General features: G+C 36.5%; 5 protein-coding genes and 3 long non-coding RNA genes across 10 annotated transcripts; 4 read left to right on the top strand and 4 right to left on the bottom strand.

The window, feature by feature from the left end:
- Positions 1–30884: 30884 nt before the first annotated feature.
- LOC110936354 lies at positions 30885–33403 on the bottom strand. The gene is made up of 3 exons (XR_002589929.2): positions 33267–33403; positions 32516–32604; positions 30885–31114 (listed from the first exon to the last, which is right to left on the bottom strand). It is a non-coding gene; the product is annotated as an uncharacterized LOC110936354 (long non-coding RNA).
- Positions 33404–42864: 9461 nt separating this feature from the next.
- LOC110890381 (3-oxoacyl-[acyl-carrier-protein] reductase FabG) lies at positions 42865–50575 on the bottom strand. Of its 2 annotated transcripts, XM_022138005.2 has the most exons (3): positions 50209–50575; positions 44763–44995; positions 42865–43264 (listed from the first exon to the last, which is right to left on the bottom strand). In XM_022138005.2, exons 1-3 carry the CDS (start codon positions 50573–50575, stop codon positions 42986–42988), a joined length of 879 nt encoding a protein of 292 aa, XP_021993697.1. In that variant the 3' UTR covers positions 42865–42985. The 2 variants fall into 2 exon arrangements, 1 of the variants encoding a protein (XP_021993697.1); XR_004868728.1 differs by lacking the exons at positions 44763–44995; positions 50209–50575 and adding an exon at positions 44005–44327.
- A 25039-nt stretch (positions 50576–75614) lies between these two features.
- On the bottom strand, positions 75615–78808 carry LOC110866741 (3-oxoacyl-[acyl-carrier-protein] reductase FabG). The gene is made up of 3 exons (XM_022115886.2): positions 78339–78808; positions 76536–76765; positions 75615–75974 (listed from the first exon to the last, which is right to left on the bottom strand). The coding sequence occupies exons 1-3, from the start codon at positions 78712–78714 to the stop codon at positions 75696–75698; spliced, it is 885 nt and encodes a 294-aa protein (XP_021971578.1). The 5' UTR covers positions 78715–78808; the 3' UTR covers positions 75615–75695.
- A 2448-nt stretch (positions 78809–81256) lies between these two features.
- LOC110866733 (T-complex protein 1 subunit delta) lies at positions 81257–84182 on the top strand. The gene is made up of 2 exons (XM_022115879.2): positions 81257–82990; positions 83756–84182. Exon 1 carries the CDS (start codon positions 81347–81349, stop codon positions 82952–82954), a length of 1608 nt encoding a protein of 535 aa, XP_021971571.1. The 5' UTR covers positions 81257–81346; the 3' UTR covers positions 82955–82990; positions 83756–84182.
- A 15851-nt stretch (positions 84183–100033) lies between these two features.
- On the top strand, positions 100034–103895 carry LOC110866724 (probable auxin efflux carrier component 1b). Its single transcript, XM_022115871.2, has 7 exons — positions 100034–100782; positions 101237–101913; positions 102456–102732; positions 102818–102903; positions 103068–103225; positions 103305–103381; positions 103499–103895. Exons 1-7 carry the CDS (start codon positions 100352–100354, stop codon positions 103563–103565), a joined length of 1773 nt encoding a protein of 590 aa, XP_021971563.1. The 5' UTR covers positions 100034–100351; the 3' UTR covers positions 103566–103895.
- Positions 103896–104685: 790 nt separating this feature from the next.
- Positions 104686–106368, top strand: LOC110936347. Its single transcript, XR_002589927.2, has 2 exons — positions 104686–104791; positions 106148–106368. It is a non-coding gene; the product is annotated as an uncharacterized LOC110936347 (long non-coding RNA).
- Positions 106369–109513: 3145 nt separating this feature from the next.
- LOC110936341 lies at positions 109514–111878 on the top strand. 2 transcript variants are annotated; one of them, XR_002589924.2, is made up of 3 exons: positions 109514–109646; positions 110435–110518; positions 111694–111878. It is a non-coding gene; the product is annotated as an uncharacterized LOC110936341 (long non-coding RNA). The 2 variants fall into 2 exon arrangements; XR_004868689.1 differs by lacking the exon at positions 111694–111878 and having other exon boundaries at positions 110435–110851.
- A 4961-nt stretch (positions 111879–116839) lies between these two features.
- LOC110866719 (transcription factor bHLH106) lies at positions 116840–118057 on the bottom strand. The gene is made up of 2 exons (XM_022115863.2): positions 117732–118057; positions 116840–117488 (listed from the first exon to the last, which is right to left on the bottom strand). Exons 1-2 carry the CDS (start codon positions 118017–118019, stop codon positions 117060–117062), a joined length of 717 nt encoding a protein of 238 aa, XP_021971555.1. The 5' UTR covers positions 118020–118057; the 3' UTR covers positions 116840–117059.
- Between the last annotated feature and the right edge of the window lie 26122 nt (positions 118058–144179).

Genomic DNA, 144179 nt, shown 5'->3' with positions numbered 1-144179 from the left:
CTTCAAACACCTCAGATCAATCTGCTTCGAAGAAACTATTCTAGTGTAATATCGCAGTTGATTTGAAGAATGGGCAGAACTTCAGCGAAGAATCGGCAAAACAACAAATGATTTTCTTAGCATCTGTTCTTGAATCGTATGAATGCCTTGTTGCTGGGAAGATTCGAAATGCCAATTTGACAAAAGAGGAGTATGATCAAATAGACCCCGAGGAGATGGAACTGATGGATATCAGATGGTGCATGGCCAGTGCAGTTCGTCGAGCACAGCGGTTCATGGAGATTACGGGGAGGAAGTCAATTGGAGGGCCATCTACCAAACTGGGTTTTGATAAATCCAAAGTGACATGTTTCAAATGCAAACAAAAAGGTCACTTCAAGCGTGAGTGCAGAAATTCGTATGTTGCTGATGATTCTGAAAACCCGTTCAACGAAGATTATTACAAGAAAGCGATTTACCATCAAAATAAGTCTGAACCACCAAGGTTGAAACAGCAGGAAGAAAAATCAAGGGCTCTTGCAGTCATTTATGATGATGAAGGTTATGACTGGAGCAAAGAAGTTCTTCCAGAACAAGATGCTGTTGGTTATGCATTTGTTGCAAAAGATGATCATGATACCTGGTGGAGAAGAGACAGTGCAAGATGGGAGATTGGCAAGCTGTATGAACCATTTCAAGAAGCACAGAGAGCCAAGAGATGGAATGAAGAGTTGGAGTGTTACTTGGATCCACAGGGTAATCCAGTGGTAGATCCGTCAAAAGTGGATTTTGATGCTGTAACCAATGTATTTCCAAGTGAGCGTATTTTCAACACAAAAAGGCTTTCTGATAAAAGCTATCTGCCAGAGTTGATGAACAAGTTGAGGGAAGTTTTTGAAGCAAGTCTACCGAAGGTGGTAGAGATGAAGAAGAGAAAAGAAGAAGAGTTGAAGAAGATGATTGAAGAGGTAAAGACTGTTGCAAAGCTTGCTGGTGAAGAGAATCAAAAAGCTGAGGAAGAACAGAAGCCGAAAAAGATGGAAGAAAAAGTTGAGAAGATACAGGAGACAAAGGCAGCTGAGCACGCCGAGGTGTCAATCACTGAGGTAATAAAATCTTCTGAATTATCAAATGTTGAATTGGTTGTTGAAAAGGAAAACAAGTGCAGGAATTGCATTGAAAAGTGCAAAGCCTGTACTGAAAAAGAAGAAATAATAAAAACAAAAGATAATGAAATGAACAAACTTGAAAATGCTTTAAAACTGAAATGTAAAGAAAGGATTGACACAGAGCAAAGTTTAAAATTAAAAGTTGAGATATTAATACAGAAATGTCATGATTTTGAAAAAGAAAATAAGGTTTTGAAAGAAAAATGTGACACAAAATGTGTTGATTGCATTGATAAAGAATCTAAGTTTCTAGAATTACAAAAACAGTATGATTCTTTAAAATGGTCAAGTCAGAGAGTACAAGAAGCTTATGATACTTTGAAGAGCCAAGTCAAAAGTTTTGATCAAAGATTGTCTGAATGTCACGGCCCCCGACCTGGTTTGACCCGTTTCAGGAGCCGCAGGACAGGAATCCCGTGGTATTTAATTTAAGCGACAACGGAAGTCTTTTTAAAACAGGATCTTTTAATAATTTAAACTGCTCGTTTCATAACTTAGGGATAAATTCCCGGAATTTACAATAATGTGATTTCTCAGGGAAATCTTTATTTTCAAAACATGTTTATTTATTTATTTACATTGAGCCACTTTTCTAAGCTGGGAGTGCTCCACGGCACTTTTCTTTGCTCATACCAGATCACCTGAAACATGTTTGAAAAAGGTTTTGTCAGCGGGGAAATACTGAGTGAATCATTCATTTTACTGAAAACGACACATTTGTTATAATCTACAGTGTTAAGGGGAATTACAATGTTTCTGATATCAAACCAACTACCCACAGTATTTGTCACTCGACCATCCATTGGCTAGCCCATTTGTCCAATGGTGTCTGTGACTGTGGTCAGATCACCCCTTGGCCACCCGTTTGTCCAAGTGTGACGGGAAATAAGTAATGTATACAAAACCCCACATACCGGCTGTAACTTGGTGATTACATAGACTTAATCACTGTAACTATAACTTTGAAAATAACTTGGAGTTTTGTAAAACAGTTGACTCACAAACTGTGAGAAAAGAGTTTATAAAAGAGGAATGACTCACAAACTGTGAGAAAAGAGTTTACAAAAGAGGAATGACTCACATTGCAGATTTACGAGCAGAGTATAAGCTTTACTGATTAGCCTTTTAACCTAATTTAAATAACAATGCACACACACAAACGGGATTAGTAACTAATTCAGCAGTTACGTCAATTCACGAGATTAAACCCTCACAACTATTATCAAGTGCGATACTTAACAATTCAATGGATTCACAACGAATGACAGAGCATAGTCCGTATTCGAACAGCACTCAAACATTCAAGTTGAAATCACAATGAATAACAAAGTACAAGCTCAATTTGAGCAGCACTCGGACAATCGTTGGATAGTTATAATCAATCGGACATTGAATCGTAATAGCGATCGAGTTATTACCCTGATTGCGGCAGCACCTCGTGATCGTGTGTGTGTGTTTAGACTGATTTCGGAATAACTCAACGTTCACAGAAGGTTTGTGCAACGTTTTAACACCAGAAGCTAAGTGCCAATGTCGGCTATTTATAGCAAGTTTTGGGACTCCCTTACGGACCGTAAGCCTGACCCTTTACGGTCCGTAAGCTAAGCAGTCTAATTTATAGGCTGCCTAGCTCGGGACTAGCCTTGGTGAATCAAAATTTCAACCAATCAGCTGTTAGCAACGTTTTAATTTAGATAATTACCAACTAGGATTTGCCCCCCTCGAGTTTTAGGGGCCCTGATCCTGATTTCGATCATTCTGAAAATTTTAGGGCTAGTGCAGATTTACTTGGGTATCTCATTTAGGGTTTTCTTATTGACTAATTATTGTCCTAACTATTGATTTTAGTGGCAGTTGTTACACTGAAACTTTAACAACTAAAGAAATGTATGAAAGACAGTTTAAAGAAAAGCAAATTGAATTAAACAAGTGTGTTGATGAAAGTGCTAATCTTAAACAAGTCTTGGCTGAAAAAGAAAAGATTGTTACAAAACTTCAAAGTTATCATAATTCTTCGTACATTCTCGAACGTATTTTCAATATCACACCAGATGACAAAGATACTAATGAGTGTAAAAAGGTATTGGTTCAGAATATCATCAGGTACCACCACCATTGAGAGACAATTATACTTTTTATGATGAGGAAAAGGTGGCAAAGGGTTTGAACATAGCTGACCAATTACCTGAAAGTATCGATGTGATTTACACCAAAACTGATGATACTAATGATTCAGAGGTGGTGAGTAAGGTGGTTGATAGTGTTTTGAAAGATGAGTCTACAAAAGGTAAGTCTGAATCACAGGATGAAGATGAAGGAAATCTTTATGATGGATATCTGAAAGACACAAAATCCGAGAAGAATTTGAATGATGATTCAAAAGGATTGGTTTATACCATGATTGGATCGGACAAACTATTCTTAGATGTTGTTTTCCCGATTCGGAATGTGATTTCAGAGAAAATTGACAAAGTTTTCAAGATGGTTGAAATTGAGAAGTCTGAAATGTCGAAGTTTGCTGGTAAAGGTTTCAAAAGGTCTTATAACAAACCTGGTTCTAAGAAGAAAAATATGAAGTCTGGTTTGGGGTATAAGAAGAAACATAATCAAAACAGAACTGAAAGGTCCAATTTTCAGACAAAAATGAATTTTGTTCAAGGAAAAAGTTTCACCGAAGAAGAAAAACTCAAAATTGGAAAACAATCTAATGCAGAGTTTGAGGCCATGAAAAAGAAACAACAACAGCCAAAAGATGTGTCAAAGAAAGTGTGTTTTAAATGTGATCAAATTGGACACGTTGTACGGAAGTGTCAAAATCCAAAGTCTGTTGATGTTGAAAAACAGAAATCTGGGAATGAGAAACCAAGGTCAACCAGATTTGATTCGAGACAAACTTGGAGGTTTAACACAAACAAGTTTGCGTCAAATCAAAATTGGAAATCAAACCCGAACAGGTTCGATTCAAGACAGAGTTGGTATTCTCACACATCTAAAATGAGAACATCGGTTGGTGTGACAAAACCTCAAGAGATTTGGAAACCTAAAAATGTTGTTCAAACTCAAAAAGTTCAGAAAGAAACAAATTTTTACAAGAGAGGTACTCTGGAAGGTCAAGTGTGGTCGGTTAAGAAACGTGTTGATTTGATAAAAGATGAGAAACAGAAACAAATTTGGAAACCAAAAACTGAAACAATAAGTTCAACTTCTGAGGTGAAAACGTCTGAGGATTCAGTTTTGGTTGCCTATGATGCAAATTTTCCACCGCTCAAGGCTGAAAACTTTAAAATTCAGGTTGCTAGAATCAAGGTTACACCTAAGGCTGCTGAGGCCTGGGTGGACACCATGTTTGATTAAGCGGTTGGAATTGCCGGAGCTTCCTTTATCGCGAAGCATGAATCGGCATCTATCTTTATTGATTGAAATTTTTGTGTGTAAAATTGTTTGAGTATTTGATAAAGTTTGAATGTGCAGGTGATCGATGATGCTAAAGATTGTAAGAGTGTTGCACAGGAAGAGGTTGAAGATCCCTGGTTTTGGTCAGACAGGGAGTTTGTTTGTTGTTTTGTATGAATTTGTGTTGTGTTTAATGATTGCTGTTTGTTTGTTTGTTGTTTGTTTGTTTGGTTGATGCTTGTGATGTTTGATGTTAGTTTACTTTGAATAAGTGGTGATGGACTATGCTGAAACCCTCACGGCTGAACAAGCATGATTACTGTCACAGATTGAGAAACGGTTTTCTAGCTGTCAAAATCAATGGGTTGTAAATCATGGGGGTACTTGATGTTATATTTTCTGCACAACAGAGCATGAGATGTAGAAAATGGATGGCGAGACAAAGCTATCAGTATCGGTTTGTCAAATTTCTTTAATGGTTTTGCATTTTAGGGGGAGAAAATTTTGTCAAGAAAATACAAAAACATTAGAAAATTTGAAAAAGCCAAAAACATGATAAAATTCAAAAATTTGAGGTTTGCGTAAAAAAAGAGGAAATGATAGTACATTAGTAGACAGTTACAGTATGCTAAAGAATTGTAAAGAATTAATAGCGTTAAACAGTCTTACTGATGATATGCCGATAGGTTTTTGTACATTTGATAGACTTTTTCGGGATATAAACCTAAATTCAAACACTTGCTTATTTCGTGGGGAACACTACTTGAATATATAGGTAACCCCTGAAATCTCGTTTGAAAGGTCCCATATTCTGAGATACTAGGTCTTTATACTCAGTGATATCTGGGGTATTATTCCGGGACTTCTGCTGTATGGAAGTACTGACCTAGTCCCCGAATAATACTTTCTGCAAAATGCTTGAAACATAACATCGCCCTCAGCAAGCTGATGAAACAATAAAATTGATAGTCGCTGCTGTTGTAATTAAAAGATCCTCTAAAGGGAAGTTCTGCTGAACGGAAGTTCTGACCTGAGCTCTCACGGTTTCGCATCTAACCCCTTACAGATATCATCTGTGGTATATACTCACCTGTACGACTGAATATCTGGGATTTGGATACGGGAGTATATTCAAGAGGTGGGACACATGAATGAGTTTAAGTTCTTAAAACATCTAATTCGTATCCTGAATTAGTTGAAATTTGTATGAAGATTTAAGTGGATCAGTATATCGACAATCTAAGTGAATTGCTTAATTCTTAATGTGTATCTAAGTTCAACGGTACTCGTGACTTGTCAAAAACTGATATGATCCTCTGACGCATACTCAATCAAAAATATTGTATGTAAATATGTTTGTACATATTTCTTTACAGCTTTATATTTTCAGAAAATACAAAAAGATTTTGATTTCTGCTTTATTTTCAACAACCGATGTCTGAGTTGCTGAGTTTCAAAATCTAAGTAAGCTGATTGTGTTTCTGAAAATAAAACAAGTTCATTAATTTGAAACTTGAAATTTCTAGATAAGTTCAAAAACAGTTTGTGAATATCTCCAAGGTCATTAATTTGGACTTGGATGATAAACTGTGAGGGAGTTGGATTCTTTAATGCTGCCATATCTGTTAAGCTGATTGACAGGGGGAGTGTATTAGAGTTTCTGGTTAATGGTTTTTAAAAAATTGTTACTTATCATTCGTATGAGTGATTGCAGGAAAGATCCAGACTACGATCCCGAAAGTCGAGTCTAAGGGGGAGTCTGAAGACAAGCTGAAAGTGAGGAAAAGATTGTAGATGGAAAGCTAGGTGTTGATCTCTAAAAGCACGGAAGCTTGACGAGAGGGGGAGCCTACTGATGATGAAATTGTAAAGTTGATCAAAGAGAAAGATTGAAGGATACTTATATTGTTACAATCTGAACAAGTTGGCAAAGATGATCAAGACCGAAGAGGTGGCATAACAGAGAATGTTCACTGAAGACTTCGTCAATATCCGAGGGGGAGTCTGTTGGTGCACTACGTCTATTGATTTCGTCTTGTATCGTGTAATAGGATAGAATAGGTTAGAATAACCAGTGCACGAGGTTCGAGACATGAAATATGGTGGATAAGCATGGAGGTCCGCTTATATGGACATTGTCCATATAAGCGAACCAGATCAAATCACCAGGTCCGCTTTTATGTACATGACCACAAAAGCGAACCACACAAGCTTCATAGGTCCGCTTTTAAGGCGTCCTTATTAGCGAACCTAATACACTATAAATAGGGCACAGGTTATTTCATTTGCAACGGCTCGGAACTTGTAACGAAGTGCTGCCGATTTGCTTCCAGGTTGTAAACATTGTCAGAATTAATACAAGAAGCATTATATTTAGTTTGAGTGTCTAATTCACTGATTCCGCCTTTGAATTGGATAAACGACTCTTCTGATCGACTCATTCAGGGTCAACGACGATCTAACAAATGTGTTGGAATATACCCCAACATATCCAATAAAATATATCAAAGAAATCTCTTTTGGTGCCCATGTCCCCTAACCGGTTATGAAGGGGGGGGGTCTAGTTTGGTTTCAACTCTTAGTTACATAATCTAGTTACCTTTTAAGTGTTAAATTAGGTGTTAAGTGTGTTTATATGTTTAGATATGTAATATGATGTTTATGGGCGATAACTAGCTTCGTAATATTAAAACAATGCTTCTTGTTAAATTTTGGTGTTTCGGGTAGTGTCGGGTAGTGCTCGGTTGTTCGGTTGATTACCGGTTGGTTAAAGTGCTAAATAGCGCAGTTTAGTGTGCTTTATGTTATATTTTATGATAGTTTCAATTCCCGACACTTAGGAAAGTATTCTAGACCATTAAACCATTTTTCTGCATTATAATTAGATGTTTAAATGCTGAAAATAGCTGAATTTTGGTTATTTTCTGCAGAATTCTGCACTTTTAGTGTGTTTTAGGCACTTTCCGGCACTTTATCTATCACCTAGGAAAGCAGTTTTGTGGTCCTTACTTCCCTACACACTATACTAGTGTATCACTTGGTCTCTGGCTCATACTGGGCCTCAAAATATTGTCTATCTATGTACTGAACATCGTCAGTATTTTATATTTTATTTATTTTTTTTGTTTGACACTTTGACTAATAATGGTGCCAATTCTGTTCTGTGCATTATTAGCACTATATCGTGTTGCATGTAGCAATGAATATGAAATGCCATGGTATGTATATAACAGTAATCAAAAAAATTCATTTGTCTTGTAAACTAGATCATGCACAATTATTTAAGTATAGATTACTGTTCAATTAGTGTACGGAATGTACGGAAAAGTGACGGTTGTCACAGTCTCCCCCCGTTAAAAGAATTTCGTCCCGAAATTCAAGCGATGCCATCGGTCGCAGGGGAGTTGTGAATCAAATGTGGTCACTTATGTTTAAAATTTTTCTTTATGTTCCCATGTACTCTGGGTCATGATATGAATTCTATCGTACTCAAGTAATTCAATTACGTCTTCTCTGTATCTTGTGGACTCTTGGTCCGTAACCTTAACAGGTTTCTATAGTAATTTTTTCATTTTGTCATTGACGTGAATCTTATTTGTGGGAACAACGACTGTTCCTTGAATCAACTCCTCTAGACACATGGAATGTGTCGTGATCACTACTGATCTTTTTCTAGAAGTTTCATCTTGTGAACAATGGTTCCGATCCCTACATCGGGGTCCAACCTTTTCGTTTTCCAAATCACACCACGGCTTCTCTAGGCGGGGCTCTCATTTAAGTCATACTTCTTATCTCAAATTCTTACGATTTCTGCCGCTCATCGGCACAATCTTTCTGTATTCCACGGCTGTCTTGATATGATCACATATCTGGACGTTCTTGCCTCTAGTTTTTCCTAGACCAACTCGGTCCAGTAGATTGTTTATCTCCGGTCTCCGTTCAACACGACGGGGATCGACTTATTATATTCCATCTAAAGCTTCACACGAAGCGGCTTAACCGGCGGTGTGATGAATACTGTTCTAGGAAAACTCCACTAAGGGCAAGTGAGTGTTCCAACTTTTCATCAAAGTTTATCACACAAGCACGTATCATGTCCATACAGTCTGCATCGTTCAGTAGCTTAGTCCATCTGCGTTAATATTCAAGTTCTTACGATCGACGGTGTGCTGCATCCCTTTGGGATCAGTAAGGACCGTGTAGCGTTTTCTTTCAGGTAATGACGTCAAATTTGGGGCGCGCAATTACTGTATCTAGCTCAAGGTTTCTTCTTATGATTCCTTAATCAATGTGCCGCGTATGCAATGTTGTGGTCTCGTTGCATCGACGTGCAATCGAGACTTTGTCGAGAAGCGTTGCATAGTTGCAACTCTAACTCCTTAGCTCTTGATTGCAGGGTTGTCATGAATCTCGTTCTTATCTACCATGTATCTTAAAGTTCTCGCTTCGCGAATTAGAAGTCCGCTTTTCGTCATCATAGCACATAACTGTCCTTTCGCTAAGAGTTGCAAGGTAAATTGCAGCTGTTGCTCACGACCTTCCTTGGTCGTTGGCCATATCAGAATGTAGCCAATAATTATAATCATGATCTATCCAGGTATGGCTTACACGTTCGATTCATGAGGTCCATGAATATTGTTGATGCTTGTGTGAAGCCAAATGGTACGACAAGGAACTCGTAATGCTCAAAGCGAGTCCTAAAGGTCGTTTTAGGGATATTTCCTTCTTGTATTCACAGTTGTGGACATCCTGTCCGTAATTCGATCTTTGAGTTGTAACTAGGACCTTACGATTGGTTTGTTCATGTCATCAATCCTTGGCAAAGGATACCATTCCTTGATATCCAATTCTTTGGAATTTATGCAAAATGGAAACTGTCAACTTTCTCTTTGTGTCCTTAACTAAGGGTGTCATGTCCTCAATTTCCTCTGTCTAGCAGCTCTTGCAGTTATAACGGAGGCTCATGCCTTGCGGCCGAAGCTAGTCGGTAGGGCGTCATTCGGCACTGGTGCCGCTCCCGGCACGAGGTTCATCCTAAACTCCTCTTGTCGCTGCGGAGGGGCGTTCCTGGCAAGTCTTCAGAAGAGGCTTCTGGAACTTCTTCCATAACGGGGACGTTCTCAGGCTCTATACTTGGATATCCCATCCATGCTGACTATCATATTATGACTTCCCTAGCTAATGGTAACAGAAGGTTCCGGCCTTCTGAGTCCCCAAGATATAACCCTTAATTGCTTCGTCTGCTTAAACTAACCTTCTATGTGCCCATTTCTAAAGAATACGGGACGTCTATTCTACTTGAAACCAGGCCAAGCAGTTTCTTAGGTTTTAAGCATGCAAGGTTAAAGTTGATGCCAGTATTAATCAAAAATAGATGCATAAGGTTGGTTAATAGGGAACGTACCCGTAACCGCATCTGGATCCTGGCGTGCTTCACGAGCTTCGATCGTGAAAACCCTTCCTTGCTTGTTTCTTCCTAGGGCAATCTTTCCTAAAGTGCCCTGCTTCACCACATCTGTAGCAACCTGGTACTCTACCTTTATTCCTTTTATCTGCATCCTTCGCCCAACAGGCATCCTTGTTGTGTCCTTCTTTCCCACACTTTACGCACTTAGGCCTCAAACATCGACCTTCATGGTGAAAGTTGCATTCCCCGCACCTCGGCTTAGTCCCCGAGTAAGCTTTACCACCACCCTTATTAGTGGCTCCATCAGCTTTCCTGCCATGTGGCGGATTCACTTTCTTTCTTTTGTTTGCTATAGAGCTTCCATAGCTGACTTGGGTGCCCATCTTTAGGTTTGAAGACTTCCTTTTCTTGTTGCCTGATGACTCCACATGAGTCTCTTTCTTGTTATCCTCAGATTCCGAAAATTTCCCCATGCGTAGAGCTTCTTCAGTAAGAGTGACGCTCAAATCGATAGCCTCTGCAATGGTTGAGGAATTTGAGGTAGTAACCATGCTCCCAATTTGAGGTGCAAGTCCCCAAATGAATCGTTCAACCCTCATGAATTCCGGCTTGACTAGGTAGGGGACGACCCTAGACAAGTCGTGAAATCGCTGGACGTATTCAGGAATCTTCGGTCCGTCCATTTTCAAGTTCCAGAACTCCACCTCAAGCTTCTGGATTTTGGCCCTAGAACAGTATTTCTTTTCCATCATTTCCTTGAGCTCGTCCCAGCTCGGTGCGTAAGCAGCATCTGCACCAAGGGTCTGAACCTGAAGGTTCCACAAGGAGAGTGCGCCATCTAAAAATAACCTTGAGATAAAGGTAACTCTCTGTTGGGTTGAACAGTTACTCATCCTTAGAACGGAGTCAGTCTTTTCTGCCTAACGAACAAATGCAACGGCACCTCCTGTGCCATCAAAATTCAATGGCTTGCAGTCCAGGAATTGTTTATAGGTGCAGCCAGTTGGAGGATTATTTCTGGTAGTGCCATCGCTGTACTTAGAGCGGAGGGCTTCATGTCGTGCAATTGCCTGAGAGATGCGTTCTTGAAGCTCAGCTTCTGTTCTTTGTAACATACTGGTGTCTGTGTCACGTCTGGGCGGCATTCTTTTCTGATAAAAGTATGGGATGGATTAGACATCATTCCATAATTGTCTATGAGGTACATAATACCATAAGTAAACAGGTAATCACCCAATATCACATCAACAATGTACTAGCGAGGAAACAATTACTGAGCCTTCACATAGGCTTGGTAACTTGGTTTATTATTTGTGATAATGTACTCGAGGCTACATCGCCCTGGTCATACAAGTTTCATAAAGTGGTAGAGTGTAACGTCACTGAATCTTTCTGAATGTTGTTCCTCTTCTTTTGCTTAAATATCGTTTCTCAAACGTCTCGTACACGGGTAGACACGAAGTAGGCAAGACAGGTTTCCTACTTTATAAAGTGCTAAAGCACTGGTCTATGTATTGTTCTACCATATGAAGGTGTGAACACCTATAGATTATTTTGGAGGGATGGTGATCTTTAACTTGACGCGCAGAGTCCAACAGGATTTCCATGCACTACAAATTGTTATTACGTGGGCCCCTGTAATAATAAATTGTCTTGCACAGTTACCCCAATTTACTCTCGACCAAGCATATGATCAATCAAGGAGGGGACACTACTGTCCTTATATCTCTGTCATGGAAAGGACCATTGTTGTGGTCCACACGCTAACACTCGTTGTCGTTACGCGCGAATAGGCACGATGATTAGATGAAACAGGAACAAGGAGAATTCCTAGTAGTTGGAGGGGCACCTTCAAGATGAATACTTCATCTTCCTCGTCTGGTCTGCTGTCATTAATCTTGCTTCATAAAAGCCGCAGGGATCTCGTCCTGCTGATTAAGAATTCGTTCAAGGTTGCCGCCTCTGCCTCGTCATCATCACTGTAGTCAGGCACCTTCATGATCGAGAGGGAAGAGCAGCCATCTCCTACGGAACAAGCTCAGAATCTTGTTTGGTAATCACTCTAGCCATGAGCTTTGCAAAGTACGCGAGGTCGGTAGCTTCGTCGTGCGAGTTACGTACAGTAATAGGAGTCGGAGTCGAAAGTATCTTATTCACGTCAATAATCATTCCGTACACTTATTTGTATGTATTCACGTCAATATTTATTCCGTACACTTATTCGTATGTATGTATGTATCGATAAACAAATATGTTACTTAGCATAAACAGACATTTCGAGGCATCATATTACATATAACTCTCGTTTTTTTTTTGGGGGGGGGGTCATTTTTCTAGTCGTCGATTCACGACTGAGACACTAAAACACTACTTGGTACTAGTTATCACCAAGAGTGTATTTTATCTTTGGCAAGTCTAACTCGTGTAGACAATGCCTTAATTGGCACCTTATCTTGAGGGTATTCCCTACTAATGTCCTTGCCTTGTCTCTTTTTGAAAAGTGTTTGACTCGTGGATCTTGACGCTTACGTGAATGCAATGAAAAACCTTTTTCTAAAATGTTTTTGTGAGAGAATTCTAGTGATTGTAGTCTAGACTCGAGAAGGAATCCTAGTTCACTACAATCGAAGCTCTGATACCAAACTGTCACACCCTGTCTTTTGCGGAACGTATGACGTGTGACTGGTTTAATATCATTGCATTCAATCGTAATAAACAACTACATGATCAAAATGATGTTCATCCATTCATAAAATTTATGTATTACAAACATTGTTTATTCAAAATTTTAAAACACAACCTTCGACTAGATTACAAACCAACAAAAATGGATGACATCTAAACTTCTAGTTACGACACCTGCGTCCAAGATCCATTATGTTACCTGAAATACATGTAATTTTGGAAAACGTCAAAAAAAAGTTGAGCGAGTTCATGCGTCTAGTTTGTGTACTATAATTTTTGTAAATCTTTGAGAGACTCTTTTGTAAACAGGTATGAAAAACGTGTATGAACATGAATGTTTTACAAAAATTTTAAGGCATGTGAGGACATGGGGAGTACTTGTTATGACTCCTTGTCGGAATACACGTTCTGATTCCATGTCGGAGTACTCGTTCTGACTCCTTGACTGTGTCGATTACCCTCGACTGTGTCGATTAACCTCGACTGGGACTCCGAAGCACTACTAGGTTCTAGTTTTGACCATGAGTGGGGTTCGGCCGTACCCGTTAGATCTAACCCTCGTCCCTACTTAATGAATGTTTTAATGGCTTGGTACTAGTTTTCACCAAGACTTTATGGCATTTTAGTATTTAGTCTATGCTCACATGATCTAGTATTTCATAGGCATTTCATACCGTTCAAGTATTTGTACATGTATTTCACCCCCCGAGAGTTATAAAACCGAAAACAGTTAAAAGAAAAGGGGGAGCATGAACTCACTGTTTTGCGTCTTCAGTACTCGTAACTCAAATCTCGTCAACAAATACGACTACCTACAAGGTGCTAGGGTCTATTAGACGAGCGGGTCGTGCCTTGTCTTAGTATTCATGTTTTGAGTTACGTTTTCTTTGTGTCTTTACATTATCCAGAATTATAATACTTTTCAAGTATTTTTTTTTTCGTGTTCCTTTCCCAAGGATGGGAGTATTTCATGCATGTATTTTGGTATTCTTGTATTTGTAATTTCCAAAATAATATATTTTCCCTTAGAAAATATACGTAGACTTGTTTTGTCCAAAAATAATGTATCGTCAAGAAAATATATATTTTTCTTCAAAAATCATATATCTTCTACATATTCTAAGAAAATATACTTTTACTACCAAAAGTAATATGTTTCCTCTTTGTCGAAAATATGATATACTTTGTAATAATAACGAAAATCATATTTTCACTTCTTTCGTTTCCAAAATAATAATATTTACCAAAAAAATATATTGTAACGGTACTTCTTGGGATATTTCGTAAGTTACGTTATTGCGTTCGGTTTCACAATATCAAGTGTGTAACTTATATTTTATTCCATGTAATTTTGGTATTATTTTGGTGTTGTAAATTCTTGGTATTTGTAAGTAATATTATTTTCCCTAAAATAATATAACTATTTCACATAATCACACACAATGTCTTTAATGTAAATATATATTCTAATACGTATTTACCCATTTTTATTTGCAAAAATTAACCTCCAATGTTTGTATTTTGTTACAAAAATCTATGGCAAGGTTTATATGGAAAATCATAGTTAAAAATATACTTGTAAACACTTGTTTAGAAAATATTTTCTAAGTGTTGGTATTTTTAGAAAATTTTGCCATAGTTTCCCCTAAAAATGGAGGTTTCCATGCTTTCAACCATATCATTTTCTTTTGTAAAATCGTCACCAATCATCAACAAAACATTCAACACTTATCATATGCCAAAAGTATGAAATTTACACTATGTCATGAACTTGAAACCTTGTAAAAATTTGTAGTAACTTACTAGTGTACTTAGTAAGTTTAGTTACCCTTCAAAGTGTGATTGATTCTTTAAAAACATCATTTTTAAAGAAAATAGATCTTCACAACTTGTAGTCACATTTTCTAAAAATATTTCTTTATGAATTTTTCTTGTTACACACATGTTTCTACACCTTATTAATCACCAAAAATAAGGTTCATTCATTTAAATTCCAAGATTAAGTAAAACTTGTATTTTTAACTTGGTTTCTTGGTAAATCACTCTTGAAGTTTTAGATCTACAAGACTTTAAACTTACTTTGTTCATCACTTATCAAGAAAACAATTTATTCATTCAAGTTCATGACTTTTGTGAGGATGATTCATTAATCTTTAACACTTTCATCCTCTCATCTTGCTAGATTATGTTTTTAATCATGATCTAGCAAGATCGTATGATGATCAACATCAAATACATGAGTAAACAATATTCAACAAGTATAACATCACATAAACATTAAGATTTCTTATGTATTCAAGCTTATGTTCATGTTTCAAGTTCAAGTTTCTTAGTGTTCTTCAAGATTATCATTATGTATCTTCTTTTAACCACTTGAAATAGACGTAAAATAGAAAGATTAGTGTTCTTACCACTAGCTCAAGGCTAGGGATGATCAATAGAAGAAATGAGGTGGATAAAAGCAAATGGTGAAGGTCCTTCAATCTCCAAGGCCTCCAAGCTTCCTAACTTAGCTTCTTACACCTCTAGATCACCTTAGATTACTTGGAAATGGAGGATATAGGAGGGGTGTTTGGAGCCGTGAACATGGAGGAGAAAAGAAGGGGTTGAATTGTTGAAGATGATATATGTGGTTTATGTTACTAACTTATGGTTTATAAATAATTTCTTCCAACATTAGTAAAGCATAAGGTATAATGTGTTGGAATATACCCCAACATATCGAATAAAATATATCAAAGAAATCTCTTGTGGGGCCCATGTCCCCTAACCGGTTATAATGTGTTTCTGTTCCTACACGTTTTCTGCTTATTCTGATCAAGAGGATTCCGCACTCTTGATCGGATTGACAATTCTGTGAAGATCCATAAGACTCAAGGGGACCTACAATTGGTATCAGAGCATTAGGCTCTTGAAGGCTCGGTTCAGAATTGTTGGCTGCAGAAACAGGGAGTTTTTCGAACTTTTGAGAATTAGGGTTTTGAAATTTTCGAATTTTTTTGTGTGTTTGATACTGATTTTCGATTTTTGTTGGCTGTTTTGATCTTCTGTTTTGTTTGATTGCTGTTTTGCAGGTTTTCGGGTTTCCAGGAAAGTTTTTGGTTGATTGCTTTGAAGAAATTTTGGCTGAATTCTGATTCGAAGACTGTCTTCGTGTTATTCATTAAGTTCATCAAATTTTTGTCAAAAGTTTACTGATTTGATTGTTTGATTTTGCAGAATTGTGTTGGAGAATCTTCAGAATTTCGAACAGATCAAGTTTCCAAAGTTACTGGACCAGCGATTTTAACTATAGGCGATTTTAACAAATTCGCAGTTTAGTCTAGCATATTTAACTGATCAGCGAATTTGGGAATAAACATCTCGGTGATCGGCGAAGTTAAATCCAAAGGCGACTTTGGTAACCGTATAATTTTCCTCAGCGAAATTATTACGGTTTTCGGCGAATTTACTGGTCGTCGTAATAGCGAAATTGACCAGCGAATTTAGCGAATTTGACCTTTTCAGCGAACTTTGATCAGCGAAATTGAACCAGTAATAGACCAGCGAATTTAGGTGACTTGCCAGCGAAATTGTTAGAGGAATTAAAAAAGGTGGAAGATTTTTTGGCAAGCGTAACTAAAAATTCACGTTTTCGAAAATAGAAAGTGAACGTAACTCATCGGAAGAATCCGTCTGCACCATTGAACTCGGTTGATTTTTAGGACCAAAAAAAGACTCTGGAAAATCCCGAATTCGGTTTTTGACATTATATATCATTGGATTCGTCTTTTCGAGACGATTCTAACGGTGTAATTTGGTATCCACTGTTTTCGGAAAAATTTTGTACGGTTTTATCAGTCTGTTACGTTAAAAATGTCGAACATGTCTAGTTTGAATGAGCTGTTGAGAATGGAGCATGAGGTTGGTATTACCAACAAACCGCCTAAGATGATGAAGGTGGAAAATTATTTGACATGGAAGGATCGTTTCCAATCATTCATTGAATATCAAGACATGCGCATGTGGATATGTATTGAAGATGGGTACACAAACCCTACTCACGACTTTGAGGGTAGACCACGTAGAACAGCCTATGTGAACATGGAAGATAATGATAAAAAGATGTATAAGGCTGAAAACAGAGCATTGGCTGCGATTAAAATGTCGTTACCTGATAGCATCAAGCATTCATTCACAAAGTACACAAATTCAAAAGATATGTGGGATGCATTAGAAAAACGATATGCAGGAAATGCAGATGTTAAGAAAAACAAGATTGATCTACTGAAGAAGCAGTTTGCTATTTTCAAGCACATGAAGCATGAGTCACTTGAGGACATCATCACTCGTTACTATCATCTGATGTCAGAAATGGAAAACTATAAGATTGATTGCTATTCTGATGTAGAAAAGAATGACAAGCTGCTCGATGCCTTACCTACCAAGTGGGATATCTACACTCTCATGATCAAGGGTGAAGCAGATTATGAAACAAAAGAGCTTGAAGAAGTAGTTGGAAAGCTGAGAGCTTATGAGCTCAGTATGAAGAAGAAAGATACTGGATATGATCAAGTTCAAGATCCAGCGGTTTACAATGGGCTTACGTCTTCTTCATCTCACAACGCTTCTAGCGACTCCGCTACTGCGTTTCTTTCATGTGATAATGAGCAAGTTACAGTGAATGAGGATGGTGACGTGTGTTTTGTGGCTGCTTCAGGAGGATCAACAGGAGCAAAGAAAACATCAGCTTCAAAGCAAGGTAGTAGTGCAAAGTCAATGCCTATGAGTGTGAAGTCTGCTGAAGAACATCTCGCACTACTTGCTTCGTTTGTTGCTTCGTATGAGAATTACATTCAGGGGGAAGATATCTGATCCTGCTACTCTGGATGAAGATTATGATCAAATTGACCCTGATGATCTAGAAGAGATGGATTTGCAATGGCAGATGGCCATGATTTCAAGACGTGTGAAGAGGTTCATGAACAGAACATGAAGGAAGTTTGTGGGGAAGAATGTTGGTTTTGACAAAGCCAAAGTCAGGTGCTTTAACTGTCAGAGTTATGGTCACTTCGCTAGGGAATGTCAGAAACAAAAGCATGAGACTTCGAGTCAAAGTTCAAACAATAGAAATTCATCAAACAACTCTAACTCAAGGGCGTTGATCTCTACTGCAAGAGAGGGTTCATATGACTGGAGCATTCACTTAGAAAATGATGAGAATGTCACTCAAGCATTCATGGCAGAGATTACTCCAGTCGATGATGGTGAAGCTAAAGTAGATGATGCTGAAGTGAAAGTGGATGCTGAGGTGAAGGTAGAGAATAAAGCTGAAGAAAAGTAGGTTGATCAGACAACAGGTGCTGAAGATGAAAAGCAAAAGTCTGAACATGAAAGAGAAGCTGAAGAAAAGGATGCTAAGTATAAAAACTGGAAGCTCAGCTTGCGGCTCTAATGGCCAACCTTGACAAACAAACAGGAGAGGTAAAATCTAATTCTGTGTGTTTAAAATGTCGTGAACTACAGGGTGAGGTTGACAGGTTGTCCACACAAAACAAAAGTTTGGTAAGTGAGATGTCTAACATTAAAGAATCAAACTTTTTTGCTAAAAGAAATGAAACGTCATACTTGAAGAAAATAAAAGGTTATGAAAGTGAAATTGAAGCCGTAACCTGCAAATTAAATGAAAAACTTCAAGTCATAGACTTAGCTCATGACATGATGGTTGAGAAAACAAAAGAGATTTCTGATAAAAACAAAGAGTTGTCAGATGCTCAACTCAAAATTGTTGAACTTGAAAAGAAACTAGGTCAATTCAGGGACTCTACTTTTGTTATGAAACACATGATGGGTAGGTTAAAGAAAAGTAATGACAAGAGTAGCTAGCTGCTGTCCTAACAAAAAGAGTAGCTAGTTCAAAGGCTTCAGATAAGAAGTCTTCGAAAAAGAGATCGTGCTTCAAATGTCACACCAAAGGACATGTAGCTAGCTGCTGTCCTAACAAAAAGAGTGAAGCACAAGTGACTGAGAGGAAGAGAGAGAAGTCACCAGAGAAGAGTGGTGATAAAAAGGAGAGAGAGTCAAACTCTCCAAAGAAACCAGAGAATGTTGCTGCTGGTGAAGATAAGGCTGAAAAAGGAACTCCACAAGTTCCTCGTTTTCAAAGAAATCAACCAAGATTTCAGCCTAGATCTCCACCAGGCAGAAATGCGAGACCTAGAAGCAGTTCACCAAGAATGAACAATAATAATTCAAATAATTTCAGAAGTCAAGGTCAATATCAAAATCGATACCAAAATAATGGTGGTCGAACTTTCTATAACAATGGCTTTAGAAATTACAACAATAATGCTTCTTGGAATCAAAATTCAAGATATCAGCATCAAAATTTTCAAAGGTCAAATAGTCCAAACACGTTTAGGAACCCTCAGGACCAAAGACCTAGTGGAAATCAAAATCAAATTCCATCAACAGGTCTGAGATCCAAGACTCCAGTTAGGAGTAATGGATATTGGATGGATGTTCCAGTAGTTAGTGAATTTGGACGACCCAAGACCATTAAGGCTTGGGTCCCCCAATCTAACTAATTTTTTGGTTGGTGTGTGCAGGAGCTGCTAAGGAGGATCATCAACTTATGGTATGTTGATAGTGGCTGCTCCAGGCACATGACGGGGGATGCGAGATTGTTGACTGAGTTTGAAGATTATGATGGAGGACATGTAAATTTTGCGGGTGCTAAAGGTGGTAGAATTACAGGACGAGGGAAAGTGACCAATGGGAAGATCACACTGGATAAAGTGAATTATGTTGAGCAACTTAAACACAATCTGATGAGCGTGTCACAAGTCTGCGACAAGGGTCACTCGGTCCATTTTACCAAGAATGAAGCATTAGTGTTGAAACCAGGTTGGGAGATACCGGACGATTGGATAGTGATGCGAGCGCCAAGGAGAAATGACACTTATGTCATGGACATGGGTGCTAAGGATCCAACTGCAGTGGTGGCGTGTTTACTATCAAAAGCATCTGAAGCTGAATCGATGTTGTGGCACAGACGCATGGCCCATATTCACTATCGAAAAATGAATTACCTTGTTAAAAATGAGCTAGTGAAAGGGGTTCCAATGCAGAGGTTCAAGTGGAGGACAAATGTCTTCCATGTCAAAAGGGAAAACAACATAAGAAACCTCACAAATCAAAAACAGTAAATTCCATAGATGCCCCTTATGAATTACTTCACATGGATTTATTCGGTCTAGTGAATGTGAGGAGCATAGGTGGAAAGTACTATTGTTTAGTTGTCACTGATGATTACTCACGTTATTCATGGGTTTTCTTTTTAGGTACAAAAGATGAGACAACAGAGATGTTGATAGATCTTTCTAAAAAAATGGAAAACGTCCATGATGCAAAGATCAAGAGGATAAGGAGTGGTAATGGCACGGAGTTCAAGAATCGTATTATGGATCTCTATTGTCTTCGCAAGGGAATTGAACATCAATATTCTGCTCCTTATACGCCTCAACAGAATGGAGTCGCTGAGAGGAAAAACAGGACGTTGATTGAAGCCGCTAGGATGATGCTTTCAGATTCTAAGCTACCAGTTCTTTTCTGGGGAGAAGCTGTGAATACAACTTGCTACGTCCTAAACAAAGTTTTGACCGTTAAACGTTTTAACAAAACATGTCATGAATTAATGTTTAACAAGAAACCAAACTTAGAAGGCTTTGAACCATTTGGATTACCCTGCACCATTGTGCGAAATAAAGATAAACAAAAATTTGGTGAGGTGGCTGACGAAGGCTACTTTCTAGGTTATGTACCTGGCGCACCAAATAAAAGGGTTTTTAATCTAAAAACTGGTAAAATTGAGGTTGTGTTTGATGTGGAAATTACTTCTTACAAACCTCAACAATCAACGAGTGGACCTGCTATATTATATGATTATGAAAGTGTTTTTAACTCATTTAATATTCCTGAGTTTTCCAATGCAGATGATTCTCAGCTGATTCAGACAATGATGAATGAAGATGATGAAGGCGAGTTCATGCCTCGATCAAATGTTGATATGACAGATGTTGCGGACACTTCCCAAGGTGCTGCTGATACTAATTCAAGCGATAGTGAACCTGAACCCAATCAGGGAGAGGATTTCATTAATCCATTTGCAAATCAGAACATTCAGGGGGAGGTTGGATCAAACCTGGGTGATAATCTAGAAGTCGATGCGGTTGCTACTACACGAGCAAATAGAGATCATCCAGTTGACATGATACTTGGAGATCCTACTGCAGGTGTTCAGACGAGAAGAAGCATAGCAGCGAATACAGGTTTATTTGTGTCGATTGAGAAGACTGGGATTGTGAACGAGTGCTTGTATAGTTGCTTTATTTCCCAAGAGGAGCCGAAGAACATTCATATGGCTCTTAAAGACAATTCATGGGTTGAAGCAATGCAAGAGGAATTGGCCCAGTTTGCTAAGTTGAAGGTTTGGGAGTTAGTGGACCTTCCTAAAGGTGAAAGAGAGATAGGCACTAAATGGGTATTTAGGTGCAAGAAGGATGAAAGAGGAATCGTGACGCGAAACAAGGCTCGATTGGTGGTTAAAGGTTTCAATCAGCAAGAAGGGATTGATTATAATGAAGTGTTTGCACCAGTGGCAAGGTTGGAGGCAATTCGTTTGTTTCTAGCTTTCGCAACATTCAAGGGCTTTAAAGTTTACCAACTAGACGTAAAGAGTGCATTTCTTTACGGGAAAGTCCAAGAAGTGGTGTATGTCTCACAACCAGATGGGTTCGTTGATCCAGATTATCCAGATCGAGTGTACAAACTTGATAAGGCTTTGTATGGACTACATCAAGCTCCCAGGGCGTGGTACGAGACACTGTCTACACATCTGATAAAGAATGGGTTTGAAAGAGGTCAGATCGACAGTACGTTGTTCATTAAGAGGAAGAAGGAAGATTTTCTGCTGGTACAGGTGTATGTGGATGACATCATCCTTGGGTCATCTGATGAAGACATGTGTAAAGAGTTCGAGCAGGTGATGCAGAGCAAGTTTGAAATGAGTGCTATGGGTGAGCTGTCTTACTTTCTGGGATTACAAGTTGAACAGAAGAAGGATGGGATGTTTATTCATCAAACAAAGTATGTGTATGACATTTTGAGTCGGTTTAAAATGAATGATTGCTCTACTTTCAACACACCCATATGTGAAAATCACAATCTTGGCCCAGATCACGAAAGCACTGAAGATGTTGATCCAACTCAATACAGGGCAATGATTGGTTCTCTAATGTACTTGACTGCTTCAAGACCTGACATCATGTTTGCCGTATGCTTGTGTGCCAGATATCAGGCTAATCCAAAAGAGTCACACATGAAAGCAGTGAAGCGTATTCTTCGTTACTTGAAGGGGAAACCTAAACCTGGGTTGTGGTATCCAGCTGATAGTGATCTGAATTTCGTTGCCTACACTGACTCAGACTTTGGAGGATGCAAGTCAAACAGAAAGTCTACAATAGGTGGTTGTCAGTTCTTAGGAGGCAGGATTGTGTCTTGGCAATGCAAGAAGCAATCTTGTGTGTCTACCTCTACGTGTGAAGCTGAATATATTGCTGCGGGTAGCTGCTGCTCTCAGGTTCTCTGGATACAACAGCAGATTCGCGATTACGGTTTGGATTTCACTCGTACTCCTATTATGATAGACAATAATGCCACAATTTCTATAACTAATAATCCCGTGAAACACAGTCGCACAAAACATATTGACATACGTCATCATTTTATACGGGATTGTGCTGAAAAGAGATTAATTGAATTACATCGAGTCGACACAGAAGATAACCTGGCAGATCTTTATACTAAAGCATCTGACAGGGCTTGCTTTGAACATTTAGTCGAACTCAACGGGATGAGGAATCCTGAATAACTGTTTTTTCATAAGAATTTTGTAAATAGTTTACTGTTTTCTTAAAAATCAAAAATACAAAAAAAAAAATTGAAAAATAAAAAACATAAAAAAATAGAAAATCAAAAATGAGCTATCACTGTGTGAAAAAGGAGAAATGATAGTACATCAGCAAATTAGACTGTCACACTGAAATCGAACCTAAATTGCTTAAGTGTGAAAGCAGCTTCATCATATGATGTACCAGTAGGCAAAAGCATGAAATAATCAACTTACCAATGTGATATAAACCTAAATGAACTGAATATGAGTGGGGAACACATCAGTGGTGTATGGTTTAATGACCTTAAATCTTGCGTTGATAGATTGCCAAAAATCTGAGGTTTTGGGTCTTTATACTGTTATTTCATCTGGGGATATCAGGGGTGTCCTTCTGCTGCATCCAGATACATGCTGACCTAGACACACACAGGATATCTTAAAAGAGCAAAAATGCCAAATCCCATAAATGAAGAAGCTCTAATAGAGAGTCATTCAAAAAGTGCAAAATGCATAAATCGTACCAAAAAATGGTATTTGTCTTAGCCCTCGATAAGATATTTTGGTCTCTCTGCTGTACGGAAGTACTGACCTGTTCACCAATTATCTATCGTTGAAATACAAAACGGATGAATTCAGTATACTCACCTACTACGATGAATCTTTGTGCATACCTTGATCGCGGGGGTATATCCTGAAGTGGGACACACTAGTATATCAGTAATAAAATTACCTTAACGTATCATACGGTAATGGTACTTGAAATGTTCATGCATTTTGTTTAAGTGGACAAACATACTGGTAATCGTCTTGAACTGCTTTTCACTAAAAAAATTAAATAAAGAATTATCTAATTGTGTGAAACAGTTTGATTATGCTGATATGATCTTCTTACCAGTGATTCTCACAAAAATAGAGTGTTTATTGCTTTTGTATTTACTTGCTTTCAGAAAATATAAAAAATCCAAAAATAGTGTCTTTTTCTGTTTAAAATTCTTAATGTACGGAAAACTGTTATTCTTGGAGGAATTGTTACTGATAGGGGGAGACGGTGTTAGAAAGTGAGTTCAAAATTTTAAATCATGCAGGTTCTTGTGTGTTGAACAAAAAGTTTTGCGTGTTGGTGATAAATTGAACATGCTTAATCTATGATACAGTTTAACTATCTCTTGAAAAATAATAATTTATTTAACTTTGTTGAAAAATTCTTATGGTTTCTCGAGATGTTTGTTTTATAGTATACAGATTAAAGCGGTATGTTGCTGAGAAGTTGCTGAGAAGATGAGAGTTTGATTGGATGCATGGTAGAACCTCCTTTCTACATTGCAGACAAAGTTGAAGAGGTTGAAGATTGCTTTGCAAATGCTAACTGGAGTTTACTCAAGTGCTAACGTGTTGAAGATTTGGTGATTGGATGCATCAGCTTAGGGGGAGTCTGTTACTGACAGAAGCTGTTTAAAGCTGAAGCTATCCAAAGACCAAAGACAGTGAAAGACTACATGAAGATTGCAAGAAGACTGAAGACAAAGTTTTTTATGAAGCTATTGTCAAGGGGGAGTTTGTTGGTGCATATTCTGTGACAACAGCTTAGATTTGGTCTTTGGATATCTTGTAATTAGTTAAACGATAAACAATTAGCGGGTTTAGCTTTGTATTAGTGAGATAATAGAGTTTGGGCTAACCAAAACCCAGATTGGGTGATGGGGGCGAATTGGGCTTGTCCAATTCGCAGACCATGAGGTTTAACCTAGCCCAACTTGTAAACCTTGTGTTATATAAACAAGGTTAGGCTTTAGGGTTTAGGTTAATCAGCCAAAACAGTTGTGTGTGAGATTTTGTGAGAGGCTATAGGCTTGGACGAAATTAGGGTTTGTTAGGGTTTGGATTGATTGTAATTCCTTGTGATTGATAATCAATAGAAACCCAGTTTGAAAGTGAATTGCTGTTTCTGTTCTACACGTTTTCTGCTTATTCTGATCAAGAGGATTCCGCACTCTTGATCGAATTGACAATTCTGTGAAGATCCATAAGACTCAAGGGGACCTACATGGTTTCAACTCTTAGTTACATAATCTAGTTACCTTTTAAGTGTTAAATTAGGTGTTAAGTGTGTTTATATGTTTAGAGATGTAATATGATGTTTATGGGCGATAACTAGCTTCGTAATATTAAAACAATGCTTCTTGTTAAATTTTGGTGTTTCGGGTAGTGTCGGGTAGTGCCCGGTTGTTCGGTTGGTTACCGGTTCGTTAAAGTGCTAAATAGCGCAGTTTAGTGTGCTTTATGTTATATTTTATGATTGTTTCAATTCCCGACACTTAGGAAAGTATTCTAGACCATAAACCATTTTTCTGCATTATAATTAGATGTTTAAATGCTGAAAATAGCTGAATTTTGGTTATTTTCTGCAGAATTCTGCACTTTTAGTGTGTTTTAGGCACTTTCCGGCACTTTATCTATCACCTAGGAAAGCAGTTTTGTGGTCCTTACTTCCCTACACACTATACTAGTGTATCACTTGGTCTCTGGCTCATACTGGGCCTCAAAATATTGTCTATCTATGTACTGAACATCGTCAGTATTTTATATTTTATTTATTTTTTTTGTTTGAGTAATAATGGTGCCAATTCTGTTCTGTGCGTTATTAGCACTATATCGTGTTGCATGTAGCAATGAATATGAAATGCCATGGTATGTATATAATAGTAATCAAAAAAATTCATTTGTCTTGTAAACTAGATCATACACAATTATTTAAGTATAGATTACTGTTCAATTAGTGTACGGAATGTACGGAAAAGTGACGGTTGTCATATGTTAGGCAACAATAGATGTTGCCAACAGTACTCTTCATTTAAAGACCAACAATACTCTACATAGTAAACACATGCTTCTACAACTTCAGCAGACACGGATGTTGAGAATTTCTGTTAGGCAACAACAGATGTTGGCAACAGTAGCAAGTCAAACAGCCGTTAGATTAGTAGAGGATCACTACTAAGCAGATGTTCTCTTTGGGCAGACTTTACCTTTGACAGAGATTTAAAGTAACAGATGTTGAGTATTTGCAATTGAGAGGAGGTAATTCTTCAAAAAAACAGTTGACTTACTAAATCATAAAAAAAATAATAAAATTTCAAACCTCTGGCATAAAAAAACAATAAAAAAAACTCTTCATTTAAAGACCAACAGTACTCTACATCCTAAACACATACTTCTACCACTTCAGCGCACACGGATGTTGAGAAGCTCTGTTAGGCAACAACAGATGTTGGCAACAGTAGCAAGTCAAACAGCCGTTAGATCAACAGATGATGATTTCGAGCAGATGTTCTCTTTTGGCAAACTTTAACTTTGACAGATCTATACAGTAACAGAAATTGATTCTTTGTAATTCTTCAAAAAATTGTTCAAGCACAATTCCACATCAACATAATCTAAATCAAACTCAGAAACAATTTCACATCTACATCAATATCGATCTGTAATACTCAGATGATATTAAAAATTACATAATAATACTTATGCACCTTAAAATTAGTTAAAACAAAATGCTCCACAAACATTAATAGGATTAAAATTTAATTATGAGATTAAAAGATCAACAATTACATCGAGTACTGAATAACGAAACTTTAAAATCTAACAACAACACCAAGAAATTTAAGAATCTAACAACAAAAAATTAAGTGCTTTAAGCTTCAACTTCATCAAGTACTGAACCTCTCAATGTATATCTTTGACAATCGCCATGAACTCCACGGAAGTTGAAGGCATCACCATCAGGTTTCTGGAAACCTGGTCTCTCGTGAACAGACCAAGATGCAGTCCATCAAAACACCTCTTCAGCTCTTGAAGAGTAGCCCTATTGATGTGTATAAAATGCAACATATAAATTACATCAAATGAGGCATAAAACTAACCCTTTTTTAGTACTAATGTTGGAAAAAATGTGCTTTTGTCTTCCTTTTGTATTTTCAGGATTAAATGAGCTCAAATGAACAAAAGAAGCAAAAAGGCAGCTAAATCTAACATAAATACAAGAAAATGAATAAACGTGGCATGCCTGACCCCTCAACAACATCCTCCCAAACAAAAACAAGAGAACAGAAGGCTGAACACGCCCCGTGCTTAATGAGCACGGGGCTGTGCCCAAGTGTCTGCAGAAAAGACAAAGTTGTAGAAGCTTCTATCACCCACCACGGGGGCGTGCCCATCGGACACGGGGCCGTGGTCAACTCTAAGATTTGCAAAATCTAGGAAAATCTTGATAGTACAGATACGCTTCTGCACACGGGGTTGTGCCCAGCGGACACGGGGGCGTGGTCAACTAATGCAGACAAACTGCATTTAATGAAGAAAGAGAAGATGAGTGGACACGGGGCCGTGTCCGGGCTTCTGTGCACGCTATAAATAGGGGTGCTTGGCTCACTTGCAAATCATCCCTTGGCAAACCACCTCTCTCACACTTCACCCACCCATCACCACCATCACAACCCACATCCACCACCGTCATCCATCATAGAGTGTGTGTAGTAGTCTCGGGATCCAAGATTGATAGTAAGAGTTCTTGACAATCAAAGGCCATGTTTGCCTAAGTCTCTTACATCACTTGGTGAAGACAAGCATTTAGTGTAATACTTTTTATTTTTAATCTTTTCGCACTTTTTATTTGGTTATGTATTAATGAGTTTAATAACTAGTTTTTTATGTTGAAGGTGAATCTTCCTTATCATTTGTCCGTGGAGTCTTGGCGTTATTTTACTGTCTATATAAAATAAAAGATTTACACCATTCATATCTCCACGGTCTATATGGAGATATGTTGGCTACCTGGTTGGGGGTTAAGGGAATGGTTTGGTAAGAGCCTTGCCTTGTTCAATGTATAGATCCTGCAAGGATCTCGGTCAAGCTTAGTAGGACCTCCTTCAATACCCACTGGTATTGGATGGCGGGGGTTCGAATTTCTTGATCCCCTCATATGTAAGCTACTATTAAAACATTAACCCGGCTACTTAGGATTGTATCCCTGCTGACTCAAACTACTTAGCCGAGGGTAACATCACCTTCAAAAGAGGGGCCTACCACATTACGCATTAATAACTTAATTAATTATCTTTCAAAAATCCAACCCTTTAGGATTGTATCCTTGCTGACTCAAACTACTGGGTTGAGGGTAATGTCACCTTCAAAAGAGGGGCCTACTACTATAACTAAGATAATCTCTTAAAAAGTGCAAAAGTGCGGAAATAATCAAAGGTTACACTAAAGTCGAGTCGGATCCAAGTGATTCATCTTATCTATCTATATGTTTTTATTTTTATTTTTATTTTCGGCATTTTTAGTTTTTATTTTCTAGTTTAAAACCTTTTTCTAAACTTTTGATTTGATTAGACGTTGAGGATAAACCGGTATTAAAAGCTCTTGTGTCCTTGGACGACCTCGGTATCTTACCAACACTATACTACGCTCACGATGGGTGCACTTGCCCATATGTGTGTTTGATGTTAGTAAATATCTTGTTTTATAAATTTAAAACTTGACTAATGTGCTAAAAAGGGCTAAAAATATACTTAAAAATATATTACACCACACACGCATCACCTATCCTCATATACTTAATCCTCAACTTGCTTGATAAAGAGCTGCTTTAAATCATCGGAGCCTGCAGAAGTGTATGCATCTTATATGTATACATTCTATAGATCAAAATTCCAAACTTTATGCATCTTTTAATACAAAAAACGCAGGAAAGAACAAACTGAATCTACTTATGTATCTTATTAAATAAAATCTTATCTTACAGAAGAAGCAGATCCTTTCTTGCGTTTAGTAGGAACCACTGTAGATTCTACATCATCATCATCTGCCCAAGTCATTCATAATCATCATTTAGTCATAACCCAGATTAATTGAACTGTACATTTAATAATCTTTCTTTGTGTTGAATTTAACATCATCAATATCGATATTAACATATTCTAAAACCATTATGGCTCCACAAATACTTCTACCACTGGTCGCTCGAAGAAAATAAAGCTGGAATATATCAACAGTTTAAAATCCACAAACCTAAAATAACCCGCAGATGATTGTATGAATTTCAAACAACTGTGATTAGACTGAAATATAAAGCGAGAATTAGAGTAGATCAGTTCAAAATTCAAAATTCAAAATTTCAAAATTACAAAAAAAACATACTTTCAACGATGTTGGAACAATGATGCTGGAAACAACTGTAGAACAATCATCATCATCATCATCTGCTCAAATCATTCACAATCATCATTTAGTCATAACTCAGATAAAAAATAATTAAAAAAAATCAAAAACCAAAACAAACATAATTATATATATGACATTACCATCATCAAGGCAAACCACATGCCCCCAAAATTTGTTCTGAAAGTGGGTCAGAAAGAGCTTCCGTGTCACACCCCGATATTTTCCACGTATTACCGGTGGGCCCGGTGGGGAGTATCGTGACGTAGTTGATATCATCATAGTCAAATAATCCCAGTTCAATGCACAGCGGAAGTCTAAAGTAAAAATATTACAAACCGATTCAAAAGTAACATAAAGTATTACACAACGGGTTGTAAAAAGATCCACAGGCGGATCAAAATAAAAAGAAATATGGTTCAACAGGTTTAAGCATCAAAAGCTTGCAAGACTCTTTATTTGATACTAGGAGTAGCCAGCCTATTTCGCTTAGTACCTGCACTTAACCTTTTGGAAAATACGTCAGTTTACACTGGTAAATACAATTAACTAACTCTTTTTGAAAAGTGTTTATAAAAATTGATTTAAATGCACAAGGCACAAAATTCTTTTATAACTTGGGACAATTATTAAAATAATCTTGTATACAGTTTTACATGTTTGTCGTCCATTCGGGACCCGGTTAGAAGAGCCGGATTAGATTAATTAACACACCACAAGTATACGCCCACAAGAGATGTGAGATACCGTTTATACATACGCAACTGTCAGCTGTATGCCTACACCCCGTGCTTAAGTCGTGGCCATTTAATAAATGAGCTGAGGATATCCAGGACATGGTCATTAACCCCCCAAAGGCATTGCATCAAACAAAACAGATTAAAACAGGTTATGGATCTTTTTAATCACATTCCGATTGTACGATTTCATACCCGACCAAGCGGTATTATTATAATACCGTATCCCAAGCCCGTATAACAGAAACTAAGTTAAAAGTATTTACCTGAGCAAAATATAATTTAATCTCAGCCATATAACAATCAGCAAGTGGAAATAGCTTTTACTGGGCTCCTAAATCTGGAACGAAGGTTTTAATAACCTATTAGATTCCTAACGGGTCTTACTTAAGTTTAAACTTAGACCTGTTAGTTTTAAAGAAAGGTTTACGGTTCAAAACGCAAGATTAAGCGAAGACTGGATTAGAATGTGATTTAGACCCGACAAGTATGAAGACTTGTATAATATGGGTAAACTAAACACATTCTGGATTTTAAAGCAAAAATGATAAGGTTTGACCCGTTTCGGTTAATTTATGCAAACTAGTTACATAAACCGTACCAAACACAAAAAAGGCATAACGGGTAACCAAATGAGTCATGTACAGGTTTCACAAGTTAATATGCCTTAAATATATTGTGATATCAGTAGGATACCTTCCGTTATGCCCTAAAACGGATTTAAAATCAATTTAAGCCCCGTAGGGTATTTTTGGTCATTTTAAAGATTATAAAAGAGGTTAAATGACAATCTGAGGTTCTGGTCTAAAATGATCAGTAAAAATATTTATTTTTGGAAGTCATATTAGTAAGATATTGTATATATGTGAAATTTATCATTTATGACCAAACTATGCACCGTAGGGGCATTTTGGTCATTTCACATAAGCTTTAAGGGTCAAATTTGGAAATCTGAGTTCAAAATTTTTACTTACTATTAAAGTATAAACATTTACTTATAATATCAGTAGGTAATGAGTCTTAAGTGTCAAATATAGTTTTAACCCATACTAATTGCGTTTAAAAAGCGTAAAAGTCGGTATTTGGCGATTTTCGGGTTATATAAGAAAAGCTGAGATTTTGATCAGTCTATAAGGCTTAAAATATTTTATTTAACATGTGAAATCAGTAGGAAAAGGTTTGGTATCAAAATATCATGTAAAACTCATTTTATCGAAGAAAAGGGCAATTTCGTCAATACCGAATTTACATTAAAACTCTAAAGTTTAATCAGTTTAAAATTCAATGAAAATTTCCAAAAATCCCTAAATATTATATTATATCAGTAGGTATAAAGTTTGGTGACAAAAATTGTAACACCCATTCTTATAAATCGAGGTTTAACGTATGTTTTACGAAAACAATCATGTAATTAAGATTACATATACATCGGAAATATGGGCTTATTAAAACCTTTTACAATTTAAAAGTTTAGAACATAATGTAATTAAGTTCGTCATTTAAAAGTAACAACGAAACGTCATGCGGAAGCTTATTTCTTGATTGTGTTCGGTTCTTCATTGTGCTTGATCGTCCTCCGGTGCTAAAATTTTACCTGAAACTCATAAAACATGAGTTGGATTAGTCATACGTAACTTAGAACGTATTTAAACGGGTTCGCAATGCATTAACGGTTAAAATAAACGATTTTTGCGAAACTGACACCCGCTCGCATAGCGCCACGGCCTGGGGCCTTCCCCGTTGCGCTACGCCACGGCTTGTTTTCATCAGACTGTTGCAGCTGGTTGCTGCATATTCCCAGCACAACTGGATTTTACGGAAACGAGCATAACTTTCTCGTTTTTGATCCGTTTTACACGATTCTTTTTCCTACGTGACCGTAATTTAATTCTTCATCTCATGGAGTTAAAATCCAACATCCGGATTAACAAAATTTCAGACTTTAAGTCTCCGGCTTATTACTCAAAATCCATATTTTGACTCGTTTGTATTAAAGACCTCCAAACTTGTTTCTAGTTAATCATAAATCATAAACCAAGGTATTTAACTCAAAATATCTATCTTGGATTCATAAGTTTTGTGAATTACGCGGCAAACACCCAAGTTACGCGCATAATTCATTTTGACCCGTTTAGGGGATCTTTTATGCATTTTGGTCTAGAACTAGCTCTTTTCTTTTCATACTTCGCAATGCCACAACTAAATATCTGCTTATGTTCCACCACAACTATATTGTGGTGGATTTAGCATAACTAACCTATTATCCCTAATTTACCCATCGGTTGGTCATTTTACGCAAATGCCCATTTTTGTGCATTTGACCCACGACTGTGTATTCCTATAACTTGTATTCATATTTAATGATTCCATAATCTTAATGCAAGTTCCTAAACAACCCCTATGGATCGTTTGCCCAATATACCCTTCAAGGGTGTTTTGGTCAACTTTAGTCCCTCACTTTACGACAGAGGACTTTCGCTAAATATTTGACCAAAAATTGCATGATTAACTAAAAGCTTATTTATACGTACCTGGCTCGGGTCAAGGTATTGACCCGTTTACATAACTTTTGCTTTAAATCTTTCTAGTTAAAGCAACGCATGCTTATGTTATTTCCTGTGATTACAAAACTCAACAAGCGATTGTCAAATGTAATTGTCAAATAGTGTTAACAACACCATTTAACCCATTTAGTCTAATTGACCATTTATCCGAATGAGATGGTATTTAATTACCATTTCATCCCTTTAAACATGTCCTGGTTTTCCCTTAAACTCGTTTTACTTAAAACCCTTTTTATTTGTTCGTCATTGCATGACTAATTTACCTTTTTACCCCTTTTAACAAAATTCATGATTTCTTACCATTTTCCCTTGTTCCGACTCTCATTGAATCGTGTCGGAACATCATATACCAACCACTTAGTAGCCTCCATACACAATACTTGCAATTAAGTAATTTGTAAATAATGTAAAGGGGCATAAGCTTTACTTACCTCGCATCCATGCCACGCTTTTCTTTTCGTACTTGCTCCGTTTGACCCGTTTCATCCACAAGCTTCCATCTAGCTTGTTAGGCGTCAAACTATAATCATATTTCGTAAGATGGTTAGTTTAGTTATTATCAATCATGACTATTCCATCTTACGTATTTTCTATCTAAATTATCATTCGATATTATTAATGGTCGGTTTGACTTTTTAAAAGTCAAATCACCAATTAACACATATGATTGCCCTATAAAGTTCACAAGACTCAATTAGGCGCATTATCAACACTTAATGAGCATCATCTTTTGAGATACCAAATTAGCTAACATGTCATCCATTTCATACCTCAAGTAATAATAAATCAACATGTAATTTCAGTTATTATAAGCATATACCCACTTTGACCATCATAATCATGGCTTTAACTCTTATGTCAAGACCCACTTCTAATCACTTATGAACTCTCAACAAAATCCCTAATTTGTTCCAAGTAGTTCATTCATATTACTTAGTAGGATGTTTATAAACACCAATACAACATCAATTTCGTCAAATCATCAAAACCCACTTAGCTCATACTTGATTAGTTGACTAATCACTAGTTTATGGCACAATTCTACAAGCTCGCATCTAGGGTTTGTTCCTAGACTTATATTCACATCAATATCACTATAACACTCAACATTTATACAAGAATTTCGTTCATGCATGTTTATCACAAATTCAAAATATCACCAAACATCAAAATTCAACATACCTTGTGATCCCCTAAGCTTGGTGATCACGATTTTATTAAAAGCCCCAATTTTCCGGCTCGATTTCTCTTTAATTTTGTTGAATTTTTGAGTGTTTAGGGTTCTTGATGAGGAACCCCTTCTCTTCTCCTGTGAACATCGACCAACACACCTTGTGTGTGTGTGTTTTTGGTTTTCGTTTTGTTTTGTTTTAATTATAAACTCCGTTCACATATTGCCCATTTTAGTCCCTCTTAGTTTAAAGGTTTTATAAATGGGTCAATTACTACAAGTTCCTTCCTTGTTTTACTAAACATTATTAACTAGGTTAATTATTCCTAGTTAACTTAGTGGGTTTCCAGGAGTTGTAACTCGTTTTATTTTAAGTCTCGTTAACTCGGGCCTCTTATGAACTTTGTTTTTCTCAAAGCGTTTACTATTCTTTTTAATTAATATAAGGATTATTTATTTAAATCCTAATATTTACCGGGTAAATTTCACCACTAGCGGTATTTTACCCTCATTAATATTAACGTGGTTTGGTTACCAAATCCATTTTTGGGGTGTTACAAGTCTACCCCCCTTAAAGAGGTTTCGTCCTCGAAACCTTATTTACGTAGTTCATTGATTTAATCAGACAAACCAAATTTCATTTCAAGACACCCGTTCTTTCGGTAAAATGTTTTCATTTATATTGACGCGTACGTCTTTCATGTATAACGCCTCATGGGTCGTTATTTTCAGCTTGTATCCGTTATCTTTATTGATTATTTACTTTGGCGGCTATTTGACCGAGTTGTCATTTGATCACCCGGTCACTAAATCTTTCAATATGTTTACTTCATGCTAATCTTATGTTGATGAGCGCTTTACATATTTCTTAACCTTATTTTGACTCCGAATAGTTTTATCGGCTAGACTAATTAGTCGCCTTCACTTCATACCCCGTCACCCGGGTACACTATTTTTCCATGATCGGCTTTATGTGTGTTTACGATTTTCTAAATAGCCTCATACCACTTATGTTTTGTTAAAACGTTGCTTTTGACTAAAAACTAAATTTTTAGTTTATGTTTCCTCTTTTTCTTACATTTTTCTCTCACTTCTAGAAATGTTACTTCCGAGGATCCATTCATTTCCGTTATTATTTAATTCGGGGAGTTATAACTAATTCCCATGCTTAACCCATATGACCCGTAGGTTCTTTCACTTAGCCTCATAGGCTATTTATTTAGTTTTTCACCTTTTACCTTTTTAAGGTGAGAACCCGACAATTCGTTTCTTTTTATTTGCACCTAAGGGTCTCTCTCTTTTTTTATCTTTCAAATCTTTTATTTTCGCTTTTGCATTTCGTTTTACCTTAACCGTAGTCTAAGGCTACATTTGTTTTCTTTTAAATTATTCTCCGACTCTATGACTTCTTCCGTCATTTACACGTCGGTTCGTCTCATTCTTATCGCTATTCAGTTTACGCCTCTATTTCCCTTCAAACCGTTACCCGAGTTCTTTATCTTAATGTTTTAACACTCCAGTTTCACTGGTTTGCATTTTCCTTTCTATACTCTTTTACGACCTATCACATAGGTTCATTGATATTTCGCGCTTTCATTATTCAGCTTGCGCTTACTTTCATTTTCAAGCGTTATTCTTTATTAGTCTCGTTTGACTTGTTTGTGTGAAACTTCCTCACTTATAAATGTCAAACTTCACTCTTTATTTGACCCCTTTCATCTTAAAATAGTTGAACGTAATTATCAAAAATTTCTGTTTGCAAAATCTTATCATCTTTTAGTCATGACCCATAATCCGAGTCTTTTGACTTTCTAATCCGCGTTCCCGTCTATTGGGTTACGCATATTCTTAAAATCATACCCATCTATCGGGTATCCTTATCGAAGCCATTTTCAAAGTAATCATTCTGATATGATTTTAGACCTCATTTTTAACTTATTTGGTCGTCTTAGCGAAATCCATCGCTTTTATTTAATCGTGTCCTTTATTCTTTATTTAATTTGTTTGACTTGTCCGTGTGAAGTTCATCACTTGTGACAGTCAAACTTTTATCCCTATGCCTTAGCATTCCCATTAGTCGGTTTGTATTTTCATTTACCTTGATCCTTGTCCCTTCTCTCGGGCTCGTTGTCCTAACGTAATACGCTTCCGTCCTCTGACTTACGTTTACATTTACTATCAAACATCTTACTTGTTTGATTCATTTAGGTAACTTTTTAATTCGTCCCATTCACCCCGCCCTTACTACATCGGACGTAAATGTGTCCGCTACAAGAAGTTCATGGTATCATACGCCACTACTTACTTGGCCAGAGTAAGCGATTGACACATGACACACATGACCTTTTCATAGTTTTCACAATACGCCCTATGTAAGTAATGCCTCTATTTGTTTCATATCACTGATTTCATTAAGTAAAACTTTATTTAATTGCTAAACAACAATCACTAGTTTTACTAGTTTTACATTCGAACATAAAAATGTTTTCCTCTCTATCAAACTATTATATAATCACATTCGTTAATGTGATCGCTACTTTTCTTGATAGCATTATATTTAGAGTTTTCCACTTGGATAATTACCCCCCGTCCAAGTTTCCATATAAACTAATCCTATTATTTATTTGTTATTCATCATCGTGAAATTACTACTTGGAAATCAGGTTTTCCAAGTTCTATCATATATATGCAACCGTCATTACTTACGTGTTTGTTGCATATTACTACTTGTATGATTAAATTTTAAAACGTGCACCTGGTAATGCTTGCCCCGACGGGCTTTCCTTGCCTTTACTTTTATTCGCGATTGTTACGCGATTTGGTCCTTGGTGAGCATGCTCCACTTTTCATACTTCGGACCATTCTTCTATCATATCCGTTATTTGGTCAACCCTCATCATCTTCAAATGCGAGTTTCCTCCAATTAAAACATTCACAAAAGTTAGTACAAGGCTTTTCTACTATACCTGTTAACGCACATAATTTTGTTAACTATATCTATTATTTAATTGAGGTATCGTATATTACACGATAACCCTATGAGTTATTTACAACACTTTAACATGCTAAACCATTAAAATACACGTACTTACCGGATTTGCGATCAAGCCTCGAACCGAACACACTTTACTTTTTAACCATGAGCTCTGATACCAACTTGTAACACCCGTTCTTATAAATCGAGGTTTAACGTATGTTTTACGAAAACAATCATGTAATTAAGATTACATATACATTGGAAATATGGGCTTATTAAAACCTTTTACAATTTAAAAGTTTAGAACATAATGTAATTAAGTTCGTCATTTAAAAGTAACAACGAAACGTCGTGCGGGAGCTTATTTCTTGATCGTGTTCGGTTCTTTATTGTGCTTGATCGTCCTCCGGTGCTAAAATTTTACCTGAAACTCATAAAACATGAGTTGGATTAGCCACACGTAACTTAGAAAGTATTTAAACGGGTTCGTAATGCATTAACGGTTAAAATAAACGATTTTCGCGAAACTGACACCCGCTCGCGTAGCGCCACGGCCTGGGGCCTTCCCCGTCGCGCTACGCCACGGCTTGTTTTCATCAGACTGTTGCAGCTGGTTGCTGCATATTCCCAGCACAACCGGATTTTACGGAAACGAGCATAACTTTCTCGTTTTTGATCCGTTTTACACGATTCTTTTTCCTACGTGACCGTAATTTAATTCTCCATCTCATGGAGTTAAAATCCAACATCCGGATTAAAAAAAATTCAGACTTTAAGTCTCCGGCTTATTACTCAAAATCCACATTTTGACTCGTTTGTATTTAAGACCTCCAAACTTGTTTCTAGTTAATCATAAATCATAAACCAAGGTATTTAACTCAAAATATCTATCTTGGATTCATAAGTTTTGTGAATTACGCGGCAAACACCCAAGTTACACGCGTAATTCATTTTGACCCGTTTAGGGGATCTTTTATGCATTTTGGTCTAGAACTAGCACTTTTCTTTTCATACTTCGCAATGCCACAACTAAATATCTGCTTATGTTCCACCACAACTATTTTGGTGGTGGATTTAGCATAACTAACCTATTATCCCTAATTTACCCATCAGTTGGTCATTTTACGCAAATGACCATTTTTGTGCATTTGACCCACGAATGTGTATTTCTATAACTTTTTATTCATATTTAATGATTCCATAATCTTAACGCAAGTTCCTAAACAACCCCTATGGATCGTTTGCCCAATATACCCTTCAAGGGTGTTTTGGTCAACTTTAGTCCCTCACTTTACGACAGAGGACTTTCGCTAAATATTTGACCAAAAATTGTATGATTAACTAAAAGCTTATTTATACGTACCTGGCTCGGGTCAAGGTATTGACCCGTTTACATAACTTTTGCTTTAAATCTTTCTAGTTAAAGCAACGCACGCTTATGTTATTTCCTGTGATTACAAAACTCAAAAAGCAATTGTCAAATGTAATTGTCAAATGGTGTTAACAACACCATTTAACCCATTTAGTCTAATTGACCATTTATCTGTATGAGATGGTATTTAATTACCATTTCATCCCTTTAAACCTGTCCCGGTTTTCCCTTAAACTCGTTTTACTTAAAACCGTTTTTATTTGTTCGTCATTACATGACTAATTTACCTTTTTGCCCCTTTTACCAAAATTCATGATTTCTTACCATTTTCCCTTGTTCAGACTCTCATTGAATCGTGTCGGAACATCATATACCAATCACTTAGTAGCCTCCATATACAATACTTGCAATTAGGTAATTTGTAAATAATGTAAAGGGGCGTAAGCTTTACTTACCTCGCATCCATGCCACGCTTTTCTTTTCGTACTTGCTCCGTTTGACCCGTTTCATCCACAAGCTTCCATCTCGCTTGTTAGGCGTCAAACTATAATCATATTTCGTAAGATGGTTAGTTTAGTTATTATCAATCATGACTATTCCATCTTACGTATTTTCTATCTAAACTATCATTCGATATTATTAATGGTCGGTTTGACTTTTTAAAAGTCAAATCACCAATTAACACATATGATTGCCCTATCAAGTTCATAAGACTCAATTAGGCGCATTATCAACACTTAATGAGCATCATCTTTTGAGATGCCTAATTAGCTAACATGTCATCCATTTCATACCTCAAGTAATAATAAATCAACATGTAATTTCAGTTATTATAAGCATATACACACTTTGACCATCATAATCATGGCTTTAACTCTTATGTCAAGACCCACTTCTAATCACTTATGAACTCTCAGCAAAATCCCTAATTTGTTCCAAGTAGTTCATTCATATGACTTAGTAGCATGTTTATAAACACCAATGCAACATCAATTTCGTCAAATCATCAAAACCCACTTAGCTCATACTTGATTAGTTGACTAATCACTAGTTTATGGCACAATTCTACAAGATCGCATCTAGGGTTTGTTCCTAGACTTATATTCACATCAATATCACTATAACACTCAACATTTATACAAGAATTTCGTTCATGCATGTTTATCACAAATTCAAAATATCACCAAACATCAAAATTCAACATACCTTGTGATCCCCTAAGCTTGGTGATCACGATTTTATTAAAAGCCCCAATTTCCTGGCTCGATTTCTCTTTGATTTTGTTTAATTTTTGAGTGTTTAGGGTTCTTGATGAGAACCCCCTTCTCTTCTCCTGTGAACATCGACCAACACACCTTGTGTGTGTGTGTTTTTGGTTTTTGTTTTGTTTTAATTATAAACTCCATTCACATATTGCCCATTTTAGTCCCTCTTAGTTTAAAGGTTTTATAAATGGGTCAATTACTACAAGTTCCTTCCTTGTTTTACTAAACATTATTAACTAGGTTAATTATTCCTAGTTAACTTAGTGGGTTCCGGGAGTTGTAACCCGTTTTATTTTAAGTCACGTTAACTCGGGCCTCTTATGAACTTTGTTTTTCTCAAAACGTTTACTATTCTTTTTAATTAATATAAGGATTATTTATTTAAATCCTAATATTTACCGGGTAAATTTCACCACTAGCGGTATTTTACCCTCATTAATATTAACATGGTTTGGTTACCAAATCGGTTTTTGGGGTGTTATAAAAATTGGGTTTGAATGTGATCTATGCTAAAAATGCCATTTAATTAATAAAAAGACTTCAATTTACGATATCGAGCATAACTCCTAATTTAGACCATAAACTGATGTCAAATTTTTAGGACATGCTTTTAAATCAGTAATAAAGGCTTTGTCCTCTCACATTTACAAAAATCACGTTTTTATATCAAAAGGGCATAATGGTCAACAATTAAGCATTTAACGGAAACATGCAAATGATTCGGATTTAATAGGAACCATATAGTATAATCTCAGAGGGTTATACTAACATGTAATATGGTCCAAATGGAACCCTAAGGCATATCTAAACTAAGCTAAATCAGGTCAGAACTGAAAGTCAAAGCAAAAGTCTACTTTGTCGACTTTCGGTTGCGAACCGAGCCTAAACTCAGAATTGTCGGGTTGAACATGCCTAAACATGTTCTTATATTATTTACCAAGTTATTTTAGTGTTTAAACATGTTCCATAACCTCTGCATTACTAGTTATGAATTTATTTGCAAAAACAGATTCTGTTGACTTTTTATTAATAAGTTTGACCCGACAATTGACCAAGTTAGAGTGAAAATCAGTAGGTGCCCTTTTAAGGGTTTATTACCTACATAATTACCAACTCGTAGCCACTTTCAATTCGAATAATGGTTGGACCATTAGTGATTAATTACTAAGTCAAAGCTTAATTATGATAGCTTTGACTTTTGGTCATTAAACTAATAAAACTTGAACTTAAGAAGCTAAGAATACTTACTAGTGTCCTTAGCATGAGTTTAGAACTGAAGGAAGCTTTCTTGAACTCCAGGAAGCTCCAGAGAAAGAAATATGAAGTGATTTTCAAATGTGCAAGTGAACTAGTGCAAACAAAAGGGCCTTATATAGGATTTTATTTTTCACTTCTTAAGATCATTCCACATGCCCCTACATTGATCCCAGATGTTACCAGGTATCCCTAGTGCATGAAAAACCATTGGCACAGTCCCTGGTATCGAAATTTAGCATGCAAAGGCGGTGGAACTGGCTGAACATGCAGCTGTCCTTATCTGTTGTTGCTGGTACTGCTCACGCGGGCCGCGTAAGACTCAGAGAGAGTCTACACGGGCCACGACACTCCCTCTTCATCGGATTACATCTTTTAAACTTTGTAGTTTTGGTCCCTGGTCCAATATTAGTTTATTTAACTTTCGTTTATTGCATTTAGGACCCCCATAGTTAACTATTAAAGACCTTGGGTCATAAACTAACTCCGTTAAGCTCCCGGTTAGTTGTACGATCACCCGAAAAGTCTTGTTTTCTTCGAAACTCCACAAAATTAATATCCGATATTCTTGAGAGCAAAATATATAATTATTACAATGTTTTTGGGATCGTTAAAAGGTCACTCAGAGGTAACATTTAACATGTTGACACTTTTAACCCCTATGTTTCGTAAAATCCTTACTTTAAGCATAAACGACTTCCAATGTTCAACAAACTATTCATTAAAGAATACGAACATCGTATGAGGTCAATCAGAGGCACAAGAATGGCATGTTGACACTTTGGATCCTTTTACTAACATATTTACATTGTTTGACAATTTTAGTCCTTCCAGATCAATCCATTACACGTTTAAAGTCAATGACACGTGTCCTCATTATATTGGTCGTGATTTTACGATGTGTTACATTCCGTTTTCTCTTATCCTTTATGAACAAATGTCGAGTATTGAGAAGAAGGGATTTGAGGGAGAGATACATTTGAAGTGTGGTTTGAAAATACAAAAGCAGAGAACACGAGAGTGTAAATATGAAGAGTGAAATGAGAAAAAAAAAACATTTATCTAAGAAGATGATTGACAGAAGTGAGTGAGTGACATGCATTAATTGCAAATTACATATCCTCAGGCATTTTGAATTTGAAATTACCGGCAATTTCAAAACATCTGCTAAGTTATATGTTTGCCAAAGGAAGGACTTTCAACCTCTGTTGGCTTTAAAGGACAGATATGGGCAGAAGTTTTGGGATGAGGCAGACTTTTAGATAGATTTTAAAATGATTTTATATATATTAGGCTTTATGATGCAGTAATGACATAAGAAAAACATTGTTGAACAGCCTCTCTGGCTACCACATCAGCTTTTCTTATGTCATCGGGATTTCTCCTTTTATAGAAAGTATAGATTATATACCTAAAATTAAATTATATTACATAGAATATGAAAATACGAAATATAGTATGCTTACCGGCGTAGTTCAGTATTTGATATTTCGAATTAATATGTGTGGTGAGCTTAAAATCGGGTTCGGGTAATGAGAATCCCAGTGGGCAATTTATAACCACGTAATATCATTAAACGGGTATATTTGATACTCGCAAGGACCTGGTATGGAACACTTTATAATCGAATATGATACTGAGATTACCAAAATCCGACCCATTACCATCCTACTCTTTGATTTTATAACATCGACACACTTTTATACGAACAATGTTAATACAAATATTGATTTTCATCAATTATGTCTCCTTGTGTACCGAAATAAGACCTAAACCATTGAATTTTATATATCTTTAGTAACATCGAGAACAAAACCCAACATTTTACTCATTACCATTGTATACCATTTATCCTTGAAGAGGATATCCTTTGTTGGATAAACTGTTTTATATCATTTATCCTTGAAGAGGATAATCGGATATCCGTTGTTGGATAAATTGTTTGCAAATTGGCAAACCTCATCTATATTGGGTATGGCCATTAGAACAAAACCCAACATTTTACTCATTATTATTGTATATCATTTATCCTTGAAGAGGATATCCTTTGTTGGATAAACTGTTTTATATCATTTATCCTTGAAGAGGATAACCGGATAACCATTGTTGGATAAATTGTTTGCAAATTGGCAAACCTCGTATATTTTGGGTCTGACCGTTAGAGCAAAACCAACTAATGAAAGTTTCAGCTTAGTTTAGTTGGCATATTGGCTTTTATTGAAACACAATTATTAGGTTTGCTTGATCGATGACTAGACCATATTCTCTGAATCTCTGTGAAGTCTTTGACGTGACTCGTAATAAAAAGAAAAGTCTTAGCCAAGTGTCGGAAAATGTCAACAAGAACAAACTTATTCCAAAAAGGGGTTAACATTTTGTGTTAAAGAATTGTTAATGAAATACCTACTATAAGATTTAATCTAAAAAATGAATAAAAGAGGATTGGCATTCAAATGGATGTTGTATGAACGATTGGTCCATGTGGTTTGGATCAAATTCTGGTTTTCGTCCTTGTGGTTTTTTTTTTTTTTTTTTTTTTTTTTTTTTTTTTTTTTTTTTTTTGATTAAAGGCAGAAGAGAAATGGGCCAAGTGGGTTTACACCATTTTTCATATAACAATTGGAATAAAAATTAATTGTCAACAATGTGTCATATAACAATTACAATAAAAAATAAATGTTACAACAAGATTTCATACAACACGATTCCAAATCAACTTATTTTTCAAGAGTATAACAAGATTAAAGAAAACTAGCATAACTGTCATATTAATTGTAATTTGAGGAACAAGATCTAAAAAGATTTTATTCAATACATTATTGTTACCAACATAGCATAGCGTACTAAAAACATAAGGTAAATTTAAAGCGACGAATAGAGTGGTATACCTGATGAGGTATATCCAGAATCTACAATAAAAATGTTACCTGTCACGTAATCAGATGAGTTATGAATTAAGTACCTAATCAACGACGTCAAGACTGGGTCAATAGTGCCAAAGTCTCTAAGCGGCACTACTTTTGAAGCAACATTTTTAAGCCACTTCTTTTGCATAAGTTCAATGGTAATTTCGGATTTGAAAAGACCCGGGCATATAGAGTTTACCCTTATATTGTATTTCCCAAGTTCCATTGCCATCACCTACAAGTCACAAAATACATTAATAATCTAGCCTTAAGATCATATGCTCACATCATTATGATTAATGATGATGATGATGATAATAATAATAGTAAATTACAAAAATCATCCTTTTGCAAAGTGTGTCTTTTGTAAAGTACAAAAAACATACTCGATGTTTGCAAAGCCTTGCAAGTTATGTCCTTTAGCCCTAACTAAGTTTATTTTCATGGCTAAATCTGACCAAGTGGACCCCATCTGAGGGTAAATTAGTCTTTTTACCATTTAATTATAAAAATCATATTATAAAAATAATATAAAAGTTTATCCCTTTCTTTCAAGATCCAAAATCAAGATCTGGATCATACCCACAATCAAGATCCAAAATCAAATCTGACCAGATCTCTATCTCTCCTCCTCCTCCTCCTCCTCTCTCTCACACACCCATCACCATCACCATCGCACCTCCACAATCACCCCGCACCTCCACCACCGTCAACACTTCCACCACCGCAGCTCCACTTCCGTTGCACAACCCCACCACCGGCGATCGACCATCGCTGCACAAACCCCACCATGCACCTCCACCACTACCAAATCCCAACCACCTCATCAAATCTTGATGGAGATCTACTCCACTATTAAACCCTAGTCTAATCCTCCAGTGTCATACAACTTAAATCAAAAACCCCAAATCAAGCAACACATAAAAACTTACCCTAACCCTAGAAGATACCATCTCTAATACGAAAAAACCTTACCAAATCATGCAATATCAACGCCTTTTGTAGATCCTGAAGGCATTCAACAAAACTAAATCAACTGAGATCGAGAATGATAAGATAGAGATGAAATTAGGGTTCATCAGTGGCTGTAGATGTGTTCATGAGTTATGGTATAGATGGAGAAAGATTAGATCAAGAACTGAGGTTTTAATTTGGTGGCTGAAGATGGGTTTGTGAAGAAAGATAGAGAGAAGATTAGGTGGGGAGAGTTTGGCAGTTGTCGGTGGTTGCAGGGGAGGTAGTGGAGAGAGAGAGGGGGATAGAATGGTGGTGGTGGTGGTGGCTGAAGATGTGTTTGTTTATTGTAGAGTTGGGTGAGATTAAATGGGTTTTGTTAAAAATTAATAATTGAATATGTGGAATGACCAAAATACCCTTTGTAGGGGGTCCTCTTGATCAGATTTAACTATGAAAACTGACTGAGTTAAGGCTAAAAGACATAACTTGCAAGAGTAACATCGAGTACGTTTTTTGTACTGTTTTAAGACAAAGGGCACACTTTGCAATCTAATGTCAACATAAAGGATGATTTTTGTAATTTACTCTAATAATAATAATAATAATAATAATAATAATAATAATAATAATAATAATAATAATAATAATAATAATAGTTATTATTATTGTTGTTGTTGTTATTATTATTGTTGTTGTTATTATATAGTAAATTGTGTTTAGATCATTGTAAGTATTTGTCATGATAATTGTAAAGTTATGAGAACGATGGAACAAACTTTTGTCATAGTGTCAAGGGCTGATTTCGAAGAAGCATATGCAAGACATCCTGGTGAATATGTACTTCGATGAAGAGCAGCAGTCGAAGAGATATTGATTATAGATCCTGCTTGATTTGAAGTATGCATTTGAAGGCAAACATACTTTGATACCAACCATGATCCTTTTACATTTGTTCTAAAGGCTTCATCCCAATCTTCTTCTGACCAATCCAATGAATTTTGTACAGGACCTAATTACACAATGTAACATTTGATCACTAAATAGTTAAAAAGTATTTTATTTAATTTATGATTCAGGAAAATTCTCATGTAGAACAGATATCTCCTAAAAATAGGACGCCTTAGAAGGGTATCAAACGAACTCTGATTGAACTTATTCAAGCATTATTGGAACCGTCTCATCGAACTCTACAATATGAGATTTTAGGTTTTCGCTTTTGGATTTTTAGCTTGTAGATTTTAGAATTTTTGTTTAGATTATTGGGTCTTTTTATTTAGCACTGTGTCTTTTCTTTATTTGCGTCATTGTGTTTTTTTTCCTGGAGAATATGTTTTTATTATGCGATCAATTGTGTTATGTTTTACGATCCACTATATCTTAATACCCTTTCTAGATTTAGGATACTTTATAGGATGAACAATAACCTAACCCTATAGTTATAACAATTTAAGTCCACTAACATATATGAGTTAGTTCAATTAAATATTAAATAAAAGGGAAAATAGTACAAAAAAAAACAACATAATTTATGGTTTTTCTCACAAAAATCACTTCACTTTTTTTTATACTAAAGTCCATCTACTTGGTAATTTTGAACATAATTGTGAACTTTTTATTAATGAAAAGTTTTAGAGTTAACTTATTATTTGTTCCATGAGGTTTAATAGTTTTAACGCTTTTTCTCCAATAGTTTAAAATGGTCAAATCACTTCCTGTAGTTTCAATTTTGCTGCCAATTTGCTCCTCGACTCTAACTTAGTTAAAATTTCAGTTAAAATTGAACTGATTTCTTAGGGGCGAGTGATAAAAGTTATTTTCTATTTTTATATATTTTATTCTTTTATTAGTCTAAATAATAATAATTATAATAATACTATATTATTATTATTATTTTAATTTGTTATATCTATTTTATTTTTCTTAGTTTGTATTATTATAATATGTATAAGAGAAGGAAAGGTTATTTTGGAAACTCACTTGAGACGAGAAAAACTAGTGAAAACCCTATGTACAAGCCTTTTTTATAAGATTTTTAGGCCATTTAATGTAACATCCGCCAAAAAACCGATCTCCGAAACCCAACTCTGAATGTTAAACCGGACTCGTTGGAAATAAATAAAAGTGGGATTTTTTGTAAGTGTTATTATTTTATCATTTAATGTTGGTTACGTATCGCGTTGGATAAAAACAGAGCTAAAACGTTAACTTATAAGTGTTTTCAGTTAGTTCCGTTAGGTTCATATAAGGGAAGCTCTAACTGAATTAAATTTGTTAGTTATATAAAGTTATAAGTTAAGGGGTTGTTTTTGTAAATAATGAAAACAATATAATAAAGGAAACTTATTTAACAAAGTTAGTTTGTTAGTTAATTGTATAAAAGGAATATACTAACTAAGTTAGTGTAATAAGTTAACCACGTTAGCAACAGTTAACAAACTCGAGGGGCTGTGGTGCAAATTTTTGAAACTTAGAAATAAAAGAAAAGGATAAGAACCGGGTGGGCTAAGATTCAAACCCAAGTCTCAACCCAGGTAACATACCAAGTCTAGGGATGAGCGTGGTACCAGTACTGAAATTCGTCAAAACTCGGTGCCTGTACCGATACCAAAATATTTAGTATGGTACGGTACGGGTACCGGTTTTTGAAGGTAAAATTCGGTATTTTACCGATACCGTACCGAACCGGTACCGATACCGAAAAAGTCAAAACGTGGGTACCGGTACCTAACCAAGTCACACGCGCAGACCACTCCACCAAGTCCCTTTTTGTGTTTAATATCCGAGTCACCTACTATTTAACCCAACACAGAACCCGACCTGTCACCTTTCTACTTCACCAAAACGTGAAACTGAAGAAAAAACAAATAATCAAACCAACTAAAACATCGTTTTTTTATGAATAATTATGCCTAATATTGATTCTAATCAGTAGATAACTTCGAGATTGATGAATTGTGACACTTAATTATCTCATAACATATCGAAGTTAATCAAATCATTCATCACCATTATAGCTTTGTGTTCATCAAGTGGGTTTCCTTTATTTCGTAAAATTAAACCACCATTCTTACATCTTTGTAATCCTCTTCAAAAATCTAACAAAACCCCACTAAAAGTTTCGTGTTTCATCAATCCTACATCTTGAATTTTATCAAAGAAGATTCTAGGGCTTGTAACTTCAAATGGTGATTTCTACTTCAATATGCAACCTTTTTAGGTGATTCTTGAGCCCATTGTGTTTAGTATTCCGTGCTCTATAAAACCCCGCTATCCATTTTTGTGATAGAGGCAAATGAATTCGAATTTAATTAATCGTGAAGTTAGGGTTTTTAGATGTTTAATTTTGGGGTTTTGATCATAGAATAGTGTTTTAGTGAAATTGATCATGCGTTACTATTATATATCATGTTAGAATAGGGATGAGTGTGGTACTGGTACGGTACCGAATCGGTACTTGTACCAGTACCGAAATTCATCAAAATTGGGCACCAGTACCGAAATATTCGGTACGGTAAGGTACTGGTATTTTAAGGTAAAATTCGGTATTTTACTGGTACTGATACCGAAAATGACAAAAAGTGGGTATCGCTACTGGTACCGAAAAAATTCGATACGGGAAATTCGATACCAGTATAGTACCGGTACCCGATACCAAATGCTCATCCCTATGTTAGGATATTTTGTAAAAATTTTGGGAAATTTTAATTGTCATTTGGATTTTATATGAATTTACATGTTTTAATCATTTGAAAAATCAATTAAAAATACAAATTATCACAAATAAATTCTATAAATATTTTTATTATTTTTTACAGACTATCTATAGGTTATATAAGTTTTATGGAATTTTTCCATAACTTTGATAATTATTTTATAATTGAAGGATTTAATAAAATTATTAAACAAATAAATTCCTTTATAAAATAAAGAATCTTAAATAAAATATGTGATAATTGCTAAATTTGATTTATAAAATTTTTAGATGAATTTATTAAATTATCTAAATTCTGGTATCTACAAAATATTGTAACCTATTAAATTGGTATTTGTAGGAACTGATTATGTTTAATTATTGTTGAAATACCAATACTAATTTGGTCATTATTTCAAATTATTTTATATAATTTAAGTCCCACTTAGGAGAACCCAATTTCCAATAATTATTGCATTATTTATTTATTTAGTATATTTGTCATGTATTTTAGGTGATTTGTTTGATATTCCTATTCGTGCGTATTTGGGATCGAATCTTCGCAAACAATAATTAAATTATATCCCCTCTTTTTACATTAACTTTTTTGGGGTGTATCATTTTGTCATAAAGTTTCTTTATTATTTTTTTTTTTTATTGTTAGTGTGTATTATTATTTGATTGTTGTTTGTTTCGTTATTTTGTTAGTTTTTGAATTCAAGCAAGCAAGAATAGTGTGGATTTCACGGCTGAACTTTCCTTATGAATATGGGATGTTGGTATCACCACCTCATTTAGTCACGCCTTTTTTGAGTGTGAGACACAAGCATTTGGTTTGGTTTATTTGTTCATGATTCATTGTCTTAGCATTCATTATATATGTTAACACATGAAGTTGCATGTTTATTTTGTTAAATTAAAATGCAAATTTAATTTTACCTAACTTGGATTTACTCACCAGCTCATTGTAGTTGACCCAAAAGTTTTACACATATCATCATACCCCATACCCTTCCGTTGCGGGTCGGGGTGTGACATTTAATATACATATTTTCAAACATTTTGAGCAAATAAATTTCCTAAGTAACAAGAAATGTTGTAAAACAAGGTCTTGAAGGCCAAGTACTCCCTAAGTAATCACTACGAGGTAGGCGACCGAGACGACTTTCATCAACTCCGTATAATTACTCGAAATCGATCAAACGCGGTCAATCTCGGCCACAATTTGATGTAGTGGGTCCACTCGGGAAGAGTTTGACTTTAAAAAAAGTAAAACACATTTACATAATTCATACGTCTATCATTTTTAAATGAATGAATATCAATTTTTGAAATACTTTACTATATGGATATATATTATTTTATTTATATTGATATTTACGTATTTATTATATATATTGGTAAACTTATGATATTTGACATATATATAATTTCATTTACGTATTTATTATAAATATTAGTAAACTTATGATATTTGACATATATATAAATTCCTGAAAACTAATTCATTTATAACTTAACTTGTCCGAGTACTCTCCCTCTAGGCCGAGTACTCTCAATTTCTCTGACCGACTAGGGAGTGTCTAACGACTTTTGCAACCCATGTAACAAGTGTAACACTAAACAACAGCGTTGTTACATATGTAACAAGTGAAACTTAAATTATTATTTTTTTTAAATATCAACTCAGAGCTTTTTCATTTTTTTTTTCAAAATGCTAGAAGATACATATATTACATGGCCTGCTATTTTTTATAAAAAAATATGTTATATAACATTATGTGATACAATAATTTTCACAGTTTTCTCAACTAAGGGGCTATTTGGCAACATCTGAATGGTTAAGTGTTAAACTAGTAAGAGGTCTGAATCATTAAGTGCTGAACCAGTAAGAGGTCTGAACCATTAAGAGCCTGTATAATGCTTAACCGTTCAGAGGCAAATGTCTGACCAATTCAGATTAGAGGTATTAACCATTCAGACTCTGTACAAATCTTAATCATTTAGAGGCAAATGTCTAAATCATTCAGACATCTGCTCGTGAAACAAACAGTCTGAATCATTAAGTGCTGAACCAGTAAGAGGGTGAACATGATCCAAATTTCAGATAAAGCGTTTAGTGGAAACAGTATTTTTATATATGTTTCGTTTTTTGATAAGTTAATAACCTAAACTATTGGATATAATCCATCAATAATTATAAAAGTTTATGATATATATTAGTAAAAATGATGATAATGATAATATTAATGAATTTATAAAGTATCAGAACAGGTATAAAAAGGTTAGAAATAGGTTTTTATATAACTCGAAACAGTTTTGGTTATTATATTATACTTTCTAATAACTAAATATACCCTAATGGACGAAATATGATGACATAGAATGTTAACTGAGTAAGTGACATCTTAAATACATAAACTGTATTCAACGGTGCATGGACATCGTGTATTATCATTCTTAGACGATAACACCTAAAACAATTGGTGAAAAACAAAAACACGAATTGAGTGACATCATAAGTTGTATACCTCTAATACCAGCATTGTTGATCAACACGTCGATATGGCCAAAAGCTTCCCAAGCCTTTCTCACGGATGCTTTAATAGTTGAACCGTCGGCATTGACATCAAGCTCCACCGCCACTGCCAATACTCGAGGGTTCCTTGCTTCACCTTCGTTCTCCTGTCTATCCAAATTGTTAATTTCATCGCACAATGACTTGAGACGGTTCATTCGACGGGCAATGGCAATGATCCTGCAACCAGATTTGGCTAAGGCGATACAAAATTCCCAGCCGATGCCAGAAGATGCGCCAGTAACCATAACAATCTTGCCTCTAAGATCTTGCCATGGATCCGGTTTATTGATTGCTAGTTGTTCAGAAGAAACTGCCATTGATTTTACATTGTTACTAACAAGTATTAAAATTCCATTTAAAGGCCTAAAGTTGGGGCATGGTGTTTTAAGAAGTCAATAACTATAAATATAACAATAATTAGTTTTGTGGAAAATGTTGTTGAGACATGGTGTTAATTGCCGCTCACAAGTTACCGGCACGTCATATTAATTAAGGTCGGATTTGTTACAGATAACATGGGTGTGTTCATGACCCTCGTGACCACCATGACCCTCCACGTCAGTGTCATATCACCCAACTCTAATTCACAATCCAAAATCACTACCCTAAGGGTGTGGTCATGGCCCAAACCACTATCCTCTTATTTATTTTAATTTATATTTATCTAAAGAAAAAGGAAATAATTACTTGAAAAATGGAAAGAAGGACATGGTTGTCATAGTTTAATCTATGAAAACCATGGTAAATCATCTCTCAAACCCTCCCACCCTTTACCCACTACCTAATAATTGCATCCAACAGCAATCCACATCTCATGTGCAATCAATTCGCGTATTCCTTGTTCACATAACACACAACTTATTGTACATGTAACATACACATATGGTTCGAATGATAACAGTCAATCTATAATTTAATATCAACACATAGTCACCTAGCATGTATTCGGTTCACAAGCGGGTTCACCTCATGGTTTCATGTTTACAACACTTTATTCTTCACACAAGCACACGCAACGAAATCAAGTTAATAACTCACTTGGGCTCGGTATGGCCTGTGGTGACTTTATACTCATTATGATCAGCGTGTGGCCCATTTCCCCTAATACCCAAACCAACCGGGTCCAACTAACATTAACAGTTAATGTTTCATGCAAACACTTCACGTATTCCACAAATTGCAAATCACGAGATCAGCGTCTAATACGCAATATTCATTTGGGCCACATACCATTTCGTATTACAAGCATACAAAACAAGCAACAACTTTACAGCCCCTATGCGACGAAACACCCACGTTTCGTCGAAGCCATGCACAACGAAACATCGTCGAATACCCATATGGCGAAACTCTAGGTTTCGTCGAGTTCCCCTATGGCGAAACTTCTCTAGGTTTCGTCGAGGTCAGTTTCACATTCAAGCAAACAGTTTCAATATTACATCATGTTGGTGCATACATCTGTCGGCTTCGTCTTCATTCGAGTCTTAGATTAGTATTGAAAGATCAAGGCACGAAAAACGAGAAATGTATGCAACAAAGTCATTTCGCACGAAATGACATTTAGTCATTTCGTACGAAATCAAAGTAAGTCATCTCGTACGAAATGACATGTGGTCATTTCGTGCGAAATCAAAGATGGTTATTTCGTACGAAATAGGATGTGGCTATTTCGTGCGAAATCAGATGCCTATATATAGGTGCTTGATCGTTTCATTTCGTACGAAAAACTGATTCCGAAGCCGAAGTTCTGCCGAAGTGTCTTTGTACTGTAAAAGCTTTCAGATCAATAAACTAGACAGTTAAAAGTGTATAACAAGCTGAACAAAGACTGAATCAATGAATTCCGCCTCTGATTTAGTCTGAGAACTCTTCCGAACGACTCGTTTGGTCGGTAAACGATCCTACAAGTGGTATCAGAGCTCAGGAGGAAGAGTTCTTACCGTTTAGCTCGTTTTCGCTGGAAAATTCTGATTTCTACACCTTCTTTTCAAAATTAATCAAGTTTTCACGGTTAAAATGGACTGATTTTCACATATAACGTGCAAAACATAGTATTAACAAATCCTTGAAAAAAAAATCAGACCTAAAATCGGCCTAGAACTTGATCAATTTTGCCAAAAATAGATCGATATGATGACATCAGCAGCATTTCGCACGAAATGAGTTTCTTATTTCGCACGAAATAGCTCTATTTCGTTTCAGATTGTCATTTCGTTTGAAAGGGTACTTCATTCGTACGAAATCACCTCATTTCGTTTGAATTTGCACTGTATTTCATACGAAATCATCGATTTCTTCATTTCGTACGAAATCAAGAATTGATTTCGTACGAAATCACTATTTTGTTTGAGATTGAGTTGATTTCGCACGAAATCACTATTTCGTTTGAGATTGAGTTGATTTCGAACGAAATCAGCATTTCGTGTGAAATTTGATTGATTTCGCATGAAACCAGTATTTCGTGTGAAGCAGGTATTTCGTGTGAAAAGCGTATTTCGTTTCGCACCAAAGATTGATTCCGCTTGAATAGTCATTTCGCACCAAATTGGTTTCGTGTGAAAGTGTCATATCGTGTGAATCCAGCTTTGTTTGAAAGTTTCATTTCGTGTGAAACTTGTCAGATTGTTTGAAGTATGGTGAAAATTTGATGAAAAAGAAAATGATGATCTTGAAAATTTAAACAATTGGTATCGAGGGTATTTGAGTAGTAGTTATCAAGATGTGTATGAGAAGGGTTGGGTTAAAAGACTTGAAAGTTTCTTGTGTAATAAAGATGAAACAGTGGATGACTTGAAAAAACGATATGGAATTTTACTTGATTACTTAAAAAGGTTTGAGATAGAAATGACACATGCTGAAAAGATATCAAGATTTGCAGATGCATTACCTGTAGAGTGGGATGAATTTGTAGAAAATCTGAAAAAGGATTCTAGGTTCTCAAAATTATCTCTAAATGAGTTCATCAATAAACTTGAGACACATAACTATGAAAATTTTAAGAAAAAGAAAAATCTGATCAAAGAAATGGAAGAGAATCTAGATAAACTGAGTTTGGATGTGATTGTTGAAATGAGAAAAAGAGTATATGTGTGTCTTGCAGCAAAAAATGTTATGAAATATGATATCAAGAGAGGTTGTTATATTGATGGGAATATGAATCCTCTTGATTTCATTAAAATTTTTTGTGCAGGTACATACAAGACAGAGACAAAACAAATTCCAAAGAATGAAGAATCTGAGAAGCTTGTATCTTTGAATCTTGAACCAGTGTTAAAGAAAGAGGTTGTAGAAAATGCACATATCTTTGATCACTCATCAGATGAAGATAGTAATGATGAGGATGTTCAAGTTGAGAAGAAGCAGGTTGAAAAAATTCCAGCTTTAAAGGTTGAGAAGAAAGCTGATGATAAACAGATTCTTGAAATGCGCATAAATGGAGAAAAATTGAAATCTGAAAATGTCAAACTCTTGAAGGATGTTGAGAGTTTGACATCAGAAAACAAAAATTTTTAAAAATCAAATAATGATTTGAAAAATCAAATAAAAATTTTAGAAAATGAAAAAGCTATTTTTAGCAAAAATAATATTGAAAAACAATTGCAATAAATTCTCATCTTCAGAAAATTATTCGGCTTGAATATGAAATTGAGAATGGTAAGAATAAAATTGACGAGTTAGAAAAGAAGTTGAAAGGTTTTGTGACATCATCAGTTATGCAAGATCATATGTGTCCAAAACCGATCAATTCAGTTCCAATAAGTGACAATGTCACAAATTATGACAAAGTCATAATTGAAGATTGCGATGAAAGATCTGATGATGAAAATGAAAGAAAGAAAACGTTTCTGAAATTAAAAGAAAAATTTCAAGAAACCGTTCCACAGTCTACTGAAAAAGGCGAATGCTCAACGCAAAAACCTTTGAAGAAGAATGTGGAACAAAAACAAAAAGTAAAAAATTTGAAAAATCTTCAAAACAACAATAAAAGTTCATCAGTTCAATCATCCAATCGCGATAAAAAATCACAAAAATTTGAAAATCAAAATTCAAAAACAGTTGGTAATAAGTGGTGCAGGTTTGACCACAGTGCTCAATCGTCAAATCAAGGTTACAAGAGAAGAAATGACTACCACAAGGCCAAACAATGTCATGATCTAAGTGTTTGGTTTGAAAGTGGTGATTGGTATGATAACAGGATGTGCTACAAATGTGGTTTTAGAGGACACATTGCTGTTAACTGCCAAAGTCAGAATTTTGAGACGAGAAGATGCTATGAATGTAAAATCATAGGTCATATTGCCAGAGATTGCCCAATGAGATCAAAGGGAAGATCGAGGGCTGAATCTCATGGAAAGATGAAGAAATCAGTCAATGTCAAAGAAAAGCCCAAAGAACAGAAAGTGAAAGAATAGAAAGTGAAACTTTCTCAAGGGCAAAAAGACAGACTGAGAAAGAAAAGAAAGAAAGCGAGAGAGTATCTTGAAAGGATTTTGTTCTCGGATACGACCGGAAAATCAGATAACAGTTCTGATAAATCGTTTTGCTCTCCGAAGACTGATCAGTCAAGTAAAACGAATTCATCAGATACAAATCTGAGGACAAAAGGGGTATTAAAGAAAGAAAAAGTGGTTAATCAAAAGATTAACAAATCAAAGAAAGTGAAATTTTCACTTTCTGGCAATGAATCTGACTCATCAAAGTCAGACAAGCCACATTCAGGCGATGTATTTAACTCGTCAAAGTCAAAGGAGCCATCTGTTGAGGTAAAAAGTGAAAATTCCACTAAGACAATGGATGATGCAAGTTTTCCATCACTGTCAAACGGAAATTTAAAACAAAAAGTTGAAAAGAAATTGAGTGACGATCACTCAAAGACACCCATGGTTCGTCAGGCTTGGGTGGATCTCTTTAAATGAAAAACCTGACTTGCCGGAACTCCCAGGTTGATAATTGGGGAGTAGGTATCGGCATCTTTCTTGAGAAATGTTTTATCAAGGACATTAAATTGTACTTGATCTAACTTTCGATCAAAGTTGATTAAGAAAACAATGTGATAATACCCCTATCCTACAAATGGTAACAACAAAACTAATGTTTCCGGAAAAACCATTTTGATTAAAACAAACTTAAGTGTTTTGAAATCATAATGGGAAAATAGTTTGTTGTCAGGGGGAGTTCTGATTGTTTATGCCAAGTGGATGGCGATTTGATGCAATTCAAGTCAGTTGTCAGTTTATTTGTATAGTTTGTTTTCAAATTTTCCTGAAAAATCAAAATTTGAAATATAATTTTGATTTTAGGGGGAGAAAAATTTAAAAAAAAAAACTCGAAAATTTGAAAAATCCAAAAACATTAAAAAATTCAAAATGAGTTTTGTTGAGAAAAAGAGGAAATGATAGTTCATCAGTGGACTATCACAACATGCTAAAGAATTGTAAACTCAAGATATTTTTAAACAAGTCTCGCTAATGATATGTCAGTAGGTTTCACACAGTTAGTAAATTGTATTCGAGATATAAACCTAAATATCAAAACTTGTTTATCTCTTGGGGAACATCTTTTGGATATATAGGTAACCCCTGAAATCTTGTTTGAAAGATCCCTTTTTCTGAGATACTAGGTCTTTATACTTAGTATATCTGGGTATTATTCCGGGACTTCTGATTTTGCGGAAGCAATGGCCTAGTCCCCGTATAATACTTTTCGCTTGCTTGAAATAAAAGCACAACCCTCAGCATAAAAATGATGAAACATTGCAAAATGCTAATCATTTGTTGTTGAAGAAAAGATTCTCTAAAGGGAACACACCTAAAAGTCGAACCATCACCTCTCTGATTTTGCGGAAGCAATAACCTGAGCTCTCATGGTTTCGCATTTAACCCTTTACAGATATCATCTAGGTATACTCACCTGTAAGAGTGAATATTGGGATCTGGATACAGGAGTATATTCAAAGGTGGGACACTCGAATAAGTTCAAGTGCTTAAAACACTAATTCGTATCTCGAATAAATTGAAATTTGTGTAGAAGTTTAAGTGGACAACGATACTGACAATCAGAAGTGAATTTGTTTAAGATTTAATGATTAATCAAGATCAACGGTGTTAGTGATGTGTCTCTTAAACTGATATGATCCTCTTACACAAACTCACAAAAATATTGTCTGTAAATAATTCTTTACAGCTTTCATTAAAATCAAAAACCCAAAAATATTGTGTTTTTAGTATAAAGTTTGAAAAATCCAAAAAGATTTTCGACAACTGATGTTGGAAAGCTGATTTTCAACATTCCAAGTGCTAAAACATGATGAACAAGTGGATTGGGAAAGTTTGATTGAAATGAGAATAATTTTGTAATGTTTAAATGGTTCATTAATTTGAATCAAAATTTTGATTGTTGTAAATACAAGTGATGCAGCTGAGCCTATTAGCGTCAAAATTGTTATCTTACAAGTGGTTAAGAATTATGCAGGTTAAAGCCAGGTTCCTGATTCTGAGTGATTCCAGAGAGCCAGGCTACAATCCAGAACCTGTGAAAGTCTAAAGTAGAGTTTGCGCCAGGATTAGATCTCAAAGCGATAGCTAATTCCAGACAGCTATCCCAACTTGATGAAAGGGGGAGTCTGACGAGGTTGATGAAAGAGTGTTGATGCTGAAGAAGAAGATAGAGTTTGAAAAGGATGCTAAAGTGTCAAATCCAAGCAGACCGATCAAGACTGAAGAGTCGATATGCTGAAGAATCGCACTGAAGACTTCGTCAACATCCGAGGGGGAGTCTGTTGGTGCATACGTCTGTCGACTTCGTCTTCGTTCGAGTCTTAGATTAGTATTGAAAGATCAAGGCACGAAAAATGAGAAATGTATGCAACAAAGTCATTTCGCACGAAATGACATTTAGTCATTTCGTACGAAATCAAAGTAAGTCATTTCGTAAGAAATGACATGTGGTCATTTCGTGCGAAATCAAAGATGGCTGTTTCGTACGAAATAACATGTGGCTATTTCATGCGAAATCAGATGCCTATATATAGGTGCTTGATCGTTTCATTTCGTACGAAAAACTGATTCCGGAGCTGAAGTGCTGCCGAAGTGTCTCTGTACTGTAAAAAAAGCTTTCAGATCAATAAACTAGACAGTTAAAAGTGTATAACAAACTGAACAAAGACTGAATCAATGAATTCCGCCTCTGATTTAGTCTGAGAACTCTTCTGAACAACTCGTTTGGTCGGTAAAACGATCCTACACTTTAGCAGATCAAATCATCTAATGCAGTCAATTATCATTCCCGATCATACAACCCCTAATCATCAGTTCATCAATTAACATTAATCATTCATCAATCAGACTTAATTATTCATGAATTCCAATCTATTATCATAAGCTGGGTTATCACTAGACATCAATAATATTCCATCAGATCAATTCATAATACATCGCATAACCCACTGATACATCAGACCTTCATCATCATTCAATATCTTATCTGTGCTTGTGATATCATTTTACAAACTCTGAACAATACAATATTAATAAAACAGTGTGTTTTGATCCCAATGTTTGTCATTTATGTTTGGTTTTGTGCCCATGTTGATTTTTGATCGATTTTGAACTCTATATCGTTTTCTGGAAAGTTATACGCAAACTGATGCGTAAACACGATCAGTTTAACGCGACAAACACTCCGGAACATCATCATAAACTTAACATACCTTAAATAACTTTTACATAACTTAGAAATAAGTTTTAAAGGCTTTGGTATGGCAAAAACAAGTTTATTCGCTCTCAGGGACTATTTGCGTCAACTTGCGAAAGTCTGCCGTTTCGTAAGGCAACGTACAGTCCGGAACTTGATCATAAGTTAAACATACCATAAATAACCTAAACATGGCTTAGAAATAAGCTTTGATAGGTTCGGTGTGCAAAAACATGCTTACATGATCTTACAGGGACTAAAAGTGTTAAAAACGGCGTAAGTTTGCATTTTCGCGCGTATCTTACGTTCTGGACACATCTGGACATCCAAAATTTTTGTACACACTAAAGTATTTTTATTTTAGTGATCGGCATGCAAAAATTCCATTCGTCGCTTAATTTGGATAGGTTTTGCGTTCGTTACAACTTCCGCCGTAATTAACCGAACAACGCAATTTTACGATCAAACGAACCGACATCCGAGATGTTTTTGAGCATGTTTTAAGTCCCCTATACTTTAACTTCATTTTAGAGCCTTGAAATGAGGATAACGGGGTTTAAACGCATCGAAAAAGGCTTTAAACACGTGCAGGGACCATTTCTGCCATTTTTGAAACTTTGCTGAACCTGATACATGGTAACGTAGCGCGAGCACCTACTGCCTATGCCGTCGCGCTACGCGAGCGTCACATCTGGGCAGAAAGTCTGTTTTCAGCAACAGTTTGTAAATTCAGGGGCTAATCTTGCAATTTCTTTGTGTGGTAACCAAGTTACCACCTCTCCAAGGCTTTACACCTGCTCCTAACAAATGTATGGTTGTGATTTCATGCTTAATGGCTAAGAAAAACACTTGGAGTGATCTTGTTCTTCATGTCCAACTATAAATACCATGCTCCATCAACTCATTTCTTTGCTCATTCACTCATTCCTCTCTTCACATCTGCTTTGGAGCTCTCTCTCAAGCATTTGGGACTTTGTCTTCTTGTAGAAAAGATAGCAAGGACCTTAAGTGAGCTTCTTTCATTCTTTTTATTTCCTTTTTCCTTATGTAGTGCAGAAAGTCAAACGTTTGGCCAACAGTTTGACTTTCGGTTTTGACCATCAATTGGTCAAGTCAAAGTTCAATTGAACTTTGACACGTGATTGTAATCATGATAGTTATAATCCTTCGTGATTATAACCGTTGATTACCACGTTAGCTAGTTGTAGTGTCGAGTCAAAGTTTCGGTCAAAATGCGTTTTAGCACGCATTTTGCAACGGAACTACTTTAGGGTATCAAAACACTTTGTTTTGATACCAAAACAGTAGGTTAGACATGTTTTGACATGTCTAACTCGACACTATTAGTTTGTGCTTGTTTAGGGTCGCAAGGTAAGCGGTCTAAACAACCGCTTATACTTCCGAACCCGACCCGTTTGGTCGATCTTTAGGATCCGACCAAGTTTAGTTAATGATCATAGTTTCATAGGGAATAACCACTGAGGTTATAACCTTATGATCACCTAGGATTGGTTAGTCATATGCTTGTTAGCTTGTATGCCCATAGGAAATGACCAAAATGCCCTTTTGAAGCATAAATCCGTATTTTGACTATGTGAACATAATTTTGACATGTAATCTGATTTAGTAACATGTTTAGGGATAATTGGGCATGTAAGACTTGACATAGCACATAGTTAACCATCCGATCATAGTTTTACGCTAACGACGCCTTATAGTAGCTTATGTTACCATAATGTGTCGAAACGGGTCAAAAGCACTTAGGTAGGCCTTCCAATTAGAATGTTGGGACTAATAAATCATACCATATGAGTTCAATTACTCATTTGATTTATAGAACCTCATTCTATCCTATCTCCCGATTTAGGAGCCGATTATTAACATAGTTACCTATACTCGGTGCCGGTTGATTCCGTGACCCTTGGAGCTTAAATTGATCTTATTCTCAAGACTAATTAGCAATCCCAAGTGAGTACATAGTTCCCCTCTTTTACCATTTTCAAATATTTTGGGGTGATACACATGTACATACATGTTACTTTTGTGCATTTCATGCTTTTATGACATAAACATGCTAGTTTCACCTAGTACATATATAGTACATGCTTTCCATTGTGTTTTGCTATGTATGTCAAGCATGCTAGCACATTGATTTGTTACACATTTGTTGCATATGTTTACTTAGCATATGTAGCACATTGTTTTACATGACATTTCTGCTATGTATGTTTACTGAGCATGCTAGCACATTGTTTTACATGAACATTTCTACTAGGCATGTTTACTTAGCATTCCTAGTACATGGTTTTCACATGCTACATTGGTTATGACATTTGGTATGTTCAATCGGGACAATAATACATTCATTAACATTAGCTACGCCGCTCGGACTTATGTAATGGTACCATAGGAATTGACAACTCCCGTTTCCGACTTCCTGGGTTTGTTTGGAAGTTGGGGATGACAGAATCCGACTACATAACTTTAGATGAACCTTTAATTCGTTTAAGGGTTTGTCGCCACAGTCTCAAGGCTTGAATGTATGCGATTAACATTACTGCATAAATGTTTGTAATCATAAAGCATTGTTTTTCTGCAAAGCATAACATTTGATTTAAACTTAGGTTTATTCAAAAACATGTTTTGTACATTTTCTATGGGGTTGAGTAACTTCTAGTTATTCACCATACATGACATTTGTTTTCACATTAGACATCATTACATAGTTAAGTAGAGGATTTCCTACTTGCTATGCATTTCATTGGTTTTACATGATACACATGACATTGTACATGGTTTACACATACACATATTGACATGGAACAAGACATTTTGGTTGGTTATTGATAAGTGACTTATGTAACGGGGCTATGTGTTATATGATAAAAGCATGGTGGATACGCCGCTGGTACTTCCTATATATATAAGTGCTTTTATCGTATTATGCATCGTTGCGTTATATAAACCACTTGGGCAACACATGAAACATTTCATACATAAACATGACATTGTTTTACAAATTACATATTTTATACAAATTCACTTTTACTTGGTTATTCATTTAACCATGCATTATCATTTCATCATCATTTGATTTTCATTGATTTTCACATGGTTTTATAAAGGAAAACATTTTACAAGGTTCATGACTACATTTTATTAAACTCTCCTTTCAAATACAAGTCATGAATCTGCATAAACAAAACCTATGTATCTCACAGGCATATTTATGCTGACGTACCTATTTTTACATGTGTTTCAGGTGCTAATGCATGATGATGCTTGTGCTTCACTTAGGCGGACTCGGGCCTTAGTGACTTAAAAGACAGTTATTATGTTAGTTTAGTTGAACTCAAAGACAATGTAACTTAAATTTTAATAATACATAACTTTAATTGCCATGGTTGTTGAAACAATAATTCTGTCGCCACTCACCTCCCCGGCGTTTCCGCCGCGGTTTGTTGTTTTACGCGGCCGGGGTGTGACAGAAGAGTTGGTATCAGAGCCAATGGTTATAGGGAATTAGGTTATTAGCAATGCTTTGACGTAGACTATAACTTTCTAGGACCCTAACACAAGTTTACTTGTGTTTAGATTTTAAAACAATACCCGTCACCTATCCTTAGGTGATTACCAAAACTTGAACACAATATTCCGAAAGGATTTTGAAATCAATCATCTATCCTTAGATGATTTCTTTTTGGCCTCGTGCCTTCCAATCTTTCAAAATCTCGTCAAAGTTTTGGGTCTAAATAATGTGAACACGTGCAAACTGGAAGAGTGAATGCCTGTACCCTGAGTTTTCTGTCTAAGGCTAGAGTGTTCGTACAAATCCGCAGTATCGGACCAGTCACTCTTACCTGGGAACTCTTGGGGTGAGTGTTCACTTATAGGCGAGCATGTCTTCAGTAATACATTATTATGACTCATTTACTTTGATTTGTCACTGTGTGTTGTTTGTTTGCTTTGTGGTAACAAACAAATGACCACCTTCCTTGCTTTTTGTCAATTTTATTGTTATCTCATTTTCATCACATCATCTCACTCGTTTTCTCTCATGTTTCCTCTTTTAGAATGCCTCCTCGATGTAACGTTCCTCAACCTGATGCCGAACTGGCAGCTATTATAGCACAGCAGATGGCTGCTATGCTACCTGGTCTCATAACTTAAATAAACCAAGCCACCAATAACAATGTTAATGCACCTGCTCCGTGCAACTTTAAACAGTTTAACTCGGCTAAACCACTCAAGTTTAGTGGTACTGAAGGAGCAACTGGGCTTCTCCAGTGGTTTGAGAGTCTTGAGAGCACGTTTCGCCATGTTCAGTGTCCGAACAACCGTAAGGTCGAGTTTGCTTCGAGTGTATTCCAGAAGAGGGCTCTTATCTGGTGGAATGGGGTAATGAGAGATAGAGGTGCTGATGTTGCTTTGGGTCAGACTTGGGAGGAACTCAGGACTCTCATGATGAGAGAATTTTGTCCTCGACATGAGCAGAGGGCACTCGAAGATGAGTTCAATGATCTGAAGCAAGTCAGTGGTGAACACCGGGCTTACACTGACAGATATGAGGAGTTAAGCTTGCTCTGTCCGACTATGGTCACGCCTTTGGATAAGGCTATTGAGAGGTACATAGACGGTTTGCCAGATCCTGTTCAGGATATTGTAACTGGCAGTCACCCTACTACCGTCCGACAGGCCATTGAGCTAGCTGCTACCCTTACTGAATCCCAAATCAAGAAGGGTAAACTCCACAGGAAAGGTGACAAGAAGCAGAAACAGTCTGATAACGCCAAGGAAAGTAAGGGCAAGAAGGCTGCAGAGTCTTCAAAGAAATCTAGGAAGCGTAAGGCTTCCAAGAATTTCGCGATCACTGCTCAGACTAACCAGGCTGCTACCAATCAGGCAGCACAGAATCAGGCTGCACAACCTGCTGCCAAGAGGCAGTATGCGGGAAATGCACCTCTGTGCAACAGATGTAACAGCCACCACCAGCCACAGATGCAATGCCGTATCTGCACGAATTGTGGCAAGTCTGGTCATCTTGCAAACACCTGCCGCTTTGCTCCTAATCAGAATCAGGCAGCTCAAAACCCAGCAGTACAAAACCTAGCCCAGAATCCGGCACGACCTCACTTTCCGCCTGGTTCATGTTTCAACTGTGGGGATCTGACCCATTATAGGAACAATTGCCCGAGGTTGGCAAATGCAAATCAGGCACCAGCTCGTGGTAGAGCTTTTAATCTGAATGCAAATGAGGCGCGTGCGGATAACGAAGTGGTGAACGGTACGTTCCTTGTTAACAACCATCCTGCTTCTGTTCTATTTGATTCGGGTGCCGATAAGAGTTTTGTGTCCTTAGCATTTGAGCCTTTGCTTGCGATGACTAGAACAAAACTAGGAAAGCCCTTGACAGTAGAAGTAGCTAGTGGTGAACCTGTTGTCCTCGACTCTGTTCTTCGAAATTGCCAGTTGAATCTCAATGACCATCTTTTCCCTATCGACCTCACACCGATGCAACTCGGGAGCTTCGACATTATAGTAGGAATGGATTGGTTATCCAAGTACCATGCTGAGGTGGTATGTTTTGAGAAGTTGGTTCGTATACCGCTTTCGACTGGTGAGATCTTAGAAGTTCATGGGGAGAAACCCGTTAAACTCATGTCATGTACCCAAGCCCGCAAATATCTACGCAAGAAATATGTTGCTTTCTTAGCACATGTCGTAGAGGATAAAGGCAAGGGTAAGACAATCCAAGATATCCCTGTTGTTCGGGATTATCCAGAGGTATTTCCTGAAGAATTACCTGGTTTACCCCCTGTGCGCCAAGTTGAGTTCCGCATTGATCTTGTACCTAGTGCAAATCCCATTGCTAAATCACCTTATCGTCTTGCACCGTCTGAGATGCAAGAGTTGTCTAAGCAGCTTCAGGAGCTATCTGACAAAGGATTCATCCGTCCAAGCTTTTCACCTTGGGGTGCTCCTGTCCTATTTGTGAAAAAGAAAGATGGATCTTTTAGGATGTGTATCGATTACCGTGAGCTTAACAAGCTTACCATCAAGAATCGATATCCCCTACCTCGCATTGATGATCTCTTTGATCAGCTACAGGGTGCTACTTGCTTTTCAAAGATTGATCTACGTTCTGGGTATCATCAACTTCGAGTTCTCGAAGAAGATATTCCCAAGACAGCTTTTCGTACCCGTTATGGTCATTATGAGTTCACTGTTATGCCTTTCGGTTTAACTAATGCTCCTGCTGTTTTCATGGACTTGATGAATAGGGTTTGTAAGCCTTATTTGGACAAGTTCATCATCGTTTTCATTGATGATATTTTAATCTATTCTAAGACTCGAGCTGATCATGAACAGCATCTTCGTCTTACAATGGAGCTCTTAAAGAAAGAACAACTTTTCGCCAAATTCTCCAAGTGCGAATTCTGGCTTAAGGAAGTTCAATTTTTGGGGCACATTGTCAACGAACAAGGTATTCATGTGGATCCCGCCAAAATCAGTGCGATTAAGGATTGGGATACTCCTACTACTCCTACCGAGGTTCGTTCATTTCTTGGTCTAGCGGGTTATTACCGCCGTTTCATTGAAAACTTCTCCAAGATTGCGGTTCCTCTCACTGCTTTAACTCAGAAAAGCAAACCTTTTGAGTGGGGACCTAAACAGGAAGAAGCTTTCCAGACCTTGAAACAGAAACTTTGTGATGCACCTATTCTATCTTTACCCGAGGGTAACGACGATTTTGTCGTGTACTGTGATGCATCCAATTTAGGTCTTGGCTGTGTTCTTATGCAAAGAAACAAAGTTATAGCCTATGCATCAAGACAGCTGAAAGTGCACGAGAAGAACTACACCACTCATGATCTTGAGTTAGGTGCAGTAATCTTTGCTCTCAAAATCTGGAGACACTACCTTTACGGTACAAAGTGTGTAGTGTTTATTGACCACAAGAGTCTCCAACATATCTTCAATCAGAAAGAACTAAACATGAGGCAACGACGTTGGGTTGAACTCCTAAACGACTACGATTGCGAAATTCGCTACCATCCTGGTAAAGCGAATGTCGTGGCTGACGCATTAAGTCGTAAGGAACGTGTCAAGCTTCACTGTGTTCAGGTTCGATCTGACATTCAATCTCGCATAATTCAGGCTCAACATACTTGTGTTGCACAAGACTTGATGGGTAAAGAGTTACCATGTCATACTAATCCTGAGCTTGAACTAAGAGATTTTGGGATTTTCTATTACACGGGCCGTTTGTGGGTCCCAAGTATAGACGATCTTCGCACTTTGCTTATGGATGAAGCTCACAAGTCTCGTTATTCTATTCATCCTGGTGCAGACAAAATGTATAAGGATCTTCAAACCCAGTACTGGTGGCCGGGTATGAAGAAAGACATCGCCTTATATGTTTCAAAATGCCTTACTTGTCTTAAGGTTAAGGCAGAACATCAACATCCCTCTGGATTATTAGAGCAACCAGAGATTCCGGTTTGGAAATGGGAAAACATTTCTATGGATCTCATTACCAAGTTACCGCGCACTAAGAAGGGTCATGACGCCATTTGGGTTGTTGTTGATCGTCTTACAAAGTCAGCACACTTCTTGCCAATCCGTGAGGATCTATCTGCTGACAAGCTTGCCAAAATCTATGTTGATGAGATTGTATCTCGACATGGTGTTCCTTTGAACATTATATCTGACAGAGATGCTCGATTCTCGTCTCGCTTTTGGAGAACCATGCAATCTGCCATGGGTACTCAACTTCATTTAAGCTCAGCGTACCATCCGCAGACAGATGGTCAATCTGAGAGAACAATCCAGACACTGGAGGATATGCTTAGAGCGTGTGTGATAGACTTTGGTGGTAGTTGGGATTCGCATCTACCTTTGATCGAATTCTCTTACAACAACATTTATCACTCTAGCATCAATATGGCTCCTTTCGAAGCTTTATACGGTCGAAAATGTCTTTCACCGGTCTGCTGGAATGAGATAGGTGAAGCTCAGCTTACTGGACCTGAACTCATTCTAGAGACTACGGATAAGGACAAGAAGATTCGTGAAAACCTTCAGACAGCTAGAAGCCGTCAGAAGTGTTACGCGGATCGACGACGCAAGCCCTTGGAATTCCAAGTTGGTGATCACGTCCTACTCAAGGTATCCCCCTGGAAAGGTGTGATTAGATTTGGGAAGAAAGGAAAACTTGCACCTCGTTATGTTGGACCATTTAAGATCGTTGAAAGAATCGGAAAAGTAGCCTACAGACTTGAGCTACCTCCTGAACTTGGAAATGTTCATCCAACATTCCACGTGTCCAATCTCAGAAAGTGTTTAGCTGATGAGAACCTCCACATACCACTTGATGAAATTCGTGTTGATAATACAATGCACTTCGTTGAGAAACCTGTGGAGATAGTGGACCGTTCGTTTAAACAGTTGAAAGGCAAGCGGATTAAATTGGTCAAAGTTCGCTGGGAATCTAAACGTGGCCCAGAGTTTACTTGGGAACGTGAAGATCAGATGAAAGCGAAATATCCGCATCTATTCTCACAAGTTTCCTCTAAATAAATTTCGGGACGAAATTTCCTGAAGTAGGGGAGACTGTGACATCTGTGCTTGTGATATCATTTTACAAACTCTGAACAATACAATATTAATAAAACAGTGTGTTTTGATCCCAATGTTTGTCATTTATGTTTGGTTTTGTGCCCATGTTGATTTTTGATCGATTTTGAACTCTATATCGTTTTCTGGAAAGTTATACGCAAACTGGTGCGTAAACACGATCAGTTTAACGCGACAAACACTCCGGAACATCATCATAAACTTAACATACCTTAAATAACCTTTACATAACTTATAAATAAGTTTTAAAGGCTTTGGTATGGCAAAAACAAGTTTATTCGCTCTCAGGGACTATTTGCGTCAACTTGCGAAAGTCTGCCGTTTCGTAAGGCAACGTACAGTCCGGAACTTGATCATAAGTTAAACATACCATAAATAACCTAAACATGGCTTAGAAATAAGCTTTGATAGGTTCGGTGTGCAAAAACATGCTTACATGATCTTACAGGGACTAAAAGTGTCAAAAACGGCGTAAGTTTGCATTTTCGCGCGTATCTTACGTTCTGGACACATCTGGACATCCAAAATTTTTGTACACACTAAAATATTTTTATTTTAGTGATCGGCATGCAAAAATTCCATTCGTCGCTTAATTTGGATCGGTTTTGCGTTCGTTACAACTTCCGCCGTAATTAACCGAACAACGCAATTTTACGATCAAACGAACCGACATCCGAGATGTTTTTGAGCATGTTTTAAGTCCCCTATACTTTAACTTCATTTTAGAGCCTTGAAATGAGGATAACGGGGTTTAAACGCATCGAAAAAGGCTTTAAACACGTGCAGGGACCATTTCTGCCATTTTTGAAACTTTGCTGAACCTGATACATGGTAGCGTAGCGCGAGCACCTACTGCCTATGCCGTCGCGCTACGCGAGCGTCACATCTGGGCAGAAAGTTTGTTTTCAGCAACAGTTTGTAAATTCAGGGGCTAATCTTGCAATTTCTTTGTGTGGTAACCAAGTTACCACCTCTCCAAGGCTTTGCACCTGCTCCTAACAAATGTATGGTTGTGATTTCATGCTTAATGGCTAAGAAAAACACTTGGAGTGATCTTGTTCTTCATGTCCAACTATAAATACCATGCTCCATCAACTCATTTCTTTGCTCATTCACTCATTCCTCTCTTCACATCTGCTTTGGAGCTCTCTCTCAAGCATTTGGGACTTTGTCTTCTTGTAGAAAAGATAGCAAGGACCTTAAGTGAGCTTCTTTCATTCTTTTTATTTCCTTTTTCCTTATGTAGTGCAGAAAGTCAAACGTTTGGCCAACAGTTTGACTTTCGGTTTTGACCATCAATTGGTCAAGTCAAAGTTCAATTGAACTTTGACACGTGATTGTAATCACGATAGTTATAATCCTTCGTGATTATAACCGCTGATTACCACGTTAGCTAGTTGTAGTGTCGAGTCAAAGTTTCGGTCAAAATGCGTTTTAGCACGCATTTTGCAACGGAACTACTTTAGAGTATCAAAACACTTTGTTTTGATACCAAATCAGTAGGTTAGACATGTTTTGACATGTCTAACTCGACACTATTAGTTTGTGCTTGTTTAGGGTCGCAAGTTAAGCGGTCTAAACAACCGCTTATACTTCCGAACCCGACCCGTTTGGTCGATCTTTAGGATCCGACCAAGTTTAGTTAATGATCATAGTTTCATAGGGAATAACCACTGAGGTTATAACCTTATGATCACCTAGGATTGGTTAGTCATATGCTTGTTAGCTTGTATGCCCATAGGAAATAACCAAAATGCCCTTTTGAAGCATAAATCCGTATTTTGACTATGTGAACATAATTTTGACATGTAATCTGATTTAGTAACATGTTTAGGGATAATTGGGCATGTAAGACTTGACATAGCACATAGTTAACCATCCGATCATAGTTTTACGCTAACGACGCCTTATAGTAGCTTATGTTACCATAATGTGTCGAAACGGGTCAAAAGCACTTAGGTAGGCCTTCCAATCAGAATGTTGGGACTAATAAATCATACCATATGAGTTCAATTACTCATTTGATTTATAGAACCTCATTCTATCCTATCTCCCGATTTAGGAGCCGATTATTAACATAGTTACCTATACTAGGTGTCGGTTGATTCCGTGACCCTTGGAGCTTAAATTGGTCTTATTCTCAAGACTAATTAGCAATCCCAAGTGAGTACATAGTTCCCCTCTTTTACCGTTTTCAAATATTTTGGGGTGATACACATGTACATACATGTTACTTTTGTGCATTTCATGCTTTTATGACATAAACATGCTAGTTTCACCTAGTACATATATAGTACATGCTTTCCATTGTGTTTTGCTATGTATGTCAAGCATGCTAGCACATTGATTTGTTACACATTTGTTGCATATGTTTACTTAGCATATGTAGCACATTGTTTTACATGACGTTTCTGCTATGTATGTTTACTGAGCATGCTAGCACATTGTTTTACATGAACATTTCTACTAGGCATGTTTACTTAGCATTCCTAGTACATGGTTTTCACATGCTACATTGGTTATGACATTTGGTATGTTCAATCGGGACAATAATACATTCATTAACATTAGCTACGCCGCTCGGACTTATGTAATGGTACCATAGGAATTGACAACTCCCGTTTCCGACTTCCTGGGTTTGTTTGGAAGTTGGGGATGACAGAATCCGACTACATAACTTTAGATGAACCTTTAATTCGTTTAAGGGTTTGTCGCCACAGTCTCAAGGCTTGAATGTATGCGATTAACATTACTGCATAAATGTTTGTAATCATAAAGCATTGTTTTTCTGCAAAGCATAACATTTGATTTAAACTTAGGTTTATTCAAAAACATGTTTTGTACATTTTCTATGGGGTTGAGTAACTTCTAGTTATTCACCATACATGACATTTGTTTTCACATTAGACATCATTACATAGTTAAGTAGAGGATTTCCTACTTGCTATGCATTTCATTGGTTTTACATGATACACATGACATTGTACATGGTTTACACATACACATATTGACATGGAACAAGACATTTTGGTTGGTTATTGATAAGTGACTTATGTAACGGGGCTATGTGTTATATGATAAAAGCATGGTGGATACGCCGCTGGTACTTCCTATATATATAAGTGCTTTTATCGTATTATGCATCGTTGCGTTATATAAACCACTTGGGCAACACATGAAACATTTCATACATAAACATGACATTGTTTTACAAATTACATATTTTATACAAATTCACTTTTACTTGGTTATTCATTTAACCATGCATTATCATTTCATCATCATTTGATTTTCATTGATTTTCACATGGTTTTACAAAGGAAAACATTTTACAAGGTTCATGACTACATTTTATTAAACTCTCCTTTCAAATACAAGTCATGAATCTGCATAAACAAAACCTATGTATCTCACAGGCATATTTATGCTGACGTACCTATTTTTACATGTGTTTCAGGTGCTAATGCATGATGATGCTTGTGCTTCACTTAGGCGGACTCGGGCCTTAGTGACTTAAAAGACAGTTATTATGTTAGTTTAGTTGAACTCAAAGACAATGTAACTTAAATTTTAATAATACATAACTTTAATTGCCATGGTTGTTGAAACAATAATTCTGTCGCCACTCACCTCCCCGGCGTTTCCGCCGCGGTTTGTTGTTTTACGCGGCCGGGGTGTGACATTTCATGTGTCAATTAATAGGCTATTATCATATGTCTTTCCCACCAACAAACTATGTACAGGCCACAAGATTCTAAATACAATATCGCATAGTTTCACATATAATCAAAACAATTGATGAGATTTAATATTCAGAAGATTATACTGACCTAGAGATGGCGATCACGACAAAGAGAGGGGTCTTCTACTGCCGCACGCATACAAGGGAGAGAGGTAGGGTTTTGTTTGGTATTTAAAAAAAAAAAAAGGGTAATGCACGGTACCCCTGACCGCGGAGGGGATAACCCCTCCCAGGCCGCCACCCGACAAGCCTGAGCCTGGCAGTAAATACCCTTGCCGAGCCGACCCTTTGAGGGTACTTTGTTCGCCCCAAGGTTCGAACCCGGTACCTCTTGGTAAGAGGTGGGTGTCGGTGGCCAACTGGGCTACCCCAGCTGGTTTTTGTTTGGTATTTTTGTGTTATGAAGAATAGTACATACAACAGCATGATAAAGAGTTGGGACGGTTGAGTGCTTCTTGGCCGAGTTGGGCTTAAGCCCATAACATTGGGCTGCCATAATGAGTGGACAAGAATTAACATAAGGGGAGTGTGGCTCAACATACAAGCGGCCCAAATATGAAGTATATGGTTTAACGGGGTCATAACGTGCATTTAGATCTAACGAGATTATGGTAGCACCAAAACATAAAACACGTTTCATCTAAACAAGTACGTTCACATCTAGAATTCCACACATCACGTATAAACAATTCATGAACATTCAATATAATTTAACATATTAACTTGTCACTTAGTGTTCATATAGGTTACACCAGAGTACGACGAAAGGCGCTAAAATACGAGTTGTCACAGGTTGCAGGTGGCGGTGATGATGACGATGGCGTCGGTGGTGGGTTGTGGTGTTGTTGATGAATGGTGCAAGAGGGGGTGAAATGAAAAAAACATCGGGGTGGATGAAATAATTTTGAGGGAATTGATTGCCTTATGCAATAGGTGATTCCATTTCATTGACCAACCAAACACCCTTTTCTTCATTCCCTCGTAATGATCCATTTCATTTCGCCTCTAATTCCTTCATACTAAACACTACCTAAGGGTATTTTGTATGTTAAGATTCGCTTAAATTTCATCTTTAAAAAGTACATATAACCACCTAATTGAATAAATCCGACAGTTTTACATATCATAAATGTAATGCCATTAATGTAATAATTGATCTTGTATTTGGGTTTTTATTGATGATTTATTATAGTGATGTGCATTGTTAATTAAAGAAAGTTATGAGGACATTTGAAAAGGTGTATATATAGGATTTGGTTCAAATGAGAACCATCACGAGTTGCGAGAACCACGAGAATTAGGCCATTCAAAAGGTTTTCCGAATTTTTTTCATAAAAGTCGTAAAAATAATCACTTGTTTCAGCAACATAAGAAAATTTAAAAAAAAAACGTCGCACACCCACATTTACATGAGAGGTAAAAAAACATTTATCGTCTTCCAAAATTTACGTCTATCGTAAAAAAAAATTGCATGAGTCAAAACTACCGACTCGGCAATTTTTAAATTTTTTTTTACAGATGTGTTTATATTTTTTAATCCACGTTTGTGTAAAAAGTCAAACCCATTTGAAGTTCAAAAAGTCAAACATGTACCAAATCTGGTTAAATGTGTTATATAGGCTATTATTGTTGTTAATACATTCAGATTGCAGGTTAATCCGTGCTAAGTTGGTAGATTAGGAATTGTTTTGAATATGGAAGGAATATATAATTTATACTTTCAGGGACTGGAATTGTAAGTAAAGTTATAGGGGTAATTTTGTCTTTTCACTGAATTACAAACGGCCAGTTAGTGCGAGAGACTAGATTGCGAGCAATTGACAACCACAGAGACTGGAGTGTTTGTTCTTTTCAAATGAGAGTTGAACATGTGATTGGGTGTAAACCCAAAGGACTGAAATTATAGTTTACTCTAATAACTAATATAGATTAGGTTTCTTCTCAAAATTTTATTCTCCTTTATACACTCTACTATATCTTATTGTATTATATACATCTGCTAATAGAATATTAGAGCTCTTTTTCCCTACATTAATTTTTTAGTTTATGTCACACTTAGTTTTGTTATCACCTGTGATTAATTAACCTTACCAATAGCAACTGACAAATGTTAGACTTTAAACATCTAATGTTTGAAAGAGGAGAAGAGGGGTTTCTTCTCAAAATTTTATTCTCCTTTATACACTCTACTATATCTTATTGTATTATATACATCTGCTAATAGAATATTAGAGCTCTTTTTTCCTATATTATTTATTTTAGTTTATGTCACACTTAGGCTGGAGGGTGTGGGGGCGCCACCCAACCCAGCTGGCCACCCATAGCGCCCCAACCCGCCATCGATCCACACCCCCGGCGCTATGCCGGGGCGCTATTGAACCATCGCCAAGATGGTAACGAGCTGCAACGCGCTTGGACCGAGGAGCATTAACTTTTTTGACCGTTGAAAACGGTCATAATTTAAAAAAAAATTTACTTTTTATTTTATTTATAAACTGACACTATAAATAACCACTTTCTACCTCACTTTTTTTACTTTTGGCTCGACGTGTCAGAGGACGAGATTGTTTGTAAATAATTTTTTTATGCTTTTGTAAATATTTTTTTTATGCTTTTGTAAATAATTTTTTTTAGGAGACGACCAAGACATAAAGGTATTTTGGGGTCGTATACGCGAGAAGTTTTTCGCCGCAATGGAGCGTGGCGTGTATCGAACCGCCGACTCTTTTTCGGGAAAGTGGGGTGCTATGAGGCTGAAGGTTAGCAACTTCAACAACATATACAATAACCTCGTCAATAACACTCGAAGGAGAGGTGGTGCGAGCGACGTCGATGTCTTGACAGAAGCCCACAACGACTATAGAATGCACCATGGGCATATGTTTACGTTGGTAACCACATGGGAGCTTCTTCGCAAATCTCCAAAGTGGCATCTTGTGCCACCTTTCGACCCAACCTGCCCTAGATCCAAACGGTCCAAATCGACATCCACCACCGAACCATCTGAGTCCGATGCTCGTACAGTAATTAATCTAAACGAGGATGCTGACGAGTTTGAAGAACCACAAGAACCACAAGAGCTGCCTCGTCCAACTGGTAGGGATAAAAGTAAAGCCAAGGCACGTGGAAAGTCTACTAAATCAGATAGCCCGTCAAAGATAAGCGAGTTCCAGGCAGATCTCAAACAAATAATCTCCATTACGGAAAAAGACCAAGAAATGAGAATGGAGAAACAAATTGCGAGAGACATGGACTTTCTCGCATGGGATGTGTCACATCTACCAGAGGAGGATCGAGTCATTTTGGAGGCTCGTAAGACACAAATTCGGGCCAAATATATGTAGTTTTTTTTTAAGTATGTTGACTTTTTTTTTTCTAGTATGTTATTTTTTTTATGACTTTTTAGTGTTTTTTTTTAATGAAATTATGTTTTTATTTTTAATTTTGTAGTTATTAAAATTGCCATTTAATTTAAAAAAATAAATATTTAAATAAATAATTAGTTAATCATGACACGGGGCTCCATCCACACCTTCCTAATTAAAAGGGGGGGGGGGGCATGATAAAACCCCCATGCTGACATGGCGATGACATAGATCCTAGTTGGTATGATAAAGCCCAAGGGGGCTCCATCCACACCTCATAGCCTTAGTTTTTGTTATCACCTGTGATTAATTAACCTTACCAATACCAACAGGGTGGTGGTCTATTGACAAATGTTAAAGCCTTTAAACACCTAGGTTTGAAAGAGGGGAAGAAGAGTCTCAGGTTCAAGGTACAACATATATTAAAAGAAATTTGTCGTTAAAAAAAATTAACACTACGAATAATCATTGCCTTCGGTTATTAACTTAGAGCATTTATAATGGATCCTCTAAATTAATGTGAGTGTAACCTCTATATTTTTTAAAGTGATTGTAAATGGTTGTGAGTGGAGGAGAGAGAAAAGAAGAAAAGGTTACTGTTTTTCAGTAAATTTGAAGGAGATAATGTTCACCTCTATTATTTTTTATAGTTGGTTGTGAGTGGAGGAGAGAGAAAATGTAATGATAAGGCTAAAGGGTGTGGAGGTCATGGTTGGAAAATGATTCGCCACATAGGAACATGAATGGAAGGCTACACCACCCCCTATATGATCCACTATAGTTTGTGTGGATTAAACCATGACAACCATGGTTCTCCTTTCGATTTTTCAATGATCCATTATGGTTTGCATGGATTAACCCATGACAGCCATGGTCCTCATTTCCATTTTTCAAGAAATCATTTCTTTTTTTTAGACAAATATAAATTAAAATAAATAAGGAGATAGTGGTTTGGGTCATGACCACACCCTTAGGGTATTGGTTTTTGATGGTGGATTAGAGGTGGGTGACATGACACTGACGTAGAGGGTCATGGTGGTCATGAGGGTCATGACCACACCCTATAGCCTAAAAGTATAAAAAAAAATTATTTAGTGTAATTATAGAGATATAGTTAGAGATTTGATTGTGAATGCTCTTAGAAAAGCTAAAAAACTCCGCCAGATAAGAATTTAACATTAAAGTTAAATATATCGATCGTTGTAAGTTAATAATTTTTTTTTTAAACCGTTGCAAATAAACTTTAAAATGTGACACAGAAAGAAATAAAAAATAACACCCTCGCATACTAAATTTCATCCCAACAAATCGTTACTTGCTATTTGTGAACCAGGTTTTTTTTGGCTCGATTAAAATAATTATGTAGCCACGCAAATTGCATGTTTAAAATGTTTTTATGAGTCTTATGACAGGTTTGACGGTTTGTACAATAGTGCAAGTAAGGCTAAGCGTTACTTGCTATTTGTTGCATTTCACCGGCGTGAGACGACGTTAAACACTGCCCGTCGGGTCATTAAACCGGCGTGAAGGGTGGAGAAGATTGTCTAACATCCCAATTGCGTCAAAAGACAACATTGTTGAATCGAATGCTTAATAAGGCTTACAATAATGTTTCTATTTTCATTTAAAATATGAATGATTACATATTTGCTCGAAACAATGTTACTAGTCTTTTAAAAAAAACATTTGTAACAATCGTCCATAAATTCATCACTAATCCAATTATGTAAATCCAAATTCACAAACTTTATTAAAGAAAACGGTCCTTCAAACAGTCAAGCGGATACAAATTACATTTCGCTGGTTTTTGGGTGGGGGGGGGGGGGGTTAGGTTTTTGGGTGGTGGTGGGGTGGGGTGGATGTTTAGGTTTTTGGTGGTGATGTAGTGGGTTTAGTTTTAGATTATTGGACACTTGTCACTCTATAAATCCTTCTTACACTTCTTACAATTAGAAGCCTTTGTAGAATAACTTGACCCTAGACTTTAGACCACTAGTAAGTTCAAAGTGATGAATAAATTGGCACACCTGGCAAAGTGTACCCTGAATCCACAATAAATATGTTACCTGTAACATAATCTGATGAACCATGAATTAGGTATTTGACCAATGAAGTCAACCCCGGGTCCGTAACACCCAACTCTTTCAACGGCATAGTTTTTGAAACCACGTTTTTGAACCATTTCTTTTGCAGAAGTTCCTCTGTAATTTCAGATTTGAAAATCCCGGGACTTATTGAATTCACCCTAATTTTGTGTCTTCCAAGTTCCATTGCCATTACCTGAATGTGTATAAAATTAAGCAAGTCAACTAAAAAAGTCAAAATCATAAGACAACATTCATCTTGCTCATCACAACAAACTTAAAGATTTGAAATTTAAAGCTTAAGTAAGCACACATCAAGAGGTATCCATAGAAAAAACACACAAGCAAGTTATATTTTGACTTTCGAAGTCAAATGCACAAATTTTCAGCCTTATATGTACTTATTCCCATCTATTAAACCAGCAATTTATCATTCAATTTGTATTTAACTTCACACGTGTGTCTATTTGACCTCTCAAGTCAAACTACATCATGCAAATTTCAAAAGTAGTTGATTTGACTTCAAAAGTCATAACTATATCATGTATACCTATTTCAAAAATGATCTATCTGACCTCATAAGTCAAACTACGACATGCATTTTTAGAACGAAACAGTCAGTTAAATATAACTTGAAGACACTTAATGTTACTTTTGTCTATTCAACGAGCCGTCATATATATAATATAACATGAACTGACCTGTTTCTTCACACGAATAAATTTAAAATTTCATAGCTCAAAGTTGTTCGGTTTACCTTTGTCATGGTATTCAAAGCTGATTTTGAAGAAGCATATGCAAGAGCTCCAGGTAGATGACCGCGATTAAGACCAGCAGTCGAAGAAATATTGATTATTGATCCTCCTTGATTAAACTCTAGCATTTTCAATCCAACATACTTTGACACCAACCATGATCCTTTTATATTTGTTCCGAATGTTTTATCCCAATCTTCTTCTGACAATTTCAGTGGATTTTGTACAGGACCTAAACTCAAAATTCAGCATAAGTAACTTATCATCACTTTGCATTACAAAGGTCTCTATAAACTCTCAAGTGCAAAACTGAATCTCATAATGTGTGAAATCGTATATCTAATATACACTAACTGTTACCAACTATCTAGCCTAATACATAAGGCTCTAATAATTTCAAAGAATATGCTTCGAGAATTCATATCACATATGAAATAGTTTCTTAAATCTAGGCGCACTCAAGGCGCATAGGCCTCGCCTAGGGCCTAGGCGCAAGGCGCAAAAAAAAATGAGTGCCTAAGAAAATAAAAGCGTAAAATGAAAAAAAATTCAAAAAATATTATGTATTAGAAAAATAATAATATTCTACAGGTGGGGTTCGGCTAGAAAGTCCATTTTTCCTACAAAGTGTACAAAGTCATAAAACACACTCAAAACCCACAAATAAAAGAATAAAGATCACTAAAACACAATATCCAAACCCTAATATTCCATAAAAACTTCAAACATATCATTGTAGAACTATGAATATAAAACACAACATGATAATCAACATAAAACACACTAATGTTAGTCATTCGTTAATCAAAGCCTTATCATCCAAAACACAACACAAAACCCACAAATATAGCGTTTTAGTAATCTTCACTTTGTTATTTGTGGGTTTTGAGTGTGTTTTATGGCTGAAATTGTGGTGTTTTATGACTTTTTACACTTTGTAGGAAAAATAGACTTTGTAGCCAACTCCTGCCAATATTCTACAAATAAAATAAACAAAAGTCAAAACATATAACATTTAATATCATCTATTTAGTATCAAAAGTTCTAAAATATTAGTGTATTGGTGTAGAAAAGTGGTTTTACTTAGATAAAAGTAGAGATTTGCCTGGAATCATGCTGGAATTTAGAGAATTTTGATGGAAACTCTAAGGAATCTAGGAATCGCGTCGGAACCTATGTGTGAATCATCACTTGGAGAATTAAAGCGCAACTGCCTTGACTCAAGGCGCAATTGCCTCGCCTCGCCTGAAAAATGGGCCTAGGCACAAGAGGCGATGGCTTTTAACAACTATGCATTAGACATAATCACCTTGTTAAACACTTGATATCATAAACAAACAAAAGTTAGACATAGTAAGGATAAACATACACACATAGTTATCTCAAAATCATGTTTCAAAGATCTAAGTTTCTAATGACTAAACAAACAAACAGCCATGAACGGACGTAAACGAACGTATTACCGAACGTTCACAAAAACTCAATTGAACCAACATGACCTTTGTTCATGTTCGTTCATTTTATTAATCGAACGAAATTCCTTGTTCATGTTCCTTCATTTATTAATCGAACGAACGTAAACGAACTTTCCGCATTCACAAACGGTTTGCTGAAGGTTTGGTTCGTTTAAAGCCCTAACCCTATATACAAGCATACATAAAAAAAGTACAAGCTGGTAACTAACTGTATAACTGAATACGGCTTTCAATAGATATTCTTCCAGATTTGAAATCACATGTGAAACTAGTTTCCAAAATCATTATGCCACATCAAAATAACCGTCAAACCTCAACCGTAACTGTTACCTCTAATACCGGCGTTGTTAATCAAAGCATCAATACGGCCAAAAGCGTCCCAAGCTTTTATCACGGAAGCTTGAATAGTCGGAGCGTCGGCGCTGACGTCAAGCTCCACTGCAACGGCTAATACGTCGTCGTTTATGGTTTGAGTTCGGTTTGAATGAGTATCGGAAACACGTAATCTGTTGATTTCATCGCACAGAGCCTTGAGGCGGTCGACTCGACGAGCGGCGGCGATGATTCTGCAACCGGATTTGGCTAAATCGATGCAGAATTCCCAGCCGATACCGGAGGATGCGCCGGTGACCATGACGATGGTGCCGGTGAGATCTCGCCATGGTTCAAGGGTGGAGGTTGTTACGTGTTGAGTAGAAACCGCCATTAATGGTGGTCAGCAGTTATTGAGTTTGATTGAAATCGAAACAACTTAAAACCTCCAAAAGAGTGCTACAAATCAAACAATTTAATTTTAGTTCTAGAATTAATATAAAATGTCTACCAAACAATAATATAAAAAATATCTCCAAGCTCGTTTACACTTTGATTACTATGCTCGTCTTTTTATCATATGTTATGGTTATTTTTTTAACGTAAAATTATCATTGACGGACGAATAAAGTATCGGATTATGATCAAATACAAAGGATCCTAATTGTAAGAATGGTACAAAATCTCCTATAAAAACCCACTACACAAAAAAAACTTAAATATCCACCACCACCCAAAAACTTAAACCCCCACCTCCACCCACCATCCACCACTGAGTTTAGGTTTTTGGGTGGTGATGGGGTAGGGTGGGGGTGGGTGTTTAGGTTTTGGGTGGTGATGTAGTGAGTTTAATTTTAGGTTATTGGACATTTGTCAGTTGTCACTCTATATATCCTTCTTACACTTATTACAATTAGGAGCCTTTGTAGAATAACTTGACCCATAAAGTATCATCGTGCTACGAGCAAAATCATTCGATCATATCCATCTCCGCTGAGCATGATGCTTATACACTAATTGAAGAGGAAACCCAATAAATATAAGGAAAACCCTCTTGTGTGAATTGAACCCAGAACCTGTTGGTCCCAAAGTCTTATTCCGCCATTAAGATGCCACTAGGCTATAAAGCATGGACGATATGCTATGGTTATTGGTTAGTTGGGTAGGGTTCGGCTACAAAGTTAGTTTTTTCTACAAAGTGTACAAAGTCATAAAACACAATAATTTAAGCATAAAACACACTCAAAATCCACAAATAACATAGTGAATATCACTAAAACACAAAACCCAAACTCTAGCAGTCCATAAAGACTTCAAACACACTATCGTACAATTATAAATATAAAACACAATATAATAATCAACATAAAACATACTAATGTTTGTCATTCGATAATCAAAGCCTTATCATCCAAAACACAACACAAAATGTTTCATTTTTCACCTGTGGGTCCAAAAAGATTTCACCGTTGTCATTTTAGTCCACTGGGTTAACTTTATCCACTTTTTCGGTTGGGGAATTGGCCTGTAATAATCCCACCTAGACCTTTTTGGCCATTAATAATCCCACCTCAGAATATTCCCCCCACCAGTCCCACCTTTCACCTATTTTTCCTACAATGGTCCCCCGTTAAAAAAACTTAACGGAGTTAATCTTTTTTCCAAATTACAAACAAATTTTTTAGTGCTTTTGATTAAAACGACGATACGAGTCCATTGATGTAAAACTTACTTCAAAATGGTGCTCCAAGTGACTTGATTTTGGTTAATTGAAAATTTAAACACCCGAATTGAAGCGCCGTTTTCATCGTTTGGAGCACCGTTTCGAGGCAAGTTTTACATCAATGGACTCGTATCGTCGTTCTAATCAAAAGCCTTAAAAATCTGTTTGTAATTTGGAAAAAAGCTTAACTCCGTTAAGTTTTTTTAACGGGGGACCATTGTAGGAAAAATAGGTGAAAGGTGGGACTGCTGGGGGAATATTCTAAGGTGGGATTATTAATGACCAATAAGGTCTAGGTGGGATTATTACAGGCCAATTTCCCTTTTCGGTTAACGAGAAGAGTAATTTGGTCATTTTCTATGTAATTCTGTCAACTGGAAGGGCAATTCGGCCATATAAAATGACTGAATTGCCCTTCTCGTGAATAGAAAAAATGGATGAAGTTAACCTAGTGGACTAAAATGGCAATGGTGAAACCTTTTTAAACCCACAGTCAAAAAAATAAAAGCTTTGAACTAAACTCACAAAATAACCTAAACCATAAGGACTAAAATAACATTTAATTTAACATTTCTATATTATATAATAAAAGAAAGCATGTTTGGGACACTTGTTATAAATTAGGCCATATACTCTATGGATAATTATCATTTAGTTTAATATCTTCTAATTAATTATAGATAATCTCCTATGAAATATTATTTAGTTTAATCTCTTCAACCTAATTATTATAGATAATTATTATTTATATCTATACAAATAACAATTAAAATCTTTATTTTTACTATATAATAAAGTAAACTCTTAGAGGACATATGGTATTAATCAACTATAAAAGATTTATGACTTATTTAGTACGATAATTATAAGTAATCTTGGTTAATTTTGATAATCAAAATAAATATTTGTGCTATACGATCATCCATCACTGAAAAACATTAAAATATATATGACTATATTTAATTGTGATAAAATTATGATCAATATTAATTTATAACCACCTAATCAGGTTATAAATTATAAAAATAATTTTACATATATTTAATTCATGTATTAGAATACATAGGATTTATTATATAGTTTAAATTGTTTAACCCGTGTAACACACGGGAAACTAACCTAGTTATAAAATAAAAGAGGATTCACAAAAGTAAAACGTAATAATTTACTAAAAACACTTTTTATATTAAATTAATTAAAGTAATATGTTTGTTTAGATTCAAATCATCACCCCTAGGGTTTCTTTCTTCCACCTCTCCCCATTTCAACCACTGTAATTAGGGTTTCAGTCACAAAACCTCCAATGGCACCATCAATGGCAGCAGCACAACCCCTACCCTCTTCCAAAACCGAAAGCTACGTCGACAACAAACGCAAAGACGACATCCGAACCGCCAACATCAAAGCCGCCCGCTCCGTCGCAGACGCCGTCCGCACATCTCTCGGTCCCAAAGGCATGGACAAAATGATCTCCACCGCCACCGGTGACGTCATCATCACCAACGACGGCGCCACTATTCTCAACAAAATGGAGGTTCTCCAGCCCGCCGCTAAGATGCTCGTCGAGCTTTCCAAATCTCAAGACGTTGTCGCCGGTGACGGAACCACTACCGTCGTCGTAATCGCCGGTGCGTTTTTGAAACAGTGTCAAACGCTCCTTCATTCCGGTATTCATCCGACTGTTGTGTCAGATTCGTTGAACAAAGTTGCGGTTAAAGCGGTTGAGGTTGTTACGGCTATGGCTGTTCCTGTGGAGTTATCGGATCGTGTATCGCTTGTGAAATCGGCTTCGACTTCGTTAAACAGTAAGGTAGTTTCGCAGTACTCTTCGCTTTTAGCACCGTTAGCTGTAGACTCTGTTTTATCTGTTGTCGATCCTGCGAAACCGGATTTAGTAGATTTAAAAGATGTGAGAATTGTTAAGAAGTTAGGCGGTACGGTTGATGACACTGAGTTAGTTAAAGGTCTAGTGTTTGATAAGAAGGTGAGTCATGCTGCTGGTGGACCGGCAAGGGTAGAGAATGCGAAGATTGCGGTTATTCAGTTTCAGATATCGCCTCCGAAGACGGATATTGAGCAGTCAATTGTGGTGTCGGATTACACACAGATGGATAGGATTTTGAAGGAGGAGAGGAGTTATATATTGAGTATGATTAAGAAGATTAAGGCGACTGGTTGTAATGTGTTGTTGATTCAGAAGAGTATTTTGCGTGATGCGGTTACGGATTTGTCGCTTCATTATCTTGCGAAAGCGAAGATTTTGGTGGTTAAGGATGTGGAACGTGATGATATCGAGTTTGTTACCAAGACGTTGAATTGCTTGCCGATTGCGAATATCGAGCATTTCCGCGCTGAGAAACTTGGGTATGCGGATGTTGTCGAAGAGGTTTCGGTTGGAGATGGGAAGGTTGTTAAGATTACTGGTATTAAGGATATGGGTAGAACGACAACTGTTCTTGTTCGTGGGTCAAATCAGCTGGTGCTCGATGAAGCGGAACGGAGTTTGCATGATGCTTTATGTGTGGTTCGCTGTCTAGTGAACAAAAAGTTTTTGATTGCGGGCGGCGGTGCGCCTGAGATTGAGCTTTCAAGACAGCTCAGTGCGTGGTCTAAGGTTTTGCACGGGATGGAGAGTTTTTGTGTCAAGTCGTTTGCCGAAGCACTTGAAGTTGTTCCCTACACTTTGGCTGAAAATGCAGGTTTGAATCCGATAACCATAGTTACCGAGCTTCGTAACAGGCATGCGCAGGGTGAGATTAATGCTGGAATTAATGTGAGGAAAGGACAAATTACTAATATTTTGGAGGAAAATGTGGTGCAACCATTGCTTGTGAGCACGAGTGCGATCACTCTAGCTGCAGAGTGTGTCAGGATGATTTTGAAGATTGATGACATTGTTACAGTGAGGTAGATCGATACACGATCATCAATTCTTTGGAGATTTTTGGTATGTTTATCTATCATGGTTTTGTTTCGGTTCAATTTTGTTTCAATGTCTTTTTCAAGGATCTATTTCTTACATTTTGGATTGGAAACTTTTTGGATTAATAATTCTGATTCTTAAATTTTTTGATTGTTTTATTGTTGACAGTTAATTTATTGAATCACTAAAGTATGAGATAAATAGATTAACAGAGGTAGAATTTAACATGATTTAGGGGCTGTTTATTTACCTCTTAATGAGGCTCTTACTAGTTCAGACCTCTTACTGGTTCAACACTTAATGGTTCAGACTGTTTGTTTCACGAGCAGATGTCTGAATGGTTCAGACATTTGCCTCTGAATGGTTAAGATTTATACAGAGTCTGAATGATTAAGACCTCTAATTTGAATTGGTTAGACAGTTGCCTCTGAACGGTTAAGCATTATACAGACTCTTAATGGTTTAGACCACTTACTGATTCAGCACTTAATGGTTCAGACCTCTTACCGGTTCAGCACTTAACCATTCAGATGTTGCCAGACAACCCCTTAATTTAATGACTTAATGGTAGTGAGGTAATACACTTACCGATTTAATGGATTTGAAGAATTGCTTTCACTTGGTGGTCGGAAATTAGTTATTTGTCGGCTTTTAGTTTTCAGTTTTTTAGATCGAGATCAGTTGAAATTGGTATCTGTGGTTAGGCCAGTTTTGGTTCTCTGTCAGTCATATTCAAGATCCACCTGGATTTGATTTTGATTTTACATTTCAAGTGAACTGATTTTGCAGGTTGAAATACTTGTGGATTCCTCGATCAGTTTTAAGAAATAGATGCTGGGTGTTTGGGCTTCATAATAAAGTTGGTTTTCTGGTTGCTTAGGATTCAACTGATACCTTTAATCAATGAAATCTAGTGCAAGTGACTGTTTATTTAATGGATGCATCTAAACTTTTAACGATATTAAGGTGTATACCCAGTATGGTTCAGCCACTTCCACTGGAAAATGTTGGCCAAACCGATGACCCACGGTTTAGGAAAATCTTATCCAGTTCAGTCTAGCGGTTTGAACATTGAACCATGTGTGTGTGTGTGTGTTTTGTTATTATAGGTCAACATAGTAACAATTATGCTACTCAACCTGGCCAAAGGCTGTGGGAGTCGATTGAAATCGACGACTACCTTTTACAAATAAATCCTTGAGAATTACTGCTTGTCCACCCTTCTGTTTATACATGTTTTCTTATTATTTCCAGATTCCTTTTAAATGCTGCTTTATAAACTTGTATATTAAGCTGAGTGAGTTATCTAGGGACTACCTGCATAGACTACTTGCATCCCATTACCATACTAGGGTTGTTTACCAGCGGAAAACCAAACCGAGTCTAGCTGGGTTAAGCTTGAGCTCGGCTTGAATATATATAACTCAACTGAAAAATGGTTTTACTAAAAAACAAGCATGTGAGGTCTTTGTTGTAGATCAGCAACTTGAACCGAGAAACGAAAAAAAAAAAAAAAACACAGATCGAGATTCCAAAGAGGGGGATTGCTACGACTAAATGTAGTGTGTGCTAGTTGTTAGTAGTGATCCTCCTTGCACCACACCATTGCGATCACCGATAATGAACATCCCCTTCTCCTAAGGCAAGTAGCGATTTGAAAAACAAACCCTTCCTCCTAACGGAAGCTGGGGTTTAAACAACAAAGGGTAAGGGTGGTTGATAGTGGCTGGTTGGAGGCGAGGATGGCAAGTGAATAGGCGGCGGGAATGGTAATTTGAGGGTGTTTTGAGAGAATAAAATGCTTGATTTTATAGTATAGTTTTTCTTATATTAAAATAATGCAGTATGTAAAAGTTATTTGTGTTTAAAAATTGGTGGAACTAATTAAAAGTCAACGATCGTAGCTCATTTTTCCTTTTTGCGACATATAAATCGTCCAATTATTAATTTGTGGCATCCCCTCGTCTTAACTATTTTTTTTTTTTGTATTGATTAAGGGTGTATGTCATCCTACAATGGTACAATTTATAGGATAAAAGTACTTTGTATTTGATCGTGTATGTCTCTATATATAAATAATAGACTAATTAAAAAAATTGAGCAAGTCAACCATGGTTCGAGCTCGGCTCATTTAAAGGTTCCAAAATTTTCTATCGCGTTTCATGACACGACCTATCTAAATCGGAAATTCTATTGGCACACCGGCCTGTCTATCCGCACACTTTTCCAATTCAGTACGCATCATGATTTTGATTCGTATACGACGGCAGATGGCTTGCACCCTGAATCCAGGTACAATTTCAAGTGTAAGGAACACATTTATCAAGTTAATGTAAGACTTTTTACGCATTTACTAGCTTTTTATGTGAAATTGAGGAAATGTCGTACTTGCTACATGCTCTGTGTAGATTATGACACCAAACTACAACATTTTGTCGACGATCGGTGCTTGTTCATGAATTGCATTGGTCGCTGGAGAAGATGGTGTGGACGATGGTGGGTTTTTGGGTAAGAGGGAGTAAAGTGATGCTTATAAAGGAAGCTTGAGGATCAATATGGGCGTGGAGGGTTTTTTGATTAAATGACCAAAATACCCTTCACATCGTTAACGATTTGACCGACGCATTAACGGACGTAAGGAGAAGGGTGTTATTGATCCAAATCGACAAGCACAGGGACCTAATCGTTCAACTTTGACAAATAGGGACTCAACGTGCCATTAAGTATTTATCATAGGAATTCAAATTGTAGTTTACTCTTAATTAAATTTAGAGAAACCTGGTCAATGACATGTTCTCCATTATATTTACAGCTTAAAGAAAAACTTTAAATTAATATGTTACTTTTTTTAGTTATATATAGAGTTAATTACACAGATGGACCCTATGATTTATAGCTAGTTTCACCTTTGGTACTAACTTTTTTTTTAACAGGTTAGGTTTTATGATTTCAATTTTGTAACACCTTTGAGTACTAACACCAAAATTAGTTAATTTTATCAATATAATGACTAAAATACCCTTCTATTTTTTATCAATGTAACACCTTTAGGTGCTAACACCTAATTTTATTTAAGTTTAAATCAATTTTACAAAATCTATTCATTTTTTTTATTTTCATATTTTTATTATATCTCTTAATTAACATAAAATCTATTTATTTTTTTATTTTCATTTTTTATTAAATTTCTTATTTAACATAAAATCTACTAGTGACACCAGTATTTTTTTTAAATAGATTTTTTAAATAAAATCTACTAGTTTTCCCGTATTTCGGTACTAGTACTTTCGCGACCGAACGGGTACCGTGCTCATCCCGAATTTTCTAATTGTCATTCATTTTCTAATCTCATGCAATTTTTATTTTGTAACCATTCAAGAGTTTAGAAGAATTGCCCTTGTCAACGATTGCGGAAATATTACAACATTTAAAACGAGTATTCTGATTTTATATACAGTTCCAATTTAATATCAGGTCTCGTTCTTGATTCTTCATCTGTTCTTTGGGCTCAACCGCAGAAATCAGAAAGATGTTTAGTTTAATCACTCTAATCAAGCTTTTTTCTTTTGTTTTTAATCGTGGGTTGTATGCTATTTGTTTTAAATAGATTTTTTTAAAATAAAATCTACTAGCTATATAGTTTTATGTAAATTAAATATCTTACTCATTTTAAAAAATGTAAACTGTATAAGTTCTAAAATGTAAACTGTATAAGTTCTAAAATAGTAAAATGTAAATGAACAAAAAAAAATACTGGTGTAACTAGTAGATTTTATGTTAAATAAGAAATTTAATAAAAATATGAAAATGAAAAAAATAAATAAATTTTATATTAGTTAAGAGAGATAATAAATAGATGAAAATAAAAATAAATAAATAGATTTTGGAAAATTGATTTAAACTTAAATAAAATTAGGTGTTAGTACCCAAAGATGTTACATTAATAAAATTAAAAAAATAAGAAGGGTATTTTAGTCATTATATTGATAAAATTAACTAATTTTGGTGTTAGTACCCAAAGGTGTTACAAATTGGAAACCATAAAACCTAAACATGTTAAAAAGAGGGTAAATTACTTTTTGAGTCATCGTGTTTTAGTGGTTTTAACAAGTTGAGTCCAAAAGCAAAAAGTTTAACGACTTGAGTCCCTATAAGCATTTCCATTAACCATTTGAGTCCTTTTTAGTCCAAATTTTAACCTTTTGAGTCCAATTTTTTGGACTCAAATCGTTATAAAATGAACAAAATTGGACTCAAAACGTTATAAAATAAATGGCTAGGGACTCAGGGCGCTAAACTTTTTGATTTTGGACTCAAGTGGTTAAAACCACTAAAACACAGGGACTCAAAAAGTAATTTACTCTAAAAAAAGTTAGTACCCAAAGATGAAACTAGCTCTAAATTATAGGATTCATCTGTGTAATTATCTCTTATATATACTATTATTTTATTTTGTGAGTTTACTGGTGTTGTGTTCTAAAATCCGCTATTAAACTAGCACATGGAAATTTCCATTAACGGTAAAGTTTTATAATGAACTTAGTCTCTCTTTTGTGTTTAATAGATGTTTGTTTAAAATAACATTTATTTTTTTTTAAATGACAGAATGAGTAGATATACAAATTAATTGCAAAAAAAAAAAAATAATGGAGGGGAGCAACTTAACACAATAAAGTTCACACTCATTTAATGTCCCCATTTTTTATCCCCAAAGGAAGCCATGTAAGAGACCATCATCATTTTATAGCAAATTGAATAGAAATATAACAAGTTATACTTTTATAAAGATTTAAAATATGTTTATTGATTATTTACGTTATCTAAGAGTTGTCTAGATGTATATCCCTTGATTAATATCTATACTGAAATATGTGTGTGTTTTATTACTTAAGGTCATAAGAAGTAGACAAAAACTAGAACGGTAAAGAAAAAATGAATTGAAAACTTTTAGTATCTATTAACAAACAAAATACATATCCGATATCTGACGGATACTAAGTCAGATAAATAACAGGGTTTTACTATCAAGTATGGACATTGAAATTATCAATATCCGTCTCATTACCTCACAAGTTTTGATTATTATATAGACTAATAAATAAAAGTCATGTTTGCGTTATTTTAATTTTAAAAAATTCATCCACTTATATCACTATGAAAAATTTATGTATAAACAATCTTAAGAAAAAAAAAATGGCCATATAACCCTCTCTCTTTTTTCCAAGCACATATATAACCGTAAACACACGTAGATGTAACATTAAATATTTATTTATATGTATTTAATCTAGTAGTTATTATTATCATTTATATAAGAAAAAATTACACCGTTGGTCTTTGTGGTTTCTGCTAAATTTCAATGTCAGGTACTAATAGTTTTTTGTTGCAAAATCAGGTACTAATAGTACTAAGGTCAAACCTTGTCACAATGTTGAATACTAAGGCCAAACCTTGTTAACTTTTTTTATTAAGTCTTACTAAAATGTCCTTTAATAACTAGAGAGTCTATTTTTTAATTAATTATATTTGACTAGAATAATTTAAAGTAATATTAATTGTTTTATTTATATTTTTTATAAAATTATATGGATTTGAAGTTTATTATTTATAAATTTTGAGTTTATATATAATAATATGCTAGTAAAATAAACTTTTTAACTTAATCTAAATAATAAACCAAGTTAAGATTTATTAAAATAACTAAAACAAATTTCTGATCTAGGAATATAACAGTTTTGTAAGTTGAAAAAAATATGAGACTTTTGTTTTGTATGATAAAACAAATAAATAGCATGTAATATCTGTACCAGTCTGCGATGTTATGTACAAAAAATCAAGAATTGCATCATCAGAGTCTAGTATGCCAATGCGGCTCCAATCAGTTGTAGAGACGAAATTGGTTGGGAAATTGTGTAGGAATGAGGTCGCATTGGGTCAAGAGGTGTATATTTATACTCGAATTGAAGATATAATGGATCGAGGGGATGATGGGAATTTCGGAGTTAAACGGGTTAGCAGATAAGCATAATTTGCAGTTTATACGTGACACAAACGAGTTGTTAGTTTGATTATGATGGAGATAAACATTAACGAAAAAAGTGAGTTGAACGAACAATTTCTGCGGATCAGATATTGTCGGAATCTAGCGACTTTACCGGAGAAGACCCCCTGAAAGGCGAGCTTTTTGCTTGGTTGATTTAACAAGTTTGGTTATTTAACACATATAGTCCTTGCGGTTTCTAAGTTTTACAAAATGACTAAAACTTTAATTATTAAAGGGCATTTTAGTCATTTTAGTAAGACTTAACAAAAAAGTTAACAAGGTTTGGCCTTAGTACTCAACATTGTGACAAATTAGAACGTTAATACCCGATATTACAACCAAAAACTATTAGTACCTGACATTGAAATTTGACAGAAACCACAAGGACCAATAGTGTAATTTTTTCCTTATATAATATGGATCAAAATATATTAAAACCTATAATATAATTAGTTGGTAATTGTTGATATACCATATTACCCTTATTAACTAACTGGGTTTCCCCTTGGGTGTATATAAGGAGATTACTAAAGAGAGATTAGAGTTAGACTCTCATAACATCACACTAAAATCGCCCCCTCCTCTTTCTCCATTACTACGAGTTCTTCAATCCTAAAGAACTCAGTACTACCATTAAGAATATACATCCTAAAGGGAAACCAGATCAAACTGACTATCATGTCAAACTCCATGTATTAGAGTTAGACTCTCATAACATCACACTAACCCCCCCCCCCATTACTACGAGTTCTATAACCCTAAAGAACTCGGTACTACCATCAAGAATATACATCCTAAAGGGGAACCAGATCAAGCTGACTATCATGTCAAATTCCATGGTTGCATCTGTATTTGGATTCTCTGCTGGCATGTCTGCTATATCGAGTATTATTTACATGTTTTCCATTATGTTTAAAGCAGAACTGATCAACACTATATAGAATGAAAATGTTGGAATTAACAAGTTTTTGATAATGTTATATTTTGTAAACAAACAAACAAATTAGCCTACCAAAATTCTACTCATAGTAATAGCTATTGAAACCGTATGAAAATGTTGAGATAAAGCTATAGATATTCTCTATGGAATAGAGATGATGCTCATACATAGGGTGAACGAGGTGGAGCGGGAAAGTTGTGCGGAGAGGTGAGCTGCCGCACGTGGAATGTGTCGCCAACATCAATTTGTCGCGCAGTGAAGGAGGTGTGCGGGGACTTGTTACCGCATGCGAGGAAGAGAAGCGAAGGGGTGGTGGTGGGCCCCACTCTCTTTCAACCAATCATGTCTTTTTCTTCTTTTTAAAAAAATGGTTTGGGTGACCACCCCTTATCTTTTTTGAGCAAGAGTGGTGTATGAGAGGAGAATTGATATGGCACATCATGATTGGGTGGGTGAAAATTTCCCCCTATCTCATGAGGAGTGCACCCCCTTCTCCCTTAGACGTTTCAGAGACGTTTCAAATTTCTGAGACGTTTCAGCTGAGACGTTTCAGTGTTCTGAGACGTTTCAGCTGAGACGTTTCAGTGTTCTGAGACGTTTCAGTACTTGTGGACACGTGGCTTTCGGTGGGTGGTTGATGAGGAAACCTCTTAACTTTTGGTTTGAGACGTTTCAGGTTTGAGGAAAAGTCTTATTGAGCCGTTTGAATTGGCTATTTTGGCTATTTCCCCCTTTTTTTATAACTAGATAGAAATAACTTTTCCTTTACTTTAATTTAAACTAGAAAAAACTTTCCTTAAATAATTAGCAAATTTCAAAATCCTATTTTCAATTAGATAATTTACGTTTTCGTGGATATGGACATTTTCATAACAATAACAATAAAACAATATTCAAATCTATTGACATAAAAATTCAATTCAAATCCCCATAAAACATCACAACTATTTGGTAAGATCATTCTATATAATTAAATATGGGGCAACTTCATAATATTCATACTTTTCTTAGCTTTTAAAAAGACATCACACTTACTACAGTGTTTAATGAAATAATTAATTCTAAAGAAATAGTTTGCAAGAAGTATTTGACCTTTTCACAACTTAAACGGCTGGAACATTTTTTTATTCTTATTTTGGCCTTTTATACAGTCTTCTTTTAAAAGTGTACTTAGTTATTATTATCTCATACATTACATTTACCTTTTTAATTGTATATGTTTTTAACAATTTATGTTACTTTAATTGTTTGCCACAATGAATAGTTTATATATTCTTTGTTATGTTTGGGTTGACAACGTACGTTTTTACTTTAAAAAGAAGCAAGAGAAATATATTTCCTTTTTGATCAAATAATTTTCTATAACATTGGTTTCACAAGCAATATCAATTGTGATATAAAATATAGTTGGTATCATAATTGAATGCGCATTATCATCAACTCATAATACTAACATCATATCTATGTCAAATTATTAGGGGGACGGGGCGCCCCGTGATGGCACCTCCATCACTCCTAGAATGCAAGGGAACACCGCCGCCACCCCTTTTTATCACTCGTCAACTTTATAACGCGTTGAGATTTTCGCGCGTGAAGAACATGCAATTTAGTTTTGTTTTTTAATGATTTTGATAGTGTGTGGTGAGTAATGGACATTTCCACTAAAAACTATCACTAGTGATGGAATAAAGCTCGATGACATGGCGGAAATTGATTGGATGAGTGAGTGGTGAGTGATGGGCGCCCCTACCCACCTTATCAATTAACGTTTTACGCAATCAGAAATAAAATAATTATACATTATTAACTAGATTAAAACAAAACTAAACTAAACATTACATAAATCACCTTAATCAAAATGTCATAGATATTCATTCATATAACTAAAATCAATCAAATGTAATCATTCACTAATTAGGGTTTATAGTTTATACCATCTAAGTAGATAGTAATGAAAAACAATAAGAAAAAAAAGACATTTTACCATGAAACATTGAGATCAAATCCAACTTGCAAGAATCATATCTTTTCTATCATTCATTAATCTCTCATAGGATTGCTTTCAAATATCCCTCCTGAACATCCTTATTTAGGGCATGTGGTGTATACACCTTAATGTGAGAGTGAACATGCCAGTTTGGCTCACGGTTCACGGGCACACTATGCCTGTGACCGTGGGTGAGGGTGAGTCAGTGGATTTTAAGTCTGACAATATGCATGCATGCATGCATGCATATTTTATTTAACAATTCTTTGATTTCTTTCTTTCCACCATGGGCGGACCTAAGTGAAGCTTAGGTTGGGCGGGCGCACCCCTTGAAAAAAAAAATTTAGTGTATTTTTAAAGCAAAAAACCCGACCGCACCCCCTGAAAATATGCTTGAACCACTCATCCGCACCCCCAGCAAATAATTTCTGGATCCGCCACTGCTTTCCACTCACACACGGTATTCCCTCTTCATTTGAGTTTGAAAGGGGAAATACCTCATGCCCATGTGACGCATACATGATGCTGGTCACACTCACACTCACTCCTAGTACGCTGGATGCTCTTAGTTTATGCAATAACGAATAGAAATATCATGTTAAACCTAGTTTTTGGTTTAAAGAGAGTCGAGTTCACGACTTTTCAAGGCTAGACGCTAGGACGGGGAAGACAAGTCGTGAAACCAAGTTAATTCTTGATTCAACATATACACGACCGTGAAGATCCAAATCTACCTGTTAACTTACATATGTCGGTTCATAGTCCAACAAATCTTCATTGTTGGACTCAAGATTGTTAAGACAAGACACGAGAATGTGCTGTTATTTTTAGCTTCAACGAATCTTTGTGTTTTAGCTAATTTCTTAGTTTAATACCAATTTAAGTATCAATAGTGGCACACATGTCCAAAATTACGATTTAAAGTGAGCATAATGCTTCTCTACCATTTTCAGTGTGATATATTTTCCACTACATGATTAATTTAAATTTACAATAACTAATGTCCATTAAAAAGAATAAGAAGTACGCGACCCCTCAATTTAAATTTCTGTGTGATATGTTTTCCAGTACATATAGGGGTGTGCAAAATCGGTTCACCGAACTGATGGTCGGAGGGTTCGTTTAATTGAAAAGTATTAACCATAATCATAACCAATGGTCGGTTAGCCATTGGTTATGGACCGTTTCAATTAATTTCGGTTAATTATCCAATGTATATAAAACTTGTAAAATATAAACTCAAGAATATAAAACTTGCAAAATTATATAGATACCAGATGCATATTGGTAATGGGCCTTATGTACATAATAAAACAAACACTAATGGACCCTCTATTGGACTAAAAGGTTAAAAAAAATATAGTGGGCCGTGAACTTATAAATAATATTACATTAAGAGAGTTTGACACACACACACACACACATATATATATATATGTGTGTGTGTGTGTGTGTGTGTGTTCGGCTAATCGGTTCAGTTTGGTTATTTTCGGTTTTAGATATATGATTAACCGAAACTGAAAGTTCGGCTATTCAAAAAACAATAACCGAACCATCAGTTACGGTTTGGTTTTTTCGATTTGGTTAATTCGGTTATTCAGTTTCGATTAATTAGGTTTTATGCTCGCCATCAGTTTAAATTTATCATCTTCGTGGTTCACTTCATGCTTGAAATTGCTTAATGAATATTTGTTGAATAATCAGAATATGGTAAGAACTATATATAGGGAATATTAAGATGATGAGTATACCCATGGAGAGGCATGCAATTAGATACCACATGAAATCGAAAATATTAAAAACATGATGAACACCAAGTAAATTTTTCATGTGTATTTGTTGATGCAGATTTTGTGCTGTTAAGGTTTAGAGATTTTGCCAAAGAAATGGGGGGATAAAAATTTTTCATTTGTTGAATTTCTTCGGTAAAATTCTAAACGCAATCTCAGGTGGTAGAGTTTATGATCTTCTGGTGATTCAAACGGTTCAGCGTGGAATGTTTTGCACAGACACTTGAAGATCAAGACTTGATGCAGTTGTTTAAGAATGGAACCTTTATCATATGCCGGTTGGAGTTTTGGAAGATCAGCGGAAGATCGGTCAATTGATCCTTTTGAGGAAATTGCACAACACTCAACACGGATACGCGTACTTTGAGGGGGAAATCTTATACAATGAGCATCAGGATGCTACTTACCTGGATCATCGGTCAAGGGGGAATTCGTCAACACAGAGAAGATGATTACTTGACTGAAGATCGATGATTGCAGTTGCATTTTCAGCATTCGACAGCAACGGACAAGGGGGAATTTGTTGATGCAGATTTTGTGTCCGATGCTTGTCGAATAGAATAGTTTTATTTTATGCTGAATTTGTAATAGTTAGTGAAACGGTCAAACAAACGTGTATAGACCCGCTCGTTTGAAGTGGTCAAACGAGAGGGTTGTTGGTTTGACTGTGTGTGTGTGTTGCTAGACAAAGTTGCTGTGTTGTTATTGGTGTCGAAGGATAAGGCATCGAAGGATTATGAATATCCTTCGATGAGCTCGAAAGATACCCATCGAAGGATGGACCTCGAAGGATATCGAAGGATATCATTCGAGGTATGTGAGTATCTTTCGAAGACTGTCTGATCGAAGGATGATGTTTCGACCAGTCAGTCTGATCCTTCGACCTGCAGCCTGTGTTTTGGTATAAATACCAACACTTTGTCATTTGCAACATAAGAGTGAGAGCACAAGTGTGTGCTAGAGAGAGAATGGAGGTCTGAGACCTCACCGGGAGAAATCACCACTTGGTTTCTCCCCGGATGTATACTTCTTTGGTATTAGTTCGGTTGTCATGTAACCGGGCCGACTTGTAATGTTTACTACCGGATTAATACAAAGTTTGTTTGTTATCATCTCTCTTATCTCTTCCATCTTTGAACTTAAACAGAAAATCACGGTTTCGGTTCCGAAACCTGGATCTACAATTGGTATCAGAGCCATGGTGCCCGATTTAGTAAAACTAACCGTTTACTAAGTCACATGTGCTCTAGATCTGTGATTTTTGTGGGTTTTTGTTCAAGATGTAAAAAGGTGAAAATGAGAAAAACCCAGATCTGGACCCGGATATCCAGATCTGTGCTAAACCGGGTGTTGGGTTTTATGTTTTTCTCTAAAATACTCAAGTTTTCTTCATCAAAACAACGTGTACAAGTGTTTTCGTCGGATCTGCAGATCTCACCGTCACCGTGTTCTTGATGTTCTTGACAGCTTCAAATTTTCGAAAGATGGTGTTTTGTCCATCGAAAGATTGAACAGATTTCGAAGGATAAAACAAAATTCAAATTTCAAATTTTCATGCTTCGAAATTTGCGAAAGTTGGTCACCTACCACATCAACTTTTCTGACACCTGTCGTACTTTCTGTCCTTGTGTCAGAACCATCGAAGGATAACTTTCGATCTCGAAAGATCATCCTTCGATCAAGGAGATTCGAAAGATGAACAGGTGTGCTCGAAAGATCATCAGTTCTTCGAAGGATCAAAAAGACTTCGAAGGATCAAGTCTGAGGTGTACGAAGGATCAGCCATGTCCAACTTCGAAAGGTGTTCGAAAGATCTGTGACATGTGCTCGAAAGATGCTCGAAAGATATGTGACATGTGCTCGAAAGACTTCGAAAGATCATCTTTCGAAGCTGTCTTGGTGTTTATCTTTCGTTTGATGCAGATGTTTCGAAGGATCCAGATGTTGTGGAATTTTATGAACTCAGACAGTGTATTGGGGTTAATCATTTAATTCACTTGGAGTCGGGTCGGGTGTTCGCAAGGATTATTCATACCGGGCTTCAAAGTTTCAACATCAAAATTCGTACGGGCTTTGGGAACACGCGGGGTGATGCAGCATGATGAACACAAGAGATGATGAAGACTTGATGTTTGAAAATGTGGGGTAGTCACGGTTACCGATGCAATGACAAACATGGTAACGTGACTATTATGGGCCAAACACAACAGTTCCGCTTGGTGGAGGGAATTGGTGAATATTTGACGACAGTTTCTTTGAAGTGGAAAGAATCTGTTAAGGTTTAGAGATTTTGCCAAAGAAATGGGGGGATAAAAATTTTTTCATTTGTTGAATTTCTTCGGCAAAATTCTAAACGCAATCTCAGGTGGTAGAGTTTATGATCTTCTGGTGATTCAAACGGTTCAGCGTGGAATGTTTTGCACAGACACTTGAAGATCAAGACTTGATGCAGTTGTTTAAGAATGGAACCTTTATCATATGCCGGTTGGAGTATTGGAAGATCAGCGGAAGATCGGTCAATTGATCCTTTTGAGGAAATTGCACAACACTCAACACGGATACGCGTACTTTGAGGGGGAAATCTTATACAATGAGCATCAGGATGCTACTTACCTGGATCATCGGTCAAGGGGGAATTTGTCTACACAGAGAAGATGAATACTTGGCTGAAGATTGATTGCAATTGCATTTTCAGCATTCGACAGCAACGGACAAGGGGGAATTTGTTGATGCAGATTTTGTGTCCGATGCTTGTCGAATAGATTAGTTTTATTTTATGCTGAATTTGTAATAGTTAGTGAAACGGTCAAACGAACGTGTATAGACCCGCTCGTTTGAAGTGGTCAAACGAGAGGGTTGTTGGTTTGACTGTGTGTGTGTGTTGCTAGACAAAGTTGCTGTGTTGTTATTGGTGTCGAAGGATAAGGCATCGAAGGATTATGAATATCCTTCGATGAGCTCGAAAGATACCCATCGAAGGATGGACCTCGAAGGATATCGAAGGATATCATTCGAGGTATGTGAGTATCTTTCGAAGACTGTCTGATCGAAGGATGATGTTTCGACCAGTCAGTCTGATCCTTCGACCTGCAGTGTTTGTTTTGGTATAAATACCAACACTTTGTCATTTGCAACATAAGAGTGAGAGCACAAGTGTGCTAGAGAGAGAATGGAGGTCTGAGACCTCACCGGGAGAAATCACCACTTGGTTTATCCCCGGATGTATACTTCTTTGGTATTAGTTCGGTTGTCATGTAACCGGGCCGACTTGTAATGTTTACTACCGGATTAATACAAAGTTTGTTATGTTTATCCTCTCTTATCTCTTCCATCTTTGAACATGAACATGAAAATCACGGTTTTGGATCCCGAAACCTGGACCTACAGTATTCATAACGCCGCTTTGTGGGTGTTATGCGACACGTGGCGCGTCACGTGTGCGGGTGGGCGTTATGAGATGCATTTAAGCCCGTAGTCATAAAGGCCCTACCCATCAATACCTAATTATTAATTTTCGTTTTTATTAAATAATTATAAAAACAATAACCTTTTTTGATTGGTCCAAGGTTTGAAACCTTCCTCCACAACGCCGCGATATCTATAGCGCTGCCCAATTTTTTTTGCCTCATAACCCCGCCCGTAGTGGTGTTCGGGGGGTTATGAGAGAAAATGGCGCCCCACTACGCATCACCTTAAAATGGCGGGGTTATGAGGCAAAAAAAATTGGGCAGCGCTATGGATATCGCGGCGTTGTGGAGGAAGGTTTCAAACCTTGGACCAATCAAAAAAAGGTTATTGTTTTTATAATTATTTAATAAAAACGAAAATTAATAATTAGGTATTGATGAGTATGGGCTTTATGACTACGGGCTTAAATGCATAACGCCCCATAACGCCCACCCGCACACGTTTCGCATAACGCCCACAAAGGGGGGGGGGGGTTATGACTACACATGGCCTAAGGGTGAAGGGTGTGCATGCCTAATTCCTTTAGGTAAAGTTTCCCTTTATCCAATTATGATGTGTCATGTAATTTGCCTTTCATTTTTGCCTATTACCCAAAAAACATAAAGGGTGCATGCCTAAATTGAAATTAGGCAAACTAATTAAAAAAAAAAAAAAGATGATAGGTTGATATACCTATGGGCCCCACCACTTTCCCTTCCCTTTTCTTTGCTGCAATCGGCAAGTATTCCCCGAAAACAACCCTCCATCAACTTTGCGGATTACCCTCTTCTTTGTGGCGGTGGACTCCCGAATCGGCAAAGAGTATGCCGATTACCCTTGCCTAACCCACCCGGTACACCCTAAGTGATTTAAACAATTTTTGAAGATATTCAACCGTAGGCCACCCATTGATGGGACTTTTTTACAACTACCCCTAAAACAATACTAAAGTGAATTTATTTTAAAATTTATTATTTTTATGTTTAGTTCTATAATTACGTCTATTTTAAAATTTTATTATTTTTATGTTTATTTCTATAACTACGTCAAAGTAACTTTGTTTTTACGTTTTTGTATATAAATTATCTGTTCAAAATAGATGTCTAAAAAATGGTTTTACGATCTCGTTAAACTTTAATTTCATGTTACTCTTAAGATTAATACCATAAAACTAACAAACTTTCTTGTTTTATCTAAGGTGTCATCAATCTATTTTTGGTACATTCAATTTTTGTATTCGTTTCGAAAAAATACACAAACATGTGAAGTCGGCGTAATCAGTTACTTGAACAATTATCACATATGTGCAAACTGCCGATGTAATGTTGTTTACGTGGATGTTCTAAGCTTCGTTCTTAACATGAGACGTCACTTTATAACAACAATTTATAAAATTCATATATATCATCTTACACATTAAAAGAATTAACCATGACAATATCATAGATCATATGTAATTGTCGTGGTTAAGGGGTCTGGGGTGCAAACCCACCCAAATGAGTGTTGCACACACCGCCCCATTGCGTCTGAGTGGCCGTTCTGGATCAAGTCATGGCCACAACCACAAAGAAAGAGCATTTGAGTTTAAATGTTTCTTTTGTCAACAAGTTAAAACAGATCACATTAACTTTATTTTTTACACTCACAAAACATCATTAAACCCCTTTCATTAGGTGAGCGTGAATACCTCTCCTGCTTATGTGGCACTGAGGTATCGCTTAATAAGAGCATTTATATACATGCATTGTATATAATATAGAAGGGGAAAAGAGGAAACAAGAAAAACACCATTACATTGGAATCTCTAAAATAGAGAAAAATATATTGACACTAAAGTACACCTCTATATTTAGAGGCTTGCGTTTAACCCTCTATATGTTTATTTTGAATGTGTAGAAAAGAGAAAAAACTAATAAAATAAGTGTTTGTGTGTATGATAAAGATAAAGATAGAGTGTTGAATGTGGGAACTTTTTAGAAAATAAACAAAATTTAAAGAAATGTGTGTGTTTTAGTGTTATTATATAGATGAAGATCAAGGGTCTGTATGCCCAAAATACTACTTTTAATTCACATTCACACCACCACTACAAAACTAAGGGCGAAACATGTTCGGGTACCACTCACATACAGTCCCACAACCCAAATCAGTACGACTGTAGGGTGTGGTATAAAGCCCTTAAATGCTTTATCACGCCACATCAGCGTTACGTAGACGCCACCTCATATGGGGGCTTTAAAGGCTCTTCCTTTAATATCCTCGTAACGGTTTAAAGCCCTTTTTTAAATAATATAAAAAGAAAAAGGAAATCAAAAAAGAAGGAAATTGATTGGTGGAAAAGGAATGGGTCTCCCATGATTGGTGTTAAAATGATCGTTAGCATGCTGGCGGGGCTTGGATAGCGCCCCCTGTTTAACGATGGTGGTGTGGTCGATGGCGCCCCAGGATGCTATAAGACCATGCGGCAGTCCAGTTAGCAAGGGGCATTATTGGGCGTGTTTCTAAAATAGGTGTTGTGAGGATGTGTGTATTATGTTAAAAAGGGTTTTAAAAAATTAAATAAAACAAAAAACTAACAAAAAATGAGGATTGGTCAAGAAATAGTGGGATACATCTGATTGGCCACCCAAAACCCATTTGAGCGTGTTTTAAATAAAGCTTGAGGGGGATTTCCGCAAGATCACGCTCGCGGGGTGGGGCGACGGCATTATTGGGCGTGTTTGAGAGGGATCACGCCAAAAATATTATCCACTACGAATGGTCTAATTGATGACATAGTGGTGGCGCGATACCACACTCTCTCGCCTAAATCGAGTAGGGGTACCTAATCATGCATACCCAATGACCCCTTGCACCCTAATATTTTTTAACAATAAATACATTTATGTTAACCATATTATTTATTTTTAGAGCCCCCTCCTAATCCTCCTATAGTCCTATTTTCTCTCTCATCATGAAAAGACTATAAAAAAACACTCAAAAGACATCAGCTTTTATTTCCCTGTCTGCCATTAATTCCCATAAATATAACACATCACATCCCTGCTTTCCCCCTTAAAACCAGACTCACTTTCTTCCCAAAAGATTTCATGGACCATCATCTAACCCCCTTTTAACCTTCACTCTTCACATATATCCCACCTGACCTGGGTATTCTTCCTCTTCCATATTCCAAACCATGATCACTGCCTCGGACCTTTACCATGTGTTCACAGCAGTGGTTCCACTCTATGTAGCCATGATCTTAGCCTATGGTTCAGTGAAATGGTGGAAGATTTTCACACCGGACCAGTGTTCTGGTATCAACAGATTTGTGGCTCTTTTTGCTGTCCCTTTGCTTTCTTTTCATTTCATTTCTACTAACAATCCTTACACTATGAACACAAGGTTCATTGCTGCTGACACTCTTCAGAAACTTATGGTTCTTGTGGGTTTAGCTCTTTGGTCAAGGTTGAGTCCTAGAGGCTCTTTAGAATGGTCTATCACTTTGTTTTCTTTGTCTACACTTCCTAACACGCTTGTTATGGGTATCCCACTTTTGAAAGGCATGTATGGTGATTTTTCTGGCAGCTTGATGGTTCAGATTGTGGTCCTTCAGTGTATCATTTGGTAATCTTTATTATCTCTTTTACTTATTATTGTTGTTATTAGTAAGTTAAGTTTTTCATTATTTGGATAGAGTTATCATTACTTTTTATTATATTTATTATCGAACTTTATCATTAGTTAGGATAGAGTTGTTATTATTATTATTATTATTGTTGTTGTTGTTGTTGTTGTTGTTGTTATTATTATTATTATCTCTGTTTGAATATTTATGAATGTTTTATTATAACTATTAGTTTATTTGTTGTGATGAAATTATAAAAAAAGTCTAGATTTTAGAAAGTTTATTAGTTGTGATGAAATTAGAAAAAAAGGTCTAGATTTTAGAAAATGTTTAGGCTTAGATTTATTACTGTGTTTGTTATTAATATCTATACAAAAAATATCTTGTTTTCATTTATTAAACACAGTAAAATATTATTCACCAATATTGATATCTGTTACATTTTTTTTTCAGGTACACTTTGATGCTGTTTTTGTTTGAATACAGAGGTGCTAGATTATTAATAGCTGAACAGTTTCCAGACACTGCTGGATCAATTATCTCATTCAGAGTTGATTCAGATGTGTTGTCACTAGATGGAAAAGAGCCATTGCAAACAGAAGCTGAGGTTGGAGAAGATGGGAAGCTTCATGTGACCGTTCGAAAGTCGGCGAGTTCGCATTCAGAGATTTTTTCACGTCGGTCACACGGAGGAATGAACTCGGGCCTTTCGTTAACGCCCCGACCGTCTAACTTAACCAATGCCGAGATTTACTCGTTACAGTCGTCAAGAAACCCGACCCCGAGGGGTTCGAGTTTTAACCATACTGATTTTTATTCTATGGTGAATGGGAAAAATGGCGCGAGTGCGAGTCCTCGCGGGTCGAATTTCGCGGGGTGTGATGAGGAGAGTGGGATTAATGGTAGGGTGAATGGGCATGGGAATGCAGGGTACCCTGCTCCGGCTAATGCCGGAATCTTTTCGCCGGTTAGCGGGAAGCGGGGCGGCGGCGGCGGCGGCGGTGGGGGTAAAGATCTTCATATGTTTGTGTGGAGTTCTAGTGCATCACCTGTTTCAGAAGGTGGGATTCATGTGTTTAGAGGTGGAGAGTATGGTACTAATGATCTTGGAGGGGTACCCCACACTAAAGGTTTGAGCTTTCTTATTTTATAATTATTATTATTATTATCATGCATCAAAATTTATAATTTTGTGGTTTTGTTTTTGTTATTAGGGATTCTTGTTTTATATGACATGTGAAGTTGAGAATTTCTAAAGTCTTGGGTTTGGTCCCCATTAGTTTTATGATTTTGTAATATGTTGTCAATTATGTTGAAATGCCCCTTAAATCTTGGCCATGCATGTCTTTTTCTTGTGGACATATGCTTCATTTAATTCTTTTCTTTTGTTGTTACATGAAGCAACATTTGACTTTTATGGTCAAATTATAAACCTTTGTTCCTTTTTAAAATCAAAGAATTTATAAGAACATAGGTCTCATGTTTTTACCCTTTGCACATGTTCCATTCTCTTTCACATTATTGTCCCACATGTATACACAAGAACAAATATCCCTAAACTACTCTAATTCTGTCTTTTTTTTTTTTTTTTTAAATTTGTTACGTCGATTAATTAATTTATACATTGATATCTTTTTGTGCTTCTTGATTCTAATTTGTTTGGTAACTCCAGATTATGATGATTTTGGCCGAAATGAGTTTAGTTTTGGGAACCAACCTGGCCCAAATGGAGTGGACCGTGAAGCATCGGTTCTATCCAAACTTGGGTCTAGCTCAACTGCTGAGCTCCACCCAAAGGCTAGCCCACATGGTGAAACCAAGCCCGCTTCTATGCCACCTGCTAGTGTCATGACCCGACTCATTTTGATCATGGTGTGGCGCAAACTTATCCGAAATCCCAACACGTATTCAAGCTTAATTGGCCTCACATGGTCCTTGGTCTCATTCAAGTATATCACCACTTTATTTAAATCTTAAAAGGTTAATTTCATTGTTTTCGAGCCCAAGTTATTAATTTTGTTTATTTTTTCGTAGGTGGAATGTTGAAATGCCTGCCATAGTTGCAAAATCCATAGCCATTTTATCTGATGCTGGTCTTGGCATGGCCATGTTTAGCCTCGGTATGTTGACTTTCTTATTCTTGCACATCTTACCTGATCCCAATGGTTAGCAGGGTATTGGTTTTCCGGTAACGGGCTCCCACCATTACCAAAAGAAAGTTTTTACATTTTTCTGAATACTCGGTGCTTTACTTTCTATAAAGCGTGTTTATCTCTTTTTGCAGGTCTGTTCATGGCATTGCAACCAAAAATTATAGCTTGCGGAAACTCGATTGCAACCTTTGCCATGGCGGTTCGTTTCTTGATTGGACCCGCGGTCATGGTAGGTGCATCATTGGCTGTTGGACTACATGGAACATTGCTACATGTTGCCATAGTTCAGGTAGTAATTTTGACTATTAAAAGTCAAATTGTTGACTTCATTTTGACCAACTGATTTATGGTTCATTTAAAATTACCAGGCAGCTCTGCCTCAAGGAATTGTCCCCTTTGTGTTTGCTAAAGAATATAATGTCCATCCAGATATACTTAGCACAGGGTGAGTTTTTGTTCCACTACTTTTGTGCATTAATGAGTTGTACAATAGCAACAATGTATCATTTTGCTATGGAAAATGTACAAGTTTTAATGCATGGTTTACATGTATGTTGTGCAGGGTGATATTTGGAATGTTGATAGCACTACCAATAACTCTTGTGTACTACATTGTGTTGGGGCTTTAACTCTTGTCTTGTTTGAAGAAGTGAAGTTTCTTTTGGGGATTGGTTCTCTAACGACATGTGAAATGACCATTTTGTCCATTTTGTTAAGTTTAGTGAATGAGTATAAAGAGAGGATGTTAGAGAGGAAGGGTGATGTTGGAGGGACAGAATTGTAATTTGACAGGGCATTGGCAGCAAAGTAATATCAGTGTTTTTGTCTCTCCAATTGTAATTGTTTCTTGTATGTATTCTCCCAAGAAAGTTGTAGTGATGCTTCTACTTTGCACTTTTGGCAGAGCTTAAGTACATTGGAATCCCAATACTCTTACATGGATTCTGAATTTCTAAAGCGAAATCATTTTTGGCATCTATTTACCCATTTTAAAATCCAACTGGTAAAATATTTAGATTTTACTTGTTGATTCTAAAATTAATACAATTTGTTTGGGTATTGATTAGAAAAAAAGTCCTTTTTATGAGGCAAGGTGTGACTAGCAATTCCATAAATAACAAGAAAATTTTAATATAGTAATATGGGGAGTAGGATGATCTTTATGTCATTTGAATAAGTAGAGCAATTCTATGAATACTTGTGTGAAAACTAGAACATTGATAGATTACTATGTGTAGGATGAATGATTCGTGCAAGAATGGTTGATTATGTGAATTATGATGATATCTAGTGAAATTATGCATAGGGTACATGTACATAATGCTTCATATGTTGTACGCACACTAGGTGTTTGATGAAATGCCTAAATGACAATCTAAGTAGCTTTGAATGGGATATGAACAAATGGTTTTGTGTGAGAAATTGATATATTGTCAATTGTGATATAAAATGGAATGGGTCTTTTATGTAAAGCGTTATGGAATGCAAACTATATGTGAATGCAATAGTTATATAAGTGAACGACGTAGTTAAAGGAAAATGGTTTATGTATAGATATGAAGTTAAAAAGGTAAACATTGTATGCAAGAAACTATTGCGTTATGAACTCGCTAGCTAATGTGTTATGTTCGGTAGTAATAAAGTATGATGACACACATTCCTTATATGTGTTAATAAGCTAACAAAAGTCAAATATTACATGATTTGAAAGTCGAATGAACGAATGTTCGTAAGCTAATCGTGCTACATTTATGATGACATGTATGGATAGGAGTCATGTCAATAGGGACACGAATATGGAAGCGCTTCGGGTCGAAGGTAAACACGGAAGCCACATGTAAATTGGACGTACGAGGTAAGTAAACTCCCGGACTCCCTCTTTAGTAGTAAAAGAGATTAATTGTATGATAATTGCTAGAAGTTATGTTGAAATGCGTTATTGTTGATGATATCAAGTAAGTAGTATTAAGTAAGTGATTTCCGAATCACTTCTTAGTCTATTTAAGCAAAGTTATGTGCTAGTTACTTGAGCATGGTAATCAAAGCCTATTAAGATTTGGTTATTTAGAAGCGAAGGTTTTCGCTATGTAGACCAACGGGTCAAAATAAGGAAGTTTTACTAATGAAGTTCACTTACGTATAATTGATTGAAATGAATGAGTTTAACGCATACCGGGAATCGGGTTCATAAACCCCATGTACGGAACTCCGGATAATGTAAAAGTGTTATAGTTTAATGTCATGTGAGTTTGGAGTATAAATATATGAGTTTTTTTGATAAAAACATAAACGGGTCGAATAATTCGTAAATGAATATTAAGCCGAAAGCATATAAGTTAAGAATTTCCTTAGTTCGGGTGTTAGATTTTGAGTCCATATGATAGAGGACGAATTTACGGTCAAGTGGGAAGAAACGGGAGGTTAAACGGTTAAACGGTTTGAAAGTTACGCAAGTTTTAGCGTAAACGGACGAAACAAAGATTCAGGTGCCGTAAATTACGGCCCAGGCCGTAACTTCCGGCCTCCCCTGCATCAGAATCATGTTTGAGGCCCGTAAACAGTAGGCAGGCCGTATAACAAACTCGTTTAAACACGTTTTAAGTTACGTATGACTAATCCCTCTTATGTTTTTGAGAATTGTAAGGCTTAACCACCTGGTTACAATTGTAAACGTCTATATGTATTCCGTCTGGAAAAATAATTACCTTCTGTTAGTCGGAACTGTTAGGTAATTATGAATAGAAGAAAGAATGCCTGTAGCCTCTTACGTACATGATCTTTTCATTGGGAAGCTTATATTTAGGGTGTCTTAGCAAACCCTTTTGGAATGTCTTATGTAGCGTGTATGTTTGTATAGTTTGTACATTTGTTTATGTGTACATATTCATGTAGTGAAGTACGTGTTTAACTTGTATGTATGATTGCGTCTGTGTACGAAGTGGGAATTATTGCTTACGAATGGATGGGGTATGTGTATATGTTTGAGTGTTAAGTTACTAAACCGGGAACTTAAGTATGAAATGAGAATGCAGGTGCGCCATAAGGACCTTGTGAAGGTTCAAAGAAATGGAATGCATTATTATACAGGAAAGCTTATTCGAAGGGACTGGCATGAGAAGAAGGAATATGGAGTGGTTATTTGATTGCATATAGTTAATTTAAGAAGGACGTCACCAAATCTTAATGATGTTTATGTATGTGGTGAATGCAGGTTGGGAGGACATAATATTATTATGAAGGATAAGAGGATTGAAGATCGTGTCAAGAGTAAGGATTGTACGGGAAGGATCGGTCGCATAGTTTGACAAATATGGGTCTTGAAGCATTAATATAATGGAACGTGGTAAATCCTTTTAATGAGTGTATGAAATTTTGTATTTGAACTTTCCTGTAAGTATTATGTCTAACAAAGAATGAAATTTTGGGCTCATATTTTCCGTTGTATCGTATTTAAGTTATTACAAGTTAGTCTTACAGGGAATTGTTCATAATACGAACGGGTCATGCCCGAATTTTGTTAAATAATAGTATGATAATATTACATTTTGGGATGTGAAATTTGGGCGTTACAAGTTGGTATCAGAGCCCTAGTTTGAGGGAAATCAAGTATGAGGAGGCAAATACTTGAACTCAAACCTGTGTGCTCTTGTGGCAAGGAACCCGTACAATCCAAGACTCGATCAAGATCTAAAGGTAGAAGCGAACGTAAGTACGTATTTAAGTATGTATATGACGAAACTAACATGATGTTATGTGTAAGAAAAGTATAGTTGATGGAGAGGATGATCCGCGAGTGCGGTCTAGGACCAACGCCAAGGCATGTAGTAAGATAAATTGGTTCCAGGTACGTATATTTAATATATTTAAGTACATGTAATGGTAAAACCTATCAATGGAAGGAGAATTTTAAATGAAAGATAATAATGGAATAGTAATGAAGTTTTGAAAATGTTACACGTGCTAAAAACTAATTCTTCGGACATAAGGTGACGGTTACACGAAGACACGAAACTAGTACGTGGATTGTGTACCTGGCCAGTACACAAGAAACATACGACGTTCGTGAGACCGTGATAATTGTTACAGGTATGCGCGTTAGAATCAGGGAGTAGGTGGACGTGAGGGTGAATGGAAAATGTAAGACTCTCAAGAAATTGAAAGTACCAAACATAGAAAGAATGAGAAGTCTGAATGATATGTTAGAATCCGCGAGACGGATTCGAAACATAGAAGTAGTGACGAATATGAATGAGATGTTTGATCCGCGAGACGGATCCAAAACATAGTAAGGAATGGAAAGTGGAATGAAAGGCCCGAATTCGTAAGTAAATGCGGACCGAAGAAGTAAATATTCTTAAAGCAGATATTAACCAAGTTTTACTATATATATAAATATATTTATGTAAATGCATTGTATGCAAGATGGTTGAGAAGGGCAAATGAGTCACACGGGTCAAATGGTGATTACCATTTGAACCCGGTATTTAATGTTTTGATTGTTCAAGTCTTACATTTGTAGGTGGGCATAATGCATGATCATCCAATACCACAAATTAGAAGGAAATAACCAACGCAAGGAATGGATAACGAGTCAATGGAATTGACTTGCATTGGTATGTATAAAGGTTATGTTTTTAATAGAAGCTTATAGCTCGACTAGAGAAGGATGTGTCAGGACTGGATAATTAGTAGGCGGTCAGAATGTATTTACAAACGGACTTCCGAAAAGTCAAAGAAAGTAAGTGGATAGTTATTAAACTAGTATAGTAAAATAGTATGAAGTATTTGATTCGCCAAGTAGGTAAGATCGATGAAAGCTATTGTAGTAGCAAGAAACAGTATGTGAGAAATGGAATGTGTAATATGTTTTAAGCATGTATGTAAGAAATTTGTAAAAGAATCTTAGGCGAACAAACACCATGTAGGATACCAATAATAAATGATATGTGCTAACCGATAATTTTACAGTTAAGAATGGAGGAAATTCTCAGTAAGATGATGGTAATAGAGCTGAAGGAAGGATGCTCACGAGTGGGAGCATTTTACACAAATGAATGAGACCAATTTTTGGTGTGGAAGGTACCTATTACGATGCAAAAGAATCCGGCGTACGGATCACTGACACATGTAGTGAAAACGAGGTTAGTAAAATGTTTAGTTCTTGATTAATAAGTAAGAATCTGTAAAATTATTTGCACGTTTGAACGAAATTGTAAAATAGGATAATTATGGTATGGTATGAAATAAATTGACTTGTGACGAATAGCTTAAGAAAGTATTTATGTCATTAGGAAGCGGGTATAGAGGCCCTGAATGAAAATTGGTATGATGCTCAGGCACGACATACCGGTTAGTATAACAAGTAGTATATGCATAGAACTAAAAATAAAGTGTTGCTAATGACTATTTTGAGGCTAGACTTAAAGTTGTAAAGTAGCTCAAGTAATGGTACCAACCGTTGGACGATGCCTTATCCTTGTATTGTGTACGAAAAAGTAATTATGAGAAGGATAGTCTTGTTCTTAGTACTACTAGGTAATAGAATGTTCAGTCAACAGTTGGAACGTTCATTCATTAGCAAGAATGTTCACTCAACAGTTTGAACGTTCACTCGTCAGCAAGAATGTTCACTCAACAGTTGGAACGTTCATTCATTAGCAAGAATGTTCACTCAACAGTTTGAACATTCACTCGTCAGCAAGAATGTTCACTCAACAGTTGGAACGTTCATTCATTAGAAAGAATGTTCACTCAACAGTTTGAACGTTCACTCGTCAGCAAGAATGTTCACTCAACAGTTGGGACGTTCATTCATTAGCAAGAATGTTCACTTAACAGTTTGAATGTTCACTCGTCAGCAAGAATGTTCACTCAACAGTTTGAACGTTCACTCGTCAGCAAGAATGTTCACTCAACAGTTGGAACGTTCACTCATTAGCAAGAATGTTTACTCAACAGTTGGAACGTTCACTCGTCAGCAAGAATGTTCACTCAATAGTTGGAACGTTAAAGAAACAAGTCGTAAAAAAAAACTTAGGTTGTGTAATTGATAGAATGATGAACGAACTGTTAGTAATGAAATGTGCTAGGAACTAGCACTTTAAGGTGTAAGACATTAATAAGGACCTGGATAAATTTTCAATCAAATTACGTGTATGAAAAGGTAAATTACATAATTTAAGAACGTAGGGACAATGTGTAAAATTATGTTTACGCAGGAATAGAACTCTTGCCAAGATCCTGAATGTAATTAAGTTGTAGTAAGCCTCGCGAATGAATAAGACGAAAAAGTAAGAGTGGAATGGGTTTAGTAGGAATGAGAAGGGTTTCGGGGACGAAACCTTCTTTAACGGGGGTAGATTTGTAACACCCCATAAATTGCAAAATAGAATGTTTTAATGTCTAAATGTTTTATATAATTAGATAAGTTTTTAAAAATATCAAGAAAGTTTATAAAACTTGGAAAAAGGTTATTAAGTGACAGCAATAGATAACATCGGGGTTGAATGTGTATGATTTGATAAATAACATGATAAAATTAAAAACCCAGTAGTTGGGTGCGTGTGGGTATCGCGACCAGAAGGGGGGAAGAAAGGGTGAAACCCTACTTGTTCAATCAAGGTCAAAATTCAGCAAATTAATGGTGGTTCTTGACACAAATCGAATGCATGTGCTTGATTACTCACTAATCTAAGTATTCTGATCATAAGGTAAGAAAGAATTTCATGTTTTGATGCATCTTGATGAAGTGGGTTTTACCAATCCGTGAATCACTATGAAATTGAGTTTATATATGAGTTAGAATCACTAGTTAGAAGGTATATTATGCTTCAATTTGATTTGCTAAAGATTTGAAAGAAAACCCACTTGTTCTAGTAGGATGATGTTTATGTCATTTGAATAAGTAGAGCAATTCTATGAATACTTGTGTGAAAACTAGAACATTGATAGATTACTATGTGTAGGATGAATGATTTGTGCAAGAATGGTTGATTATGCGAATTATGATGATATCTAGTGAAATTATGCATAGGGTACATGTACATAATGCTTCATATGTTGTACGCACACTAGGTGTTTGATGAAATGCCTCAATGACAATCTAAGTTGCTTTGAATGGGATATGAACAAATGGTTTCGTGTGAGAAATTGATATATTGTCAATTGTGATATAAAATGGAATTGGTCTTTTATGTAAATCGTTATGGAATGCAAACTATATGTGAATGCAATAATTATATAAGTGAACGGCGTAGTTAAAGGAAAATGGTTTATGTATAGATATGAAGTTAAAAAGGTAAACATTGTATGCAAGAAACTATTGCGATATGAACTCGCGAGCTAATGTGTTATGTTCGGTAGTAATAAAGTATGATGACACACATTCCTTATATGTGTTAATAAGCTAACAAAAGTCAAATATTACATGATTTGAAAGTCGAATGAACGAATGTTCGTAAGCTAATCGTGCTACATTTATGATGACATGTATGGATAGGAGTCATGTCAATAGGGACACGAATATGGAAGCGCTTCGGGTCGAAGGTAAACACGGAAGCCACATGTAAATTGGACGTACGAGGTAAGTAAACTCCCGGACTCCCTCTTTAGTAGTAAAAGAGATTAATTGTATGATAATTGTTAGAAGTTATGTTGAAATGCGTTATTGTTGATGATATCAAGTAAGTAGTATTAAGTAAGTGATTTCCGAATCACTTCTTAGTTTATTTAAGCAAAGTTATGTGCTAGTTACTTGAGCATGGTAATCAATGCCTATTAAGATTTGGTTATTTAGAAGCGAAGGTTTTCGCTATGTATACCAAATGGTCAAAATAAGGAAGTTTTACTAATGAAGTTCACTTACGTATAATTGATTGAAATGAATGAGTTTAACGCATACCAGGAATCGGGTTCATAAACCCCATGTACGGAACTCCGGATAATGTAAAAGTGTTATAGTTTAATGTCATGTGAGTTTGGAGTATAAACATATGAGTTTTTTGATAAAAACATAAACGGGTCAAATAATTTGTAAATGAATATTAAGCCGAAAGCATATAAGTTAAGAATTTCCTTAGTTCGGGTGTTAGCTTTTGAGTCCATATGATAGAGGACGAATTTACGGTCAAGTGGGAAGAAACAGGAGGTTAAACGGTTAAACGGTTTGAAAGTTACGCAAGTTTTAGGGTAAACGGACGAAACAAAGATTCAGGTGCCGTAAATTACGGCCCAGGCCGTAACTTCCGGCCTCCCCTACATCAGAATCATGTTTGAGGCCCGTAAACAGTAGGCAGGCCGTATAACGAACTCGTTTAAACACGTTTTAAGTTACGTATGACTAATCCCTCTTATGTTTTTGAGAATTGTAAGGCTTAACCACCTGGTTACAATTGTAAACGTCTATATGTATTCCGTCTGGAAAAATAATTACCTCCTGTTAGTCGGAACTGCTAGGTAATTATGAATAGAAGAAAGAATGCCTGTAGCCTCTTACGTACATGATCTTTTCATTGGGAAGCTTATATTTAGGGTGTCTTAGCAATCCTTTTGGAATGTCTTATGTAGCGTATATGTTTGTATAGTTTGTACATTTGTTTATGTGTACATATTCATGTAGTGAAGTACGTGTTTAACTTATATGTATGATTGCGTCTGTGTACGAAGTGGGAATTATTGCTTACGAATGGATGGGGTATGTGTATATGTTTGAGTGTTAAGTTACTAAACCGGGAACTTAAGTGTGAAATGAGAATGCAGGTGCGCCATAAGGACCTTGTGAAGGTTCAAAGAAATGGAATGCATTATTATACAGGAAAGCTTATTCGAAGGGACTGGCATGAGAAGAAGGAATATGGAGTGGTTATTTGATTGCATATATTTAATTTAAGAAGGACGTCACCAAATCTTAATGATGTTTATGTATGTGGTGAATGCAAGTTGGGAGGACATAATATTATTATGAAGGATAATAAGATTGAAGATCGTGTCAAGAGTAAGGATTGTACGGGAAGGATCGGTCACATAGTTTGACAAATATGGGTCTTGAAGCATTAATATTATGGAACATGGTAAATCCTTTTAATGAGTGTATGAAATTTTGTATTTGAACTTTCATGTAAGTATTATGTCTAACAAAGAATGAAATTTTGGGCTCATATTTTTCGTTGTGTCGTATTTAAGTTATTACAAGTTAGTCTTACAGGGAATTGTTTATAATACGAACGGGTCATGCCCGAATTTTGTTAAATAATAGTATGATATATTACATTTTGGGATGTGAAATTTGGGCGTTACAATATCACCATGGTCGTTGAAGTTGTTGGAGTTATGATTGTCGAAAGCGTCACTTTGGACGTTCTAAGAAAAATTGTGGGGTCAGAACTCATAACTATAAAGGGAAAAATAAAGGCTTATTTAATGTTATGGAGAAATAACAAAAAAAACCTATTACGTGGATGGCACATCCTAGGAACTCAAGTCATTAAATGATAACTAGGTTTGTTAACGGTCGCGCGTTGCGGTGAAATGGAACAAAAATGTTATTTATAAATAGAACATGTTGTTTAGAAAGCCATACCGTTAGAATTGGTTTAGTTTATCATCGTACCGTTTTAAAATACCAAATAAAAACTCTATTTTGAATATAACTTTCCTTTTAACAAAACTAATACCGGAATGTCGAGAGAAAAAAATAAGCAAAACTACGTACTTAAATTTTTAGAAAAAAGATTAACGAACGTAAGTTATTAAAGAAATATCAAATTAATTGATAAAGGAAATATGATTTAAAAAATGATTTATTGAAAACAAAAATTAAATAATAAAAGAAATATGGTTTTCTTAAAAGAAAAAAAAAACAGTAAAATATATCAAAACTTAAAAGTAAATATAATAATAAACTATTATAATATTAAAATAATAAAATATGAAAAAACGTATATTATTATAAATTTAAAATCACTATTCATGGCCCTTTGTAAACTATATATATATATATATATATATAGAGAGAAAGTATAATGTACTTCAAGGCTTAACCTACATTAACATACATGACAAAAAATATAACGTGCGTTATTATCATAGAACGTGCGTGATTATAGTCCCATGCGTGATTATGTGGTCCCATGCGTGATTATGTGGTCCCATGCGTGATTATACCCTTGATCCAACGGTTACCATTGTCTGCTACGTGATGTATGATAAGGCTTTTTGTATGTTAATCTTACTCTCTCTCTCTCTCTATATATATATATATATATATATATGTAATGGCAATAATGTGAAATCACATTGTGTTTTGACAATTTTTTCATAAAATGGTTAAAATAACAATTTAGACCAAACCCCGAGATCAAAACAAAAGTTTACTATTTCAATTAATTTAACTAAATTTATTGATCAAAAAACATTTATCTAATTCTCAACATTTTAACCGGTACGAGTCATCAAACTTTTTTTTCAAGTTAAGGACAAAAAATTATGGACTGCATTCAGTTGTACAATAAACATACTATACTGTTTTCGGGCTAAAAAACTATTACTTTGAAAAAAAAACATTATTAAAACAAAAATTATTATTGAACAAAGTACTATTCATGCCCACCTTCTATTTATATGTGTGTTTGTATATGTATAATATAAATAATATTAAATTTAATATGTAAATAAATATTATTAAAAAAAGGAAAACACTATTAAAACACATTATTCATACCCACTTTTCAATTTTCAATTATATATATAATAATAATTCCTTTTTATAATATTTTTATGTCAAGAACAACCATTTTAAGTGAAAAAAATGATTGCTTAATTCAAATTCTGTTCTACTTGGGAATGATGTTGGTCACCAATATTGTTTTTTTAATGAACGGTAATCGTTATTTCTCTAAAATTAGGCAAATTGGATGTAACCAAGTTTGTTATGTTTTTTTGGTTAACCATCCTATATTTTCACTCCCCAAAACGCTTAAACTTTTGCATAATGTGGTAACGAGTTATCAGATTGCTTTGGTATAACATGGATAAATTGGGTAACCTTTAAATTGGGTTTGTGTTGATACGAGTCTACTTTATTATGGTTAAGAGGGATTAGGTTGTCATACTTATAATCTGTTTTCAGGATGAATAGATAGTGGATGCTGATGATGATGATTAAGAACATGATTAGACCATCCGTAGTGGAGCAGTATTTGGGCGTGAATTGTCTCAAAAACGCCCCAAAATGCCCGCACACCACCCCCTGGGGCGTTTTTCTTCAAAAATTTGGTTGGGGCGTGCAAAATTAAACGCTTGATGAAGATATTGTTGGCCAATCACAGATAACCTTTTTCTTTGGCCAATCACTTTTTTGATGGTTTTTTTTATTTATTTGATTCTTTACACATCTTTTAACATAATGCGCACAATGCCCACATCCCTACTGCACCCATTTTAGAAAAACGTCCCATAATGTTATATTGCTGACTAGACCGCCACATTACGGATAATTGCCAAAGGTCTTCCTTTACCACTACACATTAGGGTGAAGGGGGTGCTCACCTAATAGGTGAGTCCCCTCTCTTACGCCCAACCAATCCCCGTGTGCCACGTCAAGTCCCCTCTTAAACTCCCCTAACACCCCAATTTGATGGCGCCACTCCCCTCTTAGGTGAATTGGTTTTTTTTTTTAAAAAAAAAAAAAAAAAAAAAAGAAAAGGTTTGATTGGACAGTTGCCTTCTCTCTCCTCCCTCTCTCTCGGTGAGCCGCCACCGGTCATGTTCCATCTCTCCTCCCCGATCTCCTCTCCCGAGTGATTGGCAGCCCCCCCCTAATCGGTGAAGTGCCTCCCCGAATTCACTCACCGACTGCACCCCGTGCAGCCTTATCTTAAGGTTGATTGCAATTTTAAGAACTAAAAACATGAAGCTACAAATATTTAGGTAATCAAGTTCATTGATCTTAAGTTACAATTTTAGATAACCTTGACTTATTTGATTGAGTTTTGAATGCGATAGGCTCTGATCGGAAGAGTTTAACCCGTGTATTATATGTAACCTGTGTATTATATGTAATATGTAATTATTTTTTATAAGTATTTACATATTTTATTAAATGATTTTCATTAGTCAAGTCATGTATACATGAAAATGTTCTCGGGAGAGTTTGGAGGGTATCACTGGCTTTTACCCTGCTTTTACTTATTCCCTCCATACAACTTTACTATAATGCTTAAATTGTGATTGGTACCTCACATGGTATAAAAAAGTTGTGATTGGCTAAAAATAGTGAATGTGATGGGGTATTGCATTATCTATTGGCTTTAAAATTTGGGACTGGCTTAACATAGTGGGATGGGACATGTTTAGCTTGCTTCATCTTTGAGTTAGAAACAAATTTCCATGATTGGCTTAAAGTAGTTAGTGGAGAATCTTGAGCAATTTCATATTAAAATTTGTACCAATCTACAACTTAATTTTTTTTATTTTGGCCCAAAATTAAATTATCAAGTTGTTCTAAAAAGATACTCTTAACCTACAATTTGTGCATTTTGAAATAGATAGGATGGAAGTTAACTTATAACTACACCAGAGAAATCGGAAATTTTCAAAGCTCATAGAGTGGTGGTAAAATGTCGCCTCTCTATTTTAGATGTGGAAGTTACAAATCTTGCGAAGTGCAAATATTGATGGTTAGTATAAGTAAATTAGGCGTACATTAAAAAAAACTAGTTAGGTATCTATAAGCCTCTATAAGGCCACCCGGGGTGCCCCGTTATACCACCGCCATCACGAGTTATAGCAAGTGATACACCATCGCCACTCCTTCTCATCACTCGTGGATTTGAGTACGCGTGGCCACCATCACGCGTGATTGTTTGAGGGAAATTGTTGGGCTGTGAGGGAAATTGTTGGGTATGGTGAGTAATGGGCATTTCCACTAAAATATATCACTAGTGATGAAATAAAGCTCGATAACGTGATGGAACTTGATTGGATGTTGTGAATGTTGAGTGGATGGTGAGTGATGGGCGCCCCTATCCCCCTAATGTAACAAAAAGTAAATCAATTTTTATGTAGGCGTACTAAAAGTAAAAGCATATCCTTTGTGTTAGTACTTTTGGTAACATTATATATGAACTATGTAGTAATTTCATCATAACATAAAGCAGAATCGAATTTATGAGTCAAGTGAACAGTTATGGATTTTTTATGTGCTTGGTTTAAGAAATTTGGTTTATGAATGCATATAAATTTGTTAAAGTGCACATATGACTTTGAAAACATATCGTGTTGTTTCTATCCAACCATTTCATATGTTATATCATTATCTTCATATGCCAAATTGGGATGTTATCTTGTGCTTAGGATATACGGGTGTTTACCCGTGAAAACACCACAACCCGCAACTACTTGCACTGTCTCCCTCTCTCCACACACAAACGCAATCTCTCTCTCTCTCATCTCCTTTCCTAGGTAAATAATCACCGTGTGGCCTACCCGATTTGCTACCGGCCTTAGGGGTGGCGCTAGTGTTACCGATCGGGTACCACTACCCGGTCAAAGGTACCCGATAACGCCCTGTCTACCCTTGGGAGTTTAACATTTACCTAAATCATAGTAGAAATAGCATGGCATAATCATGGCATTCAATATTGTGCAAGTAATACCAATGATCTCTTGACCTAGTGGTTAAGGTGGAGGTGGGAAGCTTTGCTTCTCTTGAAGGTCCTGGGTTCAAATCTAGACAAGGGGGAATTTTAATACTAACTTGGTGATACTAACACACTAACTACTAACCCGGTTAGCGACATCCTAACAATATGCCGTTCAAAAAAAAAATATTGTGCAAGTAATCAAACTATAAAAAGGCAAATTGTAATGGTATATACATACACACAAGTATATATTATTCTTGGAGTGATTTAAAGATATATTATGTATATACAATATGTATTATGAACTCAATTGCGTTTGAATAGAGAAAAACACTATGCTTGTAATCTTTTAAACATGTTAACGAAACAAGTTTGAATTTTAGCACTAACTACATACCAGAACTCCAAGTTTGAAATCAAATGTTATGTTACAAACACAACTAAACTCAACTAAACCGACCATGATCCACAAGCTTAGATCAATCATCGTGCACAAACCATCATCCTTCTTCGTTTCGACGACTGATTTGAACCCAAATTACTTGTAACCAAGCAACTCAAGGCCTCCCTCACACATTGAACCAACATACCACAATCATCTCTTTCACAATCACATTCCACCAATATAATGTTGCGTATTCGCCCACCAACCGCAACCATCTCCACCCTAACCGGACTCAGTTGCAATGAAGTTACTGTTTGGATCATATCCGCAAGAAGATCCGATCGGTCTTCGCAACACATTGAAGCTTTTATGATGATCCTTTTATCGTTTACATTGCTTTTTGACGAGATCACCGTGATTTCATCGGTTTCTGAAGGTATACTTTCATGGTGATCCATTTCGGAGGTTGTTTGTTTTAGCTCCCTTAATCTTTCAACCACTTTTGCTAGTAGAGATGCTTTATCTGTCTTTAAATCAAAATAATATAAGTTTAAAACCCTAATAAAGTTATAGAAACCCTAATTTAAAAAAGTTTAACTACTTTACCAAAAAAATCATCACATGAAGTGTTAAAGTAGGTTAGTTTTAATTGATTTAAATTCGATAATCAATGATCATGAAGAAACTAAGGTTAGATAACAGACCGGAGTATTTAAGAGTCTGTTAGTTTGTCGTAAAAATGTAAAAATTAGGGTAAAAAGTGAATTTACTTTGGAATTGCAAGGAAGAATAGTTCGAAGCCGATTAAGATGAAAATTAATTCGCTCTCTTCGGCGTTTCTCGGCCTCTTTGTGATTAATCGAAGCTGAAGACGAAGAAAAGGATCGTGATGAGTCCGTCGTAAACGAGTCACTGAAAGTGTGTTGATCTAGTAACGGTGATGGATTGTTAGTAGTTGTCGTATAGGAAGAAGAAAGAGCTTGGAGCAGCATGTGTGGTGGAAAGTGGTTGTTTCCGGTGGTGGTGGTGGTGTGGTGATGGAGAAGATGTGAATGCATGTTTAGTGGGGAGTGGTGTGTGTGTTTTATGAATGAATGATGATATATGGAATGCTTTTTGACCGATGGTCGAGATGGTTTTTTCCTCGTGCTTCCCTCTCTTGTCGTTTGTTAATCATGTTTGGTTAATGTATTTAAATATTATATGATGTTTGGTTAATGTATTTAAATATTATAGAGTAAATTGCTAAAATAGTCCCTAACGTTTGTTCACATTTGCTAGATCCATCCAAAAAAAGATTTTTTCTCATATGAACCACTGAGGTTTCAAAAAAGTTGCTAAATCCATCCAAACTTTAGGGACAATTTTAGCAATTTAATAAAACAAACTTTTTTTGGATGGATTTAGCAAATGTGAACAAACGTCAGGGATGATTTTAGCAATTTACTCTATTTTTTTATTTTCATCTTTTTATTATATCTCTTAATTAACATAAAATCTATTATTTTTTTTTATTTTCATCTTTTTATTAAATTTCTTATTTAACATAAAATCTACTAGTTTTTTTTTTTTTTTTTTGAACGGCGAATTTCTACAACAGGCGATAGATTCGCACATGCTTTTGCAGGCCCTCCACCCCACTCTGGCCAAGACTGTGTTGTCTTAACCGGGCTCATGCTTGGCGTCAGAGTTTGATTTGGCGCTCCCCGACAAAATTTTCAGCCTACTGCCATATGCGAGTAGTTGCACCCTCCACAAGAGCCGAAAACCCTCTGGAGTAAATGCACAGTAATAGAAAACTCGGGTGTACTCCGCGGGTTTCGAACCTGTGACCAGGCCTTCACCCAATATTTTTTTTGTTCATTTATAAAATAAAATACACGTTCTTGCTAAATAGGTAACAAATTAAACAGTTGAAAAGATTTTGTCGTATAATTAACTTTATTAAAGGATTAGTAATGAGTAAAATGTTTACATTTTAAAAGACTTGGTTAGATGGTTAGATGATTATAAATATAAAACCGTATTCATAATTGTAAAATATAAATGATTAATCTTCATTATGAAGTGGGTGAAGGCCTGGTCACAGGTTCGAAACCCGCAGAGCACATCCGAGTTTTCTATTACAGTGCATTTACTCCAGAGAGTTTTAGGCTCTAATGGAGGGTGCAACTACTCGCATATGGCAGTAGGCTGGAAATTTTATCGGGGAGCGCCAAACCAAACTCTGATGCCAAGTGTGAGCCCGGTTAAGACAACATAGTCTTGGCCAGAGTGGGGTGGAGGGCCTGCAAAAGCAGGTGCGAATCTATCGCCTGTTGTAGAAATTCGTCGTTCAAAAAAAAAACTAGTAGATTTTATGTTAAATAAGAAATTTAATAAAAAGATGAAAATAAAAAAAAACTAATAGATTTTATGTTAATTAAGAGATATAATAAAAAGATGAAAATAAAAAAAAATAGAGTAAATTGCTAAAATCGTCCCTGACGTTTGTTCACATTTGCTAAATCCATCCAAAAAAAAAATTGTTTTATTAAATTGCTAAAATCGTCCCTGAAGTTTGGATGGATTTAGCAACTTTTCTGAAACCTCGGTGGTTCATATGAGAAAAAATCTTTTTTTGGATGGATCTAGCAGATGTGAACAAACGTTAGGGACTATTTTAGCAATTTACTCAATATTATATGACATTGTTATCATATTTTAACTAAACTTCTTGGGGGTGTTTTTAGGCTTGGTCGTTTATGGCCCTTCATTTTTGTGGGATAATGACCTCTAACATGGTGCGGCTCTTAATTATATGACTTTGGTTTTAGGCATTTTTAGCCATTAGTATCAAAGAGTAAATAAGAGTTATTGAATAACTAATAAAAATCTAATGTGATAGTTAACTGGCACATTTTTTGCATTTTAAGAATTTTGCGAATACTTTAATGAGTAAACTAGGATTAAGCACCCCCGCGATGCGGCGGTGGCATAAAATCGTGACTTGTTTATTACGACATCGATAACATTCCTAGAGTCTTGGGCTGAACTGGAATCCGGTTATTCATCATGGCCATTTGTTAAATCCGGTTATCAGTAACTACTAACTCTTGCATTTCAAGTTAAATCATCTGTACAAACAACTTAAATCCCAAAGTCTACACAAACCCCCACATTGGAGTCATTTAAATTATCAAAACAAACGAAACATTTTCTTACATTAAAAGCCAACTTTTCAACAAACCTCAACTTTTGTAGAGCCTTTGTGTATTAAAAATTCTAATTATTGGTAATGCATCATGTACAGAACTCATAACCCAGTGACAACATATATGAAAGCGCGTTTTATATGATTTGTAACTAATAACCACATCACAGAGAATCAACATTTTCAAAAAAAAAAAAAGAAAAAAAAAAAAAAAACCACAAGACAAAGAAATCGAACTCCAAGAGTCTAGCATGTTTTTACTCTTAATCTCAGTGGTGGTCTTACCACCGTCAACCACCACTTGATGATGCTCTCCCACCCACTGTAGGCAGTGCTCTACCGCCCAAACACACATTAGACGACATCGATACATCTGTACGAGCTGCGAAACAACCAGGTATCCAGAAACATGTTTTGCCACCCTTTCCAACTACTGGGTGCCGTCCGGCACGATGGTGGCCGCCTTGCCATGATGGCATTCCACGTTGTACAACACAACACCACTCACACGACAAGATACACATCCAACACGTCGCTAGTGAGGTAAAAAAATCTTACACATTCAAACCAGTTGCATGTTCAAATCAAAGCATCTGCATATATCACCACACTTCGATGTTCCTCAAATCCAAAACTACAGAGAGAGAAACATGTCAGAGAGCGACGGCCACCGCGTACGGCGGTGCCACTGTGACGACGGTCTTTGTGGATTCCAACCACCACCATAACCACAACAACTACCGCCAACACATCATCAAATTAACAAAAAAGCTATAAAACGAAAAGATATAAAATAAACGACTCAGATCTACAGTCATCATTAATTCATTATCGTCGCAAAATAAAGAAGCTAAGACCCCGCCACGGCTGCAACCAGAGTTGCCAAGCCAAGTAGCAGGCAACCATCGTCTCCACAACAGATCTCAAAACCAACACCTTAAACGATTCAGTCGAAACCCAAACATCATCTCGTATTCGATCTGTGGGATTTAAACTCCCCAAAACAACAACCAAGAAGGCAAGAACGTCACAGAAACAACATACAGCCAGCAGTGAAGTTCAAAACCCCCTAAAAAACAACGCTACAAGAGAGATTTTAGAGAGAACTTGTATGTGGTGAAGAGAGAAATTGTTTATGGTGTGTAAAAAAACCCAAAATAACAATACGTGCCAACACACAAATATGAGAAGCTGAAGATGGTTTTCAAAAGTCACGCATGGTTTCACAAAAAACCACCATAGAGTACAATACAATTAGACATTCATAGTGTACAACATATTATGCATCGAATATGCCAAGTCATTGCATGAAACATCAATCAAGCACCAGTTACAAGTCCCTAATACATAAACTTGTTGCAAATTATATATTATATATATATAATTGTTAAAATCGTCACTGAGGTTTGGTTACGTTTGCTAGTTTCACCCAAAACAACCTTTTTGTACCATATTCCCCTTCACTTTTAGGCTTTTTCGCCATTCTCATTCAAACCTCTAACTTTTTTTTTTTGCCAAAAAATCGTCCTTAAGGTTTGGGATTTTTCATCCAAATATTTGAGAGAAAAAATAACCCAAATTAGACGTTTGGATGAAATTGGCAAAAAGTCTCAAAAGTGAAGGACAATATTGTACAAAAAAAAATTTTGGACGAAATTGGCAAACATGCCCAAACCTCAGGGACGATTTTGGCAATTTACTCTACTTTTATATTAAGTTTACAAGGTTTTATTGAGAATCAAAATTAAAGTTTTGTTGGAAAGAGGTTACATGCCGAGTTTTAAATTATTTAAAAAATGGTAGAAATGGATCATGATATTCACACGTCCATCCTTATTTCCACACCCCTAAAGCGCTCGCTTTAGCCAAAGCGTGGTGTTTAGTGTTCTTTTCCAAACAAAAGCAGATGTGACCTTGATTCGACTTGATACGAGGTTTGGTTCTGTACGAGATTGTCAGCCGGGTCATGAGAAACCCTAAGCGTTGCGCTATGGCTAAAGCGCGGCGCTTAGGTCCCAATTTATGGTGCTTTAAGAAGGCAAGCCATGCATTCGACATTTTATTCAAATTCCTCATTGCAATAGTGTTTCAAACAAACCCGTGTTTTGTTGTTTTAGTGGCGTATCTTCAAAATACGATGTAGTGGTGTTGGGATTGAACCCTACCAAAGGAACAGTTGATAAAGCCAAAACTGGATCAGATCAGTGGGTTCACAATAAGCAGTTGTTTGCAACAGTTCTTTCCCCTTGAAAGTGGCCTAACAACTGATGTCCTCTAAAGTAATGCCCTTTTACAACAACTGCTGATCTTCAACAACTGATGATACCTAAAGACTGTTGAAGACTAAGCACTGATGCTCAATCTACTGATATGGGTCAAGCACTGCTGAAAACAGAAAGTACTGCTGGAGTTATAACAGTGGAAGGAGAAGCAGTAGTTTAGTTTATCATTTGTATTATTTGTAATCAGTAGTTTAGTATGCAGTGTTTGTATAAGGTCAGTGGTTATAGGTTGTTAGGAGGTTAGATGTCACTTTCATGGTGACGTCAGCAAAGATGCTTCAGTGGTTTGTTCTGTACTATAAATAGAACAGTACCCTGTACTGTTCTAATAGCTCTCTTCATCACCAAGTCATTCTGTACGAACAAATCACTGTGAGCTCAGGCTGAGGGGGAGACTTTGTGGATGCATGCATTAGTTTTGTTTATTGTAATCAAATACAATCATTCGATTCTATGTTAAACATGTTTGCTTAAAATTGTTCTCTCTTTGATTGTGTTGAAAGTTTCTTCCATCTAATTCCGCTGCAATTGTTTCTATTTCATCTTCATTTAATTAAACAAACACAATCTTATCAAACTCAGATCCTAACAAGCGGTTTAGCAACTACCTTTTCGGTGAATACTCTGACGAGTCTGTTATTCCAGATTCTTACGAGGGAACCGCTATTTCTGACTCGTACGAGAAACCGATCCCGTCCAACATGAGGGAGGAGGCGGTTGTCTCTAGCATTCGTTATCGTGACAATACGGTGCAGTTGGACTTGAATATCCCTATGGAAGACTCGTACGTATAACACGACTATTAAAATTACGGATACGAAGGTGAACCATATCCTTAGGCTGAATATCCGTACGGTCAGCCACACTATCCCGACCATGTCTACAGTGGTGAGCAGAGCTATGTACAATAAGATTATCCCGACCACGTTTATGGTGGTGAGCAGAGCTTTGTACAGCAAGACTATCCGGACCAGGGAGAGAGTGGTGAACAGAACTTTGCACAGCAAGACTATCCGGAGTAGGGAGACTGTCACACCCTGACTTTTGCGGAAGCGTGATTATGTGTGACTTGCTTAATATCATTGCATTCAATCATAACAACAACTATATGATAAAACTAAAGATGATCATCTATTATATAAGTTTAAAATACCACTACAACATTGTCTTGAAACATAAACTTCAAATCCGAGTACAAATCATACGAATTGTTTAGAGTTCCATAAGGACTTGACAAAAGACTTTAAATAAAACCAGGCTTTGAAAGATGTGTCTTATCTGGGGTAAGACACATTATCCAAACCCTTAGACTACGGATGACATCTTTTATTCTCAACATCACTTGAAACATCCAACGCCCGCCAGATCCACATTTAATTCCCTGAAATACATGTAGTTTGAAAACATCAACAAAAGTTGAGCGAGTTCATGTGTTTGTTTGCGTGTATGAATAAACCGTTGAAATCATTGAAAGTATGTGTGTATGTTTGTAAACCCCGGTATGAAAGCAACAAGGAAAACAAATCATTAATGGTTTGCAAGGCCATTAATATGTGTGACGTGATGCAGGAAGGCTCAAACGTAGCAGATTTTGCACCGGGCTTCCGCCTGTAAGACATAGTCACCTCATGGGCCAAACCCTGGTCCACGTGGGCGGGGCTCGCTACACCCAAATAGATCTATCACTCATGTCCCTCGGTCCTATAACGAGGATTAATGGTCTTAAGCGTTATACCCACCACTCACATGATCTAGCAGTATCCTTCCTTAGCTAACCATACCACATATAATCGTTTGTAAACAGTTTGTAACATGTACTTCACCCCCGAAGTTATAAAACTGAAAACAGTTAAAAGAAAAGGGGGACATGAGCTCACAGTCTTGCGTTCTTCGTAATCACCGTAACTCAAAGCTTCTCCCGGTGTACACGACTACCTACAACGTACTATGATCTATTAGACGAGCGGCTCGTGCCTTGACTCAGTATTAATTAGTGTCTTTGAGTTACGTTTCTTTGCGTCCAATATTTTAACTTAAATTATATTTATTAAATTTTGGAATAATTGTTACAACAATATATTTTAACTCGTTACTTTTTATGTATTTGCACATGTATATCCATCCCAAGGATGGGTGTATTTATATTCGTAATCGTATTCTTATACTTGTATATTTTTGCCAAGTATAGGTTTCGTATTCCGGTGTGTATTTATACGTATGCGAATACGTATTTTCTTGTAATTGTTAAGTATTCTTATACTTAATTTTGTATTTATTTTTCCGGAATAATATCTCTAGTAAAAATACATTAATATATATTTCCAAAATATATATTTTAAAAAACATTACTTAGAAAAATTATTTATAATTTTTTTCCCTTGGAAAAAAATATTTATAACTTCATACAAGTCTCAAAAATAATATATTTTCAAGTCTAACTTAGAAAATATATATGAACCCCTTTTTCATCCAAAACAATATATTTCAAGTTTATTTGAGAAAATATATATTTCTTCAAAAGTAATACATCTTCTAATAATTCCAAGAAAATATATATTTTCACTTGCCAAAAATAATATATTTTCTCCTTGTCAAAAATATGATATAGTCTTGTAATAATTGTAAAAATCATATTTTCGTTTCCTTGGTGTCCAAAATATTATTTACCAGAAATATACTTGTGAATAAATTTTCCGGAATATTTTGTGAGTTATATTCCTTTGTTCGGTTTCACCAATATTTTGTGTATTCTTTGTATATTCACATTCTTGGAATTTTGGTAATATTTTGGATTGTAATTCTTGGTATTTTGATGAGTTATATTATTTCAAGTCCTAAAATAATATAACTAATACACATAATATACAAATAATCACACACATGGTGTCATCTAAATATAAATTTCCTAAATACATATTTAGTCACTTTTATTTATAAAAACCAACCTCCAATATTTATATTTTTGTAACAAAAATTATGGCAAACTTTATGTGAAAAATCCATAGTTTAAAATACACTTCATGGCATATCATTTTCTTTTGTAAATCAACACAATCAATCATCAATCAATAACAAACAATTCATACTTACCAATTTTGCCAAAATCAAGCATAAACTACCACTTCATGAACTTGAAAATTTATAAAAATTTGTAGTAACTTACTAGTGTATTTAGTAAGTCTTGTTACCCTTTAAAGTGCGGTGGATTCCTTAAAAACTTTATTTTTAAAGAAAATAGATCTTTACAACTTGTGATCACATTTTCTAAAAATGTTTCTTCTTGGATTTTTCTTGTTACACATGTGTTTCTACACTTTATTAACCACCAAAAATGAGGTTTATTTATTTAAGAACCAAGATTAAGTGAAACTTGTATTTTTAACTTGGTTTCTTGAAAAATCACTCCTGAAATCTTAGATTTACAAGATTTACAACTCACTTTAGTCATCATTTTACAAGAACACAATATATCCTTTCAAGTTCATGTCTTTCATGAGGATGATTCATTAAACTCTAACATGTTCATCCTCTCATCTTGCCAGATTATGTTTTTAATCATGATCTAGCAAGATCATATGATGATCTACATCATTTACACAAGCAAACAACAATCAACAAGTAAATCAACACATAAACAACATGGTTTCTTCATGATTTAAGCTTATGTTCAAGTTTCATTCTCTTGATTCTTAGTGTTCTTCAAGATAATCAACATGTATCATCTTTTAACCACTTAAACAAGATGTAAAATGGAAAGATTACTGTTCTTACCACTAGCTCAAGGCTATGGATGATCAAGAGAAGAAAAGAGGTGGATAAAAGCAAATAGAGAAGGTCCTTGAACTTCCGAAAGCTCCTAGCTTCCTTATGCAACCTCTAACACCTTTGTATAAGCTTGCAATGTATGGAAGATGATTGAATGAAGGTGATGATGGTGGTGTTGGTTTTGGCCGAGAACAAGCAAGAGGAGAGGAAGAGAAGTGGTGTTGAGTGTTATGTGATGAAATGAAGAGTATGTTACTAATAGGTTATACTTATAACCAAAATCAAGTGATTTCCAATGGTTTCAATGTCTAAAAAGAGTAGATAAGATCAAATATAATAAGCAAAGAAAATCACATATGGGGGCCACATGTGATCCGCCAATAGGTGGGGGGCGGGTAGTAGACTAGGTTTAACCATTAAGTTAGTTATCTAGTTGAAATGTAAGTCTATAGTTAGGTGTTTAGTTATTAGGTATTTATATAGTGTGTTATGATGTTCGGGGATCATAACTAGCTTGGTAATGTTAAAACAATGCTTCTAGTGAAAATTTGGTGTTTCGGGTAGTATCCGATTGTTCGGTTGGTTACCAGTTTGTTAAGGTGCTAAACTATGCAGTTTAGTGTGCTTTATGTTACCTTTTGTGACACTTTTGAGTCCCGACACTTAAGAAAGCATTCAAGACCATTTAACCATATTTCTTCATGATATAAGTGTGTTTAAATGCTGAAAATTGCTGATTTTTGCTGAATTCAGCACTTTATGTGAGTTTTAGGCACTTTCCGGCACTTAAACTATCTCTAGAAAGGCAATTTTGTGATCCTTACTTTCCTACACACTATACTAGTGTAATACTTGGTTTCTGGCTCGTTCTGTGTCTCAACACATTGTCTGTCTATGCAGTGAACTCCGTCAGTGTTTTTCTGATTTGTCTGATAACTGTGCTAACTGTATTTCGTGCATCATTTAAGTCAATAAAGTCCTCATGCAATAATGCTATGACATTAAGCAATATGTGATGCACATGTATGTGTATGGCAATAATTAGAAAGCAACTCAAGTCATTAATTGTAATTCAGCATAGTCATTAAGCACTAATCATGGTTTAATAGTTGTACGGATACCTGGAATTTTGACAGTTGTCACAGAGACGGTGGTGAGCAGGAGGATCTGTTAGTCGTTGAGGAAAGCTCTTACCCAATTATATTTTCGTTTGATACAAACTAAACCTTTTCGTCACGTGATGAGTTGGTGGATTGGGTACAGAAGACGGGAAAGGACAATGGTTATGTTATTGTGATTATATCGAATAAAAGATGAAGTAATTTCAAGGTTTGGTTTCAATGCAGTATTGGTGGGGAGTATAAGAGTGTAGCTACAGTGAGGAAAATAGGTAGCAAGAAAATAGGTTACCCGTTTGAGTTGATAGGGTTTACGGAATCAAAGGGAAGTGTTTGGAGGATAGAGGTGACGAACCTGTGGCACAACCACACTCCTATTGAAAACTTGGAGTGTCACACGTATTCGAGAAGGCTTTCTTCAAAGGATAAAAGACTGATTGAGCTGCTGGCAGAGCAAGATATTCCAAACCATATTTATGTGAGTTTTAGGCACTTTCCAGCACTTAAACTATCTCTAGGAAGGCAATTTTGTGATCCTTACTTTCCTACACACTATACTAGTGTAATACTTGGTTTCTGGCTCGTTCTGTGTCTCAACACATTGTCTGTCTATGCACTGAACTCCGTCAGTGTTTTTCTGATTTGTCTGATAACTGTGCTAACTGTATTTCGTGCATCATTTAAGTCAATAAAGTCCTCATGCAATAATGCTATGACATTAAGCAATATGTGATGCACATATATGTGTATGGCAATAATTAGAAAGCAACTCAAGTCATTAATTGTAATTCAGCACAGTCATTAAGCACTAATCATGGTTTAATAGTTGTACGGATACCTGGAATTTTGACAGTTGTCACAGAGACGGTGGTGAGCAGGAGGATCTGTTAGTCGTTGAGGAAAGCTCTTACCCAATTATATTTTCGTTTGATACAAACTAAACCTTTTCGTCACGTGATGAGTTGGTGGATTGGGTATAGAAGACGGGAAAGGACAATGGTTACGTTATTGTGATTATATCGAATAAAAGATGAAGTAATTTCAAGGTTTGGTTTCAATGCAGTATTGGTGGGGGGTATAAGAGTGTAGCTACAGTGAGGAAAATAGGTAGCAAGAAAATAGGTTACTCGTTTGAGTTGATAGGGTTTACGGAATCAAAGGGAAGTGTTTGGAGGATAGAGGTGACGAACCTGTGGCACAAACACACTCTTATTGAAAACTTGGAGTGTCACACGTATGCGAGAAGGCTTTCTTCAAAGGATAAAAGACTGATTGAGCTGCTGGCAGAGCAAGATATTCCAAACCATAGCATTTGGCATACGTTGACGAAAAAGAACCCGGATAAAAAGATTATTCCGAAAGATATACACAATGTTGTTCAGAAGATCAATGCCGGAAATAGGGTCGGAGAATCTCCAATGCAGCAACTCAAAAACCTTCTTGTCAAAAAAGATTTCACTTATTACATACGCGAAAATGAGGCCACGAACGCAGTTGAAGATATCTTCTTTGTCCACAAACTTTCATTTACTACGTGGTGTGTGTGACAACTCTCACTAAAATTATTACTTATTATGCTAATTGTCCAATAAAGAAACCCTAATTGAGAAACCCAAGTAATCCTGCATAAACCCTAAAATTTTCAAAACAATCAGAATCAGGACCAGGGCCCCTAAAACTCAAGGGGGTAAAACCTAGCTAACGATTATCTAAACAGTTTGCAGTAGAAAATGAATTAAGTCGAATGACCAACTCAGCTGAGCTACCCATGAACGTGGCCACCCTATGCTAGAAGTAGGTCCGTCGCGCCATGCGAAGGAGACAGGTCTCCCTGTCGCGCCATGCGAGGGAACCAAATTTCCAGTATAAATAGGGGGTTGGCACTTGAATGCTGGTGTTCGTTCAACGTTCAAATTCCATTTATGCACTGAGATATCGCCTAATTACTACAAACACACACAAATCACTAAACTGTGTCGCGATAAACAGGGTAATAACTAGATCGCTATTACGATTCAACGTCCGATCGATTGAAACTATCCAACGAATGTTTAAGTGCCGCTCAAATTATGGTTTATACTTTGTCATTCGTCGTTAATTCGATGGATGTTTAAGTATCGCACTTTGTCATTTGTTGTGAGGGTTTAATCTCGTGAATTGTCGTAAATGCTGTATTAGTTACTAACCCAGTTCGTGTGCATTGTTATTTAAATTAGGTTAACAGGCTAATCAGTAAGCTAAACTCTGCCCGCATAAATCTGCAATGTGAGTCATTCTCTTTTTACCAAAATTGCTTTCAAAATCATGTTTGGTTTCAAAGTTATAATTACAGAGATTAAGTCTTTGTAGTCTTCATTACAGCCGGTATGTGGGGTTTTGTATACATTACTTGTTATCCGTCACCATTGGACAACGGGTTAGCCAAGGGGTGATATGACCATAGTCACATACACCATTGGACAACGAGATAGCCAATAGGTGGTCGAGTGACAAATACCGTGGGTATATGGTTGACATATAGAAACATTGTAATCGCTCTTAATACTGTAAATTATAACAATGCGTCGTTTTAAACAAAAAGAATGATTCACTCAGTATTTCCCCGCTGACAAAACCTTTTTCAAACATGTTTCAGGTGATCTGTTGTGATCCAGGAAAAGTGTCGTAACGCACTACAAGCTTAAGGAAGTGGCTCAATATAAATAAATAAAGAAACATGTTTTGTAAAATAAAGATTTCCCAGTGAAATCACTTTATTGTAAATTACAGGGTTTATCCCTAATTATGAAATAAACGGGCATTTCAAGTATTAAAAGATCCTGTATTAAAGTCTTCCGCTGTCGCCTAAACTAAATACCACGGGGTTCCTGTTTCGCGGCTCTTGACCGGGTCAAACCGGGGCTGGGCCCGTGACAGGAAAAAGTGGTATCAGAGCCACTGATTTAAGCCAATTAAGTATTCTGCAAAATACTACTGATTGCCATTTTGTGATTATATGTTTTATTATTTGAATATTGTTTACAGTATGGGTAAGCAAAGACTTTCAGATATCTATCGTCAATTAGATAATACACCAAAAGATAAGGGATCATCATCCTCAAAACACTCCATAGATACTGGAGAAGGAATATTTGTCCGTAAAGCACAGTTTGAGAAGCCACTTTCTCCCAATAAAAGAAGTTTGATTATTAGGAAAAGTCAGGAGAATGGAAAGAAATCGCAACCAAAGGAAGTGAGGGTTAATCCGGAAACCCAGGATATAGGCAATAATCCACTATGGGAAGATAAATTAGATGAAAAATGGGCAGATCTTTATATGTTAGCTACGGTAGCAGTAAATACCAACTTTTAAAAACTATCAGTACCCTGAACCAGTATTAGTACTTATATTACCTACAAGCCAGAAGCTCTAAAGAAAAGTTTACCCAGTAAATAAATAAGTTACAATAAACCCTAGTATGTTTTAATTTTTAGTTGTCCTTTGTATTAAAATAATCACACGGTACGCAATAATACTTAACTGTTTATTTATGAAATTTCGTTATAAAATTTTAACTTAGCATTTTGTGTGCATTTTGCATATATGCTAAACAACATGAATGAGTTATCTGAAGCCCTTCAGAATCTCAATCTCTATCCTATACCAATAGAAGTTTCCAACGAATTTACTGGTTACATTGCTGATGTGGAGGAACCCATGGAATTTCAAGCTCCACCTCCGGAGAAATCAAAACCTAAGAAAAGAAGAACATATGTAGGATGGAGGAAAGTACGTAGGAGGAAACTAGCAACTAGGAAAATTCCCAAAATAGAGAATTCTATGGATAAAGGAAAAGGGATCGAGATCGGAGAAAGTTCTAGGCCAGCAAAGATAGAAATCGGGGAAAATGTTAGGCAAACACGAATAGAAATTGGGGAAAGTTCTAAGAAAATGAAGAATTTCCATTTCAGGAGGAATTAGATCATCTACTGGCAAGCTGTGATATCATTAGACCTATCACTAACAATCTCTACCCTTATCCTGCTGAAACCCAACTTCCAATAAATTTGGAACCAGCTATTCCAGACCCTATGATCCACACCCAACCTTTAGGAGAAATGGATGAGTGGTGGACTAACGACTGGCAGTTTCAAAACCTTCTTAATAACCTGTATACCTTCTTCCCTCAGTTCGACCCACAACCTATACCAAACCCACCGATGAGTAATGAAAACTTAGCCGAACTCCGCCATTTCGGCGAGGAGCTGATAGGTACAGGGAATAGGATCCGGGAGATGGGAGAACAAATCTCCTGGAAATACGACGAGAGGGAACGTCGCTACTAAAAATGCCAGCTGACAAAGGAATAGTGGGGTTGGGAGGCTGTGTTTGGATAATAGCAGTAGTAATAAAGAAATATAAACCCTGTAAAATAGTTTAAAAATAAAACTTCTGTAAAATAACAGTGTGTACGGATGCCTAATATAATCTATAAAAAATGATGAAAGTCGAGAAATTGACAATTTTGGCTATACGTGTGTTATAAAATTTTGTGTGATTATGTGCAATTGATTTATATATTTGATTATCGATTGTTTGACACTAATAATTTACACCTATAATAATTACCAGATGGAAAATGTTGGTAATAAACCAGTTAATGAAGTGAATCAATCTGAGCAAAATCAGGAAAATCAATTTATGACCAGGCAGGATATCGAGAATATCGTTGCTCAAGGGATAGTCAATGCTATTCCAGCAATCCTGGCCGCTGCCCAGAAATCTGTTGAGCCTCAACAAATTATTCCTAGTAAATGTACTCAAGAAGAACTGCAGTAATAGCATAAACGGAGGCGGCAAGCATACTAATCATGATAATGATCCACGGCAGGCCCCATTCCCTAGGAAAATAAAAGATGCAACGCCTGGTTGCACTTACAAATAATTGCTTGCTTGTAAACCAGCTGAATTTGCAGGCAATGAAGGGGCGAATGCGACGCTGTGTTGGCTAGAGAAAACCGAAGCAGTAATTATGATAAGTAAATGTGCTGAAGAAGATAAGGTTATGTATGTTTCGCATCTTTTTAAAGAAGGGACGCTAGAATGGTGGAATACGGTACTTCAAGCCAAAGGAAGAAATATGGCCTATGCCATGAATTGAGAAGAATTTAAGCAGCTAATGGAAAGAAAATTCTGTCCCGAATATGAAAAGGAACAAATGGTAAATAAGTTCCTGAGCCATCGTATGGTGGGTGTAGACTGTGGAGGATATACTTCAACATTCTTCAAGTATGCGAGAGTGGTACCAACCCTGGCTTTGCCAGAACCGGTGCTTATTTCCCGTTATATTTGGGGATTGATTGGCGAAATCCGTAATATCGTTAAAGCTGCGAGACCTCGCACTATAGACGATGCGGTAGAACTAGCTAACACCCTAACTGACGAACTGGTATGTACAAGAGAAGAAAATCGGAAGAAGGAATTGGCTCAGAAAATTACCCAAGGATTTCGTATGGGTAATAATAGCAAGTTCAAGAAAAGGGGAACCGGACAATCTTCCACTCCGCCTTTCTGCAAGAATTGCAGAAAGAAACATTTTGGAAAAATGCAATGAAACTTGCAACTTTTGCAAGGCTATAGGACATCGTGAGGAAGATTGTAGAAAAAAGACCAGGATCTGCTATAGTTGTGGAGAAACCGGGCATTTCAGAACCGAATGTCCCAAACTGGTCAAACCAGCAGACAACAAAGCCAAGATGACCGACGGAACTACTAAAAAGAATGCCAGAACATTCCAGCTGACCACTCAAGAAGCAGAACTCATTCCCAATGTGATAGCTGGTACGTTCCTAGTTCACAACGTGTGTGCAAAAGTATTATTTGACTATGGTGCAAACCAAAGTTTTATCAATACTTCATTCTGCCAAGCTCTTAATTTACCATTAACCAATCTTAAGCAGATTTTTACAGTCAAAACGGCAAATGGAAATTCTGTTAACATAGATAAGGTTTTGCGAGAAGGAAAAATAGAACTCTTAGGCCATAAGTTTTCTGCAAACCTGTTACCTATGAAGTTAGCCGGATTCGATGTGGTGTTAGGAATGGATTGGTTAGTAACCAACCATTCTAGAATTCTCTGTGATAAAAATTCCGTAGAAATCCATACACCTACAGGAAAAGTAATTTCAATCACAGGAGATAAACCTCGAAAGCCACTGAAATTCATTTCAGTAATGAAGTTGGCTAGTTATTCAAGAAAACAAGAAGTAGTGTATATGATTTCAGTAATCATTAACACAAAAAGTAAGGAACTTAAGGAAATCCCAGTAGTCTCAGAATACTCCGATGTATTCCCAGAAGAATTACCTGGATTACCACCCGATAGGGAAGTAGAGTTTAGGATTCATCTAATTCCTGGATCTACACCAATAGCCAAAGCACCTTACCGGCTAGCACCCACTGAAATGCTAGAATTGAAAAAGCAGTTAGATGAATTACTAAGCAAAGGATTTATACAACCTAGTTCATCCCCTTGGGGAGCACCAGTGCTGTTTGTGAAAAAGAAAGATGGGTTAATGAGGATGTGTATTGATTATAGGGAATTAAATAAGGTTACAATTAAGAATCGATACACATTACCTAGGATTGACGATCTTTTTGATCAACTCCAGGGAGCTAGGTATTTCTCTAAAATAGACTTACGCTCCAGATATCATCAATTGAAAGTACAAGAGGAAGACATACCTAAAACTGCTTTCAGAACTAGGTATGGTCATTATGAGTTTACAGTCATGCCCTTCGGACTAACAAATGCTCCTGCAACATTCATGGACATGATGAATCGGATTTGTAAACCATACTTGGATAAATTCGTAATTGTCTTCATCGACGATATACTTATTTATTCCAAAAGTCAGGAAGAACATTGTGAGCACCTGCATGCACTCTTAACTTTGTTAAGAAAGGAAAAGCTTTACGCCAAATTCTCAAAGTGTGAATTCTGGCTGCAAGAAGTGCAATTTTTAGGGCATATGGTGAATCACGAAGGTATTCACGTAGATCCTTCTAAAATAGAAGCAATCGCCAAATGGAAGGTTCCGCAGACAGCTATGGAAATTAGAAGCTTTCTAGGCTTAGCTGGATACTATAGACGATTTATTAAGGATTTTTCTAAGATAGTTGTACCCTTGACTAAGTTAACCTGTAAAGCAGTTAAGTTTTAATGGGGGCCTAGATAAGAAGAAGCTTTTAAGATTTTAAAGCAAAGGTTGACAAATGCTCCAATTTTAGCCTTGCCAGAAGGGACGGAAGATTTTGAAGTATACTGTGATGCTTCAAAATTAGGATTAGGATGTGTGCTAATGCAACGCAAGAAGGTAACTGCGTATGCTTCCAGGCAATTGAAGAAGCACGAGGAAAACTATACAACTCATGACTTAGAATTAGGATCAATAATTTTTGCCCTTAAGATCTGGAGACATTATCTGTACGGTAGTAAATTTACAGTCTATACGGATCACAAGAGTCTAAGATATATATTTGGGCAGAAAGAGTTGAATATGAGGCAAAGAAGATGGATGGAAATCCTAAGTGACTACGACTGTGATATCCAATATCACGAAGGAAAAGCAAACATAGTCGCTGATGCTCTAAGTCATAAGTATCATGAAAAGCAGAAGCAAGTTCGTGCTCTTAGATTAAATCTGCAATTTGATTTAATGGAAGAATTAAAGAAAGTTCAAGAAGCAGCAATCGAAGACGATGCTGAAGGAATGAAAGGACGAATAAGAGATTTAGAGCAAGGAAATGATGGAATTTGGAAATTCCATAATAAAAGAATTTGGGTACCTAAGCAGGGAGATTTAAGAGATAAAATTTTAGAAGAAGCTCATAAATCTAGATATACCATACATCCAGGAAACAATAAGATGTACCAAGATTTAAGAAACAATTTCAGGTGGATAGGTATGAAAAAGGACATAGCTAAATATGTATCTAAGTGTCTTACTTGTTCGCAAGTAAAAGCAAAACATCAGAAACCTTCGGGATTACTACAACCATTAGAAATGCCTGTATGGAAATGGGAACTCATAACAATGGATTTTGTTACTAAGTTACCCAAAACCAGAAAAGGTAATGATGCAATTTGGGTAATTGTAGACCGATTAACCAAATCAACTCATTTTCTACCCATGAAAGAAACCTTTAGCATGGAAAGGTTAGCCAAGATGTACGTAGATGTAGTAGTATCCTTACATGAAATTCCGCTCTCCATTGTATCAGATAGGGATAGTCGTTTCACTTCCCATTTTTGGACTAGTTTTCAGGAAGCAATGGGAAACCAACTAAATTTAAGTACTGCATATCATCCACAAACAGACGGACAAAGTAAAAGGACGATACAAACCCTGGAAGACATGCTCCGAGCATGTGTAATTGATTTTGGTGGTAACTGGGATAACCACCTACCCTTAATTGAATTCTCCAATAACAATAGTTATCATTCAAGCGTTGAAGCTGCCCCATTTGAAGCACTGTACGGACGTAAGTGTAGAACTCCAGTTTGTTAGGCAGAAATAGGAGAAAGTCAAATATCAGGTCCTGAAATTGTGCAAGAAACCACTGACAAAATAACTCAAATCAAAGAAAGACTGAAAACGGCTCGAGATCATCAGAAAAGCTATGCAGATAATCGCCGCAAGCCGCTAGAGTTTCAAATCGGAGACAAGGTACTTTTGAAAGTTTCTCCTTGGAAAGGAGTAGTACGGTTCGGTAAGAAAGGAAAGTTGAGTCCAAGATACGTAGGACCATTTCCAGTAATCCAACGAATAGGACCAGTTGCCTATCGTTTACAACTACCAGAAGAATTTGCGGGAGTACATGATGTGTTTCATGTATCCAACCTCAAGAAATGTCTATCTGATGAATCCCTGGTAGTACCACTTCAAGATGTAGAAGTAAATGAAAAGCTGAAATTTGTGGAAAAACCACTACAGATAGAGGATAGAAAAATCAAGTTTCTTAAGCACAAACGACTAGTGTTAGTCAAAGTCAAGTGGGATTCAAAAAGAGGACCAGAATACACTTGGGAGCTAGAATCAGAAATGAAGCGAAAATATCCTCATCTATTCCAGTAAATCTCGAGGACGAGATTTTTATTAAGGAGGGGAGGATGTGACAACTCTCACTAAAATTATTACTTATTATGCTAATTGTCCAATAAAGAAACCCTAATTGAGAAACCCAAGTAATCCTGCATAAACCTTAAAATTTTCAGAACAATCAGAATCAGGATCATGGCCCCTAAAACTCAAGGGGGGTAAAACCTAGCTAACGATTATCTAAACAGTTTGCTGTAGAAAATGAATTGAGTCGAACGACCAACTCAGCTGAGCTACCCATGAACATGGCCACCCTATGCTAGAAGTAGGTCCGTCGCGCCACGCGAAGGAGACAGGTCTCCCTGTCGCGCCACGCGAGGGAACCAAATTTCCAATATAAATAGGGGGTTGGCACTTGAATGTTGGTGTTCGCTCGACGTTCAAATTCCATTTGTGCACTGAGATATCGCCTAATTACTACAAACACACACAAATCACTAAACGATGCCGCGATAAACAGGGTAATAACTCGATCGCTATTACGATTCAACGTCCAATCGATTGAAACTATCCAATGAATGTTTAAGTGCCGCTCAAATTAGGGTTTATACTTTCTCATTCATCGTTAATTCGATGGATGTTTAAGTATCGCACTTTGTCATTTGTTGTGAGGGTTTAATCTCGTGAATTGTCGTAAATGTTGTATTAGTTACTAACCTAATCAGTAAGCTAAACTCTTCCCGCATAAATCTGCAATGTGAGTCATTCTCTTTTTACCAAAATTGCTTTCAAAATCATGTTTGGTTTCAAAGTTATAATTACAGGGATTAAGTCTTTGTAGTCTTCATTACAGCAGGTATGTGGGGTTTTGTATACATTACTTGTTATCCGTCTCCATTGGACAACGGGTTAGCCAAGGGGTGATATGACCATAGTCACAGACACCATTGGACAAGGAGATAGCCAATAGGTGGTCGAGTGACAAATACCGTGGGTATATGGTTGACATATAGAAACATTGTAATCACTCTTAATACTGTAAATTATAGCAATGCGTCGTTTTAAACAAAAAGAATGATTCACTCAGTATTTCCCCGCTGACAAAACCTTTTTCAAACATGTTTCAGGTGATCTGTTGTGATCCAGGAAAAGTGTCGTGACGCACTACAAGCTTAAGGAAGTGGCTCAATATAAATAAATAAAGAAACAGTTTTGTAAAGTAAAGATTTCCCAGTGAAATCACTTTATTGTAAATTACAGGGTTTATCCCTAATTATGAAATAAACGGGCATTTCAAGTATGAAAAGATCCTGTATTAAAGTCTTTCGCTGTCACCTAAACTAAATACCACGGGGTTCCTGTTTCGCGGCTCTTGACCGGGTCAAATCGGGGCTGGGGCCGTGACAGTGTGCATTTCCGCATGTGCTAATGATTGACGCTACCTACAAAACAAACTTGTACAATCTTCCGTTTGTGCAGGTCGTAGGTGTGACGTCGACAAACCAGTCATTTTCGATTGCTCATGCGTTAATTTCTACAGAGAAAGTAGAAAACTACATATGGGTGTTGGAGAGGATCAAGTCTATGTTGGTGGACTGTATGGAGCCGCGTGTCATTATAATAGACAGAGACTTGGCGCTAATGAACGCGTGTGAACAAGTTTTCTCAAAAGCGTACAAGTATCTTTGTCGTTTCCATATTCATCAAAATATTAGTAAGAATTCTAAAGAGAAATTTACTAAGAACGAGTGGAAAGAATTTCTTCGTTCGTTTTCGATATCGTGTGAGTCTTCGACAGAGGAAATATACAAGTATAATTTGGCAAACATTGAAGCACAACTGAAAGAAGTTGGTCGTGGACGTGAGTATTTCTTACATAATTATTTAAATACATATATACATACATACACGCATACACATACACACATACACACATATACACATACACACAAGCACATACACACATTGTAACGCTCCGCTTTTTCGTGATTTTCCTTAAATAGAAAGCTTGACTTATGTTTCTACTTTTGGAAGCTTGTTCCTCTTGTAATCGTATTTCGTTTTATCGTTGCAAAAACCGAGACTTTAATCGTAATAAAATCCATTGTTTTATCCCAAATTAGACCTTATATATTCGTTACATGTATACGTTTTGATTTGTTATACATTTGATACCTTATTCGTTATTCTTGTAAACGCGTGTTAAACTTTCGAATACATATCGTACGTACACAATTTATATGTTTTCACTCTTGTGTATACACTATTGAATGCTTACAAGTACTTATTCATACCCATTTGTTGTTTAATATACTTGTCCATATGTTTAAGTTACTAAAATCACCTAATTAATATCACACTTTACACATCAAATGAAAACTAAAGGGACCAAAACTGCCGATTATGAAACTTGTTCCCGGAACCCCACATCGTCGCGCCGGGCGACCGAGGTATCTCTTCGTCGTCGCGGCCCGTGATGTCACACCCCCAAAATACCCCTTAGGGAGTGTCCCTGATAGGCGTGTGACGTACCGACAAGGAGCCACTAATTACATTGAACCCATACAAGTTTAAAAATAAAGTTCTCATCCATTAATAAATTACCATCAATAAGTTTATACGAAAACCAAAGTGTTCAGCGGAAGCGAATAATAAACCATAGTTAAATTGTTCAAAGACCATTGTGTAATAATAACGGAAAATCACATGAGTCCCTTCAGTCAACCCATGATCACTCCTGCTCCTCCAGACAGCAAGTTTCCAAATCCAAGATACCTAACGACCTGTGAGCATGCAACAAGTGTATCAGACAAAGCTGGCGAGTCCACAGTTTAAGAAAACGTTTGTTACCAGTTGAATGCAAAACAGTTCAATAACCAATGCAAGTAATATTGTTAATATCTCAATTCCGAACAAGACGGCTTCTGAAGTACATGACTGCCCTTTCCCACGTACTCCTATCCAGTACTGGGCCCGACTGGGTCATTAGTTCACATCCGTCCTCTCTAGGAGCGGTGTGAGGGTGCCAAACCTAAGTAGCGCTACCAACTAATACCCGTTACCCTCCAGTTAACATAATAATGGACTTACAAAAATGATAGGTGAGAATATTAACCAATATACCCGTTTTTACCCAGACCACTGACTGTCCCCAACCACTGGGACGCATGCTCGAATGTAGTGAACTCGCCTTTGGTTTGCTCGGTAAGATTATGTACTTGTTTATCAGTTAATCAAACACGTCCTAAAAGGGTTACCGATAACAATCAGTTTTGCATACAAGTAATCACATATTTAATACACACATTAAACAAGTAACGTATAAGAAATGCACGTATCGACTTTCACACAAGTCATAGCAATTAATCACGTAACATAACCGTCTATTGACATTGTATAGTCCATATAGAGGTGCCGCCCTATTTACCGAATAAACGTGTGCGGCCCAATCTCAAAGTTTGGTCCACATCCAATTCACAACCTACGGCCCAGATTCAATTTACCAAAGTAACCCGGTTATAACCCAGTCCAGCCCATAACCTAAAGCGAAGCCCGAATCCCTTAACTTTCCTTTTTGTTTCGCGTATGGTCAAAGCCCATTACGTTCATAGGTTATACAACCCACACTTCCCATTTAATCAATGTCTAATTTACATACAATCAGTTAGGTTTAGTGATTACACAACATTCATTAGCATCCTATACTTAATTCGGATCAAACAGTGTTATATTACTAGCAACTGAGTAACCTATTTGTTACTTGAGTCACTAACTTAATAACAATGAGTCGGATCAAGATTGTGACCCAATGATTTAGCCATTTAACATCTACAATCATAATCACACCTATTGCTACTCGATACCCATCAACAGTCCATGAGAATTTAATATACATAACAAATTCTATAACCATCCCACATGCATATCGATTCCAACTCACAGTGCATGCATGGGTGGCCCAAATCCCTTGCATGACTCTTGCCCTAGTGTGTGACCAATATTGGGAGTGTGTGACTTCACTGCATGAGTGGTGTGCACATGAAATTTGTGTGACATGGGTATGCGGCTACATGTATATTAGTTATTCATTCCACCAATCACGGCTCAACAGATTCACAACCATCATATCACTTTTAATTAGTATTAAATCTTTGATGCAATACCACAATATCATTACCAATCAAATCGGACCAATAATAATCATTTACCATCAATTTGTATCATCCTAATCATTACCTAATGATCAACAAATCATGCAGCCCATAACATATCATTACCACGATTTAACTTATTCGTACACATGTTTTATCATAACTATGCATCCAAAAATCATTAACCAACAGCCCTGCATCGATCTATCCATACCATTCGGTCAACACCTGTGTTCTAGCAAACCCTAGGTTGCACAAGAATCATGGCCGCATATATCATTAAATCGATAAGCTTTACATCTCAATCATACTGCTCGTCAACTTAACCATGAAGCACAAGATAAAACATCCCAATTTTACAATACACAAAACAAACTATCCATTTTCATTTCATAACTCAAAAAGGAACACACAGAGTTTGAAATAGATAATCAGCCAAAAGCCATCAATCTTCACTTAACAGTTTAACAAATATAGACAAAGGGTGTTTATACATACTCGAACGAGGGGCTATGGACCTCTTCTGTCGGCCCCACTGAAGTGAACCAAGGCACCGCTGTGTCGTCATTCCACCGGAGCTGAACCACAGTCACCATCCTTGTGCCGCCGTTGCCGATGCTGGAGCAGCTGCTGTCGTAACACCGGCGTCGCTGGCTGCCATCGTCGGCCACCACTGGCGCCATCATCATCGATCAATAACCGATCGGTAATATCCCCACTAACAGAGCAACGACCGGAAACGAGAAACGGCCTGTCAAAGATTTGTCGGAACAGCGAAACCACCGTCGTACCGGCTTCACCGATTCTCTTCTCTCTCTGCTTCCTTTCCGTCGCTGTAGTAACCACACGCCGCCGTCAGCCCCTTTCTTTCTCTCTCTCTCATCTCTTTCGTCCGACGTACACCGCCACCGTTAATGGTGGTCAACCGTGTAAGTGAGAGAACAGGGTGGAAGTGGAGAGAGATGTGCATGTTGGCTGTTATGGGAGCGTTTTAGGGTTTGCGTGGGGAGGGGGAAACGATGGGTTGGGTAATCAACAATTTTAATATAATAGTTTAAATTCCTAATTTTCATTAGTGCCCCTCAACTTTTAAGAGTACTCAAATTACACTAAACTTAATCCAATTGTTGTTGTTATATTCCATATAATTGTTATTATTATTAATATATGTATATATATATAAAACAAACATGATCGCCAATCGTGAAAGAAATAACGCGGACGGGTATTTTGAGTTTTGCTGGGATTAGACAGGGTAAGGAAATGGTGTTTAGCTGAGAGTGCGGGCTGTCACATCATCCCCAACTTGAAAGAGATTTCGTCCTGAAATTTAATAAGCAATCCCAGAGGAGTGAAGTGATAAATCTAGATAACTGAGGATTTTTCCTCGGGTGCCACATCATCCCCAACTTGAAAGGGAATTTCGTCCTGAAATTCGCCAATTGCATCAAATTTAGATTTGTCACTTGAACTCCGGTCTACGCCTTGAGTTCCAACGAACTCTTGTGACCGGACTTCGGCTACGTCAACTAACCTTAACTTCTTGGTCCATGTTTTCGATAGATTCCCTGATAAATACAACTTGGTCAGTTAACCTTAGACTCTGGTAAAGATATCACGAGTATTTTTATCGAACAACCACTGCCTTAGATTCGAGGCATCATGATTATCGCGAACGTTATCCAATTCGTCAGTTAACTTAAGTTTGTGAGCCATGTCACCAATTCGTTCCAGAAATCCGGATGTCCCAATGCATCGTAAACTAAGCTTGCCACGTTGTCTATAGCGTATCGCACCCTCCCAGGGTGAGACTTTCGATCATGACACGTTCGCCTGCAGCGAATTCCCAGTGTTTCCTAAGCTTATCAGCTTTCTCGACGGTCACACATTGCCGCCAATGATTTCCGATCTAAACGATTATTCCAAAGAGTTTCGAGTACAAGTCCTGGACTTGTGATTAGGTTGCCACTCACCTTAGCCCAACAAGAAGATTGGCGTTATCATCCATACAATGCCCAAATAGAGTCGTCTGAATACTAAAATGATAACTGCTACCGTAGGACTTGCCAAAGGTATGTGTCCTTCCAATTTCACTAAGTCAGTCACACCCATGCTCGCAGCATGTCTTTGAGGGGGGGGGGGTTCATTTACTCTAACCATTTGTCCTATGGTGATAAGTATTGCTCATGTCTAGACACGAGCCAAGAGTGTTGCGTAGTGTCTGTCATAAATCAGGTATATATCAAAACCAGAGGTAACAGGAGTTGGCACCCCGTGCCTACAAACCGCCTCTCTCAGAGGAACATTCACAGCTGTGAAGACTCGCCAGTTTCCTTGATTGTAAAAATGTGCGGGTAACGTGAAACCATCAACAATCACCTAGGTGATATTGTTTCCATTTCGAGTTTTAAGTAAGGGCAGAATCCATGGCAATCTGTTCTCATTTCCATATGGGTGTTTCCGGTTGCTGATACTCCACCTTAACTTTCCCACAAGTCAAACATCATTCACATACATAGCTAGGGGACCTTCATGCCCGACCACCAGTACAGGATTTATAGATCCTAGTAGCTCTCATCAGTACCCAGACGACTAGAATAGCGTGGCCTGTGTGCTTTGCTCAACACGAGTTTCCTACAGTTGCCGTATAACGAGACCCACTATCGTCTTATGAGGTAGCGAATATCGTCCGACCTGCCAACGGGTGCTTCTCCATGCCCCGCATGGGTTTAACTTGAAAACCCTCTTCCTTCAGTTGTCCAGTTAGAACAGAGCAAGTCACATCAAGTAGGTTAGAGTCGATAGTCTGCAGCAAAGCTCGTGCATGTTCAGGTTTCACCGTCGAAATTATTCAGAGGTTCCATCTAGCGATGTCGCCACATATTTAGCTCTTTCGAGACGAGGGTATACGGGAGGCCCTTGTGATCGGTCTAAGTAGTGCATTTGGTACCGTCCAAGTAATGCCTCCAACTTAAATCCAAGGACCATGGTTTCCACCACAGGTTGTGACTCATGCCATTCTTCTTGTAACTCCACTATGTAAGCCATCACCATCTTGTGTTGCCTCGGCGTGTAACTGGAACTCTGATTTGAACCATCATGGTATACCACTAAATCACCCGTACCCTCGGGTGAAGACGATGCTCAGTGCATTGTAGTGTTGGGTTTCAAAAGCTGAAAAGACGTTCTCCTGTTTGTCTCCCACGAATACACAGCATCCTGCTATGCTAAAGAGATTAAAGTTGCGAAATCCTCGAAAATTCTGTGATGAATCAACGATAGTATCTAGCTAGACCAAGAAGTTACTGTATCCCCAATGAACTATTTTGTGCCGATCAATACCCAATGAAATGGATCTCTAGCGAGATCTGCATGTATCCCCACTTTGTTGACTACGTGACCAATAAAAATATGTACCTCTCGAATCCAGAAGTTACACTTAACGAGTCTTTGCGTGTAGTGGCTCCTCCATCGGGAGCTCTAAGACAAAATACAGGTGCCGTTCATGGTGTTCTTTTCCCCTGATAGTGATTCAAAACGTCATCAAAACACGGTCGATTCATGTGGTCTATAAAGCTATTGGTGTGTTGATTAACTCAATGGTCATAGTGTACAAAGTCGCAATGGC

The sequence above is a fragment of the Helianthus annuus genome, chromosome 1 (genome assembly GCF_002127325.2).
Source record: "Helianthus annuus cultivar XRQ/B chromosome 1, HanXRQr2.0-SUNRISE, whole genome shotgun sequence".
Taxonomy (NCBI): domain Eukaryota; kingdom Viridiplantae; phylum Streptophyta; class Magnoliopsida; order Asterales; family Asteraceae; genus Helianthus; species Helianthus annuus.
Note: the sequence above shows the minus strand (reverse complement) of the source record. Positions and strands in the feature narration are given on the sequence as shown.

Excerpts from the sequence above, each read along its gene's own strand:
- LOC110890381 (XM_022138005.2), bottom strand. The coding sequence starts at position 50,575 with ATGGCAGTTTCTTCTGAACAACTAGCAATCAATAAACCGGATCCATGG. Across the intron at positions 44,996-50,208 it reads CAACAATGCTGGTATTAGAG|GTCCTGTACAAAATTCATTG; the intron begins GTATACAACTTA and ends TTGTGTAATTAG. Across the intron at positions 43,265-44,762 it reads CCCTTGACACTATGACAAAA|GTGATGGCAATGGAACTTGG; the intron begins GTTTGTTCCATC and ends TGTGACTTGTAG.
- LOC110866741 (XM_022115886.2), bottom strand. The coding sequence starts at position 78,714 with ATGGCGGTTTCTACTCAACACGTAACAACCTCCACCCTTGAACCATGG. Across the intron at positions 76,766-78,338 it reads TAACAACGCCGGTATTAGAG|GTCCTGTACAAAATCCACTG; the intron begins GTAACAGTTACG and ends TTTTGAGTTTAG. Across the intron at positions 75,975-76,535 it reads CTTTGAATACCATGACAAAG|GTAATGGCAATGGAACTTGG; the intron begins GTAAACCGAACA and ends ATACACATTCAG.
- LOC110866733 (XM_022115879.2), top strand. The coding sequence starts at position 81,347 with ATGGCACCATCAATGGCAGCAGCACAACCCCTACCCTCTTCCAAAACC.
- LOC110866724 (XM_022115871.2), top strand. The coding sequence starts at position 100,352 with ATGATCACTGCCTCGGACCTTTACCATGTGTTCACAGCAGTGGTTCCA. Across the intron at positions 102,733-102,817 it reads TGGTCCTTGGTCTCATTCAA|GTGGAATGTTGAAATGCCTG; the intron begins GTATATCACCAC and ends ATTTTTTCGTAG. Across the intron at positions 103,226-103,304 it reads TACATGTTGCCATAGTTCAG|GCAGCTCTGCCTCAAGGAAT; the intron begins GTAGTAATTTTG and ends TAAAATTACCAG.
- LOC110866719 (XM_022115863.2), bottom strand. The coding sequence starts at position 118,019 with ATGCATTCACATCTTCTCCATCACCACACCACCACCACCACCGGAAAC. Across the intron at positions 117,489-117,731 it reads TTCTTCCTTGCAATTCCAAA|ACAGATAAAGCATCTCTACT; the intron begins GTAAATTCACTT and ends TTTGATTTAAAG.